Here is a 117,758-nt window from a genome sequence, read left to right as displayed (position 1 = left end):
ATAATCTTTAGTGCTTAGACCCTCTTAAGTTTTTAATCCACCCCTGGCTAGAGCTTAATCATTCATTCAACTATTGGTAATTGCGTGCCTACTACCAGCATGTGCCAGGAACTGTGCCTGGCTCTGAGAGTTTGATTATAAATGAGAGGCAAGACCTCTTCCCTCATGGAACTGACATTCTAGTTGGGAGAGAAGACAACATGCAACTAAAAACAAGGAGTGTGATAGGACTGTGTAGGGAGAAAGTTGGATGATGTGATAGCAAATGATCGGGGTAGGGGCAAAGGTGATTGAGGAGGGCTTCCACGAGGAGGGGACATTTGAACTCATCCTTGGGAGTTGGCAACTAGAAACATGGTCTGGGCAGAGGAAAGAGGTCATTCTGAAACTTCAGTAGAAGCAGAAGGATTCTATCCTAAAAGTTTTAAGCTGGTTAGTACATGAACTGATTTATGAAGGGGTATTTGTAACTAAGCATAATAGTTTAGTTTTGAAAAGAGTTTGAATAATATTCTATAAATATTTAATCTGGCAGTTCCCTTTTCCAATAGGAAGGAAGCATTTTTGATAATTTAGTTAATCTCTGGGAATCCCTTTAATGTCCCCAAATCAAAAGCTCTTGCCCTAAGATTCATGTATTCCTAGAGAATATATGGATGGGCTTCTGAGGATCTAGGAGACTCCTAAAATGTTGTGCATATATCCTTATGTGGGTTTTTCTGTGAATGGGTCCCTAGCTTTCAACATATTTTCAAAGGACCAGCACAAAAAACAAACAACAAAAAAACCAATAAGACCTAATTTACATTTAAGTCTTGACTGTGACTTTTGGATAGTAGTGGCTGCTATTGTCCTGGGGTTCATGGCACTATTCAAGTGAATCACCATTCTGTAAAGCAGCAAGTTTTGCCTCAAAGAGATGACACCATATTGGAGGAGAGCAGGATTTGTGGTAGCGTAGAAGGAAATATTCCAAGAGTTTGCCTCCTAAGAAACCTCATGAAAGAAAAGTTTTACTTATGTGATGTGAGAACTAGAAGATACCTAAGATATTACCTGGTACCATCACACTCACTTTACATATAAGAAAGTGAAGGTCCAGAGAGGTTAAATGGCTTGCCCGAGGATGCACAGATAGTCCAGGACTAAACTAGAATTAGAAACAGGTCTCCTATGGGCTTAGTGGTTGAGCATCTGCCTTCCACTCAGGATGTGATCCTGGGGTCCTGGGATGGAGTCCCATATCAAGTCCCGTATCCAGTCCTGTATTGGGTTCCCCTCGGGGAACCTACGTCTCCGTCTGGCTATGTCTCTGCCTCTCTGTGTCTCTCATGAATAAATAAATAAACTAATCTTTGGAAAAAAAAAAAAAAAAGAAATAGGTCTCCTAACAGTACAGCACTCTGCTCCTCCTCTAAAACAAACAAAACAAAGAAACTGAACCAAATATAGGACTTAAAAGTCTAATAGGAATTAAGTGATCAATTCCATTCAATTAAACGAAGCAAATATGCATTCCTTACTAAGGAAATGGAAGGAAAGAAGGAAGTAAAGGAGTTCAAAAAACATAAAATCCCAGCTCTGAAAGAGAAAAAAACCCCAATGTCAAATTAAGACATACAACCAAGAAAGAGCAAACAGCAATAATACCGTGTTATCAGTATATATCTGATCTTTCTGTAACAAATATTTAAATAGACAATAAGTTATAAAAACTAGATGACTTTTCACTTATCAATTCAGCAAATTTTTTTAAATTTGTAATCCCAGGATGAGGTCAAGAGTATGACAAAATAGGCCTTCTCAATGTCACTGGTGAGAGTATAAATTGTTGTAACTATTCTACAGGGCAATTTGGCAATATGCTTTCAAAAGTCTAAAAATGCATACCCAGCAATTCTACTTTAAAAATTTATTTTATGGCAGCCTGGGTGGCTCAGCGGTTTAGCACCGTAGCCCAGGACATGGTCCTGGAGACCCAGGATCGAGTCCCACATCAGGCTCCCTGAATGGAGCCTGCTTCTCCCTCTGCCTGTCTCTCTCTCTCTCTCTCTCTTTCTCATGAATAAATAAATAAAATCTTTAAAAAATAATAAAAAATAAAAATTTATTTTAAGGAAATGATAGTACTATTTTCCAAAGACTTACAAATAAGGATATTAACTGTAATTTAAATAATAGCTAACATTTCCTGCAAATGATCTCATTTAATCCTCACCATTATATCACCTCCATTTCACAGTTAACTTGTTCAATCACACAGTAAGTGGAAGAGCTGCGATCTGAATAACATGTCCTACACATCTAAGCAGAAACAAGATCATAGAGGCCTTTTAAGCTATGCCAAAGGGCTCAGATTTTCTTCTAGGCAAGTGGTGAGGAAGCCACTGGAATATTTTAAACAAGAGAAATGACAGGATCGGGTGTGCATTTTGCTATGTAAAGAATGGTTTGGTAGGGAAGGCATAAAGCAAGATGAGAGACACTTGTACAGGTTAGAGAATTAAATATAAATGGAGAGAAGACACAGACAGCCAAGAGATGTTATAAAATCAGAAGAACCAGTCAACAGTTAGATCTGAACTGTTCAGGGGGAAGGCAGTATCAAGAATGACTCGGAGGTTTCTGAGTATAGCAAACAGGTGGATGATAGTGCTTATTTACATCACCAAAGGAAAGGTAAGTTGAATCTTAAACCCATGAGTTCAAGATGCCTATGGAACCTCAAGAGGAATAGACTGTTGCATTTATGAGTCTGAAGCTCAGAGGCCATGTCTGGGCAGGAGATAAAGATTTGGGCCTCATTAGCCATATTTTAGTTTAGTCGTGGCCAATGGATGAGGTCATGTGGGGAGAGTGAAAGGAAAAAAAAAGATGTTGGGAACCAAGGGAATTACTGATGTTTTAGGAAGAGACAGTCCAAAAGAAGCTCCTAGGGAGGCTGAGAAGGAAAAGCTAGAAAAAGTAGAAAGAAAAGCAGTGGACATAGCTGTTATAAGAAAGTCAAGAAAAGACTTTCAGGCACAGAAAGTGTGCTTCCAATGAATTTGTGCTCAGAGAAGCGCCGACAGTAAGTCTAAAAAGCCTTTCCTTGATTTAGCAATAAAGTGACTGTGGACAGGGTGGTTTCACTAAAGACAGTCTTGCAAAACCGAGATTGCAGTGAGTTGAAAAGGGAATAAGAAGGAAGAAAATAGAAACAGTGGAATAGAAACTACACTTTCAAAAAGCTTGACTGTTGAGGAAAAAAAGGATCATACCTCACTACAGACAGATGTAAGATATTTAAACCCTAAAAAGATCCTAATGATTTCATAACTGGAGTTTTGTTTAGTCAAACAATTCATAACAAACAGGTATTAGAGAAGGACTCTGAGAAATGAGAACTTTTTTGTTGCAAGCTCAGTAAAGTTGCAGATGGATTTTTACTATTTACACCCTAAATGTTACTTTCAATTAATGTAGAACACACTGTTGGGGGTCTTGTCAGAGTTGTTATGACAAGTCTCTTAATAACTGTGAAATATGATTTTAAGACTAAATGAATTATCATTTCTAACATCAGATGTACTTCTTTTCAAAAGGCTGAATAATGCTTTTATAACCAGGAAAAGATGATGGTGGTAGTAGGGAATAAGTAAAAATAAATAAATAAAAGGCTAGAAAGTAGTTGTGAATTTTGCTTCTTTTCATCTAGTCCTAAGGGGAAATAATTGGAATAAATATAGTGATGTCCTTTTTCTCTGATAGAATAATTTTTTTAAAAATGATGTCAGTTTTTGAAGCCCAGCAATTTTTAAGTTTGGAAAAACTGAAGTTTTTCCCATTTTCTGAGTAAATATAGGACTCTGTGCTCAGTTTTAAAATTCACAGTGGCTTTCTAGACTAAAAATGACAACATTCAATAACAACATTCATGTTTATAAATGTAAACATTATCTTTAGGAATAATCTTTAACTAGTAACTGAACCTCTTGTTCAACATTAGCTAAACTAAACAGCAAAACGGGATATTCTGACCAAATAGCAAAATACAATTTTAATTGGAAAATGCTTTTTAAATCTGTGCAGGGGCACCTGGGTAGTTGTCAGTTAAGCATCTGACTCCTGATTTTAGTTCATATCACGATCTCAGTGTGATGAGATCAAGCCTCACATTGGGGCTCCCCGAGCTGGGTGTGGAGTCTGCTTGAGATTCTCTTTCTCTCCCTCTGCCCTTCCCCAGCTCGCTTGTGCACTCTCAAAATAAATAAATAGGGGTGCTGGTGTGGTCAGTTGGTAAAATGTCTGCCATCAGCTCAGGTCATGATCCCAGGGTCTTGGGATTGAGCCTGCTGTTGGGCTCTCTGCTCAATGGGGAATCTGCTTTTCCCTCAGCTTCTCTACTCCCCCTGGTTGTGCTTTCTCTGTCAAATTAAATAAATAAATAAATAAATAAATAATAAAATTTACTTGTGTGAAGCTAGTTTTTGTATTCAAGAAAAATTTCTAGTCCTCTTGAGGACACCTTGTCTTAGGAATATCTCAAACCACTACTATAAAGAAACTAGAAAATTAAATGTAATTTGAAAATCAGTATAACCACGTTAAGTCAAATGCACAATTGGCTCTTTTGTACAAGATATATACTGGGATTTTTAACTCTCATGACAACCCTAATACTTGCGTAGTATTATTACCTGACTTGAGGCTGAGAAAGGTTAAGGAGTTGACTCAAAGACATATAGCTAGGAAATGGCAAGTTAGAATTCACACCCAAGTTTTCTTATGGAAGATTTTGTTGAGAGGATGACAATGCCAAATATAAGTAGCTCAAAATAATACTATAAGCAATGCCACTATCTTAGAATGCACTTCTGGGATTATTGATCAAACTTAACACAGATAAGTGCTACAAACGTTGGAACAAATGAGAGCTCTCTGAGCTGGAGAAGAGTCAGCCGGCTATAAATTCCTTCTCTGCCACATACTGGCTATGTGACTTGAAGGAAACTTACTTTCCTCATCTGTAAAAAGAAGGTAATTGGGGCACCTGGGTGGGCAGTGGTTGAGTGTCTGCCTTCAGCTCAGGGCATGGTCCCAGGGTCCTGGGATTGAGTCCCACATCAGGCTCCCCACAGGGAACCTGGTTCTCCCTCTGCCTATGTCTCTGCCTCTCTCTGTGTGTCTCTCATGAATAAATAAATAAGATCTTAAAAAAATAATGAAGAGAAAGTAATTAATGCCAACCATCAAGACCTGTTGGGAGGTTCCAATGAATACACGCAAAGCACCAATATAGTGCATAGCCCACATGATGAATACCAACTACACACTGACTCCTTCCTCTTTAGGAAAGCCTGTATATAGAACTCACTTAGATCTTGAACAATAGATTGAATTGGGATATTAAAAGAGAATGGGGAAGCTCATTCCACGAAGAGAAAACACACAGTAGGAGACACAGCAGGGAAAATGTGTTGAAAATAGTTTAACTGAAGCAGAACATTTGTATTGAATAGTATATAATAAGCCTGGAAAGCAGTTGGGGGCCAGATTACATAGGGCCTCAGCCAAAGAATTTAGCTTTTAAGTAGCAGAGAATGATTGAAAATGTGGTTCCTTTTTAAAAGTATGCTTCATTAGCTTTATTTTCTATTATAAAGCAATATCTGTGCATTGCTAAAGGTCTGTAAACCACAGAAATGGGTAAAGAAAGTACAAACCCCCTTATTCAATCTTGAGAGATAAACTTTTTTATTGTTATATCCTTTGCTGATATTTTGATTCAGTTTTTTTTACTGTGTACATTTGTTATTTTCATACTAATGATGTTTATAAATGCACATGTATGTATTGGAAAACACTAAGCACATTTACAAAACTTCTTTTTTATGCAAAGGCTTGCCTCTAAAACACAGGATTGCACATTTAGGATGGTCAGATGACCTATGAGAGCTCCCTAGGTGCTAGAATAAATGAAGTTTGAGCGACACATTTATCAGGTACCATGTTTGCTTATCTTTCTGGTGTGTCTTGTCCTATAATTTCAACCTAAAGCTGTAACATTTTTATGCTTTATTTGTAATCTAATGAAGCTATTTGATTTTTCAAAAATGGTTGCTACCGTCACACTAAGGATCGCCCCTGGGGGTATTTGGATATCTCTCCTCGAGTGTAAAAGTTTGAACTTGGAAATGGATGGGGTAAAAGTGGGCTTTTAGATGGCTTATTCTGACCAAAGCATATCAGAAAGATTTAAGGAAGGGAATCATGGAACAAGAGAGATCATATTAGGTATTGGAAACAAGTCAGACATAAGTCAAAAAGGGCTAAGACTGGTGACAGGCAACAGACACAAAAGGAAAGCAGCAAATGCAGGAAATAGTACAGAGAGAGAATTGAGAGGACTGGGTGATTCATGAGCTACAGAGGGTGGGGATGAGTAATGATAGATGATGCTAAGGTGTCACCTTTGGCAATTTACATACGCATCAATTTCCGCATCTATAAAATGAGGTTAATAATTGTACCTTCCTCATAGGGTTGTTGAGAGGATTAAATGGATGACGTCTAAGATGCTTAGCACAATAATAACTTGAATGTGTTCTCAGGAAGTGTGAGCTATTACTGTTTATATAGCTGTTGAGTATAGATGACTTGGTTAATAATGACATTCTTGTTTTGTTTTGTTTTTTTAAAGTAAACTCCACACCCAGCATGGTCCCCAACATCGGGCTTGAACTCATGACCCTGAGATCAAGATCTGAGCCGAAATCAAGAGTTGGACGCCTTAACCCACTGACCTACCCAGGAGCCCTACTGATGACATTCTTAAAAGAAATAGCAAAGTCAGGGTTGGAGGTCTGATTGGGGTGGAGGAGGTGGGTTGAGCTACATTTTAGACATGTCATATTTAGGTTTATGGTGGACAGTGAATTAAAAATATTTACAAGAAGCCACCACTGGCTACTGATGTTTTTTGACCATAGGTACGTTTTGGGAAGATTCATGAAAAGCAGGCACCTGGAGGATGGATGCCCACTGCAAAGTATTACCTGCACCTCTCCCCACAACCTCCATTTATTAGTAGGAATTAGCTTAACAAATGCAGAGCCCCTAGATGGGTTAACTTCCTGGCTGAGCAGCTCCCCAGGCAAGACAGATATCAAAGTAGTGAAGCGCCTAGGCTCTGGAGCCAGATCTGTTTGCATCCCATCTCTTCCACTTACTACTGTCTGATTTCAAGAAAATTAGCACTCCAAACTTCAGTTTTCTTACTTACAAAATGGAATAATACCAATTTCTATCTCATAGGATCGATGAGAGGATTAAATGAGATTCTTCGAGTGTAGCCCTTTATAAAAGGTTTATAAAATGCCATATAAATGTGGGGCGCCTGGGTAGCTCAGTGGTTGAGCATCTGCTTTGGCTCAGGTCGTGATCTTAGGATTCTGGGATTGAGTCCTGCATCAGGCTCCCTGCAGAGAGCCTGCTTCTTCCTCTTCTCCCTCTGCCTATGTCTCTGCCACTCTATGTCTCTCATGAATAAATAAATAAAATCTTTTTTAAAAAGATGTCATATAAATGCCAAGTATAGCTATGAATCCTGTCTTTCCTAGAGGTTATGAGTTATATTTCTTATCCATCCCTTGTGGTATCAAACATGAGAAGCCCTCTCTTCTAACTGCTGATCACTTTGCCCCCCTTAACAGTGGTCTTCTGCCTCTCCCTGTGTCTCAGTCCCTTTGGGAACTTTGCTACCTATGATTGTGTGAAGTCCTTGAATTCAGGCAGCATATTTGGGGCAAGATAGTCTCTCCACCCCCGGAGAAACCCACTGTATTAGTTTTCTATTGCTGCTCTAAATGAATCACCACATCCTTAGTAGCTGAAAACAACACAAACACATCATCTTATAGTTCTGGAACTCAGACACCTAAAATGGGTTCACTTGGCTAAAGTCAAGGTGTAAGCAGGGCTGTGTTCCCCTCTGGAGGCTCTAGGGGAAGATCCACAACCTTGTCCTTTCCAGCTTCTACAGGCTGCCTGCATTCCTTGGTTTATGGCCCCTTCTTCCATTCTCAAAGCCAGCAATGGTGGGTTGGGTTCTTCTTACATCACCAACCCTCTCTCTGGTTCTCCTCTATCCCTCCTCTTCTCCTCTTAAGGACCCTTGTGATTACACTGGGCCCACCTGGATAACGCAGAATAATCTCCCTGCGTTAAGGTCCACTAATTAGCAACTTTAATTCCTTTTATGACTTTAATTCCCCCTCCCTTTGCTATGTAGCCTAACATTCACAGGTTCTCAGGATTAGGACAAGGACTTTGAGGGATCATAATTCTGCTTACCACACCTTCCACAAAGAAAACTTCAAGGAGGTTTCCCCTGCTTTGTCCCTCTGCCTTGTAGGACCTGATTCACCAAATGATGAAACATCAATCACAATTTGATAATTGTAATAGTCACAATTAGGAGGCATTTCATGCTAAGATTTTTCTTCTGGTCTAATCATGATTCTGCTCAATGCTTAAAGATATATTTGCCCCCAAATCAGTGAATATTAACTAAAAATTTTTTAGAAAATAGTGATCCTCATAAACCTTCTCCAGCATGGGAAAGAAAGGTTTACCATCAAGTATTAAATTTTATAAATCATACAAATATCCATTCCATTTCTGAAACTAAACCACCTCACAAGTCCACTGTGATCATTACCAATACATTTCTTATTTCTTTTTTTAAAGATTTATTTATTTATTTGAGGGGGGCAGGGGCAGAGGGAGAGACTCTTCAAGCAGACTCTTCACTGAGCATGGAGCCCAGCATGAAGCTTGATCTCAGGATCCTGAGATCACAACCTAGGCCAAAACCAAGAGTTTATGCTCAACCGACTGAGCCACCCAGGCACCCCCTAGACTTCTTATTTCTCTACCAGAACCTCAACAGCCGTGTTTTCATTTTAGCTCCAATTGATGATTAATGGACAGCAGAGTATGTTTTAAGAAAGACAGGTGAAAAATATCAGGTTGCATGGCAAAGCATGTAAATATATCAGAGAATGGAATTTTTTTAAGGGGTAAAAGGCCATCAATACTATTTTAAGAGTACCAGGACCTCAAACACTTGTAGCTAAAAAATGGGTAAAACATCAATACCTTTGAGTTTCACTCTGAAATTCAGTATTCCTGTCTATTAAGCTTTCACCTCCAACACATATAAATGTGCTCAAGATATGTTGGTCCAAATGTTCAGTGATGATAATTTTTTAAAAATTTTTAATCATTGATCCTAATTTTCCAGTCTAGAGAGGAGGCTAGACTTAGTATGGGATATGGAACTGGAAAAATATTTAGCTTGAAGAACAGGAAAGGCTAACACTAGCTTTGGGCAGGACACTCAAGAGAAAGCAAGGAGAGCGAACCAACAAGTATTAAACATCTCTTATTGCCAAACACTACATTTAAATATATTGTCTCAGTTAATTCTCACAACTCCAATAGGTAGGCATTGTCACCCCCATTTCGAAGAGAAAGGAATTGAGGCTTCAAGATATGAAGAGACTCTTCCATAATCATATGGCTAGAAAGTGCCAGCACTGGGATTAGCATCCAATTCTACCTGACTCAACGCGCATTCATTCTCTTGCCACCACCCTCAACTGTGCTTTCCCGAGTCCCAGTTTCCTCATCTACAAAGTGAGAGAGTCAGATAATCTCCCAAGGTCCCTCACACTCTCACCATGTGGCCTCCATGCTTGGGAAGGGGATAGGAGATCAGGAGGGGGGGCTGTCTCTGGCACAAGGCAGAATGTCTTTCTCTCTTAAGTGGAAAAGAAGTAGGACTCCAGGTCCTCCTGTATGTCTTAACTCCTTGACCTCTGTAAGGAGGCCGCTGCTAGGGATTGTGCCACAAATGATGAGGGGACTCCCAATGCCCACCACTCTCTCTGTGCTCTCTCTCTCTCTGTCAAATACTCATTAAAAAAATGAAACAAGTTCTCCTTAGTGGAGCTGCTTTTTATGAATGTATATTTTCTTCTTCTTTTTTAAGATTTTTAAAATGTAATTTATTCACGAGAGACATAGAGAGAGAGGCAGAGACATAGGCAGAGAGAGAAGCAGGCTCCCTGCAGGGAGCCCGATGCAGGACTTGATCCCAGGACCCCAGGATAATGCCCTGAGCCAAAGGCAGATGCTCAACTACTGAGCCACCTAGGCACCCCTGAATTTACATTTTCAAAAACAAATCCATCAACACTCATTATTGAGAATCTTCCTGTGTCCAACACTGAGTTAAATGGTATTCAGGGGTTCCATAGGGGAAAGCAAGGATGTGTAGAGATAGTCTGTATTCTCAAGAAACTTACAACTAGGCGGGGGGGTGGGAGGTGGGACACAATTCATAAGGCAATTTTCAGAGGATGGGGTAAAATGCAGGACTAAACCATGTGGTCTAGACAATATGCACTACAGGAGTCCAGAGACCAGGAGGTCAATGTCAACACGGGCTGCAGTCCTCAGGTTAGGCTCCGTGAGAACTAGGGCAAAGACAACGTTCTTTACCTTGCATTCTGCACCAGTCTTCCTTGGCCTTCTCTGTAATTGTGAAATCCTAGTATGAACCTTTCACATAGTTCAAACAGTCTCAGTTTGGGAGGCTGCAGTGATGTCCTTCATACCATGTCATCTGAATGTCACTTCATCTTTATTGGCACATCTGGGAGGGGCAAAACCCCAATGGTATGCAAACACGGTCATGGATACTTGCTTCAAGCCATGGGAAGTTTCAAGCAAAACCAGTTTCTCAATAGAACAAATGTTGTGTAAGGTATAAGAAGCTTGAGAAACTAAAGGCAAAGCCTGTCACAGCAAGAACCAGATTTGAATGGGGACACTTTCCTGTCTTAGTCACCTCTTAGTCTGCATCTGGGCCCTTACCTGTGGAGACCCCAGGGATTTCTTTTACACTTTGGCCCAGAGAATAAGAACTTCTTATCTCCATAACCACAAACCCAATATGCCCATCCTCATGTGTACTCTACTGATAAGAGACTCTAGGTCTAAAACATTGGTTCAAAATTCTGGATCCTTCCTCACCCTCAGACAACTAAATGTGTGTCCCTTCCCTCAAATTCTACCCGAAATACAATCAGGGAATGCTATCCCAACAGATGGTCTGAGTTGATACGTAGTCTATTAAACTAAATATTCACTATAGGGGCACCTGGGTGGTTCAGTCAGTTAAGCATCTGCCTTTGGTTCAGACCATGATCCTGGGGTCCTGGGATTAAGCCCTGTGTCAGGGTCCCTGCTCAGTGAGGAGTCTGCTGCTCCCTATCCCTCTGCCTGCCACTCTATTTGTGCTCTCTCTCTCTCTGTCAAAAAAATAAATAAAATATTTAAAATAAATAAATAAATAAATATTCACTATATTTACTGGGTATCCTGAAAAAATACTAGATTTAGGGATATTTGCCAAACTAGCTGAAGACACAAAACTGATATATGGGAAATAGTATCTAAGCGTACTCTATACTAAATCAAAGGTAACTGGTTCAGAAATATGAGGAACTGATAAATATAGAATAAGGGAAAGATTTATAGAGGCAGGGTTTAGGATCAACCTTAAAGAATGGGAAGAATGTGGATAGAAAGGGAAGAGAAACTATGACATTCTAGAAAAGAGAATACTCTAACCAAAGGCAAGAAAAGTAGATGTATTCATGGAAAGCCAAGGCAGTCAGTCTGTCCGGAGGAAGGGTGGCAAGAATGAGCCTAGCAAGAATTTGTGGGAAATAAGATCATATGGATAGGATGAACTCATCAATAAAGTTAGCAAACATTTATTAAGTGCTGATTAGGCATCCAGCACTGTACTAGGTCTCTTGCACATAATAATAATAGCTTATACCTACTAGAGCTTACCGTGTGCCTTTATGGATATTATCTCAATTAACCATCACTACAGGCCTATGACATACACACTGTTAATATCTCCATTTTACAAATGAAAAAAATGAAACCCAGAGAGGTTAAGGAACCTGCTCCATATCATATAGTAATTGAGTGGAAACACCTCAATTCAAACCAAAGGAGTCACCTCAGGGGATCCCTGGGTGGCTCAGCGGTTTAGCGCCTGCCTTTGGCCCAGGGCGTGATCCTGGAGTCCCGGGATCGAGTCCCACATTGGGCTCCCGGCATGGAGCCTGCCTCTCCCTCCTCCTGTGTCTCTGCCTCTCTCTCTCTCTCTCTCTCTCTCTGTCAATCATAAATAAATAAATCTTTAAAAAAAAAAGGAGTCACCTCAAATATGGGTTCTAAGCACAATACTAACTCGCTTCCACACATATTATCTCATTAAATCCCCATAAAGTTCCCTGTGGCATAAACGTCACTATCCACATTTTGCAAATGAGGATCCAAGGCTCCCAAGAGTCAGTGAATTGCCCAAGGTGGTTCTGCTGAGTACAGAACTGGCATTTGAAAGCAGGCCCACTAATTCCAAGTCCTTTAAATTTTCCATTACAACAGAGCTGCCTGGCAGAAAGTTTGTCTAGAATGGGATCAATTTAGGAGAAATTTTAATAGCCTGAAAAGGGCAAGAAGCCTATGTGATATAACAAGTTAATAACATCAGGGTTTTGAACAGACATGACTTGTTTGATAAAGACAGGTTTAGGTCTGGCACAGGAAATTGAATTGGGAAAAGACTGGATTTGATCACTAGGTGATAATAGAGGTGGTAAGGACCTAAAAATGGGCGTGGGAGGAGGGGGAGAAGGACAGAAACAATGATCAATATTGGAAGCCAAATCCAATCGTTCTCAGGGAATTAAACAGCTGAGGGCAATGAAAGGAGATTAAGTCAAAGAGGACTTTGCTTCTGGCCAAAATGACTTAATGGACTATTGACAGGGAATGAGAGGTTATAAAAGTAGCTGGTTTGTGGCAAAAAATGAAGGTTGTTTTTTGAACATGTGCAATCTGGTTGGTAGAACAATGACTGGCACATTCCAGAGGAAATGACCAGTAGACAGAGATGTGGCATTGGAGCTCAGGTAGAGAGAAGCTGTCGGTCACATCTGACAAATAAGCTATGCAGGACCACTGAGGGGGCAGACGAGTCAGATCCCAAGGAAAATAGGTTTTTCATAGTGTCAATAAGCCAGGAGTCAGCAGAGAACAAAAATGCAGCATAACAAAAGAAAAAGCCGCAGGTCTGGACAAGTTGTTAGGGCCAAGGCAAAGAGATAAAAAATTAAAGGGACAGAACAACAAACGGGATCTCACTCATATCAAGGAGAAATGACCACTGAATAATTTCCTGTCCTGTTTCTGGTATTTTGGAGTGTTTCCTTATGGCAGGAGCCAACCCAGCATAATTGAGGAGACCCTGTAATCTGACCCTGCAGAATAACCAGGAATTTTGCAACAAGGAGTATACGATCCACAATAGTATAAGGAGAGAACTGAAGTCATCCAAAAAGTCCTCTTCACTGGAATGTATGCTTAAAACCGATTATTACAGTAAAACTTAGGTTATGGGGCGCCTGTGTGGCTCAGTTGGTTGAGCGTTTGCCTTCAGCTCAGATCATGATCCTGGGGTCCTGGGATCAAGTGTCACATCAGGCTCCCTGCTCAGCCGGGAGTCTCCTTCTTCCCCTGCCTCTCTTCTGGCTTATGTTCTCTCTCTCTCAAAATAAATAAAAAAAAAAAGACTTTCTCCCTCTGTCTCCCTGCTGCACGCTCATGTGCACTCTCTGTCTCTAAAATAAGTAAATAAAAAAAAATAAAAAAAATAAAAAATAAAATAAATAAAATAAGTAAATAAAGTCTTAAAAAAAATAAAGTGAGGGGGATCCCTGGGTGGCTCAGCGGTTTGGTGCCTGCCTTTGGCCCAGGGCACGATCCTGGAGTCCTGGGATCAAGTCCCGCTCAGGCTCCTGGCATGAAGCCTCTGCCTGTGTCTCTGCCTCTCTCTCTCTCTCTCTATCATGAATAAATAAATAAATCTTAAAAAAAGTGAAATAAAGTAATAAAATAAAATTTAGGTTAGATGTCTTATACCACAATAAAAAAGGGAAGCATAAATATTATGGGTCCCCCTAAATTTCCAAAAGCCCATTTAATTTAGCATCTCTGGGACTTACCCTTTTATATCCAAGATCGTGATTTCCTTGCCCAGGTTGGTGACTATGCTGCTGAGGGAATGAAGGTACTTAAGCCAAGGATGTCACAGCTATGCTGTTCTCATGCCCCTTCCAATCTAGAAAAAGAATGAGATAGTCAATTATGGCCAATTTTCAGTGGAAACTCCTCTTCTGGCCTTTCTGCTCCCTCTGTCCTTTTGCCAGAACATTGAGAGCATGATCCATTGGCCATAGCTCCACCCTCTGTGACCTCTTCTGCCCGACAGAATGAAGAAAGTGAGACATAGAGCAACTCAGCCAATACCTGGGAGGGACTAAAATGAGACAAGAACCCAGGAGTACCCTGATGTCAGTTCTTGCATGTTGCTTTTGGGACACTTTCTTTTAAAGTTTTAGGTCTTTTTAATTGGCTTCACAGACATCACCTCCAAGCCTACACACAATTGCTTTTCTGCTTAGGATACAACTTGGTCCTGGTTCAGGGGTCATCCATGAACCCACAGTCTTGGACATAGCTAACAACACAGGGTTCCTCGCCGCTTACAAGTAAGGAAACAAGGCCCAAGGTTATGGAGTGGCTTGCCCAAAGGCATACACCTGGTTAATTGCAGAACACGAAGGAGACACAGGCTTTCTGATCCACTCTCTAAATCTCTTTTAGCTAGACAAAGAGATCCCAGCTGAAATACTTGGAATTCTATTTTTATTAAAGCTTTGCTTTCCCCATGATTGGTCTCTTCTGCTGCCCTTTTTCTCAAAAGATGTTTGAAATGCCTGAAAATGCTAGATTAGGGGTCCAGTAGAGATGGTAGCAGGAGCAGTGGAGTGGAGAAACTCACTGGTTACCCACAAAACCATCACAGACAGCTCCAGGGGAACCTGTGTGTGCTAGAACTCTCTAGTCCTTTCTGCCATTGCCCTGTATTGACTGATCTCTGCCTCTGAAATCCTTGATTATCAAAATCAATAGGCAGCTGGTCAGCTTGGGCGGGGCCCTCCAAGGCTATGGCAAGATAGAGGAATGACAGCACAGCTCATCATAAACAGATTTATCAGGCAAACTTCAGGAAAAACTGGTTGCTCAAGCTTGCCACCTCAAGAAAAATAGTTTTGTGTTAAGTTTGACATGATGTGAAATGGATGTACGCAAGTTTGTTCCATTGCTACACTCATCTGGGGAGCTTTTTGTGGGTCACTTCACCCAAAAAGTTCCTCCCCAACCCCCAGAGATAATTCAAGCTATAAAGTTAACCAGAGAAATGGATTATCTATTTTCACCAAGCCTCTAAATCTTTTCTACGGTCATTTTCTGCAAATGTGAGAATTCAAATTTAGAACTTGAAAGTTATAGTCATATAGTCATAAAATAATAGAGCTGTATGGGACTTGGAAGTCATCTAATCCAGCTCCTAATTTTGCAGTTGAGGAAACTGAGGTTTTCCAGTTTTAGGATATTGTACTTCTACTATGCAGCCTAGGATTACACTCATTTCTTTAAAAGCCCAAACTGCACTGTCAACTCTAAGGAGCTAGTGGTCAATATAAAACCTACAGTGTTTTGCACATAAATGTTGCTCAGCTAGATTTTCCACACCCCAGGTTTATATCGTACATTTCCTAAAATTTTGTTCAGGGGTTTACATTTTCCCTTTCCACTCCTTTCTTTTTTTTTTTTTAAAGTTTTAACTCCATATTCCAGCCTATGGTTTGAATTTTGGTTCTGTCTTGAGTTTTTTTTTTTTTTTTTTAAGATTTTATTTATTTATTCATGAGAGATACAGAGAGAGAGAGAAGCACAGACACAGGCAGAGGGAGAAGCAGGCTCCATGAAGGGAGCCCGACATGGGACTCGATCCGGGTCTCTAGGATCACACCCCGGGCTGAAAGCAGCGCTAAACCGCTGAGCCATCAGGCTGCCCTGTCTTGAGTTGCTTAAGGGCATTTGGGAAAGAGGAAGATCCTTTGCTAGTGTGCACTTTGCAGTATGCTTGCCATCTCACATTTAATAGCTGAATTGTTCTAAATAAAACTCTACAAAAAGCGTTTAATTTTCTAATTCTCCCACCTCATTTTGTAGGTCCTCAGGGAAGATGGACAATTTTTCTCCCTTGTTACATGAAGGAGCTCTAGAATGGGCCTTTCCTCCACAGGGCAGAAGAATATTCTCACAGTTTGTATCTTATCGGGAACTGGTGTGCCCGGGGTAATGTGGTGAAAGGCCACCCTCTCAACTCCGGAGTGGAGGAGTCTTTTTTATGTCCATTTTGATGTATCATTTAATGATTTATCTTCCATTAGCCATGAAAGCTGGAGGAAGCAAGAAATTTAGGGAGGAAAGGAAGAATTTCCTAACCTCTTTTGTACTCCAAAGAATTGTTGTATGCAAGAGGAGAACTAACTTGAGTGAAATATTGTCATCACTTTATACTGTAAACAGCCAGAAACCTCAGAATTACCCCTGACTTCTTCCTCTCCTTCATCCCCCATCTTTAATAATAAGAATGGCTGACACTTATCAGGCACTTGCCATGTGCCTGATACCATGCTAAGTACTTTACAAGCCTAATTTAATCTTCATAACAATTATCATGATTTAACAGACTGGTACTTTTAAGAGATTAAATTACTCACTTGAATTCACACATTTAGCAATGGCAGGGTCAGACTTATTCTCAGGTTACTGTGATTCCAGAGTCCCAAAGTTTACCCACCATAAGTTTAGTCCAGGTCCTCTGAGAGAGCCATCAAACTAAAATGTAGGTTTGACCCACATGGATCATGGAGGAAGGAAGGAGAGAAGGAAAGAAGGAGGGAAGGAGGTGGGAAGGCTGGTTGAGTGGAAGAATCATAGACTACAGTTCATTTCTAAGAAAGTTCAGCAAAGCTGATGAAGCATCTGGAGCTGAAATTGCTTACAGAAAAGTCCCACATTTCTGAGAAATGGGTCTGTCTTGGTATCCCTCCCATACTCACCAATAAAGCAGCCTGCTGGAAGCATGACTCAGCAAAAAGCAGTGATGGACTTCAGAGCACAAAAGCTGGCCGTATCAGTCAATTGTGATTCTTTCTGAGAGGTACCTTTTTAAAAAAGATTTATATATTTATTATTATTTTAGAGAGGAGGAGAGGGAGAGGGAGAATCTCAAGCAGACTCCCCACTGAGCACAGAGTCTGAAGCAGGGCTAGATCTCATGAACCTGAGCTCCTGAGCCGAAATCAAGAGTTGGACGCTTAACTGAGCCACCCAGGTGCCCCTGAGGGTACATTTTCATTGCTGCCTTATTGTGTTATACTATCTCTTCAAGCAAATCTGCTGATTTTGTCTTCAACAGATGTCTCTACCTACTTCCCTAGTTCAGGCTTCTGTCATTGCTTACCTAGACAATTCCAGTAATGCTTTAAATTATTTCCCTACTTCCAGTCTCAATATCCTTAGAACATTTCCTGCAAGGCTACTGGGGTGATCCACTATATAAGTCCAGCTATGTCAAAACCCAGTTTAAGAATCTAGGTAGAGACATTTTTTTTCAAGTCTTAGAATAGGGGAGCACCTGGGTGGTTCAGTGGTTGAGCATCTGCCTTTGGCTCAGGATGTGATCCTGGGGTCCTGGGATTGGGTCCTGCATCAGGCTCCCTGAAGGGAGCCTATGTCTCTGCTTCTCTCTGTGTGTCTCTCATGAATGAATAAATTTAAAAAATCTTAGAATAGGTATGAGGATCCTCTAACATATAAATAACAAGAATCCCACCAGCTTTCATTAATTAGGCTAATTTCAAAACTGTCTTGTATTTTCTTGGTAAGGTCATCATTATGGTATTTATTTAGGAGGTTATTCCAGTTACCACATATAATTCATCTATTTAAAAACCCTTCAAACATTTGTAAGATAAAACCCAAGTTTTTGACCCCAGGACCTGGCCAGTCATTATTTCTCCAGCATCATTCCAGCCATTCCGTACCTGGCATTCAATGCTTTGAAAACAAAGTACTGAATTTTTTTGTAGTTCCTGCTATACGGTACCACATATCCATGCCTTCGTTTATGCTCTTCCCTCTATCTGGGTTGCTATTCTGTCTTCTCCTCCTCTTCCTTTTGTGCCTATTTGAATCCCATTCTAGATTTGGCTCAGCTGCCATCCCCCTTGAAGCTTTCTATGGTTCATACACACCCCAACTCAAAGATCACTTAGTCCAATTTCTAGTCTAATTCAGGAATTCTATCTAAGGCATCCAGGCACAAGGTCATCAGAGGGAAAGCTCATGACTTCACAAGGCAACTGGCTTTGGCCTGTCCTCATGGTTATATAAGTCAGTCAAAATCACTTCTTATTTTGTTTCATGAGGGAGTCCGTCTGTTCCTCTTTGTCTCTTGTGTGGATGGTAGTTAAAATAGTACTCACCTGAAGCTTCAGGATGAATGGGAGCTAGAATTTAGAAGCCTAACTGAGAAATTCTCTTGGCAGGTCCTGTAGAGGTGATCTCTAGCTTTCAATTTCCTGATCTCATGGGGGGGGGGGGCAGAGCGATGGTGGAAATGATGATGAGGAAAGACAAAGTTTCCCAACATGCCATTTGTCATTTCCCTCTGGTTGTAATTTCTGAACTTTCTCACTTTGTATTTCAGAGCTCCTATCTGTAACTCACCAATGTTTCAAGAGACCTTCAGAATGTCTGCAGGCTTCAAGAGGGAGGATGTAGCCTATGGCAAACCACATAAAGGACAGAATTCAGTCACAGTGACTGTAGTTGCCAAGTTTCCACATTAGTAAAATCTCCCTTCTTCCAAGACTGAAAGGTTGCATCTCTAACCAAATACTTAGAAGGGAGATACCCTAGTATGGAGGAGAAGACAATGAACAAAGGCTGGTTCTGGGATTGTGGGGTGTGAAGCATGATGAACATGAACTTTCTTTATCCACATTCGAGCACAGACCAATTATTTGTGTTTCCAATTTTCAATAGGTACTACCTGATTTCATGCATTTTAGTGGGCTCAGTACAGTGGCTCGCTCAGTTAACACCTGGACATCGTCAAGTAGTTTCAGCCAAAGGTTTATTTATACAAAAAAAATTATAATATATATACTCAAATCAGGAAAATAGATATGAATCAATGTTGTTTACACTGCTATATTAGAAATGAAAACAATAAAAATCATACAGGCTGTTAAGAATCATTAGATTATCTTACTAGCCATTGTTAGTACAAACAGCATAAAACTACATTTCTTATTGGCACTTGAGTATAGATCATCTGGAAATATAAACATGAAAATAGAGTGATGAAAGGAAATCAGTTCTGTTAGAATTTTTAAATTTTAATGTAAACTTATAAAAAGACTTTCTTTTTCTAGAGCAGTTTTAGGTTTACAACAAAATTGAGGGAAGGTACAGAGATTTCTCATATATCCCCACCCCTCACACATGGGTAGCCTCTCCCATTCTCATCATTCCCAAGAACGATTCATTTTCCACCGAGGATGAACATACTTGACACATCATAATCACCTAACTGCCATATTTTGCCTCAGGGTTCACTCTTGGTGTTGTACCATCTATGAGTTTTGACAAATGTATAATGACACATATCAATCGGTATAACATGATATAGAGTAATTTTACTGCCTTAAAGCCATTAAGCTTTAAAATGTATTCTAAAGCAGCTACTAAAACCATTGATACACTGCTGAAATAGGCAGATCAATGGAAAGAGGTAAACAGTCTGGAAATGGACCCAAGTGCAAACAAAATAACTTTTATGATAAAAGCAGCATTCCAAATCAATGGGGAAAATATTCAATAAATTATGTTGGGATAAGGGGTTAGTTTTTTAGAAAAAATAAAAGTAGAGCTGTAGTTTCCTCTGAACATCCAGAATACATTACAGGTGGACAAAAGACTTAAACATAAAAATGAAACCATAAAAGTACTAGAATAAAACAATGAATTTTTATAATAATCTTGTCATGGAAAAGGCTTTTTCTAAGTATGACAAAAAATCCAGAAGTCATAAAGAAAAGATCAATAAATATGACTACTTACAAATGGAATCTTTTGAATAAAACATACATTCAACAAAAAAAGTCAAAGATAATACTCTGGGCAAAAAAAAAAATGGTTAACACATATGATATCAGTACTAATTCCTGTAACATAGAGAGAGCTTTTAGAAATCTAGAAGAAAAAGAGCTACTACTCACAAAAGAGTGAGCAAAAACATGAACTGGTAGTCCCCAGAAAAAGAACTGCAAATGCCTCAGCACGCACGCACACACACACACACGCACACACACACACACAAAGAATACCCAACCTCACTGCCAATTCAATACATGCAAATTAAAATAGCACTGAGATACCATTTTTTGACATATCAAGTTAGCAAAGTTTTAAAAGTTGGATAACAAAACATGTCTGGCAAGTGGGGAAATGTGCACTACTAGTAGAAGAATATATTTCATCACCCTTTTGGAAGAAAATTTGGCAATTTCTGCCAAAATTCAAGTGCACATATACTTGACCTAGAGGCCCTTCGTCTAGAAAGCTGCCCTTCAGATAAATTCACATGACAACAACAAGATCTATAATCAAAGTTGTGTGTTTCTGCATGGTCTAACTAGTAAAAATAGAAACCAGAACAAGAAATAAATTCTGAGGGAGACAGAACGTAAAGACTGCTAACTCTGGGAAACGAACTAGGGGTGGTAGAAGGGGAGGAGGGCGGGGGGTGGGAGTGAATGGGTGACGGGCACTGGGTGTTATTCTGTATGTTAGTAAATTGAACACCAATAAAAAAAAATAATTAAAAAAAAAAAAAAAAAGAAATAAATTCTGAAGGGAAAGAAAAAAACCACTGAAGAAAGAAGATCGTGTCTCATATACACTGATATGGAATAATATCCAATGTATGTTGTCCATTGAAATACGCACAATAGCATGTTTTATATAATAAGTCCATTTGTATAAATACAAAAGGGAGATACCTATACTTTTTATAATGCGTAGAAATTTTGTGGAAGGATATACACTGGTTGACTCTGGAGAGTGAGTCAGAGAGATGGGGTAGAGGTTCTCACCTTTGACTTTATAACCTTCTTTACTGCTTAAATGTTTTATCAGAGACACATATTCCTTTTGAAATAAAAAGCTATCCTTTTTTTTTTTTTTTTACTTTTACAAATGAAAAAGAGAACTTCCATCTTGCTAAAGAAAATTCCTGTAAAGAATATTGAGTGTTCTTTTATTTTGTCACCTTTCTTAATATATTTTCAAATCTATTGAATAAATGGAAGATTCTAAATTCAGTCTCTCTTATCTATCATTCCTTCTATCTGCCCATCCATCAGTTCTTAATACTTATTAATACTTGTGATAGGCGTGGCATGGGGAACTGAAGGGCACTGAGAATTTTTAAACTGTCTTCTATATATCTATTATAGGTATCACTCACCTTGCAAGATGGACATGGTTCAGCAAAGTTGGAAATAAAAGGTTTCCCTGGAGTGGATTCCGTGACTTACTAACATTTTAAAATTTACTGTCCTTTCCCAAAGATATTACAACAAGCTAAATTAAAATTCTGGGTGATGGAGTGGTTAAAATAATCTCTAGAACATATATTAGGCATTGATATGTAGCTAAAATGCTATACATATGGAGATGATCCAACTTGTTGCCTGTGCGTGATAGAAAAAGCCTATCACAGCCCAGGTGGCTCAGTGGTTTAGCGCTTGCCTTTGGCCCAGGGCCTGATCCTGGAGACCCGGGATCAAGTCCCACATCGGGCTTCCTGCATGGAGCCTGCTTCTTCCTCTGCCTGTGTCTCTGCCTCTCTCTCTCTCTCTGTCTCTCATGAATAAATAAATAAAATCTTAAAAAAAAAAAAAGCCTATCAAGTCAGGAGGTTTAGCCTATGGTTCTGCCAGTACCACCACCATCTGACCAAGGGTGAGAGATTTATGTTCAAGTCTTCATTCTGCCATCAGATCTTCAATAAGAGCTTAATATAGGCTGGGCCCTTATACTCTAGTATTAAATTCTTTATGCCATATACCATACCATCATAAAGCATAGACTATAAGTGCAGCATGATATAGTTTAATAAAATGTTTCTTTTTTAATAAAATGTTTTAAAACAATATAAAAGGTATTGAGGAGGTGTCAACTGCATGTGAAAGAGCCAAGTGTCCCCTGATTTAATTATTACTCTCCTACTTAAACTCTCAGTGATTCCCAGGTGCCCTCAAATGAACTCTGGATCTTGACATTCAACATGCTTCATTGTCTGTCTCCCATCTACTTCTTTGGCTGGCCCTACCTCTTGACACTGCTCTTCCCAACTCCTGAGATACCTGAGATATCTACATTATGAGGAAAACGAATTGTTTGCAGTCCTCCATTGTTATTTCACCCTAATATGTCTTTGCAAATGTTTCTTTTCTTGCCTGCTTAAAAAGCTCATATTCATCCTTCGAGACCAGGCTCAGGAATCACCCCATCAGGAAAGTCTTCCCCTTGATCCTCTCTCTACATTTTATGTATACCTTTATTATCACACTTACCACCCTGTCATACATGCTTAGAGAAGTATGCAGATGAATCCCTCTTTGGAGGGTAAGCTTCTAGAGGGCAGAGACCCTGTCTCATTAATCTTCATGTGTCTAGCATATGCCACAATGCCTGGTGAGAGAAGGAGCGGTCCAGTATATCTATAAATGGATGAATTTTAAAAAAATAAATTAATCAGGGATCCCTGGGTGGCTCAGCGGTTTGGTGCCTGCTTTCAGCCCAGGGCATGATCCTGGAGACCTGGGATCAAGTCCCATGTCGGGCTCCCTGCCAGGAGCCTGCTTCTCCCCCCTGCCTGTGTCTCTCATTAATAAATAAATAAATAAAATCTTTAAAAATTAATTAATTAATTACTCATACTACAACTGAAGGAATTCTTTGTAGTTGACGCTTCTTAACAATATATTAACAAATCTAGTAAAGTTGCATCTCTCTTGGATTCCATCTTATCTCTACCTCAATCCAGTGGAACTGGCGCCACCCAAGGCATTATAGTGAGGTTCTTGTAACAATTGCTTGAATGTCAACTGTACTGTTGGTGCAATCTTGCATAGGGAAAGGTTGACTTCAGCACACAAGTCCCCGAGTATATATCATTTTAATCTTGACAGTGTACTCTTAAGCGACTGCCCTGTTTTTTTCCCTCACATTATTACTAGCATCTCTCCAAACAAGCTTAGATAGCAACATGTTTTCTTTGGCAAATTGATTAATGGGGGCATTACTCATATGCCTGGTTGTACAACGTGTCCAATAACATTGTCATTTTGTTTATGGGGTGTGGGGTAAAAATATCCAGGAATTCGTGGAGTGACCACCTGTTTGCCAGAAATGTTAAAGAGGGAGCTCTGGGGATGCAGCCCCCTTGAAGAATGCCGAAGGGGGTCTCGTTTCATCACCAGCATCCCCCACAACAAACTGCCTCCTGCAAGCTTAGCAGTAGCACCTGTGGAAATAGAAGAGCCATATTGGGTACCTTAGCACTGGCTGGGAACTGAGCTGCCCTGCAAGGCACCTGGAGAGACTGCCAAAGTAGCTCTTCCCAAGCCTGAAGGATGGCAAAGCTTGGGGAGCTGTCAAGCCCTGTGTCAGTGGCCAGGAGAGAAGTTGACCTTGATTTCGAAGTAGAAACAAGGGAGAAAGTGGGAATCAAAGGAGGCACTGGACAGGGGGAGGGAGAGACGCCTGGATAGCTCAGTGGTTGAACGTTTGCCTTTGGCTCAGGGTGCAATCCTGGGGTTCTGGGATGGAGTCCCCCCATTGGGCTCCCTGCGGGGGGGCCTGCCTCTCCCTCTGCCTATGTCTCTGCCTCTCTGTGTCTCTCATGAATAAATAAAATCTTTAGAATTAAGAAAAAAAAGAAAGGGGGAGGGAACACAAGGGCAGAAAACTGGGTAAGTGTATCTAGTACTGCTCCACCTTCCTTCAGGCATCCTACAGTGGGGTAGGGAAGGGGTCAGGAGGATGAGGGTTCCCAGGTGGAGGAGGTACCATCTCACCCCATAAGCTATGATCAGGCATGGAGGGAGCAAGCCTGGATTCCGGGCCTCACCTGCAGCAGCCAGAACTGAGCAGATCCACAGACAAATTCCATGCAGGCTGGGAAAGGAGGCTATCTAAGGGAAACAGCCTGAAGTTTTCCAGACAAAACAAATGGGAGAAAATCTTACAGGATTAGGGAAAGGATAACCCCCTTCCAGGACCTGCTGTCTGCAAACACAGAAGGGCAAAAACAACAGAGCACAAGAGCCATGTGAACAAAAAAGGAAAGGGTGAGGCACAGAGAAGAGGGTTAAGAGTCCAGGCTGACAACCAAGGTACAAAAGATTGACATTTCTTGCCCAATCCCGGGCTGCATGGGCATCAGCCAGCACAAGGCCATCTTGAACTGGCAGGAGTAGGACTTAAGAAGCTTATTTGAGGAAGGCAGCTTTACTGACAAGACAATATGACTTTCTATTCTAGTTTAGAAAACCATCTAGAGGCCACAGCTTAAATGTTAAGGAGATCTGTGAAATTTGCAATGACATGTATGTACTCCCGGTAAAAAGTGGAAGGAGGGAGTTTTGTGTTTTGTGTTTTGAGTCTCATCACAGGGCGCCAGGAGAGTCAGGAGAGGCTGTAGCATCAAACTCTTAAGACTTTTACATTCCTGAAATGAGGAATGAGAATTATAAAATGAGAATAGCTAGCTGCATAAACTCTTAGTTCTGATTATACTATTTTGTCAAAATATTAGTATTTGCATGGAAAATATATATATACCGATGCAAAGTTCCCATAGATCACTGCGGTTATGTGGTTACATGCCCCAAAAGTTCTAGCAGAAGGCCCCAGAAAATGTCAGGCAGCACCAAGTCCAGAACAGAAATGAAAACAGAATAATTATTTCAATCAGATTAAAGCACAAATAAACAAGCAAGCAGCCAAAACTATGGTTCCTCCACACACATGGGATGTTACTAATGTCTTGCCCCTGGAAGGAGAGGTGGTGGCATCAGAAACTGCTCAGAAAAGGCCAAACTTTACAGAGTCAGGCATGGTAAAAGACTTTTCATCTTGGATAGGTAAAGACTGAGATAATAGCATGGTGTAAATCTGTAAAACTCATAGAGTCAAAATAGACTTGTTTACAATACAGGGATCAAAGGGTATCCTTTGAAACTTGGTTGAGATAAACTTAGAATACATATTTTAAATTTTATTTATTTATTTATGTAACTAATCTCTACATCCAGTGCAGGGCTCACACTCACTACTCTGAAATCAAGAGTCACATGCTCTTTTGACTGAGTGAGTCTGGTGCCCCTAGAATACATATTTTAAAAGTGCCATTTCATATAGCACAGGAAAAAATATCTTTAAATGATTTGGACACATTGATGAATGACAGAGACAGAAATGGCTACTCAGCAGACCTATGCTACCTAACTTGTAAGGCTAACCTTAGCTAGAACAACCACACCATTCTACCAAAGACAGCTCTTGGTGACAGAAATACTGTTAGCACGATTGGTTGGATTCCATATGGTAATACTTTCATTCCTATGAGATAATTTTCACACAAACATTTTTGGAAACTATCAAGTGATAATACTATACTGGTATATGCTATTACACAAACTATCAGGTGCTATACCATTCAGGTAACATTGTGTATTGACCCAAGTAGATTGACATTAACCATCTTCAGGTTTCAGTGTCTTTGAAAACAATTCTATAAAAAAAAAAAAAAAGAAAAGAAAACAATTCTATATATAAGCCAAAAGGTTTAAAGCTATATCCTGGAATAGAAGTCTTCTTCTGTAGATGAGAGAAGCCTTTCAAGTCAAAGGAACTGAAAATATGCTTTACAAAAATTCTTAAATATGTAAATGAATTAAAAGATAAATGAAGATATGTGATACCAAACAAAAAAATCAGAACATCTATAATATTAAAAGATAATACCAGAAAGAAAAAAATCGAAGGTATTTACATTAGCAATAGATAGCAGATGCCCAAAATACTGCTAACACTTACATTCTCAGAAATATTATTTGTGTCTTTTTGAAAATATCTTTAGGGGCATAAGTAGGTCGGAAAAAGTCCCAAAAGTAGGTAGATTGGGGTTTTTCTTTTCCCCCCTTACAAATGGAGAAAATTGAAGCAAAATTTGGAGGAGTTTAGGCTATTTTTAAAACAAGAGGTGGGGTGTCTGGATGGCTCAGTCGCTTGAGTGTCTGCCTTTGGCTCATGGCCTGATCTCTGGGGTCCTGGGATTGAGCCTGGAGCCCACTCTGGGCTCCCTGCTCACTGGGGAATCTGCTTCTTCTTCTGCCCCTCCCCCCCTTCGCACGCACTCTCAAATATAAAATCTTAAAAAAAAAAAAAAAAAAAAAGAGGGGTATCCCTGGGTGGAGCAGCGGTTTGGCGCCTGCCTTTGGCCCAGGGCGCGATCCTGGAGACCCGGGATTGAATCCCACATCGGGCTCCCGGTGCATGGAGCCTGCTTCTCCCTCTGCCTGTGTCTCTGCCTCTCTCTCTCTCTCTCTGTGACTATCATAAATAAATAAAAATTTTTAAAAAATTAAAAAAAAAGAGGTAATTCCTCTGCTGTTCTCATGAAATAGTCAAGTACCAAAACCACACTTCTTCCTGGATAACCCAGGAATCATCTTTTGTTCCTTAAAAATGCAAATTCCAGAAGAAGAGCCCTGTCAAATTTCCATTCAGCAAACAACTCCAGGTTTACCAGAGCTTACACTGGAAACAATAACTTTAAAAGTGAACTTTGATGGAAGAAAGCTGCTTTTTAAAAAATGGTTTCTAAGCTTTAAATGCAGTCTGAGGTTTTTTGTTTGTTTGTTTGTTTGTTTGTTTTTTTACTTACTCCATAACATTGCCATACTAAGTTTAAATTTCTACAGGTCTGAGTCAATAGAATACAATGTACCTGTCTTCTGTGTGTCTGGTGGGTAAGCCCTAAGGAGAGTTGTGAAAGAAGGTACCTGGTCAGTTCTTTATCACTCTCCTATCTCCCCCGCCCTAACCCTCATTAGCCATTTGCTGCTTTTTATTTATTTTTATTTTTATTTTTTATTTTTTTGACCTGAGTTTATTTGCTGCTTTTTAAATGCTCAAATCCACGCCTCAGGAATCAGATCTACCCAGGTCTCTCCCCATTTTAGAACTCCTATCCTCCAAAATCATATATTTCTCTTTTCTCCCACACCTCAACCCCATGTTAAACTAACCTTTAGGTAGCATGTAAGAGAGAAAAGAAAGAAATACATTCATACTAAAGTGTAAATGACTAATAGTGATGCTTTGCAAGCCATCTCTTAAAGAGTGGTTCAGTTTTAAACGGTTGCTTACTGGCCAAATAATTAATCTATTATTTATTTCCTCAGATAACGGCACACTTGATTCTTTCCTACTAGAAAGAAGGAAATGTATACATTTGGCTTAGGAAAAGCCACAGCATTTGAAGTAGAAATAGAAGTCAGGACAATATGAAGCAAAGCCGTCATTGAGTTTGAGAGAAGTTGTCTACGTTGGTGAAGGGGAAGAGGCATGGGAAAGTTTGAACATGGAAAGTTTTGGTTCTGTGAGCTTCATTTTCTCTTCCTTATTTTTATGCTGATTAGGGCTTTTTTCCCTTCCTTTTTGACAAACTGTTTTAGTACTTCTTGACCTTATTTATTTATTTTGCCCCTGCTGACAAGCTGGAGGCTGAATTATGTGCTCGCTCTTAAAATGTTCCCTTAGGCTCTTGCCTCTGAGCTTTCCAGCCAATGCAGAGAGTAAATAGGTACTGTGCTATATGCAAATGCAGGCATATTTGTCCGTGTAGGCCAAAGGAGGGGAGGCAGTTTGCAAAATGCCTTAAGAGCAGAAAGGAAAAAAAAAAAAAAAGAGCAGAAACGAACTTCTGAACTGGAATATTTTATAACCTCATGAAAATAAGCTAAACTTTTCAGAAACAAAAAGTACAGAGGAATACTTCTCTATATAATAAGTTGGAAAAAAACCACACACAAAACAAAACATGACTAATACTTGAGCAGTGAGTTCACCTCAAGCATTTCATGAATTTCACATGACCCACCCACTTTTTCTCTGTACCTCTGAAGATTACCATATCAGCAGCAATAATACTCTGTTGTTCGAGTGCCAGATTTACATATCAACGTAGCCATGGCATTCCTGAATGTAGAATATTATACTGTTCCCCTTGTTTGTGGTTTCTATGATAAGGTTAATTTTTGTTCCTTTGCCTTCTTCATTTAATCTCATGCCACCCCCTACCTCTCTTCAATCAGTAGTTTGTTTTTCCCTCTGAATAGTTATCCTCCTGTCCGCTCTCAAGCCTCTGTGTCATAATTTGAACTACCCACAAGCTTACTGTCCAACCATGCTGCATTTTAAAATCTTTATCACCCAGCCACAGATGATCAGCTCTCTGAAAAGACAGGGCAGGGACAGAGAAGCTACAATGAGTCACTTCTGGGCTGACTGGGGTACCTTCTTCCCCAAATGAATGGTGTGTGTGAAGGTGGGTCGGAAGTCACCACAGTAGATTTCATGGCCACCTTTGTTCCTTTCTTGGTAGGCTTTGTTTTCAATTATTGCTATTGCTATTTCTAGATGGGAGATGAGTCTAACAAAAATTTCCATGCCAAAATTGAATGAAACAATTTTCATTTCCAATGAAAGTTTGGAAAGGGCTGGATAATTTTTAAATTCTTAGACTCATGTGTCAAACTTAGTGGGAAGCCAGCTGGAGCCTAACAAGTTATTTTAATGAGCTTCTTTTCTCTCTGATGTTCCTTCCCCAGGGCATGTGTGCCAAGCAGACCCATGTAGCCCAGGGAGTAACATGATCATCTTGGCTCTGTTTAGACACCTGTGCTCTTTCAGCCTAGTGGTAATGGGAATAGGAGAGAGGAAGAGAGATGAGGGCACTGAAGGCATGCAGACCTAGTGGGAGTGGGTGTGTGCCATGCTGCTTAGGAATTCACTACAAGAAACTCCACAGCAGCAGCAGAGGCTTGATGCATCGTAGGCCAACAGTGCCTCTATGCGGGGTGTCTGGGAGTATATGAAACGTGTTTGTGTGTGTGTGTGTTGGGGAAGGAGGAGTGGGGAGGGGAGGGAGGGAAAAATTATATGCATTTTTAGAAGGAATTGCATGCCTTGGAGGTTCCTTTTGAGGAGGAAGAAAAGATTGAAAATCATGAATATAAAGCAGGCCCAGCACCCTGAGAAAATATTCTCCTTCTAAACTTCCTCCCACTCCTTTAAAAATAAAAAAATACATTTGCTGTGTTTACTTTACCGAGATCAGTCTCATTCTTGGCACTCCATACCCACTCTGAACAATTTAACACATGGATATTAAGTTTGGTCTGTTATTATTTTCACCGATGCCTTTAGTGATTGTTCAGTCTCCTGTACGTGTGAATTTCTACTTGGATTATAAAATCCTCAAGGATTTATACTTATAGAAACTAATACTCTCAGGATGCCTGGGTGGTTCAGTGGTTGAGCATCTGCCTTCAGCTCAGGGAGTGATCCTGGGTTCCCTCCTGGGATCAGAGTCCCACATTGGGCTCCCTACAGGGAGCCTACTTCTCCCTCGGCCTGTGTCTCTGCCTCTCTCTGTCTCTTGTGAATAAATAAATAAAATCTTAAAAAAAGAAAAAGAAAAAAAAACTAATACTCTCTCTTGTTCTTCCCTCTTTGTTACCAATTCTGAGTACTTCTCAGAAAATGTTTAACACATGACTACACAATACTTCTTAGTAAGACTTTCCATGCTTTACAAAGTCTTCTTTTATGATGTGATTAAGGTTTACTTTTATAAATTAGATTTTAAAAATATTTAAAGTAGTTCCACACTTTTTTTTTTTTAAGATTTTATTTATTTATTCATGAGAGGCACACAGAGAGAGAGAGGCAGAGACACAGGCAGAGGAAGAAGCAGGCTCCATGCAGGGAGCCTGATGTGGGACTTGATCCCGGGTCTCCAGGATCATGCCCTGGACTGAAGGCGGCGCCAAACCACTGAGCCACCGGGGCTGCCCAGTTCCACACTTTCTAAAGTGAGCATGCTTATAATTCTTAAATTTAAATTTCTATTAAGGGGTGCCTGGGTAGCTCAGTCGGTTAAACATCTGCCTTAGACTCAGGTCATGATCCTAGGGTCCTAGGATTGAGCTCCTCCTCTGGTTCCCTGCTCAGTGGGGAGTCTGCTTTTCCCTCTGCTCCTCCTGCTCATTTTCTCTCAAATAAAATTTTTAAAAAAAATAAAATTTCTATTTTAATTGTGATGTTCCAAATGCACAGAAATACAAAGACAACAATACAACTCCACTTCCAGAGTTAACATATTTGCTTCATCTCTTTAAAAGTTAAATATACAACTAGCCACTCCCCATCCCAAGTCCCTCCCTCCCTCCCTAGAGAAAACCATTCTCCTGAAACTGGTATACACACTTCCCTGCATGTTTTTAGATTTGTACTACATGGTTCAAAAGGTCTTAGCTCTAAATAAAATCTTTTTTTTTTTTTTTAAAGGCCTTATCTCTCCTTGAAGGGCTGGTGATTGAGTCTGCAAACAGATCACACAAAGCCTCTGTAGAAGGATGGGAGTGGATAAGTGCCATTGCAGAGGACTGGGTACACTTTTGTCAGCTGGGATGCAGGAAGAGACAGTGGTAGAGGATTAACCCAGGGGAAAAGCTGTTTCACCTCAAAAAAGAGGACTTAGTGACAAGGGCATAGCCAGGGAAGCAAAACTGAGGCCAGCGGCACAATAGAAAGCTTTAGGGGTGGAAAGCAGCCCCTGGAGATGGAGAACAAAAGGGGTAGTAGGTGAGGCAGAGAGCTCCAGTGAGCACAGACTTTTGCTCCCCTGATCATCAGAGAGGATGTGGCTAGCTGTCTCTGAGACCTCCAGGAATGCAGTTTGGGGGTTAAGGGTGGGCCAAGCTGCTGAAACCCCAGCATGCCAGACCCATTACCAGCCTCAAGAACTGGCTACATGGTTTTTATTTGGAGGAAGTGACCTCCTTTAGTTCCTCTGAAGCATTATATAGATCAGAGATGACTCAACTTTCCTGTTACGGGCATAACTCGGAGATATCATGGGTTCAGTTCTCAGACCACTACAATAAAGCAAGCTGAATGAATTTTTTTGTTTCCAAGTGCATGTTAAAGTTATTTTTTCACTGTTCTGCAGTCTATAAAGTGTGGAATAGCATTATTCCTTAAAAAGTGTACCTACCTTAACGTAAAAATCTTTATTGCTAAAAAATGCTAACCATCATTTGAGCTTTCAGCAAGCCATAATCACTAATCACAGATCACCATAACAAACATAATAATAACGAAAAATTTTCAAATGTTGTGAGAATTGGGACACTCGGGGAGCTCAGTTGATTAAGCGCCCAACTCTTGGTTTCCGCTCAGGTCATGATCTCACAGTTGTGAGATCAAGCCCATGGCAGCGGCATTGGGCTCCGTGCTCAGTGGGGGTCTGCTTCTTTCTCTCTCTCAAATAAATAAATAAATCTTAAAAAAAAAAAAAAAGAAATATTGTAAGAATTACTAAACTGTGACACAGAGACACAAAGTGAGAAAATGCTATTTGGGAAAAGGGCATTAATAGACTTGCTCAAGGCAGGGTTGCCACAAACCTTCCATTTGTAAAAAGCACAATAAAGTGAAGTACAGTAAAACAAGGCATGCCTCTCTCTATTGCCCTTCCTCAACTTGGAATTGAAAGATAAAATAGAAGGTACCCAGTTAAATTTGATTTTCAGATAAACAACAAATGCTTTGTTTAGTAAGTGTGTCTTAAATATTGTATGGGACATACTTATACTAAAAAGTTACTTGTTTATCCTAAAATCAAATGTGAGTGTTCTGTATATTTATTGCTAAATCAGGGAACTCCAATGGAATTTTGGAAGGGTTTTAGGAGTCTTTGAAAAGGACTGGGTCAGTGAGTTCTTCAGAATAACATTAAGGAACATTAATGAATTTTTATCAAATTTTCCGTGGTTTAATTAGGCTAAACTAACAAAGAGCCACCGACTTTATTAAATCAGGAGGATGCAAAGACACTCTTAGTTATTTTTTAATGATTTTATTGAGATATAAGTCACATACTATAAAATTCACTCACTTAAAATGTACTATTCAGGGGATGCCTGGATGGCCCAGTTGGTCAAATGCCTGACTCTGGTTTTGGGTCAGGTCAGGATCTCAGGGTTGTGGGATCCAGCCCAACGTCAGACTCTGTGTTCAGCACAGGGTCTGCTTTGGATTCTCTCTCCGCCTCTGCCCCTCTTGCTCTCTCTCTCTCTAAAAACAAATAATAAAATAAGATGTATAATTCAGTGTAGGGGTTTTTCTTGTTTTGTCTTGTTAAAGTCAGCTCTATCCCCAACTTAGGGTTTGAACTCAAGACCCCACGATCAGGAGTCCCACAATCCACTGACTGAGCCGGCCAGGCCAGGCGCCGCACAATTCAGTGGTTTTAAGAATATTCACAGAGTTGTGCAGCCGCTGCCCAATCAATTTTAGAACATTTTCTTTCTTTAAAAGATTTTATTTTTAAGTAATTGCTAAACCCAAATGTGGGACTCAAACTCACAACTCGAGATGGAGTCCCATGCCCCACCCACTAAGCCAGCTAGATGCCCTTAATTTTTGAACATTCTCATCACCTTAAAAACCAAACACACCGGCGCCCACTAACGATGCCTCCCCACACCTGCCCCACCTCCCTGCGGTTCCCAACCCTAGCCCCTGTCAACCCCTAGCTAACCGTTGGTCTCTTTAAATTACCTATTCTGGACCTTCCATTATAAATGGAATCTACAATATGAGGCTCTTCATTTTGCACGTTGTCAAGGCTCATCCACACGGTAGCACGTATCAGCACTTCGTTTGTTTGTTTGTTTTTCCACTTCATTTTTATGGTCTAATAACATTCCTTTGCACATACATACCACATTCGTCGGATCCATTCATCCGCTGATGGACATTGGGGTTGTCTCCACTTTTGGACTATTATGGATAAGGCCTCTAAGAGAGAACACTGGTGTGCAAGTTTTCATTTCTTTGGAATTGCCGGCTATGTCGTAACTTTACGTCTAATACGGTGAGGCACTGCCAAATTGTTCCCTAAAGCAGCTGCAGCCCTGCACGCTATTTATTAGTTTCCTTTCCTCTTTTTATGAAGAAGCTTCAGGGTCTCCTCGGCGTCCCGGAGGAGGGCCTGCTCCCAGGGTTCCTCCCTCCCGAGGGCTTCCACGGGGCCCCAAGCTCGTCCCACCGGTGCCCAGAGCGCGGCTGGTCCAACCCAGCGCCCCGTTGGAGACGTAGTCTGGCCTCCCGGCTGGCCCCTCCCCCGCACCGCTCGCAGGCCCGAGGAAAACAGACGCCTGGCTGAGGGTGTGTGGACATTGTAGTTTTCTTCGTAGTCAGCCCCGCAGAGAGTGCGTTAGAGAAAACTACAATCCCCAGAATGCCGTCGACTACGGCACCCGAAGAGGCCATTCCGCGTGCAGTGTTCCCGCCCACTCTCCGGTCCGGGCCGCTCTCCAGGGCGTCTGTAAACACACCCAGAGACTGTCATGGAGGGGGAGGAGGAGGCGGCGGCGGCGAAAGGAGGCGTTTTGGGCCGCCTCCAGGGTCCGCTCTGTCATTCCTGAACTGGTCCCTCGTCCCCGTGACTGTGGCATCAGGGAAGCGAACTGTTAGGCGAGAGGAGGAGACAGTCAGAACCATATCCCCTTCTTCCCCCGGGGCGGGGGCCGGGCCGGGCCAGGCCGGCTGAGCCGGGGGAGGGCAGGGGGAGGGAGCGCCTGGCCAGGCCGGCCTGTCCGCGGAGATGGATGACAGTAAGGTAAGTCCTGTGGTTTGCACGCGCAGCTGCCGCCGCCGCCGCCGCCTCCTGCTTGTCGCTAAGGGCTAGACCCGCCGCTGAACCTCAGCCCGGTAGCCACGCCAACACCCAGCAAACACCTGCCTTAGACATCCCGGAGCCTCCGGCTATTACCCCCGTGGTACCCAGCCAGGAATTCAGGGGACGGGGCGCTGCGTCTTTCCAGAAGGGGCCCTCTCTGGAAATTTCTCCCTCCCAGGGCAAGCCTGTTTGTCAGCTTTTCCAGGTAGTGCCAACCCTCGTCCTTGACTTGCCCAGCAAAACGAGTGAAGAAACTTACCGTGCTTTTCTTTTTGCCTTCCCCTGACCCCCTTCCAGACTTTCCCCAGTTTGGAGACCTTAATTAGGGCACCCTGAACCAGCCCTATTCCCCTTGAAGGTTCCCCTTTCTTCTCGCAGCCTCCCTTACTCAATGCCCCATTCATATAATCAGTTCACTCCCCCTCTGAGCTATTTTCCTGTGGTTGGTTGGTTGGAACACTCTGCTAAGCTCCTGTTGCTATTCGTCCAGAATCTAACCTCCTCTAGAAAGCCTTCCCTAAGAAAAGTAGTGAATTCCTTCTTGTTAATCTGTCTTAATATCCTACCACCATTCCCCTATCGCAATCCAAATCACTTGTCCCTGTGATTCTAACAGGCGTTGTTCATTCTTGGCTGATTCATGTAGTTTGTGTATATAACGTATCTCTGCCCTATGTCTATCTACGTTAGTGTTATCTAGTTTTATTTCATGAAGATAGGGATGATCAGCTTATTGATGTTTTAGAATGTTTAGAAAATTGGACTTTTTTTTTTTTTAAAGGAGTCTGACTTCTAGACTTTACCAATTTTTGAAGTAGAAAGTCACTCCTTTATGCCTTTCAGAGGTCTTCCTTTTCAGTCTCTGGCATACTGCTTGTGCTAGCTTTTTTTCTTTCTTTGGGTGCCCTTTCCCCCTCCCACCTTACCATTAACACTTTGCAGCTGTCACGTTTTTGTTTCACCCACCCTTAGAATGAAAAAAAATTTCTAGCTTTTCTGTGCTGCCTGCTTTATTCTACATTATCTCCCTCTTCCTGCTCTTACAGAAGGCTCTAAGAAAAATGATTAGACGGAAGGGAAAGCCCAATGCAATAGTCTGGAATTGAGACTCACCTGGAGAAACAGATTGTGAAGTAGCAAACCCCAACAGGAAGTTGTGTTTCCAAGACAGAAAGGGGAAGTTCTGAAAGTTTTCCAGACATCAGAAAATAATTTTTCCATGAATGCCTTGTTAGCTTGATTGTTCAGTATTATTAATTTTGAAAGCAAATCTGAATACTGTATCCATTATCGTTTTGCAGAAAATAATGTTATGGCTCCTTAAGGATGCTAAAATAACATTGTTCTTTAATTTCCTTAATTTGAGGCAATAAATTCTACAAAATCTTTAGTTCAGACTTTTGAAACATTTAATAACTCTCAAAATCTTCAGTAGTCTCAACTCCAAGAAAAATACATAGGATTTTGAGCTATTTTTCTTACCTGTCAAATCACATAGGAGTCATTTCTAAAGCTAGCAAACTGTAGTGGAGAGTATAAAATTTTATTGTTTTCCCTAAAAGAATGAAGGTAAATCTTGGGGTGTAGACGATCCATAACTTACTTCCTATAGGGTTCACAAGTAATGCAAAATGAACTCAGTTCTCATTCTTTTTAATTGATTATTTTTAGAAACCAGCAGTTACTTAAATCTTTAATGATTATGGGAAAGAAAATCCACTCCACATGTCTCTGGATGGACAGTGCTTCTGTGAATACACTACTTTCACTTTGAATACATGTCATAGTTGTGAATGAGTAATACTTAAATGCCATGTACAGCAAAATCGGAACTACTCTTCCGGCACCGGGCATTATGAAACAGCCCTTAAGTCTTTGGCAGCTCCCAATCCTGCCTTTCTCTGTGCTCTAGTTGTTGGAGTCCTGCAGAATTACATTGTCCTGCTAGCATACACATACATACTCACACACAAAACACATTTTCTTTTTTTTTTTTTAAGATATTTATTTATTCATGAGAGAGAGACACAGAGAGAGAGAGAGAGAGGCAGAGACACAGGCAGAGGGAGAACCAGGCTCCATGCAGGGAGCCCAATGTGGGACTCGATCCCTGGCCTCCAGGATTATGCCCTGGGCCGAAGGCAGGCGCTAAACCGCTGAGCCACCAAGGGATCCCCCACATTTTCTCTTCACATTATGTATAGGTAATGGAGTCTCAGGTTCCATTTTCTCCTGAGTAAGAGGAGGTGAGAGTTGGAGTTTGGGATTCTGGTGGCTGAGCATAAAGTATGGTGGGGGGACACCTGAGTGGCTCAGTGGCTGAGCGTCTGCCTTTGGCTCAGGGCGTGATCCAGGATCCAGTCCCGCATTGGGCCCCCTGCAGGGAGGCTGCAGAGGGCTCTCTGCAGAGGGTTTCTCCCTCTGCCTGTGTCTCTGCCTCTCTCACTCTCTCTGTGCCTCTCATGAATAAAAAATATATACATATTTTTTAAAAATAAATGAATAAAGTATGGTGGGAGAGAAAAAAGGGTGCCAAATTAGTTGACAGCAAGGCCAGGGGAATAGAAAGAGGATGCAGTGGTCAGGAGTGGCAGTTATAGAGAGACAGTATTTGAATGAGCAGGTTGGGAAACAGATGATGATATGAGGACCTCCCTTTATAAGGATTCAATATCCTGATTTTTTTTTTAAGATTTTATTTATTCATGAGAGAGAGAAAGAGAGAGAGAGAGAGATAGGCAGAGGGAGAAGCAGGCTCCCTGTGAGGAGCCTGATGTGGGATTCGGGACCAGGTCCCTAGCTAAAAGCAGACACTCAACCACTGAGCCATCCAGGTATCCCTTCTGAGTTGTTTTCATCAGTAGTGATGAATGAGTTTGCCAGGAGCTCTCCACATTCTGTCATCTAGCTTTCTAGAGTCAGAGTCACACAGATTTGAATGAAAATGAAGCTTTGCCTTTCTACCATCTAGCAATGTGCCTGATACAGCATAGAGTACTCTTTAATAGTGATTGAATTAAGTTGGAGCAGAGTAATATTAAGGAGATTGCCCTGATGTACCCAGGCTTTATTAATCAGTGTGCTCCATTGAGCCCCCCAGGCAGAGTATATAGACAATGGCAAATGGCAAAAATAAAGCAAGAGCTAGATGGGCATCTGAAAGTAGGGGCTTGGGAAAGTGCTAAGTAGCAGAGCTCAAACACTGAGTAGATCTCTACTAGGCTAGATGGGAAGGAACAACCTTGGCTGAGTTAATTAACGTTTCTGAGTTTCCATTTTATCTATTAAATTGTCAATACCATTTTCATAGGCTTTGTTGAGTATTAGAGATAATGCATTATTATAAAGCACTGAGTACAGAGTCTAACACATAGTAAACACAAAAAATATTGTTACTTAAGAGTGACTTCTTTGGTCTTAGCACAATGCAGTAGGTACTTGAGATGCTCATTTTATTCTTTTTTTTTATTAATTCTTAATTGCATGCTATTCGCAACATTTGCAGCAATGCTTATTTATCCTACACTACCCTTTGCTCCTAACCATGCCCCGAGATGGGAAGGGGCAATGGGATGGGGCATGAAATGAACTTAAGCTGTGCATTGAACTGTCAGATTGTGTGAGAAAGGTAGTCTCCTGAGCCTACCTGCATGTCTACCACTAGGAAAAAGTGCTTGTTTTTACAAAAGCTGCTTCTTCCTGACTTGCTGCATTCAATTACAAAGAAAATAAAAGTGTGTTATTTTCAGAGGCTTTGATCATAGGCAGAAGATTCTTATTTTTTTAATTTTATATATGACTTTTATGTTTATTGAATCAATGACTGATATAAATGGAAATATCCTAGACCAGATGCATTCCTGCCACAGGATAAGCTGACAGTAGACTACCATACTGTATTGCCTGACAGTGTAGGGCATCAAGTTTCAGTTCAGCGACTGACAAGAAAGTGGGCCAGACACTGTCTAATCATACTAATATACTATACTATATGGATAGTATACTAATATGGATGCTGTTTCCTTAATAGACTTCACAGACTTCAATTTACCTGTAGGACACACGATTATCTGAAAATAAGGTTTCTTACACCTTCCTTACCTCTTATGTAAGAAGATAGGGTCTTCTGTTGCATTCAACTGTTCGGGGTAGCATTGATTCTCACAAAAATTTTAACTTGGCCAAAAAATGTCTTTGACATTCCCAGACCTGCCTTTGGCCCTTGAAATCCCTCCTATTGATCCTTTATCCATCCTTTGCCATAGTTGGGGCTGCCACCTTGAGCAGTGCCACAAAACTCAGACATTTTTTGCCTTTCCTGTCCTCCTCTTCATCAGTGCTAACCACAGGACTAACACAGAAGAGCCAGTCTACCAAACAAATCTCTGACAGATTTAATGTACCTTCCTTTGCTGTTTAGGTTACATGCACATTTTACATAGGGCACCTCAAAAGATAGTTTAACCCTAAAGAGTAATTTTAATACTACAGAAACCAGTTGAAATCTAAGTTTACTTATCCTTATTCAGAATGATTAATTAACTCTTTTAAGGTTTTCAGAAAAGTTTATTCATTCATTAATTCATTAAATACTTGTTGAACACCTAATATGTACATGCATTGTGCAAGAGAGATACAAAGGTAAAAAGTTTATAACTATTCTTGGGAGCTTACATTTCAGTGGGCTAAGTAGACCTATAGAAAAATCATTACAATATAGTGAGGTTAAAAAAAATTAGGGCACTAGAGGCAAAGTGCTTTTGGAGTGGTATGAATGGATGCCTGTCTAGGCATGTCGCACATGGGTTCACACAGTAGGAGTGAATCTGTGAGGAAGAATAGGAGTTCCCTAGAAAATGGGAAAGAAGGAAAATCTTGTACTAAAGCATATTGCACTGGATAATAAGTATTATGCTATAAGTTAGTGCAGGAATTGGCATATTTTTGGTAAAGGGCCAGATAGTAATTATTTGCTGGCCATATGATCTCTGTTGCAATTATTCAATTCTGCCAATTTAGCACAAAAGTAACTATAGGCAGAACTTAATGATGAGGTGTGGCTGTGTTCTAATAAAACTTTATTTACCAAAACAGGGAAGGGGCTGGGCTTTGCATGCCATCAGGGCTATGGATTGCTGACCCCTGAGCTAAAACATAAAACACAAGTAGAGGTGTGGGCAGAGACAAAGATGGAAAAGTAAGCAGAGGCCAGATCACGATATGCTTGGCAAGTTAAGCTAACAAATTTTGGTCAGTATTTTTAAAGTGTGGAATAAAGAAAACACCTGCTGACCCAGAATCTTGAGACTGGGGCTTGGGAAATTGAATTTTAATTAGGCTCCCCACTTGAGTGGCTCATATGCTTACCGAAGGTTGAAAACCAAGGCCATAGATGTTGGGGAGCCATTGAATGATTTTAAAGCAGAGGTAGGGATCCCTGGGTGGCTCAGTGGTTAAGCGTCTGCCTTTGACTCAGGGCATGATCCTGGGATTTGGGATTGAGTCCCACATCGGGCTCCCTGCATGGAGCCTGCTTCTCCCTCTGCCTGTGTCTCTACTTCTCTCTCTGTGTCTCTCATGAATAAATAAGGTCTTTAAAAAAGTAATGCAGAGGTAACTATCGAATTTGGGTTTTTGACAGAAAAAATGCTAATGGCTATCTGGAGAATGATTTGGGGTAAAGATGTAGGAACTGCAATAAGATAAGAGGCAGATGGTCCAGTTAGGTAAGAACGTGGATTTTGGCATAAAACCAGAGTTCAAGTCTTCTTTCTACCACGTTTCAAGCTGTTATGATTTTGGACAAATTAGAATTAAATATAAGAACAGTTGACCCTTGAGGTATCTGGCCGGCTCAGTCGGTAGACCATGTGACTCTTGATCTTGGGTCATATGTTCAAGCTCTACATTGAGCGTAGAACTTATTTTAAAAAAAAATCAGTTGACTCTTGAGCACCACAGGTTTGAACTGCACAAATCCACTTACAGGTGGATTTTTAAAGTACATATATATAGTACAGTACTGTAAATATATTTTTCATCCTTATGATTTTAATATTTTCTTTTCTCTAGCTTTATTGTAAAATTCTGTAATACATATAGCATACAAAATATGTGTTAATTGACTGTTAATGTTATTAGTTAGGCTTCCAGTCAACGTTAGACTACTAGTAGTCAATTTTTGGGGGAATGAAAAGTTACAGGTGGTTTTTTGACTGCTCGGGGGCTGACACCCATCACTCCCATGTTATTCAATAGTCAGTTGTATATATGTGAGCCCAAATCACAAGAACTTAGTATATATCTCATGGGTTCTCAGTAAATGCTAGTCCTTTCTGACTCCTCCCCAGCTTTGTTAGATTGCTCATAAAAAAGACCTGAGCTGAAGACCAGATTGAGAGTTTGGGTTGTGGTTGATAGAGCATGAATAAAATCCTTCAAGGAGAAGAGTGTGGACAGAAGAAAGAGCTAGAAAGACAGAACCCTGGAAGACAGTAAAATGATCAGAAGAGGCCGAGGAATAGGACTTAGCAACGTAAATGGGAAAGGAGAGATTAGTGATAAAAAAAAAAAAAAAAAGTACAAGGGGGAAAAAAGGGGCTATTATGCTGTCTAAGGGACCAGAGAATTTTTTTAAAAAGATTTTATTTATTTATTCATAGAGACAGAGAGAGAGAGGCAGAGACACAGGCAGAGGGAGAAGCAGGCACCATACAGAGAGCCTGACGTGGGACTCGATCCAGGGTCTCCAGGATCACGCCCTGGGCTGCAGGCGGCGCTAAACCACTGCGCCACTGGGGCTGCCCGAGATTTTTTTTTTTTTTTTAAGATTTTATTTATTCATAGAGACGCAGAGAGAGAATGACAGAGACCCAGGCAGAGGGAGAAGCAGGCACCATACAGAGAGCCTGACGTGGGACTCGATCCAGGGTCTCCAGGATCACGCCCTGGGCTGCAGGCGGCGCTAAACCACTGCGCCACCGGGGCTGTCCGACCAGAGAATTTTTAAAGAGGGAATTTAGTCAACAATATGAGATGCTACAAAAGAGATCAACAGTGAAAAAGTATCCATTGCACTTGGAAAATAGGAGATTGTTTATGAACCTAGCAAGAGAATTTTCCCTAGAGTGATAGGATAGAAGCCAAAATGTAGCAGTTGAGAAAGAGCTGGACAGGAAAGAAGTAAAGGCAGGTATACACCACTCTTATGGAGTCAGTTTGTAACAGTTTTAAGGCATAGCTAAAATATATACAGTATTATATTTAGCTGCGAACAATCATAGCTGGGGACTGGGGACAGGCATAGGTGTTGGGAGAGGAGAGGCAGGAGTTAACTCTAAGTTCAGAGAGGCCTACTTTATCTTCTTCCTCCTTCCGTTGACTAGAAAAACTGGCAGAAAGGTTAGCAGCAGGAAGATGTGATTAGACTTTCTTTCTGAAGATCTGGTAAATAAAAGGCCTAACCCACAGCTGTGAAGGAAGTTTTAGGAGTCATAACACCAAATGAAAATGTAGCTACTTGTTTTTTCTTTAAAGTGGTAAAGAGCACTAGCTGGGCACATTCATCTCTATCTTATTTTTCTTTAATCAGTTGGAGATAACTTTTCATGTTTTTAAAAAGAGTGAAACAAGCCCTCCTGCTCTTTTTTTTTTCTAGGTTTGGCTGTTGCTACCTACCACTTCGTGTAAATGCAGTAATTCTCTTAGAATTAATAGTTTGAAACTTTTATGAGTTGCCTTAAGAATTAGAGCATTAGGATATAAATAAGTGCAAAGAGGGTAATAAAATAGTTAAAGAGTTCTTAACTGGTTTTTCAGATTTTATATCCTGTACGAGGGACCTTTTTTCTTTCTTTCTTTCTTTCTTTCTTTCTTTTTTTTTTTTTTTTTACAACTTCTGTAAGTTGGTCGTGATACCAACAAGTCAGTTTCAGAATATTCCTAATTTATTGGAAGTAGAAAACACAGCTTTTGTGCCCGAGGAGCTCACGTTGCTTAGAGGTGATAGAACTTAAATCTGTGAGGCCACCAAAAAACTCCAATAAAACATATAAATTCAGTGTGTTCACTATATTATATGTTCCAGACATTTGGAGAAGAAAATAGCATATGGAGAGAGGGTGATCGTCAGGGATAGGAAGGTGATTATCAAAGAAAGAGGGCTAGAGCTGACTCTAACCAAAGAAAGCATAACATTTCCCATCCTGGATGGTGGTCACAGAGAAATGGTGAGGATAGATGGGAATGCAGGGGATGAGGTAAAGTCCTAGAGGGGCATGACTTGATATGATTCCCGCATTGGAAGTAATGAAAGAGAGGATTGGGTTGGTGAGTGGGAGGCTGGATGTAGTGGGCTGAATGGTGGTCTCTAGAAAGATATATGTGTCCTAATCCCTGGAACCTGTGACTATCACCTTATGTGGTAAAAGTGAATATTACCTTATTGGGGGAAAAAAGTGATTAAGTTAGTGATTTTGAGGAAAAATTTATCATGGATTATTTGGGTGGACCCTAAATTGAATGACAAGTGTCCTCATAAGAGTGAGGCGGAGGGAGATTTGGCAGACAGGTGTGGTGGCAGTGTGACCACAGAGGTAGAGACTGGATTGCTATGGCCACCAATCAAGACACACTGATAGCTACTAGAGGTTGGAAGAGACAAAGGATGGATTCTCCCTTTCGGTCTCCAGAGGGAGTGCAATCCTGCCAAACTTCTGGCTTCCAGAACAGAAAGAATACATTTCTGTTGTTTTAATCACCACTAAGTTTGTAGTAATTGTCACAGCAGCCACAGCAAACTGATATACTGGATATGGTGACCTAGTAAGCAGTGCTGAGTCAGAGGTCTTCTCTTCAGCTGTAACATGGCCAAAGGGCCGTTACAGTTTATTCTTTCTGTAATGATCAGATACTACCTTTTGTGTTTGTTTGTTTGTTTGTTTTGTTTTGTTTTGTTTTACAGTGAAGGAAAATACAGCGAAGTTATTTTAATAAGCTGAGAAGAAAGGTTAACTCTTTGGCAGCTCTTTGCAAGATGGATTAGCTAGAAGTGGGAGTGGAAAAGGAGAGATGGTAGGAAGACCCACTGAGAACCTGTTGTAGCAATCTGTGAGGGGGGATCAGACTAATACAGATAGTAGGAGTAAAGAGGAAGAGCTAAGTCAGATTTTATAAAGGAACAGATTGGCTTGACTTCAGTTGGTGGGCATGGAGGGCCGCAACAGTAGAGGGAAGTTTCAAGGAAGCATAAAATGAAAAGTGCCAGCAAGTGCCTAATGTCCCAGTGAGCTGGATGGAGTAAGTGAGTGACTGTATAGTATTAATATAGCAGTGCATATAAAGCATTGTCAGTTTTAGGGCCTCTTCAGGGCATGATATGATCAAGTCAGTCCCACCATGAAGTTGGGGGAATTGTCATACTTGATGATAGTGAGTTACTTTGTGACAAGTTGCTGTGATGCAAACAAGGGGTCTTAGGTTCTAGACTCTGCTCTGATACTGAAATTCTCTGGACTAAAATTTTGTCATCTATAAAGAGATCACTGTGCATCTGTGTGTGTGTGTGTGTGTGTGTGTGTATGCATCCCTCCATCACCAGCACTCTTGTGTACACCCATGTCCTGCCCTTTATGATGTTACTGTTTATTTCATGTCTGCTGTGTTTCATGAGTCTATAAACCTTACAGTTTCGGACCTCATCTTCTTACACTAACATTCCTGGAGTTTCACAGTGTTTGGGGCATGGTGTATGTTCAATATATGGCTGTTGAATAAAGGAATTAATTTTCCCATCTTTACCTGAAAAAGATGAGCATGATGCTAATTCCTCACCTGAAATGGTGTGAAATAACATAATATGTAAAGTGTTTAATTCAAGACTTTGTCCATAGCTCTATCCCTGCACACCCTGATTTCGCCTTGAATTTAAGTGTTTGTTGTTAGCTCCTAAAAAGCTAGAAGTAGAATGAGCCAAGAATCTGGAATAGTATTTAATCTGGACCCCAGGGTCTTCCTTATTTTAAGAAGCTCCTAGATAGCGCACAACTCCTCTTTCTATGAAGTTAAACTTGTTGACTGGGAAGCCTGTGCCATAAATACTCAGACCTTTGCAGACTAGGTTCTGTTCTTTCTCTGTAATGGTTACATTTAGAATTATCAGGAACTCCCTCTTGGCTAAATCCATAGTTGTATGTTAATTCTCGGCCTTTTTAAACTCACAGATTAAAAAACCCTTATGCTTATCCCCTCCCCTCTGTGATTCTTTCTCTTCATAAGCTTGTGTCTCCATGCCACCTTGATTCTTCTCTTTCTTCTATTCTTTCTGCTTAAGATTCATATATTTTTTTAACAGCTATCTTTTTAAGATAACAGCTTTACTGAAAAATAATTCACAAAACATAATTCACATACTATAAATTCATCCTTTAAAACTATACAATTCTGTGATTTTTAGTACAATTGACTCTTGAACAACATGTGGGCCCACTTATACATGGATTTTTTTTCAATAAATACAGCACAGTACTGTAAATGTATTTTCCTTATGATTTTCTTAACATTTTTTTTTTATCGGGCAGCCCCGGTGGCGCAGCGGTTTAGCACCGCCTGCAGCCCAGGGTGTGATCCTGGAGACCCAGGATCGAGTCCCATGTCGGGCTCCCTGTATGGAGCCTGCTTCTCCCTCTGCCTGTGTCTCTGCCTCTCTCTCTGAATGAATAAATAAATAAATCTTAAAAAAAAAAAAAAAGAACTCCAAAGAAATCTTATAAAAAAAAAAGAACATTTTCTTTTATCTAGCTTACTTTATTATAAGAATATAGTATCTAACACATATAATACACAAAATATGTACTAGTTGACTGTTTATGTTATCAGTTAAGCTTCCAGGTAACAGTAGTCAATTAGTAGTTAGGTTTTGTGGGAAATCAAAAGTTATACATGGATTTTTTTGACTGCTTGGAGGTCAGCTCGTAACCCTCACATTGTTCAGAGGTCAACTGTATATTACAGAGTTGTGCTATGGTCACCACTGTCTTTCCAGAACGTTTTCATTACCTTAAAAAGAAACTCTTATAAACAAAATGTGGTATATCCATATAATATAATATTATTAAGCAATAAAAAGAAATGAACTATTAAGCCACAACAAAGATAGAGAGGAACTTACATGCATATTACTAGCTGAAAGAAACCAGTTTGGAAAGTACCTACCATGTGATCCCAACTATATGACATTCTGAAAAACATAAAACTATAGAGGTAGTAAGAAGGTCAGTGATTGCCAGGACTCTGGGGGTAAGGGAGGGAAGAATAGGTGGAATGTGGGGTTTTTAGGGCAGTGAAAATATTCTGTATGATACTATAATGGGAGATACATGATATATGCATTTGTCAAACCCAAAAAACTGTACAACACAAAGAGTGAACCCTAATGTAGACTTTGGATTTATTAATAACATTGGTTTATCACCTGTAATGAATGTACTACACTAATGCAAGATGTTAATAACAGGGGACACTGGAAGGGTGGAGAAAAAGGGGATATATGGGAACTCTCTGTACTGTCTGCTTCATTTTTTTTATAAACCTAAAACAGCTCTAAAAAGCAAAGTATATTAATTTTAAAAAGAAAAAAAAATGAAACCCTTTAGCAGCCACTCCCTATCCTCTCCTTCCCTTCCCCCTACCCTAAGCAATCTATAATTTTAATTTCTTTAAATTTGCCTTTTCTGGACATTTTGTATGAATGGAATCATACAGTGTGTGCCCATTTGTGTTTGGCTACTTTCACATGGCATAATGTTTACAGTGTTCATCTTTTTTTCTTTTTTTTGCTCCACCCCCCCCTCCAGTGTTCATCTATGTTGAACCATGTATCAGTATGTCATTCCTTTTTATGTCTGAATAATGTTCCATTTTATGGACACACTACATTTTGTTATCTACTCATCAGCTGATGGACGTTTGGGTTGATTTCCACTTTTTAACTATCGTGAAATACGGTGCTATGAACATGAATTGTACAAGTTCTTATGTGGATATAGGTTTTCATTTCTTAGGGAGATAGACCTAGGAGTAGAATTCCTGGGTCATATGTTAATTCTGGTTTATTATTTTGGGAAACATGCAGATGGTTTTCCAAAGTGGCCACCATTTTATATCCCCACTAGCAATGTATGTGAGTTCCATTTCTCCACAGCTCCACATTATTTGCTGCTTTTTATTATATAGCCATCGTAGTGGGTATAAAGTGTTATCTCTTAGTTTTGATTCAAATTTCCAAAATGACTAATGATGTTGAATGTTTTTTCATATGTATATTGGGCATTTATATATCTTCTTTGGAGAAATGTCTATTCATACACTTTGCTCACACTTTAATTGGGTTGTCTTTTTTGTTGAATTGTCAAATTTCTTTATATATTCTGGATACAAGTCCCTTATCATTGTATGATTTACATATATTTTCCCCATTCTGTGGGTTGACCTTGATGGTGTTCTTTGAAGTACAAAAATTTTAATTTTGAAGTCCAATTTATTTCTTTTGTTGCGTATGCTTGTGGTGTCACATCTAAGAAACCCTGGCCTAATCCATGGTCACAAGTTTATCGCTGTTTTTTTCTAAGAGTTTTATAAATATAGTTCTTACATTTAGGTTTTTGTTCTATTTTGAGTTAATTTTTGTATATGGCATGTTATAGGAGTCTAGCTTAATTCTTTTGCTTGCAGATAACCAGTTGTCCCAGCACCATTTATTGAAAAAGACTGTTTTATTCCTATTTCTCTATTGTTTTGGCACCTTACTAAAAATCAATTGACCATAAATGTAAGGGTTTATTTCTGGATTCTCATTTCTTTTTCATTGATATGTGTGTGTACCCCTGTGCCATTGCCACTCTATCTTGATTACTGTAGCTTTCTAATAAAATTTTAAATCAGAAATTATACGCCATCCACTTTTGTTGTTTTTCGGATTGGCTATTTTGGGTCCCTGTGTTTTTTATTATTATTATTTTTTTAAAGATTTATTTATTTATTCGTGATAGACACAGAGAGAGAGAGAGGCAGAGACACAGGAGGAGGGAGAAGCAGGCTCCATGCCAGGAGCCCGACGTGGGACTTGATCCCGGGACTCCAGGATCGCGCCCTGGGCCAAAGGCAGGCACCAAACCGCTGAGCCACCCAGGGATCCCCTGATTTTTATTATTATTATTATTATTATGATTATTATTATTATTATCTTTTCAATTTCTGCAAAAAGGCAGAGTGTATTATAAGTAATCTCTACACTCGGCATGGGGCTCAAACTCATGACTGTGAGATCAAAAGTTGGATGCCCACCAACTGAGCTGGAATTTTGATAGGGATTGTGTTGAATTTGTACATAGATCCATTTGGGGAGTATTGTTATCTTAACAATATTTAGTCTTTCAATTTATTAACATGGAATGTTTCTACTTTTTTTTTCTACTTTTATTAGATCTTTAGCTTCTTATAATGCTGTTTTATGGTTTTCAGTGTACAAATCTTGTACTTCTTTTGTTAAATTTATTCCTAGTTCATTCTATGAGGTCAATATTAGCCCAATACCAAAACCAGAGAAGTCATAAGAAAACTATAGACCAATATGTTTTATGAGAAAGGATGCAAATACCCTCAATAAAATGCTATTCTAAATGATATATTTTTATGCTATTCTCAGTGAATGTTTTTACAATTTCATTTCAGATTGCTCATTGTATATAGAAATGGAGCTAATTTTTGTTTATTGATCGTGTCCTTTGCAACCTTGTTCACTCATAGTTTTTGTGTATTCCTTAGGATTTTTTCTTTTTTTCCTTTTTTTTAAAAAAAATAAGCCCCATGCCCAGCATTGAGTCCAACATAGGACTTGAACTCCTGACCCTGAGATCAAGACCTAAACTGAGATCAAGAGTCGGATGCTTAACCAACTGAGCCACAGGTACCCCAAGAGTTTCCTGTATATAAGATCATATCATCCCAAATAGGAATAGTTTTACTCTTTCCATTCCAATCTGAATGAAGTCTCTCTTTTTTTTTTTGCCTAATTGCTGTGGCTAGATTTTTCAATACAATGTTGAGTGGAAGTGATGAGAGAAGACCAGATCTTTGTCTTTTCCTGATCTTTGGGAGGAAAGCTTTCAATCTTTCACCCTTAAGTGTGATGTTAGCTGTGGGTTTTTCAACCTTTATCAAGTTGAGGGAGTTCCCTTTATTCATAGTTTGTTGAGTGTTTTTTATAATATGAGGGTGTTGGGTTTTGTCAAGTGTTTTCTGAGTCTCTTGAGAAGAAAATATAACTTTGACGCTTTTTTTCTATTGATATGATGTATTATAGTAATTGATTTTTGGTTGTGACACCTACCTTTATTCCTGGGATAAGTCACACATAGCCATGGTGTATAATCCTCTTTCTGTGTTGTAGATTCAATTTGCTAGCATTTTATTGAGGATAGTTACATCTCCATTCACAAAACATATTGATCTGTGGTTTTCTTATGATATCTTTGTTTAGTTTTGGTATCAGGCTAGTTTTGGTATGGCATGATAGAATGAATTGTGAAATGTTCTTTTCTGTTTTTTGGAAGAGTTTATAAAGAGTTAGTGTTAATTCTTTATTTTTTTTTTAATTTTTTATTTATTTATGATAGTCACAGAGAGAGAGAGAGAGGCAGAGACATAGGCAGAGGGAGAAGCAGGCTCCATGCACCGGGAGCCCGACGTGGGACTCGATCCCGGGTCCCCAGGATCGCGCCCTGGGCCAAAGGCAGGCGCTAAACCACTGCGCCACCCAGGGATCCCCTATTCTTTAAATGTTTAGTAGAATTCATCAGTGAAGTCACTTGGACTTGGTCTTTGTTGGAAATTTTTCTTTTTTTTTAATATTTTATTTATTTATTCATGAGCAACACAGAGAGAGAGGCAGAGACACAGGCAGAGGGAGAAGCAGGCTCCATGCAGGGAGCCCGACGTGGGATTCGATCCCGGGTCTCCAGGATCATGCCCCCGGCTGCAGGCAGCGCCAAACCGCTGCGCCACCGGGGCTGCCCTGGAAATTTTTCTATTACTAATTTAATCTCTTTGTTACAAGTCTGTTCAGATTTTCTTTCTTCTCAAGTCAGTTTTGCTATTCTGTGTCTTTCTAGGACTATTTCTCCTAGGTTACTAGCATATAATCTTTCATAGTATCCCATGTAACCATTTTTATTTCTGTAAAGTTGATAGGGATGATGTTTCTTTTGGTCTTGAATTTATTTATTTATTTATTTATTTATTTATTTATTTATTTATTTATTTATTTATTTATTTATGTAGGTCTTGAATTTAGTATTTTGGATGTTTTCTCTTGACTAGTCTAGCCAGAGCTTTGTTGCTTTTGTTGATCTTTTTGAAGAACCAACTTTTGGTTTCATTGATTTTCTCTATTGTTTTGTCATCTTCTGTTTTATTTGCTCGATATTTGTTATTTCCTTCCATCAGTTTGCTTTGGATTTAATTTGCTCTTCTTTTTCTAGTTTCTTAAGGTAGAAAGTTAGATTACTGATTTCAAATCTTTTTTAGTTTAGGCATTTACAGCCCCCTTCTGAGCACTGCTTTAGCTGCGTCTCTCAAAGTTTTGGTATGTTGGGTTTTCCTTTTCATTTGTCTCAAAGTAGTTTTCTAATTTCCCTTATGATCTCTTCTTTGACCCATTCGTTATTTAGGAACATCTTTTGTTTTTTATCTGCTGTGTTTATTAAATAGTAATTGCTGTGAACTAAGAATTATATGACAGTCCTTGGTGCTTACTTTCTAAAAATCATAACATCTAGTTTTAGCTTGTTTCAATGGAGAAAGTGTTTTATTAAAAAAAGTAGTTAACAGAAAAGTAGGCTTTTCATTCTTACTTGCCTATAATAGACTTGAACATTTTAAACATATAATGAAGACAAAGTTGGTATTGCAAAAGCCCTACTGAAATCTAACATCTTTATTATCCTCCCTTTGTGTAATGAATTCTCTGTGGAGAGTAAGAAAAAAAATCAATGGCTAGCAAATTTCTTCACGAGGGCTAGGGAGACAAGCTTTCTGAGGGTTTCCCTTGGGGCTTTCTATTTCCAGTTAACAAATATATTTGGGGGAGGACAAAAAGAAAAGTAAAATGGGTAGTGGATAAAGAGATACCACTAGTTTTAAAGATAGCTATTTAAAATTCCATGTGGCTCTATGTGAATAGAAATAAAACTAGAATAGAAAAAAACTAAATTTTATATTATTTTCATAGTTTTTTTTTATTTGTGTTGTGCATAAACATCAGTACTTTCACTTAGCCATATTAATATGCTTCCTCACAGAAGAAATAGGAGAGGGCAAGGGAACAGGGTGGTTATCACTGAGTTGTGAAAACATTATGAAACATTGGTAAGGATGATTTTTGGCCCAGAGACATTTGGGAGGAATTTGTGAGGTCGATTTCAGTTTTGGTTTCTGGTTCCTTCTATTAATTTTTCCTAACCCTCCCCTAATCATTATGGCATATGAAATATATGAAGTTCATTTGTTAAAGCAGCTAGTATACTGACCCACATTTGTATATCTTTTTTTTATATAAGGTTTTATTTATTTTGAGCAAGAGAGCATGCGAGGGAGGGAGGGGCAGAGGAAGAGAGAGAATCTCAAGCTGACTCCAGGCTGAGCATGGAGCCCAATGTGGGGCTCAATCCCACAGCTCTGAGATCATGACCTGAGCTGAAATCAAGAGTCAGATGCTTAACTAAATGAGCCACCCAGGAGCCGCCCCTTGTGTAATACCTTTTTTCTCTTTTTTTTTTTTTAAGTTTTATTTTTATTAAGATTTATTTATTTATTTATTTATTTATTTATTTATTTATTCATTCATGAGACACAGAGAGAGAGAGAGAGAGAGAGGCAGAGACACAGGCAGAGAGAGAAGCAGGCTCCATGCAGGGAGCCCGACATGGGACTTGATCGTGACATGGGACTTGATCCTGATCCCGGGTCCCTGAGATCACAACCTGATTCAAAGGCAGATGCCCAGCCACTGAGCCACCCCAGGTGTCCCAATACCTTTTCTTTACAAAGTGTTTTTATACTTAGATTTCCAGTAACCCTGCAATGTACCTGGCTCTCTTGAAAACTAGTACACTAATCAGATTTTAGCTGGCACCCAAAGCCAAGAATTCAGTCTACCATTGAGGAAAAATTAAACTAGAGAAATGGTGGTTATGTGGTTTTAATGTAATTTTACAGGAGAGGACATAAAACACAGGAACCCTGTATTTATTTATTATGCCTTTCTAGTGGGAAAAAAAAAGAGTAAAATAATATTACTACCATAAAAACTAAACAAAGAGTTATAACTGTTGTTTTATTTTTATGACTGTGTAAGGTTTGTTTCAAAAATCAGTCCAGTCTCTGAAGTACACTATGTCCTCTTGCTGGTTTCTCAAAGACAGCCTCTCCTGAATTAATTAAAAACAGCAATATAAAAAACAAAACAAAATAAACAGCAATATATGAGGTACTAGATAATAGTGTTGTGATTGATGATTCATTTCACTACATAGAAAATAGATGTGATTACCATTTATTTTACTATAGACCTGAGTTTATACTGTAAATATGTTACTTTTTAAAAACTGTATAGTTTGAAGTTGAGACTAAAAACTAAAAAATAAAAAAAAAACTGTAGCAATAGCAGATATACTTTATTTCAATGTAGGATTATTTAAAAACATTTTATTAAAATTGTGCAGTTTCCTGAGGTATATATTATATTGGAATAAAAACATGATGCATAGTATAAAAAGCTTTAAAACACCTGGGTTTTTTTTGTTTTTTAAAGATTTATTTATTTATTCATTCATGAGAAACACACACACACACACACACACAGAGGCAGAGACACAGGCAGAGGGAGAAGCAGGCTCCATGCAAGGAGCCTGACGTGAGACTCAATCCCGGGTCTCCAGGATCACACCCTGGGCTGCAGGCAGTGCTAAACCACTGCGCCACTGGGGCTGCCCACCTGTTTGTTTTTTAAGAGCGAGAGTGCTCGGTTGGGGGGGGATGAGGGGGAAGGAGCAGAGGGAGAGGGAGACAAGCAGATTCCCCGCTGAGCGCAGAGCCCCATGCAACTCAATCTCAGGACCCTAAGATCATAACCTTAGCTGAAATCAAGAGTCGAACACTTAACCCACCGACCCACCCAGGTGCCCCTAAAAGACCTGTTTTCGAAAAGTTGAAACTAATTTGGGAGTAGTACTGAAGCAGCTAGCTTTACAATAGTGGTGGAAAAGAAAGTTTTTTCCCAGAGCCTCGGAGTATTCAGTCTTGTTTCAGAGCCATGCTATTAAATGCGGGATGCAGTGGTTGACCATCATGGTATTACCCAGGGTCTGGTAAACGTGGCTGATTCATATTTACAGTTTGGTTTTCCACCTGACCATTATACTGAGTAATGATTTGATTTTTATAGAGTACTCGGCATTGTTGGTATGTGATAATTGAGAGTGATTTTCAAACAAACAAATGAATTTTTATATCCACATGAATATAGAGTTTGAGTTTTATTACCTGATAAAGCTGCTACTTTATTTCAGTGGCTTGTCAGTGTTCGAGTTTTGCATCTTTAACAGTTGCCTTGAAAGCCTCAGCAGTATTCGTTTCAAAATACTGAAGTTGTGACATTTTTATCTCCTGAGGGTACTTTTCAGAACTAGACATCATTCAGAACCTCATCAGATAAAGTAGAAAATCTGAGGCAGACTGTGTTGTAGCTTGTAAGAAACTAGCTCTAAAAGCACTTTCTCAAAAAGCTTGTTCATTGGAATAAATGTAACCTCTTTCAAGGTAATTGCTTTCAAGAAAATTTATTTGATACACAAGTTCAGGTTCATGTATTTAAAAATTCATCAAATTTAGTTCATAGTTATGTCTTACATAAAAACTTGGGGAGGTTCCAAAGCTAAACAGTGAAAAGGATTAAATTACTTTGTCAGTCACCAAAAAACTGTGCCAATGCAGGTAAATGAATAACAAAGATATTGAAAAGATGTCTTATGACCAGTGGGAGCAGTTAGAAATCTCCTGAGACAGTCTAGGGTCATAATTATAGACTTCTTGAAAGGCAGGAGAGGATTATCCTGAAGATGTCCGGGACTTCTGGTGTGTTTCTTTGGGCTCAACAAATTTAAAGAGAGAATTCACAGCCAAATCGTTCAGGACACACACACACATATATATATATATATACACATAATATATATATTTATACATACATACAAACATACGATTTTCATACAAATTTTGTTTTTTCTAATTGTAAACATTTAAAAATCATAAAAAATACAAATGAGAAAAAAGCTATTGATAATGACACCTGTCAGAAATCTTCATTTTCCTTTTAACATTCTTTTCTGTTGTTAATTTTTTTTATTTATTTGAGAGAGAGACACAAATAGTGGGAGAGAGCATGAGCAGGGAGAAGAAGGAGAGCAGGAAAAATAAGCTCTCCGCTGAGCAGAAGGAGGCTCGATCCCAGGACCCTGAAGTCATGACCTGAGCTGAAAGCAGACACTTAACCAACTGAGCCACTCAGGAGCCCCAAACATCCTTTCTTTTATGTGTTATTTTGTTTATTTGTTTACTTTGTTGTTTATATGTATGTTGAGATCACACTGAATCTTAAATGTTAATATTTTTTACTTACTATTTTCTCAAGTCAATAAAAATTCCTGTGAGCAAAACATTTAATGGCATCTTTTAGATTTTAGTATCCAGCTACATATGGTTCATAAAGTTTACTGTTAAACTACTTAAAGTTTACTACTGAAGAAATAAGGAAAACTTCAGTATTTCTTCTCTCACACTCGTGGTATCAAAAGCATCAGAAAAAAAAAATCAGGAAGCAAAGACACATCACACATTTCGTGGGATTATGCCTTCTTAGTTTCATAGGTTTCCTTTGTTTATTATTTGTCAGTGTTTTCCTTGCGAATATGCACCCCTAGTCATTTTCCTAAAAGTAGAACCGGAAAAAAAAATTCTTTTCTCTCTTGCTGAAGGTGGTTGGAGGCAAAGTAAAGAAGCCTGGCAAACGTGGTCGCAAGCCGGCCAAAATTGACCTGAAGGCAAAGCTTGAGAGAAGCCGTCAGAGTGCAAGAGAATGCCGAGCTAGGAAAAAACTAAGATATCAGTATTTGGAAGAGTTGGTATCCAGCCGGGAAAGAGCCATATGTGCCCTCAGAGAGGAACTGGAAATGGTAAGAAAGTCTATAAGTAAACAAATGAAGAAACCTACGCTTAGGAGTCAAAATGAATTTACATTAAAGTATGAAGATACCAAGCTTCGCATATCCATTTGACAAATATGGGAAAGAATATTAACCTTTAGCCAGGATGTAGGCAAATAAGCATTTTAGTATAGTGCTGGTGGAAGCAGAATGTACATGATAATTTTACTGAGAGATTGTTTATGAAAGAAAAAAAATGGAAGATAACCCAAATGTACGACAATTATTTATTTTAGGAGTAGAAATATAGTGTGACAGCAAAAACAGAAGGATTCTAACTAGTGGCACACTGGGCAAATGTTCTTTCCACCAGAGGGGCCTTTTGAGTATGAACACTACTCCAGTATATCATGAGAAGATCCATCAGCAATTGCCCACCCTCTTCTGAAAGATGGCAAGCCTCATACGTGTCCTAGGTGGTAAACAGGAAATACGGTGGAGGGTAGGATTCCCAACAGCCAATTTGACCTCTAGTTATCGGAGTTGTGTCTAGGATTTCTACCAGTGGTTCCTGAAATATGACTAATAAAATTGTACTTAAATATATTTACCTATTTCAGTACAAGCAGTGGTGCATGGCAATGGACCAAGGAAAAATCCCTTCTGAAATAAAGGCCCTACTCACTGGAGAAGAGCAGAGCAAATCTCAGCAGAACTCAAGCAGGCACACAAAAGCTGGGAAGACAGATGCTAATAGCAATTCCTGTGAGTACAGTGAATGGGAGGGTTTATATTTAGAGGAGTATCTTAGGGTAGGGTTTCTATTGACTTCTTCCCTTGGTCTGTCATTAAATAAAGTGATGTCATTTGTAATACACTAATAAGCAAGTGAAATGATGTTAGATTGTAAATATTGAAATGAATTTTACATGGGATCTATGAAGAGCAACTGATACATTTTTGGAAATTTTTAAAAATAGACTTAGCCCATGAATGGGGATATACCATTTTTGTTAATAATGTTAATAATTGTTAATAATACCTTTTATTTGTATTTTGATTTACAACTTATAAAACACTTTCACATATATTTATCATATGTATTTCCTCCAATGATTATGTTAAGGAATTACACCTTTTATTTTACAGATGAAGAAATAGCAAAGGAATTGGCTAAGGTACCCAAGGTCACACAGTTCTAATGGGAAAACCTGTCTTCACCTAGTCCAGGCTCTAGTACAGTAGCCCATCAGTGTAGGATTTTTTTTTTATTATGGTGAATTTCACATAAAAAATTAACCATTTTAAAGTAATAATTCAGAGGCATTTAGTATATTCACAGTGTTATACAACCACCACTTCTATATAGTTACAAAAATTTTTTTTTAATTTTTTGTTAAAGATTTTATTTATTCATGAGAGACACACACAGAAAGAGGCAGACGGACACAGGCAGAGGGAGAAGCAGTCTTCTCGAAGGGAGCCCGATGTGGGACTTGATCCCAGGACCCCAGGATCACCATCCAAGCCAAAGGCAGACACTCAACCACTGAGCCACCCAGGCATCCCTAGTTAAAAAACATTTTATCACCCTAAAGAAAGCCCTGGATTCATTAAGCAGTTACCTGTTCTTATCCCTCTTGCTCTTAGCAACTACGAATTTGTTTTCTGTCTCTCTGGATATTTCATATAAATGGAAACATATAGAATGGGACTTTCTGTGTCTGGCTTCTTTTGCCTAGCATGTTTTCAAGGCTCATCCACATTGTAGCATATATTAGTACTTTAGGCTACTTTATGGGTATATAATACTCCATTGTGTATGTATACCACAATTTGTTTATCCATTCATCTGTTGACATTTGTTTACCCCTTGTGGCTATTGTGAACAGTATGCTTTGAAACATGAGCATGTGTTTTAGCAAGTATGTGTTTTAGCACTTGTTTTCAATTCTTTGGTGTATATACCTAGAAGTAGAATTGCTAGCTCATACGTAATTACATATTTAACTTTTAGAAGAACCACTAACTGTTTTCCACAGTGGCTGAAATACTCTACATTCCCACAAGCAATATATGAAGCTTTCAAATTGTCACATCTTGCCAATGCTTTTTATTTTCCATTTTTAAAAACTATAGCCTTCCTAAGATGTGAAGTAGTATCTGACTGTGGCTTTGATTTGTATTTCCCTAAAGACTAATGGTGTTGAGCATCTTCTTGCGCTTGTTGGCCATTTGTATATCTTCTTTGAAGAAATGTCTAAGTCCCTTGCCCCTGTTTTTTATTTGGGTTGTTTTTCATTTTTTTTTTTGTTGTTGTTGTTGTTGAGTTGTAAGAGTTCTTTATAAATTCTGGGTTCTAGACCTTGATCAGATATATGATTCGCAGATATTTCTCCCATTCTGTAGATTGTCTTTTCACATTCTTGATAGTGTCCTTTATTGCACAAAACATTTAAATTTTGATGAAGTCCAGTTTATCTGGTTTTTTTCTTTTGTTGTTCATGCTTTGTCATATGTAACAATCCACTGCCAAATCCAAGGTCATGAAGAATTACTCCTATGTTTTCTTCTAAGAGTTTTATGGTTTTAGCTATTATATTTTAGGTCATTGATCCATTTTGAGTTAATTTTCTATGTGGTATGAGATAGAGTTCCAATTTAATTTTTTTGCATGTGAGTAACAATGTTCCAGTGCCATTTGTTGAAGAGACTGCAAAGATTTTGTGATGAAGATGTCATGGACTGGTTTCTTTATCATCGTGACTGCTTTGGGAGCACTTGGAGCAGTTATAAGAAAATGTTACAGGGTGCCTGAATGGCATTACGTGTCTGCCTTTGGCTTAAGTCATGACCACAGAGTTCTGGGATCAAGCCCTGAGCTCAGAGTTTGGCTTCTTGCTCAGCAGGGAGCCTGCTTCTCCTTCTCACTCTGCCTGCGGCTCCCTTTGCTTACGCTCTCTCTCCCTGTGTCAAATGAATTAATAAAATCTTTTCTAAAAAGTTATAAAATTTTTATCTTTCAAATTTTTTTTAAAGATTTTATTTCTTAGAGAGACAGAGAACAAAGGGAGGGGCAGAAGGGGAGGAAGAGGGACAAGCAGACTCTGCCCAGCCAGAGCCTGATGCCAGGGCTCTGTCTCACAGCCGAGATTGTGACCTGAGCCAAATCAAGAGTTAGACGCCCAATTGACTGAGCCACTCAGGTGCCCCTCTTTTAAAATATTTTTATAAAATTGAAGGGTTTGCTTTTTGTTAGCTTTTCTTAGGTCAGGTAACATTTGCCTTGCTCTAAATTGAATTAAAGAAAAAAGGCTGAATCAGCTCAGTTTTCTTTCAGTCTGTATTTTTAAAAAGCCCTTCTCCGTAGATATTAAACAAATAAAATGTATTTTAAAAAAGATTAACCAAATTTCATTCACTTCCAAACATTCTTACATTGGTAACTTTGATTTATTTTTCAGGGTGAAGATTATTCAAAATGACGAGTCACTGATAGAAGCCAATATTCTGATTCCTATGGAGGATGAATGGGCAAGATTGTACTTCTTGGCTCCATTTACTACCTACTGCTCAGTAGTCATCTCTGTAAATCTGCAGTTTCTACCAAAATGTGTGATTATAAATCCCAAAGGATTTTGCTTTAACTTTAAACACTTAGAAAATTTATAAACATTCAGACCTGTTCTGGTTGGTATTGCCACCCATGGCATTTAACATGTTGCAATGCTTGAAAACACAGGGGTAGAGAAAAGTGGGTGAAGATTGTATTTTTGCACCTTAACTCCACATTGCTTTATTGGTTAATTTATATTCTTTCCATGTATTTCATGTCATTGTATGTGTATGTGTGTTTAGGTGTCACCTTCTTTTATGTTTTTGATTGCCCTACAAAGAGAAACCAAATGGGCTGACTACTGACTAAGTTCTCAGCCTTAATGGACCTAATCTTATTTGTTTATATTTACTTGAGTAATGTTTATTTTCTGCATGAACCATGATTTCTCCTGTGAGCCATTCCAGCATAAGCTGTGAATATGTATTAACAAATATATACATTTCTATTTTTATAATCCATACTGATATGCCTGTTTTAAATAATGTACGTGTTAACAAAATCCATCAGGAAAGCCCTCAAGACAGCCTCTTTGTTGCTGTCTTCTCAAACTATATTTATAAAAGTTTGCTAGGGCTTACTCCACACTTGGAGAATAATTAGTCAAATTTCATTTTTAAGCAAGAAATAACCTTTTAGGCATTTCAGCAGCATACATCCTCTTGACAACCTAGAATATGTATGAATGTATGTATGTGTTTCTATTGTATGTCTGTATATGTATGTGGGGAGGGTAGGAGTGAATGTTCACACACATTGCCTTGTGTAGTCAACTAACTCGGAGAATTTTTCTAAAGAAAATAGGATGAAATTAGCTGCTGAGATCGAGTTTCTGCCTCAAGAGATCTGGAACAAAATGAGGGAGAAATTGCTAGTAGATCTAATGGCTGTAGGCATAACCAGAACACTTAGTTTCTTCCCTGACAAGAGTTTCGTTAAGAATGTGTTCTGAGCCAGAAAGAAACACTGTGGGTGTGCATCTGGTTTGGCCCTAACAGCACCTCCACTCCGGAGTGAAGCACTAAACTGGAGGTGTGCACAGCACCGCAGCTGGCAGGCCTGGCAGGAGGTGCAGAAGCCAGAGAGGTTTTTTTCGGTTCCCATCACAGCTATATTTACTTTCTTCCTGACTACCAGACAGAGTGATGGTTGAGGAATCAAGCTCATCATATCATACATGCAAATAGACTAGGGATCTTTCAATTTCCTCACTGGGACACTTGATCACTCTCTCTTCTCTTTCCCATAGTTAAATCAGGAACTGTGTTCTCTGTTGCTGCTAAATTATAATTGTTCTTAGCTCTAATGAAGCAAATACTTGGCTTCTAAACAGTATGTTTTGTTATGAAATGGCAGTGTAAGAGGAGGCATCATAGTCTAGATTGTGAGGCGGAACAAGAGATGGACCACATAGTTTCAGATTACAAGGTACTCTCCCCCTTTCTCTTAGGCTATGCGTTTGAATAAAGTGCTTCCCCTTAGCCCAGAGTTCCTGAAAATCTCTTCGTGTGTAGGTTGCAAACTCAGATCTAGTCTAGTCCTGTGTGACTACTGATATACCACTAGCCCAGCCTGTTGGGTCTCTGTGTTTTGGAGAACTGGGGGTTTAAGAGTATTTAATGTCTTTTTAGGATCACAAATATAGATAGATAAGAAATTGTTAAATATTCAGACCTTCAGAATTTAAGTGTTTTAAATATAGTGTTCAGATTGTAATGGGTATGTTTTTGCCATCTGGTCTACTCAAATGTATATTTTTATTTTGCAAAACAACCCAAGATTTACTCTGTGTTGCTTTTGTTCAGTACCTTTTGAATTCCCCAGAAGAGTTGTTTTCAAAGCAAACATTCCAAGATGAATGTGGCTCTTCAATGGAATGTCTCCATTGTGCCTGAAGTATTTCTTCTCGGGTTGTAATTTTAAATTACAGGGTCATTTGAGCTACCCTCCACCCCCACCTCAGTATCTTTACAAGTGCAGTGACTTTATCCTCAGGTAGAGGATGTGTAATTTTGGATGAAAGTAAATTACAACGTATTGAGTTTATTCCTAAACCCATATTTTTTTTTGGTATTTTAAAGTTGATAATACTAAGAGAAAGTTCCTTGGTCTTAAAAAGGAATGTTTTGATTGCTTTGGGTATTGTGCTGGCTGCACGTTTTGGCCACTTGAAGCATGTTAATAAATGTCACTGATTAAAACAGCTGGAGCATTTCTTTTCCCATTCCAGTTAAGAAGCAGCACACTGAAATCTCAGCATCTCTCACTTTCTGTAATGACAACATCCAGGCTGAGAGAAAACAGAAGAGAGTGAGAGAATCAGTGAGCTCTATCCCTCTGGGTCAGCGCTATTCTCTTTGTTCCCTAAGTGAAGAGAGTAATGTTTTAGTTTTCTTTTTTTTCCCCCCAAAGAAAGGAAGATAAGGGGAAAATATATATTTGTGTGTTTAGACCAGTCATATTCTGTCATTAACTTAGCATAGACCTGCCAGATATTAGAACAACTGAATATAAAATGGAGTAAGTTTGACCAGGTCAAGTTTTAGGATATAGTTGATGTTCTTAAATTTTTTTTCTATTTTATCTAAAACCTGTCTGTTGTATCTAAATCAGACTCTGTCTTACTGCAGCAAATTCATATCACTGTGTACCAGCTAATTGACAATATTTATCAGCATCACCATTTAGCATTTTATTTCATCATCTTTGAATTATGATAGACTTGATTTGGCTCATTACAAAAAGCATAGGTTTAAACTGGACTTAGCTTTAGTTAAAATAAAGGGAAAGAAAATTTAAAAACATAAATACTATATTTCACAAGAAATCAGTTGCATATTATCAATTACATTTTTAGTTTTGAAAGAAAGGAAGATTATTAATCCACATGGTATTTGGGGGCATTGAGGGAATTTTTCTTTCTCTGAAGAGCATTGTACAATTATATTTTTATGAAAAATAAAATATCTTCACCAGAGATATCTCAAATGGTCTGTTTCACAATACTGAAATATGTCTGTGTAGTAATAGCATAGAGTAGTAAAAAGAGTGAGATTTAGGCAGAAGAATTGATCTTGAATCCATTTTCTGAGTCACCCTGAATTCTTTAATCTTTCAGCCCATTTCCTCATCTATAAAAAAGAGGGAGGATAACTTTCACAGGTAATTGGCAGGCTAAATAGGAGTTCTGAGCAATTGCTTCTTAATTAGTAAAGAACTATAATGTAGTTCTTGGACTATTGTTAGGATTTAAACCACTGAAGATAAATATATTTATTTAATGAGCTGGAATTTAAACATGTAGGGTTGTAGGTATCACATTTCTGAAGTCTTTTTAGCTTTATCATTATGACCCGGGAATGGTATAGTTGGAAGCCATTTTTAGCAATAACAGCCTTCTGTTAATTAAACTAATTTTGAGAACAGTAAGTGTTCCAACTGGTAATAATCCTATAATCTGCATAAAGCAGGTTTTCAGGCTGCTAGATAACTTGGTTCTCTTTTCCTTATTTCATCCATTTTACTTAACTATAGAGTAGTCATGAATCAGAGCCAAGACTGCCATGTGAGGTTGTGCACAACATAAAGGCACCCAGTTGAGGAGGTGAATAGACCTAAAATGTAGCTCACATTCCCTGCAAAAGCCCTTGTGCAGAGGAAAGGACACCTGCTATCTCCTCACCTGGCACCTGTGGTGCAGGTCTGCCCAGAGAGAGATGCCTTTTTCTGATTTGCCCTAAGGAAATACCTTTTTTTAATTCCCCTACCTAGAGGGTTCCTCTTTTAAAATGCAAAACAGTGCTGTGCTTCAGCTAACTTATGGCTGGCTCCCTAGAGGAAAGCCAATTGTGTGCATCTCTTCTCAGCTCCACTTTGAGTGACATCTGGTTGGTAGCTTTCAACTGGCAAAGAGATCGATGGGGTATTGACACCATAGAAATCAGTAAATGCTACAAAGCAGGGATTTCCCCCACCCCACCAGACTTGGTTTCCAGCGCACCACTGAAAAAGGCCTAGTGTGGGCTAGGATGGACCTGACAAGAGCAGGCATGTTAGGGATCCCTGGGTGGCACAGTGGTTTGGTGCCTGCCTTTGGCCCAGGGCGCGATCCTGGAGACCGGGGATCGAATCTCACATTGGGCTCCCGGTGCATGGAGCCTGCTTCTCCCTCTGCCTGTGTCTCTGCCTCTCTCTCTCTCCCTGTGTGACTATCATAAATAAAAAAAAAAATTTTTTTAAATTAAAAAAAAAAACCAGGCATGTTAGAGGCCTCAAAAATGTATGATTGGAAGACCTATGAAGCTTGAAGGGCTCTTTTTCTAAGTATATAGTCAGCTAGGAGATGTCCATATAAAAATCCGATTGCAGTTGACCCTTGAACAACACAGGTTTGAACTGTGCAAGTCCACTTATACACACCTTCAATACACAGAGCACAATGTTGTCTTTTTTAATGCTTTTTTTTAAAAAAGATATTGGGTGGAGAGGGGCAGAGGAAGAGGAAGGGAGTGTTACAAGCCAACTCCATGCTGAGGGCACAGTGTATGATCCCATGACCCTGAGATCAGGACCTGAGTTGAAACCAAGAGTTGGATGCCTAACCGACTGTGTCACCCAGGCACCCCAACACTGTATTTTTCTTAGGATTTTCTTAATAACATTTTCTCTTTTATACCTTACTATATAGCAAGAATAGAGAATATAATACATAAACAAAATGTGTGTGGACTGTTTATGTTATCGCTAAGGTTTCCAGTCAACAGTAGGCTATTAGTAGTTAAGTTTTGGGGGAGTCAAAAGTTACATGTGGATTTTTGACTTTGTGGGGTGTTGATGCCCCTATCCCCTGCATTGTTCACAAGACAGATAATAGTTGTGACTTCGAAACTGTTAAGGATTGCAGAGAGATACTCAACCCTACTCTAGAAATGACTAAGAGGTAAATCAGCTGAATTCTTAAAAGCAAGCCCTGGGGTCAGTAGACAGACTCATTCACCTATTAGGCTGTGACAGGTCCCCCAAACACTCATGGGTTGGGGGTTGGGCTGGAGTTGGACAGTGAGATTTAGCTTGCAAGCCATTTGACTCTGTGGTAAGATACATATTTGAGCAGGAAAAATGTCCTGTGGTTCACAACAACCGATTCCAAACCTGCCATGCCTCAGTGTCCCTTTGCTGAGAAAGAAAGCAGTGCCTGTTAAGCACTTTATAGCCCCAAACCCAACCTGGGTAGACTTGGCTAGTCCACAACCAAACAGGCCAAAAAGCCAAACAGAGTTTTGGATCAACCTCTTCAATGGAAAGAAGACCATGCCTGCCAGCACCACAAGAAAAGAAGGCATAGGATTTATGGCAAAAAAAATTCTTAAATAAATAAATAAATAAATAAATAAATAAATTTTTATGTATGTAAAATTCCCCTCAAATGTCAAGCCAGGATTGTCCCAAGGCCCCAACTGCCATATATAGAGAAGAAAAAGCATTGAAAAAGGAAGGAAGCCAAAAAAAAAAAAAAAAAAAAAGGCCAAGACTACTCCCAGAAGGAGGCATTCACGCAGGCATCAAATACAAAATGAAAGCTGGCAGCACCCTTTCCCTTGTGAGAGTAGCCCCAAGATTTTACCACTCTAGAGAGAAAAAGGAAAATCTGTATGCCCTTGAGACTTTATAGGGAGGCAGAGGAAGAACTCTACCTAGCAGTAGCCAGTGCAGTGTCTTTAAAGCTAGCAGCACTCCTCCTGGAATGGGGCAGAGTGAAGAGAGCCACAAGTGGTGCAGAGCAGGAGTCTGGAGTACAAGTCAGAAGCACACACACCACAGTACATGACTGGGCTCAGGAGATGCTGACTCGTTTAGAGGACAAAGGGTATCCCCAGCCAGAGATACTGGAAGTATGAAATAGGAGAAGATCCTTTTTCAAATTTTACAAAGGACTCCCCATGGAGCCCCTTTCCTTAGCACTCCTTTAGTGAAATGTAATGTTTTATAGATCATTAACCACATCATTCCAAACCCGGGGGTGACAAAAAACCATCAAGCTAAAATGCTCCTTCGTTGGTTATCAGATAAAGTGAAAACAGAGTATCTCTACAAGCATAATAGGTACCAATGGCATTTTGAGTAAGATGGCTTTTTAGGAACATTTTTGCTGAGGAAAAAGAAGCAGCTAGTTGTGAGCTGGTAGATATTTAACAACTGACTCTTGGTTGGGGTAGGTCTGATGTGTAGTATTTACCAATTTCTACGGTAGAAAGATTCCCACTATGGTCATGCTATGGTGTTGTCAACCGGCAACCAACATTTTTGAAAATTTAAAAATTGCTCTTTGCAGGGCACCTGGGAGGCTCAGCAGGTTAAACGTCTGTCTTCAGCTCAGGTCATGATCCCAGGGTCCTAGGATCAAGCCCCTCATCAGGGTCCCTGCTCAGTGGGGAGTCTGCTGCTCTCTCTCCCTCTACCTCTCCCCCTGCTTGTGCTCTCTCACCCTGACTCCCTCAAATAAATAAATAAAATCTTTAAACAAACAAACAAACAAAAAAAACTGGCTCTTGCAACATGTATGAACCACCTTTGCACCACTGGATAATCTATATAGAATGAGAATAGGAAATCTGTTAGGGGTCTTTCAGGTGAGAGTAAATACCCAACTGAAACTGGTATAAACAATAATGAGAGTGAAAGCTACAGTGGCTTGACAATATCATTAAAGACATTTAAAGTTATTAAAGACACAGAATATTCCCTTCCTTCCGCTCTACCATCCTCAGTGGTTGGCTTTTGCCCTTGGCTTATCCTCTCATAAACATCCCAAACAGTAAAAGTAAACTCATGTCTTTTCTTAAAAAAAAAAAAAAAAAAGCCATAAAGCATTTTGTTAGTTTAAATTTTTCTTCAAAGTAAACTTAAATGTTCCTTAAATTGTTTGTGTGCCTAAGTTTGAGACTTTAACCAAAGACATGTTTCTTTCCCCTCCAACTCCAATTACCAAGTGGCTTTTTTTATATATACCTTCACTTCCGTTTCACTTTATTTCACTGAAATTTGTTTCTAGTTAATAGTATAATTCATTTACAGTTTAACTGAAAATATAGAGTTGTTACATGTTTTAGCTACATCGTTGCCTCTGATTAACCACGGTCAATAGTGACGTAGGTCCCATTTCATTGGTTTCTCATATTCTACTAGAATGGTTAAATTAACAGTCAAACTGATTTCCACCCCTCAGTTTTCTCTTCTTTGTTAGTGGAAACCCCAACAGAAGATTGATGATAAAAATCTACATTCTCAAGTATTTTTTGTATATCCTATTTTTAGACCATTCCTTCTTAGGAAATATTTGAAGGGGGAAAATTTTTCTTTGAGGTGAATAGAGAAGTAGCTCTACCACCCACATCCCTTCCATTCAAATTGCTGCTTCCAATTGTCCCTTCTGCTTTGAGTCTGTAAAATCTTAGCAGAACTTAAAAAAAAAAAAAAAAAAAAAAAGCTAAAGAAAGAAACAATGCCACAATTCAATTCGAGAGTAGCATTAAAAACCTGTTTCTACTAATGTTAACACATGGCAATAGGTGCCAAGTAACTTGAAAGACAGAAAAATTCATTAGGTTAGTGGTTATTAAAATAACAATAGAAAACCTTTATTAGGGGCTTCCTATGTAATCAGTAATGCACTGAATGATTTACATGGATTTGAGCTCATTTTATTACTACAATTCTGTAAGGTGGTGTGATGGTTAGTCTTACATGTCAGCTTAGCTAGCTGTAATACCTAGTTATTTGTCAAACACTAATCTAGACGTTTTTTGTGAGGGTATTTTGTTGATGTGGTTAACATCTACAATCACTCGACTTTAAATAAGGATTATCCTTGATAATATGGGTGGACTTTATTCAATCAGTTAAAGGCCTTAAGAACAAAAATGAGGTTTCCCAGAGAAGAAATTCTACCTCAAGACTACAGCTTCAAATCCTACCTGCTGGTCCATCCTATAGATTTCATAAACTACAATACTAACCAAGTAAGTTTTCAGCCTGCCTGCCTGTCCTACACATTTCAAGCTTGTCAGTCCCCTCAATGGCCTGAGCCACTTCCTTCAAATATTATCATCTATGTCCTACTGGTTCTCTTATTAGAGTTCTAGAGAACCCTGATACAGGTGGGCACTGTCATGTTTCCCATCTTTAAAATGGAGAAGCTGTGGTTTGAGAAAATTTGCTGGGTTAAACAGGCAGTCAGCAGAACCTGAACTTTAAACACGGAAGTTGACTTTGGAACCCTTGAAAGCAATCATCATACTATGACTAAGGAAACCTTTGCTGGCTGGATGTATCACTGGGATGTTGTGCCTAATTTTCATCTTATTTTTTAAAGGTTTATTTATGTTACAAAAGGAGAGAGAAAAGCGGTGGTAGGGAAAAAGCAGAGGGAGAGGAATAGAGAATCTCAAGCAGACTCCCTGCTGACTGTGGAGCTGAGGCAGGGCCGATCCCAGGACCCTGAGATCACGACCTGAGCCAAAATCAAGAGTTGGATGCCCAACTGACTGAGCCACCCAGATACCCCATAATTTTCACTACTGTTTAAAAGAGTGATTCAAGTAGAATGCATCTTCCTGGAGAATCAGCCCAGAAGTGTAAATGAATCTAGACAGATGGACAGTATACATCTGTTCTTCTCAGTTATTCTGCTGCCCGATGTCTCTATCATACAACTCCTCCCATCTATTTCTCTGCTGTCCAAGTATCTTTGCCATGTCCTTATCTTAGCACACCCAGGGTCCTACTAGCAGAATATAGTCTTCTTAAAGAGACTATTCTTTGGAAGATATAACAAGGAAGCAGAATAGAGAGGATTCATTCAAAATTCCGTTAGAAAAGTTTTAATCTATATCTAGCTGTTGTGGGCAAATAGCTGGAACCACTTTATTGACTGTCTGCCTACTGAAAACCAGATGTTGTTCTTTGAGCTCCCAGACCTACATCATAATCCTGAAACCAGGTACACATGCACACCTTCACTGCAGAGCCCAGTACTAGTTGGGAGTCATTTTCCTGCGGAACTAAAATCTCAGGTTCTTCAAATTTAAGGGAATCCTAATTGTAGAGCCCCTAACTCTGCAACTCAGGGTTGATGGGAAATTTTTAAATGCAATATTTGAAAGAGGCTTCTTCTGAAACAGAATACAGAACTTTTGAACAGAAGCGTTCAGCTGAGCAAAAAGTCCAGAATGGCCCAGATTGTAGGGGATCAAAAAAATTAAAGACAGTCTGAGGGAAATGAGAGAGGCCTAAAATAAATTTAACTGCCTGCTTACCAGGAGCATAGGAACATTTACTTTGGGGGCAAGTCTTGATTGCACTGCTATGAAAAGGACCATGAATCCTCAGAGTGAAATGGTAAAGGGAGCAGCAAAGAGAGAAAGAGGCCCCCGTTAAGTGTGGGCGGCACCATTGCTAGTCTGGTGTCTGATGGCATTTTTCGAAAATGATACCATTTGTAAAATGAGTTTAAAATAGGATTTGACTAGTGATTTCATGTCTGTAAAGAGTATTGATTATTTTGGGATTTCCTCCAATGTTTAGAGGCTCCGTCCTTTGAACCCGCTGATTGACTAGTTCATCTACAGCTGCTCTCGGTGCTCAGCAAGTTTCCTGGTCCTGTTGCTAGGAGACCAGGACTTCTCAGAAGTGGGCCCTGTGACAAGCATCATGAGGCGGTGGTGGGCTCCGCCGACTAGCCACAGTGCCATCAAGCGGTCACTCTGCAGAACAGTGAGACAAGGTTGTTTTGTGTCCTCTGTTCTCTCATTAGAGAGCTCTGAGATTGTCTCTGTTCCAGATGAATTAGCAGGTTAGTGAACAGTGAGGAATTGTTTATTCTCCTGTACTCTTCTGCACACAGTGAGGGTTATTTTCTCCAATAGATGAATCATGCCACGGCAAGCAGGATGGATGAAATTAGAAGAATGCTGGACTGGTTGGTGGAAGGCATTTTAGGTCGCCCCTAATTTGACCTCTCTTGGTTGTAATTTCTTCTAAACAAGGGGTATGGGCTGGGTCTCTCAAAGTCCCTTCTATCCCCAAATCTCTAATTCTTTGCTGCTTTTACACGCAGTTCTTCCAGAAGAGCTTATCCTCGAAGCTGATCTTGGTCAAGTAGCTTCAACAGACTTTGGTTATGTTGCTACACAGTGACTTTGAGCAGGTGACAGCAAAGCTGCAGGGGTAAAGGGAAAAACCTGTGCCTACCACGAGAGGCAAAATTGCCAACCTTATGTGGCAAATGCCTCTGCTCCTACATATTTGGTGGAGTCCCCCTGGGTAAAACTGTCCTTCCCAAGCAAGGAATTCTGGCCCACGAAATCAGCTCCAGGTGTCTTGGGTAAGAATCTGTGAGGTAAGGTCAACAGGGAAGCACATCTGAGCAGGATGTACTTGTGGACTTTCAGCAGCAGGCTGGTTGGATTAATGGGTTCACTGAAGATTTCTATAGAAGAGAAAAAGGAATTTGAATTCCACCTCAAAGGATGAATCCCTGTCCCTTCCTCTTGACAATCTCTGGAAGCCAGCTAAAGGATTGTCTCTACTCTGGACCCAGCTTCACATTACTTTTCAAGTCCTGTTTGGAGGCTACATAAATCCAGATTCCTGGTGTGCCTCATTACACTCCTGTATGGAGACCGGGCTAACTTTTCACTCTCTCCAATAACCTGCCTTGCTGTTGATTTAACTCTGGTTCTTGCCAGCCAAATATGAATTATGGTGAATGCTGTTCTTGTCCTGCTGGGACTTATGGGAATCTTCATGGATCTGTGCATTATATCCAGTTTCCTCTGATTTCAGGATCAAGTAAAACAGGAACCCTGAGTATCAAACAAGCCTAAACCAAAATACAGTGAATTATCAACATGCTAAGACAATACAGCTGAATTACCGTATGTCACAAGAGTATGATTTGGTTGACACTTTTGTCATTATTTGGGGGATTCTTAAAAAAAAAAAAACTACTTTCGGGACGCCTGGGTGGCTCAGCGGTTGAGCATCTGCCTTTGGCTCGGGGCGTGATCCTGGAGTCCTGGGATCAAGTCCCACATCAGGCTCGCTGCATGGAGCCTGCTTCTCCCTCTGTCTGTGTCTCTGCCTCTCTCTTTGCCTCTAATGAATAAATAAATAAAATCTTTTAAAAAAACCTACTTTCTATAACAAGAGTTTGTATGAAATTGTCTCCAATTTCCATCTAGTGGGGTAAATTCACAGAACGTTAGAGATAGAATGGAGCTTATATTCATCTAGTCTTTTAGTTTAAAATGAAATCTAAAAATATATAGCATAAAACTGAGGTAAATCAAATTTAACTTTTTGCACTCTTTTAAAAATATTTCATTTAGGGACACCTGGGTAGGCTCAGTTGGTTAAGTGGCTGCCTTCAGCTCAGGTCATGATCCCAGCCCCATGATGGAGCCCCACATCAGGCTTCCTGCTCGAGCCCAATTGAGCCTCATGATTGAGCCCCACATCGGGCTCCTTGCTCAGTGGGGAACCTGCTTCTCCCTCTGCCCCTCCCCCTGCTTGTGCTCTCTCTCAAATAAATAAAATCTTTTTAAAAATATTCCAAAAAATTTTTCCATTTAAATGGATCAAATAAATAAAATGTCCATTTAAATTGAGTATTTTTTATAACGGACCCCCAAAAATGGACAAGAATGCAGTCTTCTCTCTTTTTTAACAGGTCTGAATCACAGAATTCAAGGGTCAAGTAAGAGAGTGGTCTAGCTCATTTTGTCATTTTAGACTGCCATCTGCTGATGGGATAATTGAGGAGGAAAAAGAAAAGGAAGAAAAATATGAGATGTTCTATCTCTTGAATCTATGGATTGAAGGAAGCACCTCCACTTAAAAACATCAGCTCTGTAGATGTTTTGTAAATGTGATATTTTATGGTGGTTGTTCCTAGCCCTGAATATCAAACCCAGTCTTATCTCATTTCCCTGTGATTGTGTCTCTTTTTTTATTTATTTATTTATTTATTTATTTATTTATTTATTTATTTATTTATTTATTTATGATAGTCACAGAGAGAGAGAGAGAGAGAGGCAGAGACACAGGCAGAGGGAGAAGCAGGCTCCATGCACTGGGAGCCCGACGTGGGATTCGATCCCGGGTCTCCAGGATCGCGCCCTGGGCCAAAGGTAGGCGCCAAACCGCTGCGCCACCCAGGGATCCCTGTGATTGTGTCTCTGATACTCAGCACCACAAGTCCAAAACCTATCCACAACCAAAGAAAGGGTGAGGGTCAGCTCATTAAATTTCACCTAGACTCTCTTTTTGAGAATGGCCAGATTCTCTTAGACCTTAGATTTCCACCCAGGCAGCAGCCAGGAGGCCCAGTGAGGCCTGCCTGGGGGTGGTCACTCACGTGTTCGAGAGACTTCTGTAATGTCTGAAAAGAGTGACTGACATACTTGCAGCTGGAGGACCTGAGTGTGATTTCCAGCCCCGTCACTCTAATGTGGGCAAGTCACACACCACAGCATTTCCTCATCGGTGAAGCAGAGATGACAAATACATCGCAGAATTCTTTTGAGAGGGACGCCTGGGTGGCTCAGTGGTTGAATGCCTCCCTTTGGGCCGGGGCATGATCCTGGAGTCCCAGGATTGAGTCCCACATCGGGCTCCCTCCGTGGAGCCTGCTTCTCCCTCTGCCTGTGTCTCTTTCTCTCTGTCTCTCATGAATAAATAAAGTCTTTAAATAAAAAATAATTCTTTTGAGAGGATAAAATGAGATAATGCAGGTAAAATCGCTGAATTGTAATTATTATTTGCAGCTCTTAACTGGGATGTGAAAATGCATACCAGTCTTGCCAGTAAGCCTTTGATTATTTAATTAAGAATGTTTCTAAAATGTGTTGGCCCTAGATTTGAAATATAAGAAATCTGACAAGCAGAGAAGAAAACCTCGAGATATCACAGGCAAAGAGTTTAGGCTTGGGAAGGGTGTGAAGTATCCTGGAGGGAGAAGAGGGCAAAGAGGCATTGGCTGGGTAAATGGGCTCATGTCTGAGTCTCTAGGAGAATGAAGAAGATGCTCCTTGTCCTTGCTATCTTTGTGTATAGGGTAGGCCTGGGCAGCCAAAGACCTCTGCCTGAACTGCAGAGTCTAGAGAAATGCTATCTGTTGTTTCTCCCGTTGGCATTTTCTGGGTTTGCCCAGCAAGGACACCTACTCATTGGCTTGAGTTTAACTCAAAAATGGGAAGTAAACGTCCCAGACACGGCCTAGATGGGACACAGATGTGAGAAAAACACCATGTTGACTTTAGAATTTTCAGGGCATCATCATTGCTTAGGTTAGGGGGCAGGGGGAGGCTATTAGGCAACTTTATCCGTTTTCTTTCCCTAATAATCCTAATTAAAATTCAATCACAGAGGACTTCCCAGCAAGTTCTAGTATATTCCATCCACAGGAGATCTGGGCAATGGTGGTTACTTGGAAGAAGGTGATGTAAAAACACACAATATTAATACTCCCTCAATGTTACTTAGAGAAATCCACATCTCTGAGACATGTGACACAAAAGATTTCATTTGGAACAGAAGCCCATAGTTACAAAATTTCAGTAGGGAGAAGAAAAAAGAGACAGAATAAAACTAACTTGAGTCATGAATCAAAGACTGTGTGTATGGTTTATGCTTTTTGGACCTAATAATGTAGGAAAGCATTCTGTTTTTTTATGCATGTAACTAATATAGTAAAAGGACTACTGAGCATAGCTCAAGATAAAGCTTCCTCTAAAACAAAAAGCAACCAAAATAAAACCACAGAAATTATAATCAATAATTAAATGCACTTTACATAATAAAACATTTCCTTCAGCAAATTGGTTGGAAAAAAAACATAAATAGCTTCTGTTTTTAGAGTTAAAGCTTTTTAATCTCTGGCACATAACAATAATTGAAAGAATTCTGCGAAATTACACAAAAGTATTTGGTGGATTTGAATTAATGGGCCAAGCGAGCTTTTTTTCCTTGGCTTCTCTGTCAAATGAATCATAGATCGAGTCTTTGGTTATAGTTTTGGCCGTGGGAGGAATTTCTGAAATGCCAACGTAGTTTTTTTTGGCCATCCTTGAACTGGTTGTGATAGTATAGGCATTGCTTCGGTAACACTTCATTGAGGACATGCAAAAAGTCTCTTTCATTCCTCTCCTAAAGTTGGCATTATAGATGGAATACAGTGTAGGTTTAGAGGCTGAAGAACTAAAGGATATCCATGTGATAGCCGTGAAAACAAGGGAACTTTTCTTGGAGTCTCGTTCGTGGGGGTGCCACAGCTGAGCTACATGGAAAGGCAGCCAAGAGAGCAAAAACAACAGATTCAAAATGAGGAACATCTTGATAGTTTTCACTTTTGTCCTTGGGACAATGTTCATCGTCCTCCTCACTGTTCGGCCATCAGTGCCTATTCTCCAAATATACTTCACAACCTTCTGGTAAAATAAGATGATGAGGATGGATGGAATCACAAAGCTCACCAAGAAATGGATGATGGTATAGGTGGTTCCTTCCCAAGATGAAGGGAAGAAATAGTTGCAGTGACTGTCCCAGCTGGAGCCAAAGAAAAAGAACACGGGGCTCACAAAGGCTGCATCAAAGATCCACGATGCCGCGATCATTTTCTTGGCTTTTTCCCTGGATACCTTGAAGCTCAGAGGATAGACGATGGTGTAGAACCGGTCTATGCAGATGGAGAGGAGAACGTAGATCTGGACACCCGGCGTGAGATACTGAAAATACCTCACGACCTTGCACATCACACTGCCAAGTGTCCACCTCCCAGTGGCAAACTGAAGCAGGACAAAAGGCGTGCTGGCCACGCTGATGAGGAGATCCGCGCAGGCCATGGAGACCACAAAGTAGTTGGTGGTGGACTGAGTCCTCCTACTCCTGTGGATGACCAAACAAACCAGGGAATTGCCAAATATAGAAAACAACCACAGGGTCCCAAAGAAAATGCTGGCAGTGGCCACTTCCCCAGGTTTCAGTCCAGGCTGCAGGCCAGTTCTGTTGTTCATCCAACTGTGCTCCTCCTGTAGTTCTGTCAGGTCATGGCTTGGCAGGGGTGTGGTTGTTTCAGTGCAGCTGTGGTTCTGGAGGGGCACCAGAAGTGTGGGAATAACCAGAGGCGGCTTGCTGTTATCCATTCTGTGAGCAAAAACCATACTCACTTTTTCCCTCTTAGTTCTGGATAAGGAAAGAAGAATGAGGCCTCCTGTTAAAATGGTGTTACAAAGAGCAGCTCCTAAGGCTAACAATCTTATTTGACACTTAGACTGGTTGTCATTTGCCAGCGAGGAGGACTTGTGCATTGGCAGGAAAACTGGACTACCAATCAGAAAAGGCTCTAGCTCCATCTCGCTTTCGTTTTAGGAGCAGTTTTAGCTGATCCCAGCTTAGGCTCTCTTGGGCCTCCCCTCTCTCGACCTGTGGTCGAGTGAGGCAGAACTCATGCCAAGCCCCACGCCTGAACATACATACCCGTATTGCCTTCACTCACTGGGAACCACAAAGGGTTAGGGTGCTCAAATCTGGCTCATGGTAAGGATACTGCGCCCCAAATGAAGAGCTGCTGGGATGCAGGGCATGTAGGTGAGAAGTCACTAAATGTCGTGACACTAAAGCAATGAGGCTGCGAGCAGAAAATGTGGGCAGATGGAAACATACATGTGAGCTATGGAAATAGCTCAGAAGGATCTGTGCGTTCAGACTGGCTGGCTCCTGGAAACAGCCCTGTTCTTACTTATGCAGAATTTCCAGCACAGAAGCATTATGGAAGTACCTGGAGCAATTGTATGTAACACTTTTACATGAGCCAGAAGTAGTGCCTAGTTTAATGACATCTGAAAATAGCTCACTTTCTCCAAAAGATGATGTAGTGCATGTTCTAATAGGTTTGCCACTTATCAGTGACATATCTTCATGTCCCTCTGCTGTTACTGTTTCATAAAATGACATATTGACTGCAAACATACAAGATGTTCTCTAAAGAATTTAACCAGGTTACTGGAAAGCTTATGGCATCTGGATGATTAAAAGCAACCAACTAGGACACCTGGGTGGCTCAGTTAGTTACATGTCTGCCTTCGGCTTAGGTCATGATCCTCGGGTTCTAGGGTGGAGCCCCACATCCACATGAGCTCTCTGCTCAGAGGGGAGTCTGCTTCTCCTTCTCTCTCTGCCCTTCCCTCCAATTTGTGTTCTTGCTCACTATGCTCTCGCTATGATCCTTATATATAGAAGAATATTTAAAAGTTTAGCCCTTATTTTAACCTCTGGGAGGGTACTATTGGGTGAGAAAAGAAGTTATACTTTTTAATAGGTAAAACAATTATATACCTTAAAAAATAAAAAATAAAACAATTATATAATTGTGGGCTATTCAGTTAAAATTGGGGTGATTTGGGTTGCAGTTAGATTATTAAGGTATAATTTGGTCTGAACCTATTAAGCAGAAGGGAGAAAGCACAGCACCTAAATCCAAAATAACCAGAGCAACTCCATGTAGGCTGTGGCACAATGGGAGGGTGCTCCAGTAGCAGGCTCCAACAGGACCCAGTGTCCCCCTTGCTGGGCTCCTGTGACTAGCCTCACAAAAAAAACCTTTCCAAAGTTTTAGAGGTGGGATTAAAAAATAGGTTTGTTTGTTTGTTTGTTTAAAAGATTTCATTTTGGGGGTGTGTGCCTGGGTGGCTCAGGAAGTTTGCCTTTGGCTCAGGTCATGATCTCAGGGTGCTGGGATCGAGCCACATATCAGGCTCCATGCTCATTGAGGAGTCTGCTCCTCCATCTGCCCCTACCATGCTCTTGCTCTCTCTCTCAAATAAACAAACAAAATCTTTTTTAAAAATGTAAAGATCTTTTTTTTAAAGTAATCTCTAGGAGATCCCTGGGTGGCGCAGGGGTTTGGCGCCTGCCTTTGGCCCAGGGCGCGATCCTGGAGACCCGGGATCGAATCCCACGTCCGGCTCCCGGTGCATGGAGCCTGCTTCTCCCTCTGCCTATGTCTCTGCCTCTCTCTTTTTCTCTGTGTGACTATCATAAATAAATAAAAGAAAAAAATATAAAAGTAATCTCTATATCCAATGCGGGGCTAGAACTCACAATCCTGAGATCAAGAGTTGTATACTCCACTGACAGAGCCAGCCAGGTGCCTCTAAGAATAGTTCTTAATGAAAGAACAGTTCTTAATGGCCCACTTTCCTTGAAGGACTTTTGCACTAATTTGTGGCAGAGAGAGGAGTGTTAATATATATTGTCCTCCCCAAGAAACCACATTCAACAAAAATCTGAAGCTCAGGGTAGTAAATGCCAGTCCTGTATTACCTGTAGGCTTTTTTGTCCGTAAGGCAGCTCTACTTGATTTCTCAAAAGAAACATAAGGTAATTAGACATTGGACTACCAGAAGACCTTTAAGCATGGCTGGCTGGTTGATGGTCAGTTGTAAGAACAGCAACCATACTATCCATATCAAGAAATCAGTATACAGGGCAGCCCTGGTGGCTCAGAGGTTTAGCGCCACCTTCAGTCCAGGGACTGATCTTGGAGCCCCAGGATCAATTCCCACGTTGGGAACCTGCTTGGAGCCTGCTTCTCCCTCTGCCTGTGTCTCTGCCTCTCTCTCTCTCTCTGTCTCTCATGAATAAATAAATGAATAAAATCTTTTAAAAAAATTAGTATACATACGATATAAAATTAGCACTGTCCTAGAAAATCTGGAATGCATGACCTTTATACTTATAAAATTGAAATAATCTCTTCAGCTTCATATGTGTAAAACCTACAAAATGCCCACCCCCAATTTTTTTTTTTGGAGATTTAAACCTTAGGGGTGCCTGGCTGGCTCAGTCAGTAGAGCTTGCAACTTGGTCGCAAGGTTGGGAGTTTGAGCCTCACATTGGGTATAGAGATCACTTACAAACAACATCTTAAGAAAAATGAAATAAAATAAAGATTTAAGGTTTAAAACAGGGGTGCCTGGGTGGCTCAGTTGGTTAAGCGCCTGCCTTTGGCTCAGGTCGTGGTCCCTGGGTCCTGGGATTGATCCCTGAGTCAGGTTCCCTGCTCCTCTGGGAGTCTGCTTCTCCCTCTGTCTGCCATTCTTCCTCCTGCTTGTGCTCTCTCTCTCTCTCTGTCAAATGCATAAAATCTTTTAAAATAAATAAAATAAAAGTTTAAAACAGATGAGCAATTATCCCAGGCAGAAAAAGCAGCTCTAAACTTCTCAGGGATGCCTGTAGCCTAAATAAAACAGTAACTGGTGGCATGGGCACTATTCTGTCCTCAATACACAGATTTTGAAACCTGTGAACTTAACTTTTGTTTCTCCCTTCCTCTCATACCAAAACCCTGCAGATGAAACTCGAGTTCACTACCACAACCAAGCACTGTGAGGCCTCCCATCTTCCATCATTTCCTCCAGCTGCCTTACACCAGTGAGCTTGTCTGCTGGGTCCTCCAACCCCACCACAGGGAGGCAGAGGATCCCACTCAGAAACTGGACCAGGGAGCCTTGAGGAGCTCCTGGGTCCAGGTCTCTCCTGATGATGGCAGGCTTTTCAGACTCTATGTAAAACTGCAGTAGCTCTGTTCATTCATTCAAGAAACCAAGACACTATGCTAGGTCCTAGGTGAACAAAGATAAGCAAGGCCCAGAAGAGGGAAAATGTATAAATAAGCTGCCTAACTGTATTGTAACTAAATTCTGTAATAATTATAATTGATGCTAAAAAGAAAAGGAACTAAGCGGCAGATAAAAACAAGGATCCAATTTGGCATGGGATAGGAGAAGGGAAGATTCCATAGAGAGGATGTTTGAGCTGGGGACGTGGACTGGGACTTCTTTAGGGAGGCAAGGGACTGAAAAAAACATTCCAAGGCGGGGAGAGAGAGAGCACATGGAATGGTTTGGAGGATCATCCTTCCGGGTTGATCTTTTTTGGGCCATTTTCCCTTTAGAGACATTGTTTTCTGCAAACCACACCTCCCAGAGTCGATAGTTTCTAAATGCCCTACAATCAAACTAACCTAACTTTTTTCCAAGGTTACATTTTCTGTATTCATGGGCTGCAATGTGGTCAGAAGGTGGAGGAGAATATTGACATATCCAGAATGGCGGTGGTATCCTTGTTCACACAGCAGTTTGTCAGTAGTTTACTACAGCATCTCCCAAGTGTGTTCTGCTTTACAGCAATGGTTCTCTAGCTTAGCCACGCATCGGACTTTCCCAGGGAGATTTATAAAAATACCCATGCCCTGGTCCTACCCCAGAGATTCTAATTTAATTGGTCTGCAGTGCAGCCTGGGCAGCGGGAAATTTCAGGGTTCCCCAGGTGATCCTAATGTGCAGGAATCCCAGCTTTAGAATTGCTTCTATGTTTCTGTCTTCCCCCAGCAAGCTGTGGGCTCCCAGAGGAAGAATGTTATTCTTTTTTCTTTACATTGATAATTGTTACTAAGTATTTATTGGATCAAATCCATAAGGACAGAGAACTAAAACCATGACTCCTACTCTAAGTGGGGCTCTGCTAGGAGAATTAAACCCAGAGATAGCCTTTGTGTCTTCTCTGAGAGCTGAAACATTGGCGACCACATGGAGAAAGGGAAAACAGACTCCTGAGAAGAGCCAGGCAGGCAAAATTGAAGTCACCCTGGACGACTGCTACCTGCAGTAGAGTTCTCATTTTTTTCTTTTTTAAAGATTTTATTTATTTATTCATGAGAGACAGAGAGAGAATGGCAGAGATACAGGCAGAGGGAGAAGCAGGCTCCCTGTAGGGAGCCCAACACGGGACTGGATCCCAGGACCCCATGATCATGCCCTGAGCCAAGGGCAGACGATCAACTGCTGAGCCACCCAGGCATCCCAGTAGAGTCCTCATTTAAGGGAGAGTGAAGGTAGCTGAGGTGTCCTCAGACAGGCTTCTGTAATCCCACTCCGGAAAAAAATAGCCTGCCATATCATAACTAAGTTCGAGGATCCCAAAGTAAAGTTTCAGAAAGGTCTCCTCTGCTCCATTAATTTGGAAATAAATCCTTCTTCAGGGGAATGTTTCTGAAATACAAGGGCTGCTTAATTATTATGTTTGGCTCTTCCACATGCAGTAACTTAACAGTAATAGAAAAGACGTCACCTCTTTCCTGATCAACCTGTGTTTTCCCATCCTGTTCTGAGACTGTCATATGACACACCACGCTGAGTATTGAAGGTCCTTATTAAAATATATCTCTATAAAGGGGCATCTGGGTGGCTCAGTTGATTAAGCATCCAACTCTTGATTTCAGCTCAGGTCATGATCTTAGGGTTGTAAGATGGAGCCCCACGTCTAGCATGGAGTCTGCTTAAGATTCTCTCCCTCTGCCCCTCCCCACCCCTGCACACTCTCTTTCAAAAAAAAAAAAAGAAAAGAAAAGAAAAGAAAGAAAATCTGGGGTGCCTGGGTGGCTCAGTCAGTTAAATGTCTGCCTTCAGTCCAGGTCGTGATCCCAGGGTTCTGGGATCAAGCCCAAAGTCAGGCTCCCTGTTCAGCAGGGAGCCTGCTTCTCCCTCTGCCCCTCCCCCTGCCCATGTTCTCTTCTTGTTGGCAGTCTCTCAAATAAATGAATACATCTTTTTAAAAAAAGATCTGAGAGGACTCATTCATCTATCATGCTCTAATACCGGTGTTTTAATACATAGGTGGAGAAATGATGGATGGGTTGACATGGTATCAAACTAGGGACTGGGTGGACCTAGGTAACAATGGGAGCCTAGGGGGTCTGGAGGGTGGGGTAAATGTCTATCACTGTGTATAATAATTTTTATTTTGAATGTTCGTCTTCCCCATAAAGTTATGAGTCTCTTAAGGACAGTGGCTATGTTTTTATCTCTAAATCCCTAGGGCATATAGATATTAATAAAAGTTTACTAAAAATAAATGGGTAAGTGTGTTAATAAAAAGTATCCAATACTTGAGGGATGCCAGGGTGGCTCAGTCAGTTAAGCATCCAACTCTTGGCTTCAGCTCAGGTTGTGATCTCAGGGTTGTGAGACTGAGCCTCACAGCAAACTCTGCATGGGAGTGAGGCCTACTTAGGATTCTCTCTCTCTCTCTCTCTCCCTCTCTGCCTCTCGCCTCCCTCTCAAATAAAAAAAAAAAAAAAAGGATTTTTAAAAAAAGTATCCAATACTTGAAAATAAGGCAAAGAGAGTATAGAATATCTTTTTAATATCATGCTAGGACATTGTTATATAGGCTTCCCCTAAGAATTATTTAATTCTCTGGGAGAATGCATCTGTGCTTGCATCTGTGCTTGATTTTGCTATTTACTACATGACTAGAGCCCAGACATTGTGAAGATACATGTTAACATGGAGATTTCTATATAGCAGAAAAATTAACCCGAAAGGTGATGAACTTTTTGCTCTGTAGGACATTAACCAGTTTTTTGTCTATCTAGCAATCTTATGTCCACCTTCTTTAAAAAAAAAAAAAAAAGACAATAACAATAACAAAAGCCTATAAATACATATTTACTTAAATGCTCTTGGAACCAGCCTAATTATCTCACTGGTTCCTTCAGTAGTAAGTTGATAAATCTCTGACATACATTCACCTTCTATTTGTATAAGTCATGATTTTATTTATTTGTTTGTTGGAGAGGAGGGCAGAGGGAGAGAGACAGTATTAATCAGACTCCATGCCCAGCACAGAGTTGATAGTAGGACACTGAGATCATGACCTGAGCCAAAATCAAGTCAGACCCTTAACCAACTGAGCCACCCAGGAGCCCCAAGGGTCATAATCTTAGCTTTCTGCAAATCACACTGACGGATGGATGAATATATGAATGATGAGAAACAAACAAAAGGACCACAAAGAGGCACAGAAGAGTATAGCTAACAAACTTTGTGTACTTCACAATTCTATCTGGGGCTATTCCTGGCCAAGCATATCAACTGTGGTTTAGGCTTATTCTTGATTCAAAGAACCCTAACAACTGATTCTTTTCCATCATGAAATTACAAAGATTCACAGACCTTCTCATAGCATAGGAGGACCATTTTTATTTTTGACTTTTTGTTCAGAAATTTAATGTCAGGGGATCCCTGGGTGGCGCAGCGGTTTAGCGCCTGCCTTTGGCCCAGGGCGCGATCCTGGAGACCCGGGATCGAATCCCACGTCGGGCTCCCGGTGCATGGAGCCTGCTTCTCCCTCTGCCTATGTCTCTGCCTCTCTCTCTCTCTCTCTATGTCTATCATAAATAAATAAATCTTAAAAAAAAAAAAAAAAGAAATTTAATGTCAAACTAGAATTTTTATAATGTTGAATTTTTACATGATTTGGTTAAAAAAAAAAAAACAAACTCACATTTTCTGTAGAATGGTAAGCATCTGCTGGTCCTAAGGAGATACATAAGATAAGGCTATTTACTAATGAAATAAGATTAATAACAATGAGGACAATAGTTATAACAATAGTATGGAGAATTGATAGTTATTTTGTGATAATGTGTCAGGTACCTGTGAGGTAGGTAACATTATTAGCTCTATTTCACAGTGGGAAAAACTGAAGTTCCTCCCCAATATCATACAGTTATATAGGAGTCGCCTCAGTATTGCCTCGCTCCAAAGCTCATGCTCTTAACCAACCCTGGGGGCTTCATGCCTCAGGAGACCACAAAAGGCTGGGTCCTGAATTCAGAGTCAAACTGGCTATACATGGATAGGTCTTTCTTAACTCCTCAATCAAACACAGGAATGTGAAATTACTCTGCCACAGCCTCTTGCCTACCCACAGATACATCTGTTCAATATGCTAGCTCAGAAATATGTGACATAGTGAACATTTGGGGGAAAAAATCACTCCCACCATATACTGCACAGAGGCTTGGCATCAAAAGTGCAGTAGACACGTTGGTCTGGAAATACTGCCTTTACTCAGAATAAAGAATATAAGACTACTGGAAATTCATTACGACAGATGATTAACTGTTGTAGCCTTTACATGCAGGATGAAAGCAGACCTCTAAACCAGTTTGAACTGAAGACAAGTTTGATCAATGGTATTAATTATTCCAAGTAACAAATAGTCCCCTTTAAATTTTAATTGTTGTAACTCACAAAATACCATGGTCATAGATATTTTCTCCTAGACCTTTCATGGTGATGTAGGCTTGATTTGTGTATATATGAAAATAAGAAATGCCCAGAACAGTGGTGGGTGATTGGCTTGCGTGAGCTCCCCAGAGCCAGATGTGCACATTTCTTCCCGACTCCAACTTCCATGACATCATGTTGCTATAAATCTGCCACGGTCGGAATGTTCACACCATGGAAAGTGACAAATGACACAAATCAGCGTTTTTTTTTTTTTTTTTCCCTTTTTTTTTTTTCCCCCTGTGCAGCCAGTTGTTACACATTTACCAGCCTACGACTTCCAATAGGGCAAGGTTTACAGGGAGACATATCCTGAAGCCTTGAATTTACAAATGTCTAAGGAGGCCACACAGGCATTTCAGAAGCTTCTTGAATGACTCTCTTGCTATCTGGCCCTCAGCTATGGGTTTGGTGTACACACCGAGCTGAGTGCTTTATGGAACTATAGAAGACCCAGGCAGCCACAAGCATGACTTTGGTGAGAGGGATCAGGAAAATCAGAGAGGATAAGATGTGTTTTCACAATGTGCCATCCAGATACAGCTGCCAGATGAAATACAGGATGCCCAAGTAAGGGTGAATTTCAGATCAATGACAATTTTTTTTTACCATAGATATGGTCCATACAATATCCCATACAACATCCAACTGGTATCCTATATTTTTATTAGCTAAATCTGGCAAACCTACACCCAGAACGTAATCCTGTGCTGAAATACATCTATTTTTCATCTCACAATATAGGAATATTGCAAAGTGGATACATTTGCAAGCTTTGAAGTCAGACAGCTGAAGTGTAAATCCCACTTCTCACACACTAATTAGTTGTCACCCAGGACAAATTATCTAACCCTCTTGGGCTCCAGTTTTATAATCTATAAAATGAGGATAATTAGTCCCTATCTCACTTGATTATTAGGAATATTAAATGAGATAATATATGCATAGGAATTAAATGAGTTAGTACAAGTCAATCTGCCTGGTTTGAGGAAAACACTCAAGAAGAGTTATTCTTGTATAGTTCTGTTTATTATCTAATATGCTGTCTGGCACATAGCAAGGGCTCAAAAATTTAGCACTCTCGGGGCACCTGGGTGGTTCAGCTGGTTAAGCATCTGACTTCAGTTCAGGTCATGACCTTAGGGTCCTGGGATGGAGCCCTGAATTGGGTTCTGTGCTCAGCTGGGAGTCTGTTTCTCCCTCTTCCCCTCTTCCAGTTCATGATCTCTCTCTCAAATAAAATCTTTAAAAAAAAAAACAAACAGCAACAATAAACAAAGACAAAAACAAAAACAAAAATAACCTAGCATTCTTATGAAGGTTCCTCAAGTTAAAAATAGGGGCACCTGGGGGGCTCAGCAGTTGAGTGTCTGCCTTAGGCTCCGGGCATGATCCTGGGGTCCTGGGATCGAGTCCCGCATTGGGCTCCCTGCAGGAAGCCTGCTTCTCCCTCTGCCTATGTCTCTGCCTCTCTTTCTCTGTGTCTCTCATTAATAAGTAAAATCTTTAAAAAAGTTAAAAATAGAACTACCCTATGATCCAGCAATTTTACTTCTAGGTATTTACCCAAAGAATAAAAAAATACCGATTCAAAGGGAAACATGCACCCTGATGCTGATAGCAGTATTATCAACAATAGCCAAATTATGGAAACAACCCAAGTGTCCACTGATTGATGAATGGTTGGTCACCCAATGGCCATTCCTAACTTCTCCCTTGCCTTCCAATCTCAAGAGGTTGAAAAGGCAAGATAACCATTTTCCACCATCCTTTGCTGCTAGGGATGATCCTATCAACATCATCTGCTTCTGGCAATAAGACAAGAGAAAATCTCTAGGAGGGTGTTGGGAAGTTCTTGGGAAAATATTTCTTTCTTAGTAAGAGGAAACAGGCATGTGGAAGGTGTTATCTTTCGTGGGCCTGGCTGCCCCTTACTTCTTATCTTTGTAAACTGTCATGTAAAGATGTCAGGGCACTGGGTGATATCTTATAAGGTCAAGGGAAGTCCTGAGACTCAAAAAGATACTACCCAGTGTCCTGACACCATGGTGCTGCTAGAACAGCCACTGCTAGTCTTATTAATAAGCAGTATGCTAGGACTTTAAGACTGAGTTTTCTGTTATTTGCCTCTAAAATCATCCTGATTGGGGATCCCTGGGTGGCTCAGCAGTTTAGCGCCTGCCTTTGGCCCAGGGCGCAATCCCGGCGTGGAGCCTGCTTCACCCTCCTCCTGTGTCTCTGCTCCCCCCCCCATGTCTATCATAAATAAATAAATTTTCTTTTAAATAAATAAATAAATAAAATCATCCTGACTGACCTAGGGTCATATTTCAGATTGAGCGGCAGAGAAGGGTTCTCTGAAGAAGTGATACTAGAGCTAAAGCCCCAGTGAGGGGGAGGCCAGCCATGTGAAAATCAGAAGAGCATTCTGGGCAGAAGCAATGTGTGCAAAGACCCTGGGGCAGTAATAAGCTTGTTATATAGCTGGAGCATATGAATGTGGATGAAAATGGCACCTGACATAATCAGAAAGGTAGGCAGGGGGGATCAGATCACATATGGCATTGTAGGGCACACATATTAGTCCCACTGCAGTGAAATCCACTGCACGTTTTAGGCAAAGGAATGATAGGAATATGACCTGATTTATGTTTTAAAAATACAACTTTAAGGACACCTGGATGGCTCAGTGGTTGAGCGTCTGCCTTTGGCTCAGGGCATGGTCCCGGGGTCCTGGGATCGAATCCCGCGCTGGGCTTCCCTCGAAGAGCCTGCTTCTCCCTCTGCCTATGTCTCTGCCTCTCTTTCTGTGTCTCTCATGAATAAATAAATAAAATCTTAAAAAAAAATACAACTTTAATTGCTGTGTAGGTGGCTGAGAGGTGTAGGGGGCACCAATTAGGAGGGCTATTACAATAACCTAAGTAAAACAAAACAAAACAAAACAATAACCTAAGTAGTAATAATAATGGCTTAGCCCTAGGAGTGATGTTGATGGAGAAAAGTAGATGGGATACTGAAAATATTCTGGAGACAGCCAACATGATTTGCTGATGTGTGATGGAGTTTGGAGATAGGGATAACTCCTAGGTTTGAGAGTTTGAGATGAGGGGAGAAAGTCTGGGGAGCTAGAAATCAATAATTTTATTTTGGGTGAGCATTCTTATTAGACACCCAAGCAGAGATATCCCGTTGGCAGATGAATATTAAAGTTTGGAGAAATGTCTATTCAGATTCTTTGCCCATTTTCATTAATTCACTCATCATTCTATAAATACTATTTTAAGATCACACCATGTGCCAGAATGTACTGTGTTAAGAATCAGGTATACAACAGCCAATAAAACTGTGTCCCTACTTTCATGAAGATCACAGTCTAATTATGATTATGTTGTGGAGGGATGCAGAGAAGAGTAATAGATAAGCAGAAGTAAAAACAGTAAATTGTAATCAGTTCTGTGAAAGAAAAGAGCAGAGCATGGCAGGAAGACCCTCTTTTGGGCAGGGTGGTCGAGGAAGCACTGGAAGCAGCCAAGACAAAGAAGAACAGGGCCACCTATAGTAGACTCTCTAGGACTCCTGCTGCAGACAGATGATAGGACAAGGAAACTGAGTCAGGAAGCTGCCTCATCCCCAGCCACCTTTCAGATCCTAAGCAAGGTTTCAGGCTCCCTGGGGCCTGGCCTTAGTACTTGTGATAGGCTGTTTTCCTTGAGGCAACTCTCTGCAATCCCCACCTAATGGGGAGGGAAAGAGCAGGGAAGAGAAAAAAGGGGGGTGGGCGGAGCCTGGAGGGACAAAGTGCCTCTGGGAACTTCCTTGAACTCTTGTACCAGATGGGTTCCTCTATTCTCCCATCCCACTCCACACTATGTTCACATTGGGTCATTTAAAAAGGGCACAAAGGGCCCTATGCTTAGAGGAGGAAGGAAGCAGGGGAAGAGGAGGTCTGACTCACTCACCTACAGGTCACTGCTCCATGGAGTCAGTGCTGTCCATTGATAACTGCAATTGGAAGACTCCACCACATCAAACAGATGGAAGAAAAGTCACTGGGGTTTTGATTTGTGCTGTGCTCCTTGCTGAGATTTTTTTTCCTATCACCTTCTGAGAATGAACTCAGACCCTAAGTGCTGCCTTGTCTGGAGGAGAGTTGTATCACTGGACTCAAAATAACTGTTACCTTGGCTTTTATTTTCTGGGGGCTGAGTTCTCTGAGGGGATTTTTACAAAGGTTAGGTGGGAGAAACAAGGATGTCTGAACCAGGGATCCCTGGGTGGCGCAGCGGTTTAGTGCCTGCCTTTGGCCCAGGGCGTGATCCTGGAGACCTGGGATCGAATCCCACATAGGGCTCCCGGTGCTTGGAGCTTGCTTCTCCCTCTGCCTATGTCTCTGCCTCTCTCTCTCTCTCTGTGACTATCATAAATAAATAAAAAATTAAAAAAAAAAAAAAAAAAAAAAAGGATGTCTGAACCAGGTGTGGCTGTGGCCCCTGGAGCCATGCAAAAGGCAGGCCTAGACAGTCACAAGAGATCTTTTTGGGATTACAAAAGGCTCTTAAATTTGATTATGGTGATGGTTGCGCAACTCTGTAAATATAACAAAAATTACCGCCATGATCTGGAAGAAATGTATGCATTCCTGGAAACTTATAAATTACCAAAACTGAAACAGGAAGAACTAGAAAACCTGAATAGACCAATAACCAGCAAGGAAACGGAAGCAGTCATTAAAAACCTCCCAAGAAACAAGAGTCCAGGGCCAGATGGCTTCACAGGGGAATCTACCAAACATTTAATTTTTTTTTTAATTTTTATTTATTTATGATAGTCACAGAGAGAGAGAGAGAGAGGCAGAGACACAGGCAGAGGGAGAAGCAGGCTCCATGCACCGGGAGCCTGATGTGGGATTCGATCCCGGGTCTCCAGGATCGCGCCCTGGGCCAAAGACAGGCGCTAAACCGCTGCGCCACCCAGGGATCCCTACCAAACATTTAAAGAAGAAATAATACCTATTCTACTAAAGCTATTTCAAAAGATAGAAATGGGAAGAAAACTTCCAAACTCGTTTTATGAGGCCAGCATCACCTTGATCCCAAAACCAAAGACCCCATCAAAAAGAGGAATTACAGATCAATATCCCTTATGAACATGGACGTCAAAATATTCAGCAAGATACCGCCAATAGGATCCAACAGTACATTAAAAGGATTATTCACCACGACCAAATGGGATTTATTCCTGGGATGCAAGAGTAGTTCAACATTCATAAATCAATCAACGTGATATGTCACATCAATAATAGAAAAGACAAGAATCATATGATTCTCTCAATTGGTGCAGAAAAAGCATTTGACAAAATACAGCATCCTTTCTTGATTAAAACTCTTCAAAGTGTAGGGATAGAGGGAACATACCTCAACATCATAAAAGGCATCTACAAAAGCCCACAACGAATATCATTCGTGTTCCTAAGGTCAGGAATACAACAGGGATGCCCACTCTCACCACTGTTGTTCAACATAGTACTAGAAGTCCTAGCCACTAGCAATCAGACAACAAAAAGAAGTAAAAGGCATTCAAATTGGCAAAGAAGAAATCAAACTCTCACTCTTTGCAGATGATATAATACTGTATATGGAGAACCCAAAAGACTCCACCCCAAAATTGCTAGAACTCACAGCAATTCAGCAATGTGGCAGGATACAAAATGAATGCACAGAAATCAGTTGCATTTCTCTACACTAACGAGACAGAATGAAAAGAAATTAAGGATTCGATCCCATTTACAATTGCACCAAAAACCATAAAATACCTAGGAATTTAGCCATTCTCACTGGTGTGAGAATAAACCTAACCAAAGAAGTAAAGGATCTGTACTCTAACAACTAAAGAACACTCATGAAAGAAATTGAGGAAGACACAAAGAGACGGGAAAACAGTCCATGCTCATGGATTGGAAGAATAAGTATTATGAAAATGTCTATGCTACCCAAAGCAATTTACACATTCAATGCAATCCCCATCAAAATATCATGGACTTTTTTCACAGAGTCGGAACAAAGAATCCTAAAATTTATATGGGACCAGAAAAGACCCCAAATAGCCAGAGGAATGTTGAAAAAGAAAACCAAAGCTGGGGGCATCATAATGCCTAACTTCAAGCTACATTACAAAGCTGTGATTATCAAGACAGCATTGAACTGGCACAAAAATAGACAATAGATCAATGGAACAGAGCCAGAAATGAACCCTCAACTCTATGGTCAACTGATCTTTAACAAAACAGGAAAGAACATCCAATGGAAAAAAACAAAACAAAACAGTCTCTTCAATAAATGGTGTTGGGAAACTTGGACAGCCATACACAAAAGAATGAAACTGAACCATTCTCTTACCATTCTCTTACACCATACACAAAGGTAAACTCAAAATGGTTGAAAGATCTAAATGTGAGACAATCCATCAAAATCCTAGAGGAGAACACAGGCAACAACCTTTTTGAACTCAGCCACAGTAACTTCTTGCTAGACACATCTTTAAAGGCAAGGGAATCAAAAGCAATAATGAACTATTGGGACATCATCAAGATAAAAAGCTTTTGCACAACAAAGGAAACAGTCAGCAAAAATTAAAAAGCAATGGGAGAAGATATTTGCAAATGACATATCTGATAAAGGGCTAGTATTGAAGATCTATGAAGAACTCATCAAATTCAACACTCAAGAAACAAAACAATCCAGTCAAGAAATGGGAAGAAGACATGAGCAGACATTTCTCCAAAGAAGACCTACACATGGCCAACAAGCACATGAAAAAATGCTTCATATTACTGGTCATCAGGGAAATACAAATCAAAATCACAATGAGATACCGCTTTACACCAGAGAGAATGGCTAAATTAACAAGACAGGAAACTACAAATGTTGGCAAGGATGTGGGAAAGGGAAACCCTCTTACACTGTTGGTGAGAATGCAAGCTGGTGCAGCCACTGTGGAAAAGAGTGTAGAGGTTCCTCAAGAAATTAAAAATAGCTACCCTAAAATTCAGCAATTGCACGACTGGGTATTTAAACCCCAAAGATATGGATGTAGTGAAATGATGGGACACCTGCACCCCAATGTTCATAGCAGCAATGTCCAGTTGCCAAACTGTGGAAGGAGCTGAGATGTCCTTTTATGGATGAATGGATAAAGAAGCAGCATACCTACCATTTATATTGACGTGGATGGAACTGGAGGGTATCATGCTGAGTGAAATAAGTCAGAGAAAGACAATTATCATATGGTTTCACTCATATGTGGAGTATAAGAAATAGTGAAAGATATCATAAGGGAAGGAGGGGAAACTGAGTGGGGAAAAATTGGAGGAAGACAAACCATGAGACTCTTGACCCTGGGAAACAAAGGGTTGTAGAAGGGGAAGTGGGGTAACTGAGTGATAGACATTAAGGAGAGCACGAGATGTGATGAACAGTGTTATACTATATGTTGGCAAACCAAATTTAAATTAAAAAAAAAAAATCACTGTCTTGTGCACTTAATATGAGTGAATGTTATGCTACATGAATAAAGCTGTTAAAAAAAAAGTAGGCCTGGGACCCTTGCCTCACTTCCTCACTGCCCTCCAGGTAATGGAAGAGTACAGCTAGGGTGGATCCAAGGCACAGAGTTCCTAGCAGGGAGTAGAGTCCACTGCCCCAGGGGTGGTACCAAAGCAGAAGATCTACTGGCCTTCAAGGGCACACACCAGCTCAGACCATAATTACATCTCTGCTATAATCAGAGGGGACACTGGGTGTTATACACAACTGATGAATTATTGAAAACTACATCTGAAACTAATAATGTACTATATGTTGGCTAATTTAATTTAATTTTAAAAATCAGAGGGGGGATCCCTGGGTGGCTCAGTGGTTTAGCGCTGCCTTCAGCCCAGGGCGTGATCCTGGAGACCTGGGATCGAGTCCCACATCGGGCTCCCTGCATGGAGCCTGCTTCTCCCTCTGCCTGTGTCTCTGACTCTCTCTCTCTCTCTCTGTCTCTCATGAATAAATAAATAAAATCTTTAAAATGAAAAAAAAATTAAAAATTAAAAAATCAGAGGGGATCCAAGGCTAGAGGAACCACTCCATACATTTTGCTGTCTTTACTATCCCCAGGACCTAGGAAACAGGAAGAGAGTCCCAGCAATGTTCGTCACTGACTTTCCCATTAGCCTGGTAAGATGGAGCCTTGCTGTTATTTAAAGGAAATAATGTGTGTAGTAGGCAGAATGCCGCCCCCCCAAGATGTCCATGCCACACAGCAAAAGGGATTCTGCATATATAATTAAGGTTATGAAACTTAAAATGGGAAGATTATGCTTGATTACCTAGGTGGGCACAAACTAATGAGCCCTTAAAAACACAGAGTTTTGTTTAAAAGACGAGAGAGGAGGCAAAAGAAGTCAGAGAATGATTCCAAACATGAAAAGGAGCTGACAGGCTCTGAGATACCAGGGGCTCACGTGTAAGAACCAGGGAGAGGCCACTAGGAGTTATGGATGGCCTACAACTGACGGTCATCAAGAAAATGTGACCTTGTTCCTACAACCACAAGGCACTGGATTCTGCCAACCATTGCAAAGAGCTTGGAAGGGAAATCATCCTTTTAAAAAGAACAGAGGGTAGCCAGGGTGGCTCAGCAGTTTAGCGCCGCCTTTGGTCCAGGGTGTGAGCCTGGAGACCCGGGATCGAGTCCCACATTGGGCTCCCTGCAGGGAGCCTGCTTCTCCCTCAGCCTGTGTCTCTGCATTTGTGTGTGTGTGTGTGTGTCTTGTGAATAAATAAATAAAACCTTTAAAAATAAATAAATAAAAAGGAACACAGTCCTACCAACACCTTGATTTCAGCCTTGTGAGATTCTAAGCAGAGAAGCCAGTTAACCCACCCAGACTGCCGACCTATAGAATTGTGACCTAAGAAATAGGTGTTATCTTAAGCCCCTGAATTTTTGCTACTTTATTCTGCAGTAATGGAAACTAATTCAATATAAAACATTTCTTAGATAATTCAGTATGAACACTAAAATTCATACCAGCCATTCTATCACTTTCTACTACCCCACCAGCATCTAGACTATCAGAAACCTTGAGAAGTTTGAACAGTGTAGTGCTTTCTGGTTTACCTTAAATCTGATCCTGAATATAATAAGCACTGAGGAGGGATCCCTGGGTGGCGCAGCGGTTTGGCGCCTGCCTTTGGCCCAGGGCGTGATCCTGGAGACCCAGGATCGAATCCCACGTCAGGCTCCCGGTGCATGGAGCCTGCTTCTCCCTCTGCCTGTGTCTCTGCCTCTCTCTCTCTCTCTGTGTGACTATCATAAATAAATAAAAATTTAAAAAAAAAAACTTAAAAAAAAAAAAGCACTGAGGAGCAAGACAAGAGACACAGGTCTCATTTTTATATCATGGTAAGGACCTTAAGTCAATCAACTTCTCTGAATCTCCATGTCTATAATATAAATGAGCTAGTCTAGATGATTTCTGAGGTCCTTTTAGCGTTATGAACTAAAACTGATAGGTAGACATTGTAATGAGCGACACATTCATTTAATTTATAATTCACTACCTTCACCTGGAAGAGAACTCACTCCAAGAGTGAGTGCACTTTGATGGGAGGAAAAGGAAGCTGGTTAGAGGTGCTAGGGCTTCTGTGAGCTTCTGATATCCAAGATCAACAGTATGGGTCTCCAAAGAAGAGATGAATGTTCCCTAGAGATCAGCTAAGCAAACCATCCCCCCCCCACCCCGCCACCCTTCACCCCTGCCAATTATCCCGGAAGTACCAACAATCTTACTGAAGATTCCCTGCAAGAAGAAGTGGTCTGGTCAAAGAGGACTTGCCATCTGTTTGTCTTCCTTTCTATCTACTACCAAGCTTCTCAGAGGGGAGAAACACTTACTAGAACCCCTGGCTGTCCTCTACCAATTTCCCACAAGTCTCTTCCCAGTACATAATCTTTCAAAATCTGAAGAAAACAATTTGGCCAAGGGATCTGCACCTCCCCAAGTTCAACTTAATTCATTACCACAGACATTTTTTTAATAGCTTCTGTGTACTATACTTGTTGAGTCTAAAGTAGAAGCAAACAATTGTTTTGGAGGTAAGCACTAAGTTTGATTTTCAAGCTCAGATTTCAGTATCAACATCTCTAGTTCTATAATTTACATAGGAAATAAGTGAGGAGGCAAAAACCAGATACATCACACTCAAAGCAAAGAACTACACAGCAGATGCAATTTTATAGCAATTTGAAAAGAAGGTGAAGTTTTTGTGAAGCATGGAGCACAAACACTGAGCAGAGAGTTACTAAGAACTCTGGTTTTCAGAAGCATTTCTGTTCTGTCTCACATCAAATTCACGGCACCACTCGGTAAATTTTGATTTGCACCACCTTCCTCAATCAGGGTTTTCCAAGAAAGCAAACCTTTAGGTTCATGGAGAAATTATATTTGAATTTGCAGTCATGTGCATTTTTCATGGACAAATTATGCAATTGGACATAGTCAGCTGTCATTGCAAAATATGTTGAATGTGTATTTGCATGTTTCCCATGGTTAATATGCATTTTAGTATTGTACATTAACTTAGATGCAAGTCAAAATGATACTGCTATCATCCCCCAGAGCTTCTTACTTCAATCCCCTCTGCACATCAGCCACAGTTGACCCAAATCACCTCCACCAGCCATTTTTAGCCTTTCTTCCTCAGACACAGATGTGACAAATGTGTTCTCATTTGTCATATGACACACTCCTACAGATATATCCAGAATTATGTGCAGCTCTAGGAGCTTGACCTGTAACTCCAACACTGAGTCTTCAACTTAAGAAATCATATGGGAAGATTATGTAAATATCCTTAAATTGATTCTAATTAATTAAAAAATTAAATCACTAGCAAATCTTGGTATCTGATTTATTAGCAAGCAATTATTGGCAACAGACATCCTTTGTTTGGGACATATTTTGATACCATAGTTGAGAAGCATTGCCCTGCTATACTGTAAGTATACACCTGAAATCTGAATTATTTTTTTAAGATTTGAGAGAGAGAGAACGAGTGCGCACGCATGCGTGCACATGAGTGGTAGGGAGAGGTAGAGAGAGAGATAATCTCAAGCAGACTTCCTGTTGAACACAGAGCCCAAAGTGGGCTCCAGCTCAGATCTCACGACCCTGAGATTATGACCTGCGCCAAAATCAAGAGTCAGATGCTTAACCAACTGAGCTACCCAGGCACCCCTAAATTCTGAATTCTTGAAGGCTAAGGATGCCTGTCACAGAGAAATGGGGAAAAAACTGTAAAAGAGGGACACATGGCTATTTTTCCAACTGGATAACAGTGGGATACTACAAAACTATTATTAAAAGTCTACTAATGAGCACTTTTTCTGGAAGTAACTAACCTCCTACCTATGATCTATAAAGGCATTGATATTCCAGGTTTCGTAGACTGCACTCAAACTTGAAAGTGTGTTTCCCTCTTTATATGTGGAAGAAAATAACACTTTGCATATTTAAATATGAAGAGGCTATATAATGTAGTGATTGGGAGCATGGGCTCTTAGAGCTATGGTTCACAGGTAATTCTGCCTCCCAGGGGACATTTGGCAATGTCTGAAGACATTTTTGATGTCACAACTGGGGGACGAGGGTGTTACTGACATCCGGTCGGTAGAGGCCAGGGATGCTGCTAACCATTCTACAGTACTATGTGCCAGCCCCCCGAAAACACAGATTTAGCTGGCCCCAAATACCAACAGTGCTGAGGGGGAGAAACCCTGCTGTAAAGCAACCTGCCTGGGTTTCAGCTCACCTAATATCTGTGTAGCCTCTACCAAGTTACTGAACATTTTTGTCCTTTGTCTTTGGCAATAAAAGCAGGATAATAATGTTACCCACCCCACTGATTTGTTGTGAGAATAAAACAGATAACAAAAAAAGGAGCTAAGAACTATGTCTGAAACAATGCCAGTGCCCAACAAATGTTTACTTTCGTTATCACTGTATGTACTGAGAAAGACTGAGAAAGAAATATAACAAAGTTTTAACATGGATTTTCATTATCATTACCCTTCTGTATTTCCCAAATTTTCTAGAGCTGTATTTATATTAACCTACTATCTAAAAACATATATTTAAAGAATGCAGAGGAAAGAACTTTACTTGTGATATAGCTGAAAGAGCAAAGAATTCAGATCCTGGCTCTATCTGCTACTGGGGACTTTGGGCAGGTTGTTCACTTCTCTGAGCTTGTTTCCTGATCAAAAACTGGGGCTAAGAAACCTATATGACAGAGTCTCTATCAGGATTACCCACAACGAAATCCAGTGCCTAGGAAAGTATGCTGAATGAGAGGCTCCATAAGATGATTGCTTTAAAAGTTTAGCTAAGGTAAAATGATTTCATAGACAGAAAAATATATTCATTATGGTACCCCTCTTTTACTTTTGAAACTGTCCTCTTGGAAAGACCACATCTCAGCTCATGCCATTTTTTGCCTTGGTTCATAGAGCAGAAGTTCTGGGGAATCCCTGGGTGGCTCAGCGGTTTAGCGCCTGCCTTTGGTCCATGGTGTGATCCTGGAGATCTGGTATCAAGTCCCACATCAGGCTCCCTGCATGGAGCCTGCTTCTCCCTCTGCCTGTGTCTCTGCCTCTCTCTTTCTCTGTGTCTCTCATGAATAAATAAATAAAATCTTAAAAAAAAAAAAAAAAGCAGAAATTGTGTCCACACTCAGGTTCTCCTGTCTATTCCTTCCCCTTCCCTACATACATATATGCTAGGAAATGATCCAGTCGTTGGGCTGGCAGGGCCTAACTCGTTCAGCAGTGTTTACCAACAGCAGGCAAGTTACTATAACTGAAAGGCAGTGTGGTAGGCAGGCAGCACATGCCTGGGTGTACTGGGCTTCCCAAAGGGCTGTTTCTTTTGCACAACTCACTCAGCAGGTAAGTGAAGGTAAGGAGGATGAGTGAATAGGACTCAAGGACCTACACCTTATCTACAAACCCTATTCCTTCTCTCCTTAATGATCTAATTAGATGTGAGCAAAAGAAATAGGCTATGTTTGTGAATATTATCATTTTTTAACATAAACTCTACACCCAACATGGGGCTTGAACTCATGACCCCCATGCCTTCTATCAGGAGCTCCCATAAAGATGACTATTTTTATCCTAATTAGCCTGCTAACTTGAATTCAAATTCTAAGTAACCTTTCAAGATATCTTGAGACAATCTTTTGCACTCAAGTCCTAACTGCCATGGTCTGGGAAAGGCAGCCTGGTTCCAGTCTACTCTGACACTAACGATCCCAGGGTTTTCTGGGGAGGAGTCCTATAGTCTGGTGAGCTCTCAGTTCAGTATTCTGAGGACTGCGAACCACAGCTGATTAGGAGAGGCCTGCCAGGGGCAGGAACTGACCTTCTCATCACATTCAGTCTCACCCAAGGTGAACTATTTCAGTGTTGGGAGATGTTGCCAGGCAAACACCAGAGGAAAATGAGACTCTGAAGGTGCCTGTATATCTAGATATAAACAAAAATACCAGAAGAACTTCATTCTAAAGATAAATAAAAAGTCAGGGGGATGGATCTGTAATCCCCAGGAAAGAATTTATAGATACTTCTTGAACTCTAGTGTGCTTCTGCTCCAGGGTCAGTCTGACTAGCATACACAAATTTCAGACATAATTTTGGCTGTTGCCAAGGTCTCTCCCATTACACATTTACCTCTTCACTGTCCTCCCTGTCTTCCCTATGAGCACATGCAGAACAATTTAGGTATGGGTCCCTAAACTGGCTCCAGCAGAACGCTTTCAGAGCTTTCACAAATGGATATTGTGAGCTTATCATAAACCAGGCCTTGTGCTAAGTGCTAGAAACCCAACAATGGGCAGCCTGGGTGGCTCAGCAGTTTAGCACTGCCTTCAGCCCAGGGCGTGATCCTGGAGACCCAGGATCAAGTCCCACGTCAGGCTCCCTGCATGGAGCCTGCTTCTTCTCCCTCTGCCTGTGTCTTTGCCTCTCTCTCTCTCTCTGTGTGTCTCTCATGAATAAATAAATAAAATCTTAAAAAAAAATAAATCTAGAAACCCAACAATGGAAGATATGGTCCCTTTGCTCAAGCAGCTCACTTCAGATGACTATAGTAGCATAAAAGTGGTACTTGTCCCAGGGAAACATAGATTTCAACAGGGACAAGGTTTTAATATGAAGTTCAGTATTGTAGGGGACACAATCACTTTCAAAATATTCTTGAGTGAAACCCTGAAGGGAAATATTAATAAAGAATTTCACAAATTTTAGATTTCTATCCCTTTTCTTCCTCCTTGTATCTCTGACCTAGTAACTCCCCTTAGTTTTCCCACAGCATATAAGAATGAGATCGGTCATCATTTTGTCAAGAACCAGAAGGGAAACTACACAGACCAAAAAGAAGGAATCTTTATATTTCAGAAATCTCTAGAAGTTAAGAAAAAAAAATTTCCTCCTCTTTTGCCCTTAAAAATCTAAAATAATTTGCAAAGAGAGTAATCTATTCCCTTGAAGTATGGTAACATTATTTTAAAGCAATAAATCTAGTCCATCTGATACCATAGTTTATATTCATCATTTTTAGAAGTTTTTAATCTATTGTATTTTGAAAATCAAGTAAGGATTTTTTTAAAGGTAGAATGTTTAGGCTAGTCTTATTACTAGATTCAGAAGATGAAAGAATGTTAAGTTTGATTTAAAAAAATCAACCATGATGTAATTCTAGATTTCTTTTTTGCCTTTGGACATCATTTGGTCACCATAGTAACACAGTATTTTACTACCAGATATCTATACAGCACAAAGGGAAGAGAAGAACAGGCAATTATTTACTGGGTTATTTGCGGGGGGTACGGGGTGATGGTGGTAATGGTATCGGGAAGGTGATTACTGAGATAACTTAAGATTAAATATAGATTCCACTGGAGATCTTTTTTTTTTTTTTTTTTTTTTTGGAGATCTGTTTTAGCCAGGCAAGCTGATTTGATCTTCTAGTAACGTCGACTGAACAAAATGTGTAACGAAATCAACTGCTGACATCATTTGAAATAACACAAGCAGAAAAGAAGCATAGGTTAGTAGTTAAAATCATGGACTCTGGGGTCAAATTTCTTGGTTCAAATCCTGTTTCTACTATTTGCTAGCTGTGTGATGCTGGGAATGTTCCCTAACTTCTCTGGCCTTTAGTTTCTTCATTACCAAAATGTGGGCACTAATGTCTCCCCCACTGGGCTATTATAAGGATTAAATGACTGATTATTTGTGCTTTATAATGATGTCTTCTTGCACACAGCAAGAACTTCGTAAGCATTTGTTAAAGATGAAATAATATTTAAATTTGCTAACTCCCCTCTTTGTGCTGAGTAGAAATGGTCAAAGGTACCAAGATCTGAGTACAGGGAAGATTATTTTAGCCTGTAACTTTGGAAGATTCCTTTGAGAACTTCCTGGGAGACTTCTTGATAGCTATTCTGAAAGATTTGGAAGTCAATGGCACTCTACTATCCCAAACCAGAGCTGGAAATAATGATAAGCTCTCCTGGTATCAGGAACATCAGAAGGAGACAATTGCACAGCACAAAGAAACAGCACGCCTGCCCACTCAGGCTCTCTAAACCATTGCCAATAACCTCTGGGAATATGGGCAGAGAATAAGCAACTGGAAAGGGAAGAAACAAGATTTTATTGCAGTGAACAACAAAACGTAGTTGATTTCAGTAATATTATTTTTTCCTCTTTCCAGGACTTAAAGTAAAAAATCATTTTCATCAATTAGTGCTTTATTTTATTAATTATCACTATACACAATTTTCCATCAAATTTTCTTCAACAGGCACTTACTTTGATGAATCTCATTTTACAGAACTATCTAGGCATCTTTTCTAGACCTGTAACAAATCTAAAGCCCCCCAACCAAATCTAAGCCAGGACAAAATCTCCACAAACTGCCTGGAAAAAAAAGAAGGTATTATGTCCTATAAGCCAAATTTCAGCCGCGATACCACGGGATCCCTAGCACATACCTTCATCTGGACTTGATTTCAGAGATGGTCTCCTTGGGTCTTCTCGGTCAGGAATAGCCCTCGCATAGGAGTTTGGAGAATACCAAACATCACCAGGAAAGCTTGGGAGCACGTTCATTTCTGTCCTCTGCCTTCCCCTTGGCTCATAGCCTGCTTCCTGGTAGGAAGACAAGATGACGCTGTGCTGGGTTGACTGTTAAACCATCTTCCCGCCCCCAGCCCCACTCTCTTGGTGCCCCTCCCTTCTCCTTTCCAAGGCTCTGGAATGTGTCACATGGGAAATGGATCATGTGGCTCAAGGGGAGAATGGGGCCATCTTCTACCTCCCTTCCCCCACTTTTCCTTTCAGGAGCAAAGCAGCAGAAATCTGTGACCTGATTGGCTCTGACCAAAAATCTCCATATGAAAAGGAGAAAATTCAACCCAAACCTTCAGCCTTCTCCACTTTCTTTTTTGTTTTATTTTTCATCTGAACATTTTATTCTGGACATTCAGAGTTGCTTGGTAGGGAGGGAAATGATACTTTCTGCCCAGCCTTTCTTTCTTTCTTTCTTATCAATACCCTAACATGACAAGGTGTTCCCCTACTTCCCTCTGGAGCCCCCTTAGCACGTCGGAGACAAGAGTGTTCAGCACCAAGGACAGCATTACAACCCCTTCCGTCTTCATTAAAGACTTTTGTCTATTTCACTCTCAGGTAAATAAAAATATTTTTAAAATATTTCTCTGATGTCTTGTGTCTAAATATAAGTCAGTCCACATATTTAGGGCTCGGACTTCCCCTACTATCAACTTATTGCTTCCTTTTAAATATAACTTTTACATTTTATTAAACCCAAAGACCATCCTATGCTTATCCTACTACCCACCCACCCCTTAGATATGCTCCATGTTTTTTTTGGGGGGGGAGAAATGCTTGTAAGATAATTTACTATTATGTCCATATATCTATGCTTATAGACAAAACAAATCAAAACAAAATATAGAAACACACAGGATTTTTTGAGTGTGTATGTCAAGAGGTCCTTAGCCTCATTCCTAGGCCTCGGGCAGGGCTGAATTAGAGAGGCAGGGAGGGAGCCTGGTAGAGGCTGTTTTGTGCAGGGTCTATCCGGCTTTGCTGACGTCCCTGTTGCCATGGTGCTAGGTAACTGCAAAAGGGGATGATTTCTTTCAGAAGCGGTCACCATGGGACCCTGCTTACTAAAGAAAAGGAGAGGGGAAGAGGATTGAATTGCTGAGGAGGACTTTCAATTAGCATTTTCAGAGCCAAATTTACCTAATGGGCCCTTTCCTTACTGAATTGTTGCTGACCCTAAATCTTAAAAGGATTCTGGCAATTAGTATGGACACTGTGATGGTCACTCCCTCCATATTCCACTGCTCCTTTCCCTAAAAATCTATTTAGGCGCAACTAAATGAAAATGCCAGCTTCACAGAATGACTGTGGAGTGCTATCCCAAAGTAGAGTGGAAGGACACAGGAATCTACTTCTCCTTATGTTGGGGCTTCTGATTTTTATGAAGTCATTCATCCAAGTCCCAACAGTCTTAATTGGGAGATACTTCAGAACCACACCTGGCTGTTGATGCAAGGAACAGTTTGCGAATACTTTACAATGTTATGGGAGAAAGGACCAATATTTTTTAACGTGAGTTGCTGAATTATTTATTTTTTTAAAGATTTTATTTATCCATGAGAGACAGAGAGAGAGAGAGAGAGAGACAGAGACACAGCAGAAGGAGAACCAGGTTCTAAGCAGGGTGCCTGAAGTGGGACTAGATCCCAGAACTCCAGGATCACGCCCTAGGCTGAAGGCAGGTGAGCCACCCAGGGATCCCAATTATTTTAAATAAAAATAAATTTGATTAGTTTAAGATCCGTCCTTTGGATAAAATTTGGACTGCCTCAAATGAGGATGTGTAATGTTTGTAATGTTTGTGTAATTAGGCTGGCATAAAATTGATTTTTTAAAAGATTTTATTTATTTATTTGAGAGAGACAGAGATTGAGGAAGAGAACACAAGTGGGGTGGGGTGAGGGGCAGAGAGAGAAGCAGATTCTCCACTGAGCAGGGAGGACGATATGGGGGATGTGAGGTTCCATCCTGCCACTCATTACCTGAGCCCAAGGCAGATGCTTAACCAAATGAGCCACTCAGGCATCCGGAATTGATTGTTTCTAATTCAGAGTCCTTACCATGGCAATTCTAAATATTTATTTGGGGGGGGGGGGGGGCAGATATACTTTCAATGTGCAGGAATGCAAACTCTGTTATAAAAAAAAAAAGAGGGGGATCCTTGGGTGGCTTGGCAGTTTAGCGCCTGCCTTTGGCCCAGGGCTTGATCCTGGGGTCCCAGGATTAACTCCCACATCGGGCTTCCTGCATGGAGCCTGCTTCTCTCTCTGCCTGTGTCTCTGCCTCTCTCTCTCAGTATCTCTCATGAATAAATAAATAAAATCTTTAAAAAAAAAAAAAAGAGGTGCACAAGGGAGCTGGAGTATGATTTCAAGAAATCGAAGTTCCTTCCTGTCTCAACATTCACAGCTGAGGACATATTTATTTCTTTTACTTTAGGAGAAGAGTCAGGTTAATTCCAGTTTTTCTATGTAAGATTCAGAGAATTTCAACTCTGCTAATTCTGACACTTGCTCCTTTCAGAAAGTTCATTTATCAGGAAAGCAGGATAGGTGTTTGAAGAAATCCTTAGAGAGCCAGCAGGATGGTGACTTCGATATCATCTCCCCTTTCTTAGCCAGTAATAATAACAACAACACAAACAGCCAGTATGTAACATGTCCTAGGTGTTCAGCACATGTCATTTAGTCTTCCTATCAAACCAGAGGTACTAGTATGAACTCTCCTGTTTTATAGATGAGACTGAGGCTTCCAGAGGACAGGAATATGCTCCGAACTACACAGCTACAGCTACTTAGTGTGGGAATAAGGCTTTGGAACTATTTAATCTGACTCCAGAGCGGGCACACTATACTATGCTATTCTGCTTTGTGAATAATGGATTGGACTAAAATAACTTGTTGATGTAATGTAATGTGATTCACTATGAAGAGCCTCTGACAGGAGAAATAAAAAAAGTTGCTTCAAATTACTTGAGATAAAAAAAAAAAAAAGACCAAATTATTCATTCCTTTTAGGATGACTGTATGTGTACATCATAGCTGAATGATAAAATAATCATAATTTTTCAAGGAATCATAATCCAGAATATTATTAAGGATGTTTATAAAACATGTGGTGTAATATAATTCTGCCTAAAAATCTTAAATTTGTAATCACCAAACTTATTCCTGGTCATCTGGAAGAAAATAAAAGGACAGTGTCTTCCACCCGAACTCCTAAAACTCCACAGTACTTGTAATTGGGGTAATATATTTTTTTTAGGGGTAATATTTTGAAAATGATTTATAGGATTTTTTTCTCCTTTGCCTGGGAATCTATTTGCCTTGGAAACAGGGAGTGTGGCACTGTTTCAAGTTACAATGGAAATGGAAAGAAAGAAGGAATTAATATATTCAGCTTCTGAAATTCAAAACAGGAGTGTGCAGCAAGACAAAAGCCTGGAAATCCAGGCTGTTCTTTTGAAAGTCATTCTTGAAATTCCTTTATTTATGCCTTTACTTGTCATCAACCAAACATAGGAGAATTTGCTTAGAGTGTTTGGTACTCTAGAGAGGTCTTCAGGCTGGGGCAGACAAAAAACTTTTCAAGGGGTCCCAGAGCATGCAGTTAGTTTTATTGGAACAATTTCTGGATCCTCAACTTCCACAAGTACACTTTCTAAAGCTGATCTTCCTGAAAACCTGTGCAGTCAAGATGTCATACTGATTCTTGGTTCCCACCTACTAGTTTTCCTTCCATTTTACCATAGAATGATGAACTCTCTTCCACCTTTACCTCAAATCCTACAGTGGTAACCTACCTGAATTTAAAAAGCTCCTGGGAATGGAAGGAACAACTGGAATTATTGGAGATGCTCTTGAGATATTAGTGGCTAGCCCCAATAATTGAGCAACAAATCCTTTTAAAATCATGAGTTTTCTGATTGCTTTAAACAGAATTGAAAGCAAACCACTATCCAATTATCTACCAAGAGATTCATTAAAATAGTTTTCTTAAAAGAAAGCTCTTTTTACAGAAGAATGTCAGCTAATGAATGCAGAGTATAATAGCCAGAGCACCATTTCTGCAGCCCCCAATGAAATAACCTACTTAGGCAAGGACTAAAATGGATATTCAAACTATCAAATGAAAAGCTGTTGAAAACAGGTTGTTTGTAGATTATTTACAAACTGCAAAAGGAAATGTATCCTTTTCCAAGGTGAGACTGGAAGGGAGGAGTCACCATCTTAATTAGGTGACCAAATTTAGCATCACTAAAAGTGAGACAACCTCAAATTATGTGCCTAACATGAAGTAATGTGACCTACCCAACATTAATAATCAAGTATTCTTCCTAAAAATGTTTAACCTGAGTGTAATTAAACCTCTATTCATAATGTCCAGTTTTATAAAAAGGGCAGGAGTTAGAAAACAAGTTATAAGACATTATGAGGAAATAATCAGCCAAACTGAGACTATAGAATATTCTACAAGGGGACTTGTGTGGATTTATCAAAAAGTCAATGTCATGGGCCATCTGAGTGGCTCAGTCAGTTAAGTGTCTGACTCCTGATTTTGGCTTAGGTGATGATCTCAGGGTCGTGAGATCAAGCCTTGTGTCAGGCTCCATGCTTATATTGTCTCTCCCTCTCCCCTCTATCCCCCACCCCACCACTTGCATACTCTGTCTAAAAAAAATAATAATAATTAAATAATAAGTCAATGTCATGAAATAAAAATTACAAAGGTATGATATTTGCAGGGCATGCTGTTACAGATTCAAAGAGACTAAAGACCACAACATAGGATTTACTGAGATGCTGACTGGGGAGGGAGGAAGAATGGATATAATGCAGATATAAAACATTGTTGGGACAACTGGGGAAATGTGTATTGTGAAATGGATATTAGATGATATCACAGAATTGTTATTTATATTACGTGTGAGAAAGGAATTGTGGTTTATGGGAGAATTTTCTTATTGTTAGGAAATGCTGATGTATTCAGGATAAAGTGTCAAGACAAATGCAAGTTACCCTCAAACGGTTCAAAACAAGAAAATTGATGTATGTACATATACAGAAAGGACAAGTAAATATGGCAAAACATTAACAATTGGTGAATATAGGTGAAGAGCATATGATTGTTTATTGTACTCATCTTTAAATTTTGTCAGCTGAATGAAAAAGTAATAAATACTGCTCTACAGTAGAACAAGGGACACGCCACATGGAGTCTGTCGCTTTCCAGCACAGTGTAGTGAGAAAGAAAGATAAAGGAGACTAAAGCTGTCAGGAAAGTAGGCTCGACCTCTTTCAAAGCTAAAGTTGGATTGGAGTGTATTCATTTTCTACTGTGGCTGTAACAAATTACCATAAGCTTAGTGGTTTAAAACAAACAGATGTATCATCTTACAGTTCTGTAGGTTAAAAATCTGACTGGGCTAAAATCATGGTGATGGTAGGGCTGCATTTCTTTCTGGAAGCTACAGAGAGAACCTTTCCTTGCCTTTTCCAGCCACTCACATTCCTTGGCTCGCAGCCCCCTTACTCCATCTGTAAAACCAACAACTTTGGGGATCCCTGGGTGGCTCAGCGGTTTGGCGCCTGCCTTTGGCCCAGGGCGTGATCCTGGAGTCCCGGGATCGAGTCTCACGTTGGGCTCCTGGCATGGAGCCTGCTTCTCCCTCCTCCTGTGTCTCTGTCTCTCCCTCTATCATGAATGAATGAATGAATGAATGAATGAATGAATGAATAAAATAAAATAAAATAAAATAAAATAAAATAAAATAAAATAAAATAAAATAAAATAAAACCAACAACTTTGTATCTCTCTAACCATTATTCCACAGTCACATCTGCCTTGGACTCTGGCCTCAGACTGGAAAGATTCTTTCAAGGACCCATGTCATTAGAATGGGCCCACCCAGAAAATCAGGTGATCTTCCCTCTCGAGGTCCTTAACTTAATCATATATACAAAGTTCCTTTTATTTTTATAAGGTAACATATTCACAGGTTTCAGGGATTGGGACATGGACATCACTAAGGGGCCCTTATTCTGCATACCAATGAGCTACTTCCATGTTGGGAGGATCTCTACCTTTGGTACTCTTTTGGAATGAGAATACACAGGGAGGAGAGAGAGAGAGAGAGAAAGCCCAGGCCCCTCATGTCTCACTCTCTGCACTTTCCATGGCTGTTTGGGCCAATGGCAAGTCTCTAACAGTGTAGTCAGACAGAGAGAGAGCAGTCAACTATCCTAAGCTGTTTCTGTTCCTTTGAAGCATGGATGCTGAACTAACCATCATGGCTGGGGGGCTGCCATGGCCGGCTGAGGTGACTCCATAGCAGTGGCCAAGGGGAAGCTGAGTCCACAAGAGGAAGTACCCAATACTCCCTGGGAGATTTGCCTAAAGCCAAAAATGGGCCATGAATTCATCAACTGCAGGCCAGCAAGTTCCCCAGAGATCAGGCCCATAAAGGGTATCTTGCCAGAAAACTGCCAGTATATACTCTAGGTCCAGAATGAAACCAGGTGATACGATCTCTCTCACCAATTCTGCACGGATGTGTACATTATCCCTCTCCACCCTCCATACAAATGGATGTTATCTTTGGAGAAGATGCAGGACCTCCTTAGGAGGTATTATGAAACATGCAACATTTTTATTCAAAGGACACTTATGCAACTTAAAAGAATTATTTTTTTAAAGGATTGTTTAAATAATGAAATTGAACTATATTTGAAACTGAATTAGACACTTTGGTTTTTTTTTTTTCCTGTAACCTAACAATTGTGATAGGTTGTACGTGTGTGTGGTGGTGGTGGTGGTTTTAAAATATATCCACAAATTCTTTGATATGCCTCCCTTCAAAGGGTGATATCTAATACCACCCTCCTGGTAGATGGGGCTCATTTAGTAGCCTATTTCCAGTGATGAGAATGTGGCAGAAAGGATTCTATTGTAACTTCTGAAGCCAGATCATAATAAGGATAGTTTCTGCCTGACTCTCTAACATCTTGGATTACTCATTCTGGCGGAAGCCAGCCACCACGTCAGAAGGACATTCAACCCATCTCATGAAGGGGCTCACATATGGAAAACAGGCCTCTTACCAACCAGCACCAAGGAGCAACCAGCTGAGTCGCCATGGCAGCAGATCCTCTAGCCCTAGTCAGGTGACTGCAGTCCTTGTTAACATTGGGACTGCAACTATGTGCCAGACCCCAAGCCAGAATTGTCCAGCTAAGCTCCTCCCAAATTCCTGATCCACAGAAATTATGAAATAATGTTTATTGTTGTTTTAAGTTAGTAAGTTTTAGGGTATTTTGTGTGTGCTTTTTTAAGATTTTACTTTTTTATTTGAGAGAGAGAGAGGGCTCACACACAGGAGGGAGAGGAGGGGCAGTGGGAGAGGGAGCAGCGGATTCCCTGCTGAGCAGAGCCCAATGCAGGGATCAGAGCTCGGTCCCAGGATCATGACCCAAGCTGAAGGCAGACACTCAACTGACTGAGCCACCCCACCCAGGAGTCCCAGTATGAAAGAACCTTGTTATGTAGCAGTAGATAACTAATACATAGATGAAAACTCCAGGAAAAAAAAGATACTTACTCTTTCTTGGCATAGCAGAGTTATAATAAGTTAAATAAATGTCCCTCTTATGTATGTGTGTTCTTTATGTGGAAGGTATGTCATAATGGTTTCATGAGGCCAAGACATTAGGAAGGGGAGAACAGGGCAGCCCCGGTGGTTCAGCGGTTTAGCACTGCCTACAGCCCAGGGCGTGATCCTGGAGTCCTGGGATTGAGTCCCACGTCGGGCTCTCTGCATGTAGCCTGCTTCTCCCTCTGCCTGTGTCTGCCTCTCTCTCTCTCTCTCTTTCTCTCTCTCTCTCTCTCTCTCCTCCCTGTGTATTCTCATGAATAAATAAATAAAATCTTCAAAAAAAAAAAAGGAAGGGGAGAACACAACTAGCCACTTACAGTGCTGTCTGGGAGGCTGGGGACAGTAAATAGGTGGAAGAAGATTATAAAGACTCAGAACTGTACAAAACTTAAGAACAGGAATACGGACCTAAGATGGGACTGAAATAAGGGACCGGAAAGCTGTCAGAGCCAAGGCAGCCACTGACTCTCCCTCTTTATCTACAAGGCTACAATGCCTATTGTCTCCTATTCCCTCTTCATCAGCTACATTCACCTGCTTCTCTTTTGATATCAGCTCATCCAACTTGACACTGCATTACTGGCCCCCAAAAGCTGGTCCCAACAGGCCAAGTTGGCTTTGAAACATACCTGACCTTACAAGTTCAATGCTCCTATCAAAGTAAGCCAATCTCTCTTTTTTTAAGATTTTATTTATGTATTCATGAGAGACATAGAGAGAGAGGCAGAGATATAGGCAGAGGGAGAAGCAGGCTCCACAAGGGGAGCCCGAGGTAGGACTTGATCCTACAATCCAAAATCACACCCTGAGCCAAAGGCAGGTGCTCAACCACTGAGCCATCCAGGCGTCCCAGAAGTCAATCTCACTTAAAAACAGAACTACCGTATGATGCAGCAATCCCATTTCTGAGAATATCTCTAAAGGAAATAAAACCATATCTTGAAGAGATATCTGCATTCCATGTCCACTGAAGCATCATTCACAGTAGCCAAGATACGGAGTCTAAGTGTCAACAGATGAATCGATAAATGAAATAGGATACACAGAGAGAAATATTATTCAGCCTTTAAAAAGAAGGAAATCCTGCCGTTTGTGACAACATGGATGAACCTGGAAGATATTATACTAAGGGAAATAAGCCAGACAGACAAATACTGCATGATCTCACTTATATGTGGTATCTAGACAAGTCACGTTCATAGTAAGTGACTAAAACAGTAGTTACTGGGGCTGGAGGTTGGGGAAAATAGGGAGATTCTGGTCAAAGGGTACAGACTTTGAATTACAAGGTAACAAAGTTCTGAAGACCTAATATACAGCATGGTGACTTTAGTTAACAATAATGTATTGTATATTTGAAATTTGCTAAGATAGATTTCAGATGTTCTTACCACACATGCACACAAATATTAACTATGTGATATGGATATACTAATTAGCTTAATGATGGTAATAATCTCACAATGTATATGCGTATCAAAACACCACACTGTATTCCTTAAATATATAAAATTTTTATTGGTCAATCATATTTCAGTAAAGGTGGGGTCAAATACATGACCCCTGTCTCTCAATGTTGTGGTCTGTATTCTTAGGAGGCAGTCTGACTCAGCCTAAGTCAGGTATACAGCTGGATCCAATCAGTTGTAAGTAGCAGGATGGAGAGGCGTTCCCATACTGCCCTCTCAGCACTCTCTAGTTGGCAAATTTTATGAAAGGGCAGGGCGAGAAGAGGGAGGAAATGATTGTTAGAGGAAATGACTGGCATCTCAGTATGTATGCATGTGTTTTTACAATTCCATTAACTCTCCATGGGCGAACCCATCAACATTCCTACTCTAAACTCATAATACCTGTGGCCTCCAGTGCACCTCTATTTTAATCACACACCTGGTTATGCACACCCTTCACTCTGCTCACGGCTCTCCCACACATACACTATGCTGTTTCCAGGACACATGGTATCCTCTGCCCTGCCCACCTGGGGAACATCTATTCCTCTCTCAAACCCTGCTGGATTTCATCTTGCATGCGGTTCTATGTCCTTTTACTCCCAACCTCTCTGAAATTAGTTACTTATATCTTCCTTTTTACTACAGTACTTCTTTAATTCTCACACATATAACTTCTGTTGTATATATTACGTTGCATTGTACTCATAAATTCTTATAGGGAAGAATGTCATCCAGTTCATCCTTACACCTCTAAGATTAAAAAAAACAAAGTAGATGCTCAATAATAATGTTCCAGCACATTGAACAAACTTGACTTTGGGGACTAACTTAAGGCAATTTAATTTTTATTTTCCACTGTCACAGTGAAAACACTCTGTAGGGGTTGGTTCTTTTCCCATCCTGAATATAAACTTGGGTAGTCCCATTCCTTTTTCTGGTCACCTTTAGTTAAGAAAAGTTAGTAACTAAAAGTAAGTAAGTTAGTTAGTTACCCAGTCTTGGGACGCCTGGGTGGCTCAGTAGTTGAGCGGCTGCCTTCGGCTCAGGGTATGATCCCGGGGTTCAGGATGGAGTCCTGAGTCCTGTATCAGACTCCCTGTGGGGAGCCTGCCTCTCCCTCTGCCTGTGTCTGACTCTATCTCTCTCATGAATAAATAAATAAAATCTTTTAAAAATAAAATAAAATACCCAGTCCTGCATAATAGTCACAATTTGCCACCTGACTTAAAGTCAATGCTTTCCCCCTCCTTCCAGTTTGTGCCTCCTACATTTAGGAAAAGAGTGTGGCCACTTCTCTCTCCCTGACTTGTCTAACAGCACTCCCAATAACTCCATTCAAATATCTTCTTTGGGGCAGCCCAGGTGACTCAGCGGTTTAGCACCGCCTTCAGCCCAGGGCTGAAGATACCGGAGTACCGGAATCGAGACCCACGTCAGGCTCCCTGCATGGAGGATGGTTTCCCTCTGCTTGTGTCTCTGCCTCTCTCTCTCTCTCTCTCTCTCTGTCTCTCATGAATTAACAAAATCTTAAAAAAAAAAAAAAATCTTTGAAACTCCTTTACTAGTCTTCATTTTGACTTTTTATGCCCTTGATATGAGAGTTCAAGAGTAGCCTAATCAGTTCTTACCTTACCTTCCTATAAATTGTGTAAGTCCTACAGAGTGGTCTGTCTGTGGTACTTCTTGTCATAGAATCTCAGGCAGCACTTCTATTTTAACATATTTTTATAACAGCTGAACTAAACTGTCACTACTTGGGATTTTTCTATTTCTTTAAATGTTTTATTTATTTATTTGACAGAGAGAGAAGTACAAGCAGAGGGAGCAGTAGGGAGAGGGAAAAGGAGGCTCCCTGCTGAGCAGAGAGCCCTATGTGGGGCTTGATCCCAGAAGTCTGCTATCATGACCTGAGCCGAAGGCAGACATTTAACCAACAGCCACGCAGGCGCCCCGGGATTTTTCTAACTTTCAACACACTTCCCTCCTTACCCCAAGTCTCCTATCCTCCTATCTCCAGATTCCACTACTCACTTATGTATGTTCTACTATATCCCACTTCATAATCTTTGCAGTCTCCCTTGTCTTCCCCCTACCCAGTAATTTGTAGTCATTTCCCCAATGTTCTTTCAAGGGACTAGACAAACTAATGTGCTTCTCAAGAAAAGGGACCCAGTTAAGGACAGGCTATCCTATGTGGCAGAAGATAGCCCTGGCCATTACTGCTACATTTGGATCTAGGCATCCAAAGACTGAGGTAGTATGGTGGTTTCAACATCTGAATCACTTATATCCCTAAAAACTAGAGTTGTCCTACTAGAAAGGCACTTGTCTCTTAGAAGCTCAAATGCCTGACCCAGACATACCATTGCTTCTGTTCAAGTCACTCTCCACATTCACTGAAAGGTTACAAAAACAAGCTTGCATCTCACTTTTCTTATGTGTTAGCACCAACAAAACCACTTGTGTAGTCAGAGCAGCCACAACAACTCTCATAGGTTTCGGTGTCAATGTCCTGCTGCACATGCTTTCCCACAAGCACCTTCTCACCAGAGAAGAACACCCATATACATACACTTCAGTGATACCATGATGCCCCTCCCCAACCAATGGAGCAGAGCCAGTTGTAAAAGTTTCCTCCACCCCACTATGGACTTCAGCTCAAGATTCACCACATGATAGGGACACCTGGGTGGCTCAGCGCTTAAGCATCTGCCTTCGGCTCAGGGCATGATCTTGGAGTCTCAGGATGGAGTCCCACATTGGGCTCCGTGCAGGGAGCCTGCTTCTCCCTCTGCCTGTGTCTCTGACTATGTCTCTCATGAATAAATAAATAAAATCTTAAAAAAAAAAGAGAGAGATTCACACAAGGTAAAGCAATAAAGACATCATCATTGGTATTGCCCGTGCTAGCTCAAAGGATGACCTTGGGAGGCTCAAAGTCCTCCATCTCTACAGCAAGGCCCATATACTCCGGGGGACTGTATTAACAACCTCATCACTTGCCTTTCCCAAATCAGGATGCTTACCACATTCTTATTATAGTGGTCTCTTTTCCTGAATATAGTTCACTATGCCCTATTCATCTGCCCATCTCAAGCACTAGCCTTTATTCCTCTAAAAAATTTTCGAATACATAGGTATACAGATTGATCATCTCAAACCACAGGTCTAATTTCTTTCTCCTTCTAGAGGGAATTCTTAAAGCAGTAGTTCTAGCTTCAGCAGCAAAATGAAGAGCTTTAAAAAACATTGATGCCCAGGCTCCACTTCCAGAGATTCTGGTTTAATTGATGTAAGGTGAAGCCTGGGCCTTTTTTTAAACCTCCCCAGGTTATTCTTTTTTTTTTTTTTTTTAAGATTTTATTTATTTATTCATGAGAGACACAGAGAAAGAGAAGCAGGCTCCATGCAGGGAGCCCAATGTGGGACTTGATCCCAGGACTCCAGGATTACACCCTGGGCTGAAGGCAGACGCCAAATCGCTGAGCCATGCAGACGTTCCTCCTCAGGTTATTCTAATGTGAAGGCAAGGTAAACAACCTCTCTGAAATAGAGATGGCTCTATGCTACATTGAGCTTCCATATTTGAGGGGCAGATGGCATGCATAAATGTGGGATACTCAACGAAGAAACTTTCATTTGTTGATTATAAATTATATTATCAAGCTCTGTGTAGTAACTCAGGCAGCCTTCTAAACTACCTCATTTCATCTTTATAATCATCCTATGAGGTAGGAACTGTCATCCTTATTCTACAAAGAGGGAAACTGAGGCTCAGGTAAGTCACACAGAATAACTGTCATAACCAACTGAGGCAAACTGCAGGTCTGATTCCCAATTCCACACACTTTCTGTGACACCATATTGAGATGTCATCCCTCGTACAGCTGGATGATCCCACTCCCTAAAACAAGACACCCAGGCTTTCTCCCAGAAATCCAATTCTATTGGATCCATGAATTTGGGGGGGAACATTTTCCCATAAATGGCACACATGGAGCCCAGCTACTAGGCTGCATTTTAGGCTGCTAAAATTCAGTATGAAGTGCTCCAAGGGAGAACTTCTTGATAGGGGACTGCCATATCTAGGTCTTTATTGAAGTAATTTCATTATATATAATTATATAATACCTGGATCCTTTGTCCATCACTGCTTAACTTAAATCCTGTGGCTTTCTATATTTAGATTTTCTTACAGATGAAGTTATATTACCTACCTACAAACCACTGCTTTGGTGGTCTAGTAAAATTTTGTACTCCATCCCTCCTGTCCCTTGTACTCCGGGCAGTACACATACATTCAAAATATAGTGGCTAAGCTGCATAAAATTGCTGCCAGTATCAAGAGGGACTCTAATACCTAGAGAACTGGGAAGCCAGAGCTAGAAGTATGTATTTTTGTCATGCACCAGTGGTATGTCTAACGGACTTGGTAACTAAATTCCACCGCTTCACTCCATGAAATCCACACTTCATTCTGGCTGAGGTATAGACAGGGTGGGTGGGAGGTGGGAGGAACCAGGGGACTTACTGGCAGGCAGCGCTTCGGTGTCTGGATGGTACCAGTCAGATGCTGCAGGACAAAATCCAAAGCTTGTGCAAGTGTCCCATGTATCCTGCAAAAGAGGTAAGATTAGTCAGTTCTCTCAAGCCAGTTCCCAAATACCTGACCCCTGTTACCTTAAACGGTTCCTTCTAACCCTAACCTCAGCCCTTGTTCAGGACTCCGGCTTTTCGAATCCTCCTTGTCCCACTCAGGGAGGGACTTCCCAATTTTCACCTTACAAATCACGGCCTAATCATTTCTACCTTTACAAACAAGCATAGGTTCACACTATCTCAAGGAACTTTTTTCCACTGCCAACAGTGGTCTTTCTAGTCTCACCTTTCCCTCGTGGGGGGTATAGTTCCTGCCTTCATTTACCTCTCAAATTCTCAAATTTTCCCATCTTCCCACTGCATTACCTTAGTTCAACAATCTCCCTTAGTCTCCACTAAAAAAAAATAAAGTAAAAAATTTAAATCTTGGCCCTCTCAGATTGACTCCTCTAAAAAAAAAAAATTAAAAATCTTGGCCCTCTCAGATTTACTCCTCTAAGTCCCCGAGTCATCTTCCCAAATACAGAAAAGTCATCACCCTCATTTTGAAACCCTGATGGGCTCTCCCACCCCAACTGCTTGAGTAGTGGATTCGCTGAAAATTCGTCTCACACAGAATTCACGGCCAATGGCTATTAAACGGGGAGAAGGGACGCCCATGCAATCATGCAGAGCTGTGGCTGCAAAGTCTCGGAAGAAGGTAGTGTTGTGTGTTTGAATCCCTCGGACCCTTGCGGAGGGGCAGATTCGGCTTACGGCCAAGCCTCAGAAAGCTTCGAAACTTTTTCGCGCTAAAAAGGAATTCGTCAGGCGCATGCGCAGACGTGCCCTCGGAGGTTCCGCTCGGCGCTCGGGCAGATCTCGCGATGTTTGCGGCGGCCGCGAGAAGAGAGGAGTGTTGTTTTTTTTTTTTTTTTTTTTTTAATTCTGGCGTGGTGGTGCCTTCCTCCCCCCGCTCCCTCTAAGCTCCATCCCTCCCAATCGGGGTGGATTCGTGCTGTCAACAAATACGGGAGATCCGAACTCCGCGGCGAGAACAAACGCGGCCGATAGAACTCGCCGCCGCGCTGGCTGGCGGCAGGTCCCGGGGAGGAGGAATTCTGCAGCCTTCGCAAGGCCCCGAAGGCCGCGCCTGTTCCTCAGGAACAAAAGCCAGAAATAAAAACAGAAACAGCCAGGCAGTTTAGCACCTCCAGAAGCGGTGTTTTGTTTTTGCTTTTCCACTTTTCCACTTTGCGAAAAAATCCTCCCCCCGCGCCCCCCCCCCCGACCCGGTTTGCCGTCCTCCTGGGACTGCGCCTGCGCGGCGCTCGGTCCCGCTTCCCGGGCGCCCGCGTTCTCTGCCTTCGCGTGTGATTCGTAACGAAAGCCGCGCGCTCAGCCAGGAACACGGACTGGAAGCCAAGAACGGGACGCTGGAAGTGTCACTAGTTTAGTGAAAATACGAACGGTAATGGAAACCCTGAACGTCCAGAAATCGCCGCCGTGTCAGAGCTGCGGTGGGATGAGCCGGATGGTGAGCGTGACCGGGGTGAGAGCGCCTCCCAGCCGTGGCTAAGGAGCGGTGAGCGGGCAGCGGCGAACCCCGGAGCGCAGGTAGTATTTAGGTACACTTTGAGCATAGGCAGTCTGTGACGGACAGGATGCAAATAAGCCTAGCTCAAAAGCCATCTTGCTCCAGCAGACACCCTCCTCCCACCCGCAGGCAGTACCTGCTTGATGAACACAGACTCTTGAACAAAGTCAAAGAGGCGGCCATGCAAATTTTGAAACTAAAAAGCGAGGGGACTCTAGAAGCAATAGCCGCTAAAAGCACAAACCAACCAGCAGATTTTAAGAGGTGGTTGTAAGTTCCCTTAGGAATCCGTTTCCCATGGGTTAGAAGTCTGTGATACTTAGAAAATGAGAAGATCTTGTAGCACCCAGTGCTACAGATTTAGGACAAGCTGAAGACCCAAAAAAGGCGGACAAGCTGATTTTTAAGTATCTTTACGGAAGATTTTTCTAGTGATGCATTTTGATGTGCTTAGAAAGAAACATAACGGGTAAATTCAGCTGGATCTGAATCTTTACCTTAGAATTGGACAAAAGCATAGATGTTAGCAATTTGGCAATTTTCTTGCACTCTATTATAAAGTTTTAAATGATGAAGACTTGGATTTGGGGTAGAAGAAAACTTCTACAAAATAAGGTGAGATTTTTAGGTAGCATGAAATTACATAGAGAAAAATGCATGTATATGTGTGCCGGTGAGGCCAGATTTTGAAGGCTTTGGACATTTCCAGCATGGTTCACATAGAGCCTTCACCTTAAAAAATTACCTTCTGGGGGTGCCTGGGTGGCTCAACCAGTTGAGCCTGGCAGGGGTGGTGATCTTGGGGTTTGGCAAGGTAGCATCCCATATTGGGTACCTGAGTCTGCTGGGGATTCCCTCTCTCCTTCTCCCTCTGTTCCAGCCCCCTCCCCTGCTCACATGGGTGCTTGCACTCTCTTGCTCTCAAATAAATAAATTTAAAAATTAGCCTCTGGAATTTTCTTATGTTCAATATGATAGTAAAATTTAGTAAATCTGGTAGTGTGGATGCTTACCTTTCAAGGCATATTTGCACCAAAGTCAGAAGTGACTTTAAAATCCTGCTCTGTTATCTAGAAGTACATTCATTTGGTTGAGGAAAGTGATAACCTGTTTTCTAAGCCAGGATTGAATTGACATTTTCTTCATAAAGGAAAAGAAATGTAGATAAGGTGAATTGATTCTTTGTTCACCTTAATGATTAAGACTGACTCATAAAGACGGCTGGCTTACTTTGTTAAGGCAATCAACAACTGTAAAACAAACAGTACTTTTATTGCACTGGATGAGATGACTCTACTGAAAATTAAGTATGGGAATTGGATGAAAGTTGATAAAGAACTGTGAATCCTTTGAGACGCCTGGTTCATTTACATGTGATAAAAATGTTAGTATAAGACTGATAAGTGGTCAAACAAAACTTCATCTTTGTTCACTGAAAAAAAAAATCCTTTGATGAGTAAAAGAAATTCACAAGTGGAATGGTTACCCATTCAGTCTGTCATATGACTCAGCAGGAAATATACTTCCAAAGTTTCCACAATTAGTAGCTGAAAAAATTACCGAGACCATTTTTTTAGCAGCATTCTGGGCACACTGTCCTCTGATTTACCCTGACACTATAAAGCAGTGAAAAAAAAAAAAAACTGTTGCCATTTTATTTATTTATTTTTAAAGATTTTATTTATTTATTCATGAGATAGAGGCAAAGACACAGGTAGAGGGAGAAGCAGGCTCCCTGCAGGGAGCCCGATGCCGGACTCGATCCTGAGTCTCCAGGATCACACCCCCGGCTGCAGGCGGCTCTAAACCGCTGAGCCATTTAGGCTGCCCTTGTTGCCATTTTAATCCACATATTTATGTGAATCTGGGTTCTTGAATTATTGTGACCCTGAGACAAGAAACTATTGAGCAATGAATCTGATACACATTACCAATTACTCAAAATTGGTTGAATCAGTGATCTTATTAACTGCGTTATGGAAATTTTTTTCAAGATAGATAACTTTAAACATCTTTTAAAAGTATTAAACACAGGGGCACCTGGGTGGTTCAGTGGTTGAGCATCTGCCTTTGGCTTAGGTTGTGATCCCAGGGTCCTGGGATCAAGTCCCACATCAGGCTCCCTGCCTCACAATGCCTATGTCTCTGTCTCTGTCTGTGTGTCTCTCATGAATAAATAAAATCTTTTTAAAAAAAAGTATTAAACACATATATACAGCCAAAGTGCAGCGTTTATGCATAAAACCTGATAAGGGACTTAAAGGAAATTTTACTGCTGCTTCTAACTCTGAACTCTTTTATGTGTTGGGAGTAATTCTAGCACTCTTGTCATACCTAAAGAAAATATTCTCCTCAGTTAGCAAGGGGGAGAAAGAGAGGAGAAAAAAGGGTGAGCTTCAGTTGACTATTAAGCAAAACCCATTGAGGACATCTCCACGGAAGCACCCTTCCTTCTCCTAGCGAATTCTGCCCCAGTCTCCCTCCCATCCCTCAGGGGACTGAGCCATATTTGCATGTCTGGCTGCTTCATTGCGTTTTCATCTCTGATAAGCCAAGATGCCTTTCTGTTCTGCCATCCTCAACATATTAAAGAGTCTTCTATCATAGTCATGAGATGGCTGCAATAGCTTCAGACATCTTATATCAACAGAAAGGCAGGAGTGTGGGGTGGGGGTAAGCTAACTCCTTGTGGCCTTCTTATCAGGGTGAAAAATTTCCCCATATGACTTCACAGACTTCCCTTTACATTGCTCAGAACTATATCATATGACTGACTACCCATGGCTGAGAGGAAGGCTAAGAAAGTATGTACAGGAAAAACAAGTGTTCTTTAGAATGGTGCACTAAAAATAACAGGACTTACAGAAAATACAGGCTTAGGAGCAGTCCATCAAAACCTATGCAACTTTGTTACTTGAGGACAATAAAGTTTACTATGCTAATAAAAAATAATGCCAATTAAATCTCCACTGGTATTCTTGTTCAACTTCAGTCATCCTTTAGAGCTATGCTGCCCAAGATGGTATCCATTAACCATGTGTAGCTCTGGGGCATTTAAATATGCTCATTCCATTTGGAGTGTGCTAGGGCAGCCCTAGTGGCACAGCAGTTTGGTGCCGCCTGCAGCCTGGGGTGTGATCCTGGGGACCTGGGATCGACTCCCACATCCGGCTCCTTGCGTGGAACCTGCTTCTCCCTCTGCCTGTGTCTCTGCCTCTCTCTCTCTCTCTGTGTCTCTATGAATAAGTAAATAAAATCTTAAAAAAAACAAAAACAAATTGGAGTGTGCTCTAAACATAAAATAACAAATTTCAAAAACTTAGAAAAAATGTAAAATAGCTCATTAATAGTTTTTATATCAATCATGTGTTGAAATATTTCACTTGTTCCTTTTTATGCTACTTTTTTCAAATGTGGCTATTAGAAAACATAAAATTGCAATCGTGTCTCATATTTCCATTGGATGGTACTGCTTTAGAACCTTTAACCGTAGGACACATGCTTCCTTCTTGTACATATAGGTCCTGGAGGGCATTTGTCTCCAATTAAAAGCAGTTTCATCAAAATAAAAAACATGACCCAAGAATTACCCTTCTCAATCAGTATCCTCCCCCCCCCCCACACACACATAGGAGAAACTTTCATTTACACTGTGCAACTTCACCATATAAGTTATTTTTGTGAAAGGTTAAAGGTTCTTGAAGCTATCAAACAAGCCTCCATTTGCACAAAGAGGCATTCCTGAGGAACTGCTTTTTTTCTTAAAATCTTTATATTGCTAAGGTTTTCTACTTAATGAAAAAGAAGTCTTGCCCCGTTCATTTCAAAACATAAGTACACCAGGAGAAAAAATGAACGAACCAATGTAATTTCTGAATTATATTGACATTATTTCCCCCATTTACTAACTGCATATGTGCTAATAGTGACTATATCTGGCACATAAAGCTTTTATGGTAGGAGATGGAACTGCCAGTAGGCAAAAGGGACAGAGAATTTTGATCCTATATTTTTAAAGGATTGATTTATGATTATGGGCTATTCTTGGACAGTGCTAGTGAACAATAACAGGGGAATACGATGACTTCTGATTACCAAGTTAAAATTTAGTAAGTTGTCCCATTTGATTAACTGAATTACCACCCTCCCCCAGTTAAAATCCACTGAGTTTTTAAGATCCATTTCAAGGGGCACCTGGGTGGCTCAGTTGGTTAAGCATCTGCTTTCGGCTGAGGTCATGATCTTGGGGTCTACGGATGGAGCCCCACATTGGGCTCCCTGCCCATTGAGGAGTCTGCTTCTCCCACTCCTCCTCCCCTTCCCTCTCCTCTTTCGCCTCCTCCCCTCCTCCCCGCCCCCATGCTCCAGCGCTGGAGCCTGTGCCCACTCTCTCTCTCAAATAAACAAACAAAATCTTCCAAAAAAAAAAAAAAAGACCCATTTCAAAATCAACCTCTGAAGCCTTCCCTGAACTCCCCTCTAAAAACTCCATTACAGGGCAGCCTGGGTGGCTCAGTGGTTTAGCGCCTACCTTGGGCTCAGGTAGTGATCCTGGAGGGCTCCCTGCTGGGCTCCCTGCATGGAGCCTGCTTCTCCCTCTGCCTGTGTCTCTCTCTCTGTCTTTCATGAATAAATAAATAAAATCTTAAAAAAAAAATTCCATGACACTTTGCTTACATCATTATTTTAAGCTTTTATTTTTTATTTTTTTTAAGAAAATCAAACGAAACATATTAGAGTATGTACTAATGAATTTTTAAAAATTATTTTAGGTGATTAACTAAACCACAGTAAATATAAATGATATGATAAATCTGAATTCATCCATATAGTGATGACTCATGTTTTAGAAGATTCTAGTTTTCTGATCTCCCTTTCCTCAATGCCCTTTACCCTTCCTTGTCTTTAAACTCCTTATGTTTTCTTTACTTCTCTAATCTGACAATCACTCAAAATAAGAAATCAGCAAGGGTTTTCTAACTCTTAAATCTAAAACATCTTTACC

At 40.5% G+C, this 117,758-nt stretch overlaps 2 protein-coding genes and 1 long non-coding RNA gene across 4 annotated transcripts; 1 reads left to right on the top strand and 2 right to left on the bottom strand.

Annotated features, from left to right (window-relative positions):
• Positions 1-32,322: 32,322 nt before the first annotated feature.
• LOC125753796 (uncharacterized) lies at positions 32,323-33,736 on the bottom strand. The gene is made up of 2 exons (XR_007406366.1): positions 33,207-33,736; positions 32,323-32,556 (listed from the first exon to the last, which is right to left on the bottom strand). It is a non-coding gene; the product is annotated as an uncharacterized LOC125753796 (long non-coding RNA).
• A 1-nt stretch (position 33,737) lies between these two features.
• On the top strand, positions 33,738-61,013 carry CREBL2 (cAMP responsive element binding protein like 2). The gene is made up of 4 exons (XM_025455134.3): positions 33,738-34,105; positions 54,253-54,450; positions 55,041-55,185; positions 57,885-61,013. The coding sequence occupies exons 1-4, from the start codon at positions 34,091-34,093 to the stop codon at positions 57,887-57,889; spliced, it is 363 nt and encodes a 120-aa protein (XP_025310919.1). The 5' UTR covers positions 33,738-34,090; the 3' UTR covers positions 57,890-61,013.
• Positions 61,014-71,600: 10,587 nt separating this feature from the next.
• Positions 71,601-114,193, bottom strand: GPR19 (G protein-coupled receptor 19). 2 transcript variants are annotated; one of them, XM_025455132.3, is made up of 5 exons: positions 111,790-114,193; positions 111,110-111,194; positions 97,335-97,491; positions 80,441-80,472; positions 71,601-73,276 (listed from the first exon to the last, which is right to left on the bottom strand). In XM_025455132.3, the coding sequence occupies exons 3-5, from the start codon at positions 97,338-97,340 to the stop codon at positions 72,007-72,009; spliced, it is 1,308 nt and encodes a 435-aa protein (XP_025310917.1). In that variant the 5' UTR covers positions 97,341-97,491; positions 111,110-111,194; positions 111,790-114,193; the 3' UTR covers positions 71,601-72,006. The 2 variants fall into 2 exon arrangements, with proteins under 2 accessions (XP_025310917.1, XP_025310918.1); XM_025455133.3 differs by lacking the exon at positions 80,441-80,472.
• Between the last annotated feature and the right edge of the window lie 3,565 nt (positions 114,194-117,758).

Source organism: Canis lupus, chromosome 27, assembly GCF_003254725.2.
Source record: "Canis lupus dingo isolate Sandy chromosome 27, ASM325472v2, whole genome shotgun sequence".
Taxonomy (NCBI): Eukaryota; Metazoa; Chordata; class Mammalia; order Carnivora; family Canidae; genus Canis; species Canis lupus.
Note: the sequence above shows the minus strand (reverse complement) of the source record. Positions and strands in the feature narration are given on the sequence as shown.

What these genes read in the sequence shown, in the direction of transcription:
- CREBL2 (XM_025455134.3), top strand. An exon ending in TCAGAGAGGAACTGGAAATG is followed by an intron (nt 54,451 to 55,040) that starts GTAAGAAAGTCT and finishes TACCTATTTCAG; the next exon opens with TACAAGCAGTGGTGCATGGC.
- GPR19 (XM_025455132.3), bottom strand. An exon ending in CTTACCATTCTACAGAAAAT is followed by an intron (nt 73,277 to 80,440) that starts GTGAGTTTGTTT and finishes TTCCTTATCCAG; the next exon opens with AACTAAGAGGGAAAAAGTGA.